Below are 144,179 nucleotides of genomic sequence, written 5' to 3'. Positions count from 1 at the left end.
GATGCATGGTGTGGATACGAAATACATACATCATGGTGTGATCCATGTCCATGGACTGGAATGAGTGGATAAAACATTTACATCACGGTGGACCCACGCCCATCAGTTGAATGGCGTGGACGAGATCCATGCATCACGATCAGCCCTACATAACACCATCCAAATTTGGACGGTGTGAATTCAACACTAATCATGGTGGGCCCAGAACTTGCTGACGTCACTACATCAGCTATATAACTGGTGTGAGGTACACTGGCCAATCCGATCCCAACAAGTGGGTCCCACATGGGGCCCACCATAGAATTATATATATAATATATAAGTATTATTATATTATTATTATATTATTTAGTTATTATTATTTTATTTTTTTAAGATCTCCAACATCTAGGCCCTGGACGGCCTGGATGAAAAACACATAAATCATGGTGGTCCCCACCATCCAGACCACTGGATGATGTGAATATGCATCACGTATGGGTCCCACACGGATAAACAGTTTGGGTATAAGACATACCTCATGCTAGGACCCAAAGAACTTGCTGACGTTAGCCAACAGTGCTGCTGCAAGTGCGGCCCGTTAGCGCACCGTCCAGTATGGATGGTTGGGATACAATAAATAAATCATGGTGGGTCCACGTTAGCATGGCCCACTGCTTGGATCAAAATGTTATTTGTGTTTTTACTTCATCCATGGCAGCGGAAAGGGGCCCAACAGATGGACGGTCTAGATCAGGTGGGCCACAATCTATCACAAAAGAGAGAGAGAAAGATAGAGAGATCGGCATATTGGAGGGACCCCACCACTATGGGCCCCTTTTTGTTACAACACAAACATCAAGATGGGTCCCATCATAAGTGGGCCTTACATAAAAAAAATCAAGATCCTACGCTAAGATCACCCACCAATTGGCCTTTTTCTTGGTCCCTTAACTTCTTAGCTCCTATGCTCAACCTTTGATGGTGGATGATGAAGTTTAGATGGTGGAGATGAGAGTTTTTGGGTAGGGAAGTGGGCCACACCTAGCTTCTCCTTGGGAGGCTTAGACGATTGGTCTCTTGGTTGTTTAGGACTGAAGAGAGAAAATGAGAGAGAGAGAGAGAGAGAAGTGATGGGATGAAAAGGTGATGAAGTGATGGGTGATGGGTGTAAGGAAGGGATGGGTGGAGAGAGAGAGAGAGAGTTGACTTTGGGAATGGGAGAGAAATGGGTAGGGTATGGGTTGCTTGTACTTGGGTAGGATGTGTACTTGATTGATTAATGTGATAGGTTGTAGAGATTCTCATGGGATTTGCAATGCGCGGCGTTTTCCTCAAAATAAACGCAGGCCCACAACTCCTGGCCAGCGTATCGCATCGGCGCGTGAAACACAGCATTGGAACTGCGGTGATGGTACAGTTGCTAGGGTACAAGTCTCAGGTCGAGCCGACTCTGATATATGGGATGCGACTTAAGGTTGTGCAAAAATGCTATCTACGCGTTGCGGGTCACCGGAATTAGACCGGAGGACCGCGAAAGCCTAAAGAATGGTACGGTCTAGGATACAGGCCTTACAACTCTCCTCTCCTAATAAAAAAAAATTTCCTCACAATTTACACGATCATCGCAACTAGACATAACTCATAAGGAAGAGGAAACATAGCATCATAATATAAAATCGGAGACAACATACAAGATACAATATATAATCAATCATCAAAGATATGGGGATAACGCTCTCGAATCTTGGCCTTGTGCTCCTAGGACACCTCATCAACAGAATGGTGACCCCACTGAACCTTCACCAAGGGAATGACCTTGGTCCGGAGGACCTGCTCCTTCCGATCAAGGATACGATTTGGCTGCTCAACGTAAGAAGTGTCCTCACGAACCTCTAATGGCTGTCAATCAATAACAGGAATGATGTCTGACCCACTTTTCTCAACATAGAGACATGAAAAATGTTGTGGACGCTAGACAACTGAGATGGCAAGGCAAGCCAGTAGAATACAACGCCAACGCGCTCAGTGATCTCGAAAGGTCCAATGAATCTCGGGGCAAGTTTGCCCTTCTCTCCAAAATGAACCACACCCTTCATGAGTGAGACCTTGAGACACACATAGTCCCCAGCTGCAAACTCCAAGGGACGACGTCGACGATTAGCAAAACTCTTCTGCCAACTTTAAGCTATGCGCATCCTCTGCCTGATGATATCGATAGCCTCTAACATCTATTACACAAGCTCGGGACCTAGGAGACGCTGCTCTCCAACCTCAGTCCAACAACTCGATGATCTGCACAGTCTGTCATATAATGCCTTGAAAGGAGTCGTGTCAATGGTCACTTGATAGATGTTGTTGTATGCAAACACAACCAATCACAAATGCTCATTCCAGCTACCCCCGAAGTCAATCATACAAGCCCGAAGCATATCCTCAAGGATCTGGTTGACCTTCTCGGTTTGTCCATCGGTCTACAGATGATATGCAGTGTTGAGCTGCAAAACAGACCACATCACTCTCTGAAAGCTACCCCAAAACTGAGAGGTGAACCTCGGGTCTTGGTTAGAAATGATTAAAATTGGAATGTCGTGCAATCTTACAATCTCCTCGATGAATAATCTCGCAAGCCGGTTCAAAGACCAAGTCGCACGAATCGCAAGAAAATGTGCCGACTTCGTCAGGCGATCCACGACAACTCAGATGGCGTTATGACCACGCTGAGTCCTCGGCAAGCCCATAATGAAATCTGTTGACACATGCTCCCACTTCCATGTTGGGACGCTCAATGACTGCAATGGACCAAGGGGTCTCTGATGATCGGCCTTGACACGCTGGCATGTGTCACCCTCGGCCACAAAACTGGTGATCTGGCACTTCATCCCCTCCCAAAAATATTATCGCCTCATATCACGATACATCTTCGTTGAGCCAGGGTGGATAGAAAACCGCGATCGATGTGCCTCGGTCATAAGATCTCTGCGCAACTCTGGAATATCCGGGATACATAATCGGCCTCTGAAGCAAAGTCCATCATCAGAACCAATCTACTGACTCTCAGATGCCTCTGCTCTATAACTCCGCAATGACTCATCTACCTACTGAGCCTCGATCGCCCTTACGACAAGAAAAGGTTGAATCGACAGGCTTGATAACTGCACGATAAAAGACTGCAAGTCAATCTCAAAGTCGAACGCTGACACATCCTCAAGCATCTTTCACTCCTGAATCATCATGTGTGCCACCAGGCCTCGTGGCTGACGGCTAAGAGCATCCACCACCACGTTCGCCTTGCCCGAGTGGTACTGAAGATCAAAATCATAATCCTTCAGGAGCTCCATCCAACGTCTCTGCCTCATGTTCAACTCGAACTGAAAGAATAGGTACTTCAAGCTCTTCACTACCAGAAAACTGGGCAAAGGCTACGGATAAAAACTGTAGCTAAAGGCATATGGCTACGGTTAAAGTCCATAACATGACAGTAGCCATTAATGTCATAGCCTTAGAAACAATGGATACAGATTAAATCCGTAGCCATTGCTTCTGTAGCGCCAAGGTATTTACGGCTACAGATTATATCTGTAGCTAAAAATGCGCGAGAACCGTAGCAATAGGCTTAAAGCAGCAACAGCTACGGTTTTTAGATAAACGACTATGGTTAGTAGCCGTAGCTATATAGACCATAGGTACGGATTAAATCCGTAGTAATGTTTTATGTATATTTAAATTATATACAGGTACAGATTATATCTGTAGCTAAAAGTAGCATGAGAACCGTAGCAAAAGGCTAAAATTAGCAAGAGCTATGGTTTTCACTTAAAGGGTTATGGTTAATATTCATAGCTAATGCCTATTTTAATAAAAAAAAATTCAGATATAATGGTAACTCTTACCATTGTAGTACACCCTGATAACTCATATAAGCTAAAATAGATAAATACTTCATGGCTAAATTATTCATTCATTCAATCAAACAAAATAATTCATTCATTCAATCAAACAAAATCATTCATTCATTCAATCATATACAATCATTCATTTCCATTCACATAGTGTTTATATGTCTATTTAAAGTTATCATTAGCAACAAGATCCAATGCCTTCTCGCAGCCAAATAGCTTCTCAACAATTGCAAACGAAAACTCCATGGATGTCCTCTACTGGTTATCAATTTGCCATGAACTAACACCCTATATATTCTGAACTTCGCTTTGATTCGAAAGCTTACTGCACATGGCTGAAAATCAATTTCATCATACAAAATAGAAGAAATTGCATGTTATGACATTATACATAAAGAGGCTGAAAATGTGTTTATGTGTGTTTTGAAGATTGAGCTAAAAATGCAATGGACCCACTTGAAACATGGCCATCCTAAGACCTGCATTTAACAAGATCGTGACAGAATTTTCCATGATTTAAGGCTTCTTAACACCCATCTGTAGTAAGAAAGATGTTAGAAGAAAGTCAGATTTACAAGTAAAGAGCAACACATCTAAAATTCAAATCTCTGTTGGAAAAAAAAAAAAAAAAGAAAACTATAATTTCAAATACCCACTTCCAGTTCATGAAGAAAGACTAACGATAACATCAAAATCCATCGCTCTCCCCGAGGACTTGAAATTCCAAACTCCCAACCTCAAATTCAAGAAAAGAGAGCAAAAGAACAAAGCTGAATTCAAATCTCTATCTGAAAATCTACAAAACCCTTCACCAACTGTTCAACTAAACCTTTCATACCCCAACAACTATTCCACACACTTCAAAAATCTGCTACCATTGTTCTATAGAACAACAGCATTAAGATATATTTAAACAACAACTGTCATTTGGAACAACAACTTCCATTATTCCATTGTTCCTTAGAAAATCTACAAAAGGATTTCTAATATTATTTAATGTATAGAAAATCTGCTACCATTGTTGTGTGGAACGCAACCCTATCTTTACACTTCCTCTATATGCAATGCAACCCAACCCAACCAAATTTCAGGTTGATGCAAAATTTAGGTTGATAGTGAAACCATTTCGGGATTAAAATAAAAAAATTTTAAAAAAAAAAGGAAAAAGGAAAATGAAAAAGAAAAGAAGAAGAAGATGCATACCGAGTTCTGTTCCCAGCAAGGTTCGTAAAATTGTGATCCTCCATTGATGACGTTAAATGCAACCATAGGCAGAACTAGAGTTTTATTCCCAGCAAGGTTCGCAATTATGATTTTTGCATAGTAGCTCATTGAATCTTTGATTCATCAAATAAACAGCTTAGATCGATGAATTGTGCTATCAAAGTGACCCAGTGCAACTAAGAGTAATATAAGTTATTCTTCTTTGATAGTAGTGGACCATTTCTCTATTTCAGTTGTGAGGAGGATACTCACAGTGCATATGACGCTCCACACTCAGAAAATCCACATGCAGCACACATTGACTTAAACAGAAATTAACAGATATTAATGTACCATCGAATGCACAATCTTTCGATAGGTAAAGAATTTCGATCCACAGATATGTCGATAAGGGTGTGATTTGTGTGTACATTTCAAGAAAGTTGACTCTTGGCTATCAGAGAAAATAAAGAAAATTTTGCCAACACTTGGGTATTGGCCAATAAAGAGAACTGAAGTTGACTCTTTAAAAGGAAGCAGAATAGGACATGAGAAATGTTAGATGCAAGCTGTAGTAGTTGAGAATTATAAAATATGATAAAGAGGTTCAACTGTTAAGAAGTTAAATCAATGTTCTGAACTAAACAGCAGTGTCAAAACATTTCAAGTCTCAGAGATGTGCAAGGATAAATCAACAAGTTCAACTTAGTAGCATTTTTTAAGATTGGCAATGGAATGATTAAGTTAATTACCCCATCGATGAAGAAATGATAGAATGCAGATTTGGTATGGAGTCTGCACTTTCAATTTTAACAGCTACATGTATATCTGCACCACAGCCTGCAGAAACCATAGCAAAGGACACTGACAGAACATAAAATGTTCAACCAAATAAATAAATAAATACATAAATAAACTTCAAAAGGCCAAGAGATTGTGCTACCAATAAGTTCAAGTTTCCTATTGGACTATGTACAAAATTCATTTCAGGTAAGAGCAAACAATAAATGATACAATATCTACTTGTTTCCTAGACAACACAAGTTTACAAGGAAAAGTCCAACAAGAACAATAACAAACAAAGGCTACTTTCCAAGATGCCTCTATATGAGCCTTACTACACTATGCAAATGTTTCAAGACCTGCCACCTGATGAACAACTTTGCTCCTCACCTAGAGAAAAGTAACATCCATTGACTCTCCACGAGTAAGGATTAAATTTAAGCCCTCCATCTAAATCAATGATGAAAGAACCGATCTCCTGTGTTGCTCCATAGCCCACTGAAGAACAATCAGGACCTGCCATACAAAAATAACTTCAAATTCTCCTCCAATATTCATAAAGGGACAAATTCCATTTTCCATATCATATCAGGAATTTATTGGAAAGGTTAAACGATCCATGTATTATGAATATTTATACCAACAATTTCCATTAGCATCATGAAAATATTAGGTCATTAGGTTTGACCATTTTAGAGTCTTTGAATTCATTTGAGGAAAATTTTAGTATACATATTAAATAATGCTTTAAAATCCTTTTTATCATTTTATTCTTTTCAGAGAAAAACTAAAGAACGGATGAACTTAGGAGAAACATATAAGTTGTATTGTACTGTATCAAAATTGTGTCCAAGGGTGCTTTTGGTTGCACCAAATATCTCATGATTAATAAGTTTGGTGTAGAATTTTATGATATTTAATAAAATCTGGAGCAACCAAACACACCATAAGGCATTGAAAGGGGCACTCAGAAAATGATGTTTTGAATACTATTTTCATTCAGTAGAAAAAAGGACCAAAACAGGATATTCCTATATCTCCACCATGTAAAATTTCTGACAGGAAAAATTAGCTGCAATTAGTCATTGAACACCACTAAATCATGCAACACAAAAGGATATGAAAAGGGTTTTAAGTAATGATTTTAGTCCTAAATGAATGATACATAGAAAAGCAAGAATCTCACTTGACATGAACATAGAAAATAATGTCATTGATTCAAAATTGTAATCTATCACACATTGCGAGATCTGAACCGTTCATCAGATGGACATATCATGAAGAATACTTAGCTCACAAATCCTATATATTGATGGACAATCCTAACTATCCAACTGGATTCCTCAAATGAGTAATAATTTTGTTAGTACTTGGATTAGTATGTGAAACCTGGAGCTAAAATCCTTTAAAACAAAACACAACTAGCAATGAGTAAGATGCAATTGTAAGCAACATCAGTTAAAGCAAGGAAGATACAGAAGTGTAGATAATCTGCCATTAGTAAACACATTCAAAAACTCCATAGGCTTCTATATTAACATGAAAAATAAATAAATAAATAAATAACCAAAGTAAAAATAAATCACAAAGCTCAATCTAAATTTGCTTTCACCCAATTCCATAGATCCATGAACAAACCTCATTTCACAACATCCATTAAAAGACACGTATATATTCCACTATCTGCACAAGAATCCCAACTAAGTCATGAGATGGAAGGAGTTTGATTTGAATCAAACAAAAAATTACAGCAACAAATTCCACATTTCCATTGTTAAAATGGGGGAACATGTTATATACATGGCTAGTATCGTAATGCGCACGGGTTGTCAATTACAGGATGCCCCATCCACAATGGCCGTGCTTGCTTACCTCTAAAAATCTCGACATGGTTTGCAAAGTAGATATGATTTTCAGCTAAACCACCTGCAATTAGCAAACCAAGCAAATGCATTTCTTTTTACAATGCAACAAAAAGGAGAGGAAGTTACCATTATTGATCGAACTTCATATACAACAAACCCACAACTTGACAAGAAAAAACCACAACCAATTAAACTAGCAATCAAGTAAGCAACTAAAAGAATTCTTTAATCATATACAACAAACCCAAATTACTCGTAGGCAAGATTGCAAACAAAGTCATTATCTACAGCTTTGCCTAATGACAATAGTCCATTTTACAAGGATCAAGTGGAGAGACCTACAAGCTATCATGAGTCGAAATGGCGTGATGGTTTAGGATTCTTAGGACAAGAGCATGGTTATTATGATCACTTGAGGGAAGAGAAGAATGATGAACTTGGTATTTCCTTAGGGAAAGAAAGAGAACTCACACATGGGGTTGCAATAGATCATCCCATTGCTCCTGATACTGTTCATAGATACCCAAACTATGATGGAAACATTCATCAATTTAGTTTCCATTCATTACATGAAGCTTAGTCAGAAAATAAAAAATTTTTAAAAAAAATCGCTACCTTAATAACTAAAACCACAAGCTTTGCATACATATCAATAACAGCAAATGAGAGATGCTGGACTTGGTGTGGCATTTATAGGGACAATGAGCTTGGATTAATCATGTCAGTGGCCAAACAATTTGCTATAGAAATTTCCTGAATTTATAAGTAGAAAGAGAAGGAAAACTCTTAACAACTGTGAGGATCTGTATATTCTCCACTATACAACTTAACACAGTCCACCATGTACAGTTTTCAGTTTCCATACTGAAAACAAAGCCACCCACACCACCCCCCCCCCCCCCTCCCCCTAAAAAATAAAAAAATAAAAAAATAAAAAAAACTGTACTAGTATGAAGCATACAAACTTGTGTGCGATTTGGAGACGATTAGATTGTCATATCACCTCCTAGTTCATCAATGACCGTATCTATTCTAGTCATAAAATCTGGTAAGAATTGAACAGAAGCATCATCATAAAAAGGAGTAAGAACAGAATTCTGACCAATATGAATATTGGGTCATTCGTCTAATCCATGTTTAACTCCTAATCCATAGCAATTAGTCCAACCGAATGAAGAGTCTAGATCTCACTGAAGACTAATTACAATATGGGAGGACAGTGACTTTCATGCTACTTACTGAGAGTTGATTAATGGAGCCCATATATATTATGGGGAAGAGCTCTTTTTTTTTGCTTTTTTTTTTTTGCTTTTTTCTTTTTTCCTTTTTGAAGCAAATAGTGAGGAAGAGCTTTACTAAGCCCACAGACGAGCACAGTCAGGTCATGTTCACACGCATGTGACAGCATGGCACATTTGTATGATCCAATCCATACAACAGAAGGATCCCACCATCTTGATGCCCTGTACAAAGAATCAGGTCGATCTTGGCACAACCTTCATATTAGAAGCAGAGAACTAGTAACGGAAGAAATTCACATACCACGAAAAGAAGAATCCGATAGGCATCTCTGCAACCAAAAAAGTTCAAATTTTAAAACTACACAAACAGAGAGAATGTCATACTAAAGAAACTAGTAAATGTAGTTTGCATATCTTACCACTGTTCTCATGTTCATTCAAATAGCCAATCAATAGTTCAATGAAGCTAGGAGGCAAAGCTGAGAAAACAGTTCTGAAGTTGTTGTCAAGTAATGGCTGTTGAGAACACTCAAGCTGCTCACTGTCAACTCTCGAAACAGGCATCTTAGTATGACATCAGGTTTTACAAAGCTCGACTCCTCATCAATTTTGCAAGACTAAAGAATTTATATGACTAATGCTCTTTCTTTTTACGTTTTACAGAAACTCAAATTAATCAGCCAAATGGAGTATAAAGAAAACAAAGATGCATCAAATCCTTTGAAAAATTCTATATTACCACACTAAAGGATCAAAAAGTATTTACACTTAAAAAAGTAAGAAAGAAAAAGAAAAAAAAAGGGGGGGGGGGGGGGGGGACAAAAAAAAATTAATTTAAAAAAAGTAAAAAGTAAATCAACAAATGTTATCCAATGAACATTTATGTGAAAAATAACATTAACTAGTAAAAAGGCCAACTCAATGGCTACAATAATACCTTTGGGTCATTGAGCTCTCAAAGATATGGCAACCCAGTGATTTTGGTTTCCAATAGAATCATCAAATTGCTTCTTAATGTAAAATACCATTAGCCTTGGAGAAAATCTTTGGTGTGACTGCATTAAGAAGCTAGATTCTTCTAACTATATTCTCCTCCATATTCTTGAACCACATACATGTATTTATCAACAGAAAAACCAATTTCTCTAGACACATGAGTTGCATTAAGAAGTCAAATGATTCGACCTATGAGGTTTTGCATCTGACAGTACTTTGGCAAGCTTGCATCTCATCACCATACATTCAAAACATGAAATAATTTGTAGGATATAACCACCTTATTAAGTCAATTGAAATATTCAGCAAAAAATTCCCCATGGATTTGGATTTAAGACCCCAAAACAGCTTACAACCCATGAAGGTAGCCCCAACCCAATTTAAGACACTCCCCATGGATTTGGATTTGGCAAATAATTCCCCACCACAAACTATGGAGTTTGTTTCTCCAAAGAAGGTATTATTTGGCAAATCAACCAAACACCTTCTAAGCTCTAACTTTTGATCATTGAGGAAATCAATTGAATTACAAAGCCAATCTATAAAGTCTTTCCCTCAAGGATTCTAGAATTTCTCTCCATAGCCCCCACATTATACCATAAGGAAGAATTTGCCAAATAATTAAGACTTTGGATTGGAAAGGACTGCATGTCCATACAACAAAATGACATGGAAAAAGAACCATTTTAAGATCCACAAACCCTTTACATGGACAACCCCAACCCCAAATAAGAATCTCTCCATGGATTTGGCAAATTCCCAACTCCACAAATCCATGGATTCAAAGCCAAAAAATTTTCCTCTAGGAAAAAAAGAAGAAGCTCATTGCACTAATTCTCCATATGCAATTGAATCCCAAGCACTGAATGCCAACACCATGGATAACCCCCTTAGCTCTAGCTTTTGAACAACCCACCGGAAGATCATAGATTTTTTTTAAGGTAAATGCACTTTTATTGAAGAAGTGCCAAAAGGCGAAACATTACCACAAACGCCCAACCATCTCAAAACCAAACACTATAGTTGGATGGACGGCATTAATGTAAGCTACATCAGTCAGGGGATCCACGAAAGTCGCACCCCTTTTTCTAGCCCTAAAGAGGATTTTACTTTTTAATGGTGGCCATTCAGTTACCACTCTTTCCTGTCGTGTGGTCCACACATGATTTGGATCAGATTTCCATTTTGGGTTCATACCCCATATTCATATGAAAAATAAAATAAAAATTAAAAAAAATGGATAAACGTTGTAGATATAACATGAACATAATGGGGAAAGTGAGTATGTGATTGCAAATAGAAATCAGCAAGGAAACACCTCAGTAGGCATTACCCTTAACTTTACATTCCTGCTTCAGGTATTGTACACAAGTCCAGGGAAGATAACTAATCAAAATCAATTTATGGACAATTACTACTGAGTTAAGAAGAATGTTCTTCTCAATATTACCTATAATCGGGTTCCTTATACACATGAGGATCATTACTCTGCCTCATCAACATCCATGCCATTCAAATCCTTGAGTAGATTGTTATTTTGGCATATTAAAACATCTATATCATTCATAAGAGAAAAAAAAACCTAAAATAAAATAAAAATAAAATATATAAAAAAACCCAATCCAATTCCAAAAAAAAAAAGAGAGAAAAAAAGATAGCAATATGAATATTCAAAAGAGAGAAAAAAAAAGAAGAAAATCATTCTTGCATACCTAAAATGGACGCGGATTAGGGCGTCAGAGAGTTAAGTCTTCATGAAATCAAGAGAGAGGGGATGGTTAGGGAGAGAAGAGGGGTTTGTGAGAGGGGAGATCGAGAGAGTGAAAAGGGGCGCGGTAGATCAGGAGATTGAGAGATAAAGAGAGAGATGGACACCAAATGGGTTTGGAGTGGAGGGAAATGAAAGGTTGAGAGAGAGAGAGAGAGATGGACGCCAAATGGGTTTGGAGTGGAGGGAAATGAAAGGTTGAGAGAGAGAGAGAGAGATGGACGCAGAATGGGTTTGGAGTGGAGGGAAATGAAAGGTTTCGTGAGATGGACACGGAAAGGCTTTGGAGTGGAGGGAGATGAAAGATGTCGTGCAAGGGGGGAAAAGAAAAAGGGCAGTGCGGTAAGAGTTTTCACATTTTTACTTGTTATGGCTTGGCTACGGTTTTAATCTGTAGCTAAAGGCCATGGACCGTAGCCGTTTACCGCATACAGTTTTGACAGTCATGGACGAACGGCCCTCTCAACGGCGGCTTTGTGGGATCCATCATGATACATTTCATATATCCACTCCGTCCATTAATTTTTAAATTTTTTATAGGGATTAACCCCAAAATATAGGAAATTCAAATGTCAACTTAAACCACACCATCGATCAATGGTAAGTATTTAATCTCCACTGTTTCTTAAAGTGTGGTCCACTTGAGCCTTCGAACTACTTCCTTTTTTAGGCTCTTGCCCAAAAATGCTCTTTCAAAATGAATAGACATATTAGATGGAGCACACATATTTTAATGTGTATCATAGAGTCCCTTATGAGGCCGTCTCAGGTTGTAGGTACGAGTGGTGGTGGTAGCTTTTAGCTAAGGTTTAATTATTTTTAGTTACGGATTTAAGCCATAGCAATTTAGCTACGGTCTATATCCGTAGCCAAAAACTATTGTAGTCCGTAGCCTTTGGTTGTTTTTTTGGTAGTGCTTGTGGTCGGAGAAGAGCTCAAACTTAACCCCATAGAGATAGTGCCTCCACACCTTCAGTGCGAAGATGACTGCTGTCAGCTCCAAATTATGTGTGGGGTAGTTCAGCTCAAGGACCTTAAGTTGGCGAGACGCATAAGCTACAGGTTTCCCGCGTTACATCAGGACAGCACCCAAACCAATATGCAAGGCATCCGTAAATACAACAAATTCATCACTCCCAAAGGGAAGAGCGAGGACAGGAGCAGACGTGAGGAAGTCCTTCAACTCCACAAATGCTCGCTCACAGGCATCGCTCCAAGCAAACTCTGCGCCCTTCCGAGTCAACCTAGTCAACGGGGCTATAATACGGGAGAAGCCCTCAATGAACATGATATTTTACGAATATGGATCTATGGATCTCGGATGCGTTCGTGGGCTGGCCCCACTGACATACTGCCTAAACCTTCAACGGGTCCACTGCGACACCCTCCCTCATCACCACGTGACTAAGGAACTTCACCTCCCCTTGTCAAAACTCACACTTCTCTAGCTTCGCAAACAGCTGATGGGCACGGAGGGTCTGTAATGCAATCTCTAGATGCTACTCGTGCCCCTCACGGGTCCTCGAATATATCAGAATGTCGTCGATGAAGACTACAACAAACTGATCAAGATAAGGATGGAAGGCCTCGTTCATCAATTGTATGAAGACCGTGGGCACATTGGTTAGTCTGAAGGATATGACCTGAAACTCAAAATGACCATAGCACATCCTGAAAACTGTCTTCGAGATGTCCTCCTCTCCCGAATCTGATGATAACCGGAACGCAAGTCAATCTTCGAAAAGAACCATGCACCCTGTAGTGGATCAAATAAGTCATCTATCCTCAGGAGTGGGTATTTGTTCTTGATCATGACCTTGTTAAGCTCGCGGTAATCCATGCAGAGCCTCAACAAGCCATCCTTCTTCCTAACGAAGAGTACCGGCGCTCCCCACGGTGAACTGCTTGGACGGATGAAGCCTAACTCTCGCAACTCGTCCAACTGCTGCTACAGCTCCCGCAACTCCATCACCTCATATGATACAGGGCCTTTGAGATACGCGCGGTACCGGGCACATGATCAATCTGAAACTCAATATACCAGCGTGGGGGCAACCCCGGAATCTCCTAGAATATGTCAGGGAAATCACAAACAACTATCAACTAAGGCTATTCACGAGTCAAGCTAGCTCGAAAAACTCACTCGACTCGGCTTGAATGGCCGATTCGAGCTAAGTCAGGATAATTATTTGAAGCTCGAGTTGAGTTTGAGCCGAGTTCAACCAGGGGGCATTTCAACTTGACTCGACTCGAAGCTCAAACTCGAGCTCGACTCGGCTCAATTAATAAATATATTAAATATCACAAGGAACTCATAGTGCCCAAAACTGGTTCTGAATGCTGTCTTCTGCATGTCCTCATCCCTGACGCACAACTGGTGATACCCTGACTGTAAGTCAATCTTCAAGAAATACTGTGCCCCTTTCAGCTGGTTGAATAGATCATTTATCCTGGGCAAAGGATACTTGTTCTTCACTGTCACCTGGTTCAACCTGCGATAATCAATAATAATCACAACGAACTATCTTTCTTCTTTACAAACAACATAAGTGCTCCCTAAGGAGACACGCTAGGTCGTATGAAACCTAACTCCAACAAGTCATCAATTTGTCTCCTCAATTCCTCAATTTCACATGTAGGCATGCAATACGTGGGTAAGGAAATGGGTGTCACACCAAGCACCAGGTCGATAGTAAAATCGATCTCGCGCTGAGGAGGTAATCCAAGTATCGTCTTAAACACTTCCCAGAAGTCCTGGACTACGAGCGTGTTTCCAAGTGTCGAACCATTATGATCTTTTAATAGGGCAGAATAGCAAAGGACCCAGAAAGGGCAACTGACCTAAACGGGGAATGTGAAGGTCGTGTTTTCAGGTCCGTCTGCCGTCACCAGTCGGGTCTCGCAGTCGATCTCGGCCCTCATTTCAGTAAGCCAATTCATGCCAAGGATGACATCGTAATGGTATATCGTGGTGACAATCAGGTCAATGCATATCGTTCTGCTCCCTAAATCTATCAAGCAACCCTCACACAACTTAGTGGCATTTGTAGAATTTCCTATTGCCATGATAACTCTCACCCCAACCATAGGGGTCGCATTTAGCCATAAGCACTTGACCGTAGAACATGATATCATAAAAATAGTGGACCCAGTGTCCACTAACAGAAATATGGGTGTACCTTGGATGTGGGCAGTGACCTCGAAGGCTAAAGGCACTGTAATTACTGACTCAGACGCTTCAGCTGTAAGCGCATGTACTCACACCTATTAAGAACGGTTCGGCTGTGGTGTCATAGGTTGCTGAGGTGGCCTAGATCAAGGTGCAGGTGGCCTGTAAGAAGGCTATGCAGGCAGTACAGAACGTAGAGGTGGAGCTGAGATAGTTGGTGGCATCTGTCGGTTGATCCTCTAAGGAGGCATGAAGTCGTTGTCCCTCATCCTGGTAAAATAGTAAGTATCTGCATAACACGACCTCTTGCAGTAGGTGCACCATATATCAGGTCGTCTCAGCTATGTCGGTGGAGTCGTAAGCCGAGGAGGAGAATCTGCTCGCGGCCTCTTACCGAGGAACGGTCGGCTCAGTAATTCTAGTCGAGGCCTAGGAACCATGGGCACGCATGTACAGGATAATTTGTCCCCATCCTGCTCAACTCGCAAAGACATGTTCACTAGCTCAACATAGTTGGATATGCTAGCGTAACACATCTACGAGCGTATCTCGGGTCGCAAACCCTCAGAAAATCACCGCATCTTCATCAACTCGTTCGCTAGGATCAAAGGAGCATATCTAACCAGCTCCGTGATCCTATTCTCATATTTTGCCACTGTCATCCCTCCCTGTCAGAGGTGAAGGAACTCTCCCTCCTCATTATGGTAGGTGAGAGGGAAATACTTCTCGTGGAAGCATATCTCAAAAGCCTCCCACATCCAAACGTACGCAGCAAGCACCGTCCATAGGATGTTATCCCACCAAAGGCTGGCCTCCTTCTCAAACATGTATGCGACTAGCTCAACCTGCTCTGCCTCAGTGCAGTGTAACGGCCTCAGCATCTTGGAGATGCAGTCAAACCAATACTTGGCCTCCTCGGGTCTGTGAGTACCCACAAAAGTGGGAGGTTGGAAGCACTAAAATTGCTCGAATAAGCCGTCGGCACCCACGTTTCTAGCAAGGTGCACAGGTGGTGCAGGTGGAACCGCGCTCATGTTCTGGGCGAGGGCCCCTACGATGGTGGTCCATATCTGCTGCTTCTGCTGCATAAGGAGCATCATCTGCTCCAACCTATCAGGAAGAGGAGCCTGATGCATGTGGGGTGTCGACGAGGATGCACGATTCTGCTCTGGAACCAGTAGTGTAAAAGGTGTTGGCCCATTAATGGGGCCAGTGGCCGGCTGAGAATCCGGCATAGTCTCGTAATTCGAGCCCAAACTGGGGTTCGTATGGCTATCGCTGAGGGGGGTGCCCTGTCAATCGAGTTGCCAAGTGTAAGACATGTCGTACTCCATGTGGCCTTAGGTGGCATTCCCTATATACAACATAGGGTGCAACACGTGTAAGATTTTGCATAACAACACTCAATTTCTCAAGCATTCTACACATTTCATAACAAAAAGAGCTACATGTATTTCATTTAACAAAATTTGTCACAATACATGAGATATTGCTTTACATGAATCATGATAGGAAACACATGTGAGCTAACCTAATCAAAGCCTTAAACACCAAACACACCATCAGACCTATCCTACTACTAAGCCTATCAAGGCTATAACACAGGAAACAGGAAAGCAAAGAAAACCCAAAGACAATTACAGCATAGGACTAGCCGTCCGAATCTAGTAATGGAGGAGCACCCTTGTCCTGCAGACAACACAGGATAGCTTTCAAGGTGTGAGACACCTTCTTGAATTTCTGTTTCATGGAGGCCTGACCCTCTTCAAGCTTGGTCCGGGTCTCACTGACCTCCTGTCGCAGTGCGACCTGGCCCTCCTCTATCTAAGCCAAGCGGGCTTCTATAGTAGCCCAATCGCGGTGGTTCTCATGTGTGGCAGGAGGAGAGCCCTCATCAGTGTCTTAGGCCTCCTCTTCCTCCTCTTCCTCTTCTTCACTTTCTTCCTCTATTTCATCTCCGCCTTCTTCATCACTCTCTTCCTCTTCACTCCTCATCTCATCCTCACTCTCATCGAGTCGGGCTTGACATTGTCGTGGCCCAATATTCATGTTGTTGAGAGTAGTGTCGTTGATGAAATGGATCAGCGCAAGCCTTTCTGAGCCAAGTCTATAGCCGAATTCACAAGCAAGCTTGCATATAAGTCAGTCGAATGGGAGTAAAATGGTTGTCCTAGGAGAGCGCACAGTCTGAACTATCTGTAGTAGTACATACGTAAGCAGGCACAATTTGTCTCCTTGCCCAGCTCAGTATAGGAAGTCTACCATCAGACACGTGCATTCGCTGCAATTGCTCCACCTAGGATACACGTTATGTGCGAAGATGTGGTGAAGCAGGCAGAAGTTAGGAGTCATCTTGGACACCAGGAAGCAATTGCCTGGATTCCAGTGGACCAGTCGGCCATAAAGAAATCGTGTGCGGCGATCCTTTTCACGCTCACTCTTGAGGTTCTTCTCGCTAGCATGAACCTCTCCACATGGCATCCCCATGATCCAGGCTATCAGATCCATGTTGATAATGGCTTCCCGCATTCCCACGGGGATAGAGAACTGTAGGGGCTCCAGCAGTGGGTCTCGTATATGGGGGAAGAAGGCTCGGACACTGCTTCATTCGCACGAGACTTGCCCTCAAATACGAGACCCCATCCAGCGTCCAACAGGAGATCCATCACCGGATAAAGCTCAAACAGTTTCTCGTCCACATGTGCTTCAAAGAGAACCCTACGGCCTTCCATGTGCCGTATTCGCCAGTGGCTCTCTCTCTCGAGGAAGCTGGGGATCGAGATCCCGCTTCATCCTGATCTCTTGATCGACGCTTGAACTTGCTTCGGTGCCTTTCTGCCTCCTCGAACGTGTAGGGCGGCTAGGCCCGGCTTCATCCATGGAAGCCCTCTTCGTCCCCATGAGAGAAAGAAGTGTAGAAAGCGAGAAAATCGCCACCACGAGCTTGAAAAAAGCCATTTGAGTGAAACAAGATGGAGAGATAGAATGGGTTGTTGGACTTTTAGATTTTTGAGACATAGAGTAGGGTTTTTGTGCTCAAATGAGAGGGATTAAGGGAGATAGGTGGTTGTAGAAGGTGGGTTTGAGAGAAGGGTGGATTTGGATGTAAGGAAAGGAAGAAGATGAGATTGGAGGGGAGATTTGAGGGAGAAAATTAGGATTTTTGAGAGATTGGAAAGCTTGGAGGGGTGAAAATGAAGGAAAGGAAGTAAATGAGATGGTTATAAGGGGTCCCACATGATTTCATGGGCCCCACTAGTGTGTACATCTGTCGGCCCGACAAGCCCTCTGTCTGCGGTCAGCGAGGCCTCGCCGATGGGGCGATGGCATCGTCGTCCAGTGGACAGTGGGGCGATGGCTCACCCAGGGACGATGGCATCCCCCCGATTTGCACCGTTTAGGCCCTCGAGTCCGTTCGAGGCATTTCGAGTCCGATCTCGTGCATATTCACGCTCTTCGGGTTATTTGAGTGTGGAATACGTTGAATCATCGTCCAAACCTGTCCATTGACGGTCTGAAAAAGGATTGGGATCACCTCACATGATCACAGATGCGTACGGGTTCCGTTTCTATGGTCAGTTTTGCTTCAACGGTCATATGATCACCGTCGGGTGAAACTTGGGATTCTAAGATCATTTCTACATTTCATCACTCCCTCCTAAGTCAAAGTACGTCGGTGTGCATCATATTACCATAATTCAAGTCCATTTTAATCCAAATCATGCTCTGATGCCAAGTTGTAACGCCCTGAAAATCGTGGGTCGAGCAGACGCTCAACTCCCGAGTTCCAACGCATTACTTATGCAACATAGAATATGATGATTAAATGTTGTTCATATTAGTGCATTAAACATGAATGGGATTATACCAAATTAGCATATCATACTCCAAAGATAGTTAAATTATGCAAGCGGAAGACTGTGATAAATATATAGAGCATATAAGTGATTGTAAGTCCCTAGAGTATGAATGTCACCAGGTTAAATAATTACATGTATAATTCTAAAATTTACAAAATGATAAAGTATAATGTCATCTAATCCATATCCCTATAGCCCCGGTGACGCAACTCCAGGTCTACATAGACCTGCCAGAGAGTTGCAGATAGGAGAACTCCCCGTCATCATAGAAATCAGGCTCCGCCTCGTAAGCCTCGACATCACCTGAAACTAAAACAGAGTCTGCTTGGTGTTTTAAAATACCGTCCCAGAGTGGGAGTGAGTGATCAAATCAGTGGAGCTATAAGGTAAAGATTAACATGTTATCAATTCAGTTAAGAACTAATGATAAAGCAATACAACAAGCATTCCTAAGTACTCAGGTTAATGCAAAGATGGTATGTATTAATGATGTATGCCCTCACCTGCACTCCCTCAGTGACATTATCTCACGATCGCGGCATGCAACACTCCCGCTGTGCTCAACTCCAACGTTAAAGACACATGCAATGCGGTGCATGTGTGTGATTAGCCAATTTCTTAATTAGACCTATTCATACAGCAGCATTGGGAAGCTAAGGTACCTCCCTTTATATCATTGACCCAAATAATGATCCATTTAGGGTCGTCAATCTTAGTTAGTCGAATACGATGGCAATTCCAGGTTGCTATGGAGAGGCTCGTCACTTCAGCGCAGGCCTAGTTTATACTCGAAGTTACTACGGAAAGGCTCATCACCTTAGCATAGTCCTAGTATATACTCGAGGTCACTACGAGAGGCTCATCACCTGATCGTAAGCCGACAGCTCGAATACAGTGTCCCATACCACCGTATTTGGTTCATGAGTTTGGTTTGCTCACTGGACACTACGGGGAGGCTCGTTATCCCGGCGTAGACCGACAGCTCGACCACGGTGTCCCATACCACCATGCCCAGCTCATGAGTCTTGGCGGATCGTGGTACTAAGTTTAAACGGGGTTTTCACTGGTAAGTTGGTACCTTAGTTTCAAAAAGTAGCATCCATACATGGTGAACATACATTAGGTCAATCGGGTTACTTGACAAGCTCGACTGGTACGAGCGTACGTTGAATTAATCGACATGGAGCGCATACGCACTCCTCGTGGCCTAACCACTATCGATAATCACCATATGACTTGGAGTCATCAAACGTATCCGTCATGGCTAAAACAGTCCGGCTACCGATCGTAAACCATTACCGATTTTCTGGACTACATCGTAGCCCCAATCACACTCCAAAGCAATAGCATTCACATGTGATAGTCAAAGATAGCATGTGACAACCAATCCAAATATAAATCTCATTTGAGCATTTTTCCAAACACATAGTGTACATGTTATCATGCATAGGTATTTCAACAATAAAGCACGTAGTAGCGATATAGGTTACATAAAGGAAACTGTAACTATAGATAAGAGAATTGAGAATCCTATCTCAACACCCTCATTAAATACATTTCAACAAGCATTTTCTCAGTCAGGCATTTTATCAAACACTTAGACTACAAATATCACATACATGTAATAAATCGATTATAACGTATATTATAGTAAATCTTTTCACAAAGGAGTTGCCACACATACGACAATCATGTATTTTCAAACAACAATCATGGCAAGCACAAATCATAATTCTGTATTCATACAAACATTTCAACAAACACATGGAATGCATAAATTTCAACATAGTTCATATATATATACATATATATATGTAATACGCGGAAAACATCGCATCTGAGCATATGTGATAGTAATCAAGTCAATCATAAATCATTAACTGACATTGAAAGCCTTGAAAACCATAACTTAAACATTTATAGTCCGCACCTTCCGTCGGTAAACTCGTATCGAACTTAGTTCGAGCACTATGCCTTCGTCTACGGCACAGCGGCTATCTGAATCACGAAATAGGTTAGATATTTCGTCAATTCATTTACTTAGACACTTAAAACGGATTAGGGTTTAGATTTCTTACCTAAAAATGGAATCGAAATCGCCGGTATAGCGATGCAGGCAGGATGATTTGGCACGTGGAGCGGTGGGATCGAATCCCGGCAGCAAACCCCAACTCTCTCTCACTTCTCCTTACTTTCTCCTTCTCTTTCCCTCTTCTCTCTCCTAGGGTTTGGTAATTCGTATGGAATGAGAGAGGGGTGGGTTAAGGCCCTTATATAAGCCCAGAACCGATGCCAATGGCCCCAGGGCCATGGTATACTTAGGATATAGCTAAAGAGTGGTTGTTTCAGGCCAACAGAGCTCATCTGAAGGTCCATTTCTTGCATACGGTCCGATGAAAGTTCCCTGGCAATGGATCTAGGTCAGGTTAAAGTTTCGATCTGATCAAATTTGTAGATTGACCGCGGAGGACCAGTTTTAGTTCAACAATCATCGTCTCTCGATCAAGGCCACAAGTACACTGACATGTGTAGGAAAATTTCCCTAATCCAAGGGTGTAGTTTGGGTTAGAATCTGACAGTCTGAAATCTTAAATTTGGCTTGCAATCGAACGGCCCAATTCACTTAAGTTTGAGTATGTTTTCTAAAGATATTCACGTTTCTCACACACTTCGCTCCGGGCTCAAGTTGTGCGTTTCTGGATACTATTTGGACTTGATTTTCGAAATGGTTGTCAAGCCTAGTAAGGTGGTCATAACTATATAGTTTTGCGGTAATCGGACTTTCGACGCGTGGTCCAGGTCCGATATGGAGTTTCAATGTGCTCCCGAGAGCAATTGGGTTTTGAGATTGACCCTAGGTTTTTAGATAATATAGAGTTAGCAATTCTGTTGATTTTGGGTCTTGCAGTTCGTATTGAAAGTGATTCGAGCTAATTTGTCGATTAACTTAGTTTATTAATTAATCAATTTTCGTCTAATTTCTAAAGGATTCGGTCCTTAGTGGTTTCTGCCTGAGGGGTTACTCGGGTCCTTGTACGGATTTTTCCAAGACGTTACATTTTCACCCAGGGACATCTATGGTGCCCCGATGTTAGTAACAGTATTTTCAATATCTAATCCGACTCTCCACGATGTGCCTGTGGAGGCCACGACCCTGATGTCGCTAGGGCGTATAGTAAGCACATCACACAATGCAAGACGCATGAGTCATACAATCCAGTCATGCATCAATCCTGCGTGTATCGTGCGCTCATGAGGGACAACACTGCCTATTAGGGAGTCCGATAAAGAACTTGCTCAAAGGCATATGAAATGGTCAACTACATCTCATCATGAGCATGCAGATGATGCGTATGGACATGCATCATGATGTTATGCTACCACATACTCCTAGTCGACATCGATAATCGGCCAATAAACAAAGCAGGGCCCACAAAAGGACCACGGATCTAGTCTAAAATGATATACTCCCCCATATCAAGGTTGGGCCTAAGTGGCCTACCTATAACCTAAGGATCCAAAAAAGGGTTCCTTCACCATACTATTTCATGGCCCGCTAGATGCCCTAAGGGGCTCAAAACAAGTCCTAAATGGACTCCAAAATAAAAGGAATTACCCTATTAATAACCAATGGGGGCCCAACATCTTGTGTTATCCCAATGAATGGATGGATCATGCAATATCAATGGAGCCCAGTGATTTGGGTTGACCCACTTAGAGACTGACGAGAATGTGCCAATAAGGCCTAAGGGAAGGTCACAATGTGGACATTCAACCATCATTGCCCATCAATGTAGACCTTTAACCAACAATGCTCCCAAGGAGTAGCCCACATAGAGCCTAACATATAGTGGGCCCATGGCCTCACATAAGGGCCCAATACACATCCCATTGGGCCTTACACATAAAGACCTTATACACATCATAATGGGCCTCATCATATGGGTCATATATACATCACATTGAGCCTGATATCTGGGCCTCAATATACATCAAGGTGGACCTCATGGATGGGCCACAAATACATCAAGGTGGTCCTCATGGATGGGCCACAAATACATCAAGGTGGGCCTCATGGATGGGCCACAACTACATCAAGGTGGGCCTCATGGATGGGCCACAAATACATCAAGGGGTGGCCCATGTAGCACTGTCCAGATCGACAGTGTGCATACACAGCACATACATCGGGGAGGGCCCATGCAGCACCGTCCAGATGGACGGTGTGCATGTACAGCACATACATCAAGGAGAGCCCATGCATCACCGTCCAAATGGACGGCTGGAATGAAATACATATATCATGCAGGACCCACTGGATTTGTTGATGTCAATACATCAACTATCTAGCTGGTGGGACCCACATAGCTTGCTGACGTCAAACAGCAGCTATGTGGCTGGTGAGGGGTCCATGTCCAAAGAGATGGACGGTTAGGATATAACACATATCTCATGGTGCGTCCCACAAGACCGTCCAGGGGCGGACAGCCTGGATAATCAGATACATCACGGTGGAGACCCACCATCTAAACCATGGACAGTGTGGATATAACACTACATCATGGTGGGCCACATAGATGCATGGTGTGGATACGAAATACATACATCATGGTGTGGTCCACATCCATGGATTAGACAGAGTGGATAAAACATTTACACCATGGTGGACCCACGCCCATCAACTGGAAGGCATGGATGAGATCTATGCATCACGATCGGCCCTACATAACACCGTCCAGATTTGGACGGTGTGAATTCAACACTTGCTGATGTCACTACATCAGCTATATAGCTGGTGTGAGGTACACTGGCCAATCCGATCCCAACAGGTGGGTCCCATGTGGGGCCCACCATAGAATTATATATATAATATATAAGTATTATTATATTATTATTATATTATTTATTTATTATTATTTTATTTTTTTAAGATCTCCAACATCCAGGCCCTGGACGGCCTGGTTGAAAAACACATAAATCATGGTGGTCCCCACCATCTAGACCATTGGACGGTGTGGATATGCATCACTGTGGGTCCCACACGGATGAACGGTTTGGGTATAAGACATACCTCGTGCTGGGACCCACAGAACTTGCTGACGTCAACCAGCAATGCTGCTGCAAGGGCGGCTCGCTGGCCCACCATCCAAGATGGACGGTTGGGATACAATAAATAAATCATGGTGGGTCCATGTCATCGTGGTCCACCGCTTGGATCAAACTGATATTTGTGTTTTTTTTACTTCATCCATGGCAACAGGAAGGGGCCCAACAGATGGACGGTCTAGATCAAGTGGGCCACACTCCATCACAAAAGAGAGAGAGAGAGAGATAGAGAGAGATCGGCATATTGGAGTTACCCCGCCACTATGGGCCCCTCTTTGTTACAACACACACATCAAGATGGGTCCCATCACAAGTGGGCCTTACATAAAAAATCAAGATCCTACACTATGATCACCCATCGATTGGCCTTCTTTTTAGTCCATTAGCTTCCTTAGCTCCTATGCTCAACCTTTGATGGTGGATGATGAAGTTTAGATGGTGGAGATGAGAGTTTTCGGGGTAGGGAAGTAGGCCACACCTAGCTTCTCCTTAGGAAGCTTGGACGATTGGTCTCTTAGTTGCTTGGGATTGAAGAGAGAAAATGAGAGAGAGAGAGAGAGAGAGAGTGATGGGTGATGGGTGATGGGTGTAAGGAAGGGATGGGTGGAGAGAGAGAGAGAGAGAGAGAGAGAGAGAGAGAGAGAGTTAACTTAGGGAATGGGAGAGAGATGGGTAGGGTATGGGTTGCTTGTACTTGTGATAAGATGTGTACTTGATTGATTGATGTGATGGGTTGTAGAGATTCTCTTGGGATTTGCAACACGCGACATTTTCCTCAAAATAAATGCAGGCCCACAACTCCTGACCTAGGTATCGCATCGGCACGCGAGACACCGCGTTGGACCCACGGTGATAGCACGGTCGTTAGGGTACAAGTCTCGGGTCGAGCCGACTCTGATATACGGGATGCGACTTAGGATCGCGCGCAAATACTATCTATGCGTCACGGATCACTGAAATTTAATCAGGAGGAACGCGAAAGCCTACAGAACGGTACGGTCTAGGATACGGGCCTTACATTTACTATGTATTGGTCGCGTTTAACTTAGAGCAATGAAACCATGCACTTTGTTTCCTACTTTCACCCCTGTAAATGATTATTCACCAAAAAGGTCTACAGAGGGCTTCCCAAGACAACTGGGAAGAACGGCCCCTATCAATGCACTGACCCCTTAAGAGGAGGTCAGATTCTACACTACTAGCGCTTACATACATAGTAAGTAGAATACTACTAAGGGTTCTCCCTATGAGGGGGAAAAACCTAATCAATTGGTCGGATCCTGAAAGAAGGAGCAAACTCTTGATGGCTACTACAACGGAGGTTTCGACAATTGACCCTCTTCCCAGAATCCGACCTATCTACTTAGAAAAATCCGCATACGAACATTATGCCAAAAAGAGAATATTCGAATTGTATTAATAAAGCTCCAAGGAGCGTATTACTTTAAATCCAAAAAATAAAAGAAATAGAAGGGGCGTGTCTTTAAGCCTCGGGGGGCTGCTCAGAAGGTGCGTCCTCAGCAGGGGCCTCGGATTCAGAGCTAGCATCCTCAAAGCCAGAGAGGTCTAGTTCTAAAAAGACTTCCTTAATCTCTTCAATGCACTTCTCGAACGTCATCCGGTATAAGGCATCCCTGTCTTCCAAATACTCTTCAGAAGACTTGAATTCCTTAACAGTGGTCACTCGAGCCGAGGAGATAACTGCCTGGGCCTCTACTTCAAACTCCTTGAGCTTCACCTTCAACTCCGTGTTGTCGGCTTCCCATCGGGCTAACCTATCAGAAGCCTCAGCGAGAAGCTTCTTTGTTGCCTCTAGCTCGTTCGTCAGGGCTGTGGCTCAAGCCTCCAAAGCAGAGTGGGCTTGATCGGTTGCAACAGCCGCAGCACGAGATTCCTCAGCGGCAATGCAGAATTGTTCAGCTTCAACTTTCTTCAGTTGAAGCTTATTCTCGGCCTCCCTCATCTTTGTCCACAAGTGAAAAATATCGCGGTGGACCCTCAGAAGGCAAGGAGCAAACTACCAAAGAGCGAGGGAAGAAATCAGATGTAAAAAAAAAAATGACAAGTTCTTAGACAATTAACTCACTCTAAAGAAGCTCCTCGTCACTGACACAAGGATCCCTTTTGGTGAAGAGTCTAGCATGGCGAGAAATTTTGCAGAGGGTATACGCCACTCTACCCAAGGCAAGAGCTCATCAATCATCCCTCACGTCGTCCTAAAAGGACGTTGCCCCTCCTCCTGAGCCTCAAAAGGCCCGATGGTCTCCCGGGCCTCTACAGGTCGAGCCTCAGCAGAAGGCTCGGTAGTTTCCCGGGCCTATGAGGGATGAGCCTCCTCGCAAGCGGTCACCTCGACAGCAGCTTCAACAGCAATAAGAGCAGGCTCGATAGCTGCTGCCTCATCCTCAATCTCCACAACAGTGGGAGATGAAGGACCAACTCTCCCTATGCTTTTGGAGGTCGTTTTTGGCTTCTTCATCTCTTCTTCAGCACAGTCTCCTCGGGGAGAGGCGCCTTGCGCTTCGAAATGGTCCTTAGCACAGGACAAGCTTTAGGCATTTCTACATCAGTTAGAATGAAAAGGGATTTAGCTACAAACTCAAAAATTTTCTAAGTCCTAAGATCGGCCAAAGCTCTTACCTATAAGTTCAGTATCAAGACCCGATTTAAGCAGAAGCTCCGGCTAAAGAAGTCTTCTCTAAGATCTGTCTTCTTCTCCTAATGACCTTGCTCCCTGAATCCGAGCAAGGGAATCAGCCTCGAGTATGGATGGATGTTTGGGAACAGCTACATCAAAGAAAGCATGCACAAACAATTGAGAATGCTAGAGATCGACCAATCGAGAAACAACAAAAAACAACTAAGTCTGAAGAAAGTCGACATGGAGTAGTAATGCGGTGGGGACCAAACCATCGCGCAAGGTCAAGCCCGGTACTTTCCAACTGTCAGATGCCCAGAACCATCTGTTCTTCCAATTTTTATTGGAGGTTGAGACGTCTGTGACCATAGCCCCTCCAGTTCCCCTCCAAGCAAAGAGGTAGTACCAGCCTCTATGAAAACGATTGGGCTTCAACTAGTATATGTGGAAGAATTCATTGACAGTAAGCTCGGGTTGCTCAAGCTCTGACCAAAGGACAGAGAAGTCGATCAATGCCCTCCACCCATTGGGGATCAACTGCCTCGGGGCCAACTCCAGACGAGCGAGCACCCGTTTTACTATATTTTGTAGAGGGAGCCTCAGGCCACACTGAAGGGTGACCTAGAAAATGGCAACTGCCCCATCTGGAGGATGAGCAGGAAGCTCGTTCAGCGAAGGAACTCAGAGGATTATGGATTCGAGTATATGGTATCCCAACCTAATTCGAGCTAAGTCAGCCTCTACGAGAGTGGATCTCATAGGACCTCTCTCCTCTTCCTCATCCTCTCCCTCATGGGATTCGTCTAACTCCTCTTCGACAGGCAGATCGCACTCTGCCCTAACCGGCCGCTCTGTCGGGTACCTCTCTAGCTCGCAACGATTGCGACGCTTGGAAATCAGCGTCGCTCATCATCAACAACGACGACAGTGGGTTCGACATGAGAAAGAGACTACTCACCCCACTATTGCCGCTAGAGGCCTCCTCCCAGGAACTTAGTGGTTCCAACATGGCAGTTAACCCAAAAATTCCATAAGCCGGTAATAAAGAAGAAAGCAAAGAAGGGAGGGGGTGGGTTAAAGAGCATGGCTCACCGGGGAATGTTTCCCTATCACCAGTGATATAACTAGAGCTGGTCACTGGAAATCACCTTTGCAGACAGCAAACCAGAATGCGAGTGAAAATGGAGAAAATGCAAACGGCCTTCGAAGATGCGTTAGGGTTTCCTTATATAGAGGAGCCACGTGGCAAACGTTTAAATGCTCCTATTACTGTAAACCCGTACAGCGTGCCCTCAACTACCTTGTCTCGACACATGGCATGACCCCGCTCGTTATTTAACCCCGTTATCGAGAAACAGCCACGCGTCGTTCTCTCATTGGTCAGATACCGAAAAGGCAACCTAATAGGTAATGTGGCATCGAGCCACAACATGCCACCTCAACTATACCGTACATGATTACTGACCTAGGAACTTCTGACCTACTTTCCAAGTCTGTACTACCGACTCAAAAGCAGAGGGGCTTACTATTATGGGAAAAATGGGCCGATCCATAAGAGAAGGTCGGACCAGCAACTAGCACGAATCAATAGGCCAAATTACTTGACGTATAGTTAGGGTCAGAGGCGGCACGACCATAAGTCGGCATAACCTTCAACTGGCTTCCTAGAAGAACTACTTAATAGGGTTGTCAAGCCCGGCGAATAAAGCTAACGGCTACTGAAGTTAATGATCACAAGGACATCACAAGCATGCTATGTCGGTATTATCATTGGAACGATACCAACCTTCTGATAGCTCGGCATCATTCATTTCTGAGGCGTCGCTACCTCTATCATCCGACTTTATCTATGGGTCAGATGGGTTCATCGGCTTCTGACTGACGTTCAATCCTATCTAAGGCAAACAACCCGAAGTTCTCTCCTAAGATCTTAGGGGATAAGATTAGAATCCCAGAGATCTAGGAAGTTAAAGATCTCAGGAAGATCTCCAATACATTAGGAGTTATAATTCAACTACAACACGTACCTGCCAAATAAAACATATCGCTCGACAGTGTGATCTTCCCTCTAATATAAATAGGGAGTCTTTCAATGGTGAAAGGTATGCACTGATAACCTTTTCTACTTAAACCTTTTCTACATAGACCTAGATCCATGACTTTGGCATCGGAAGGTCCCCTGCATTAGCCAGGGTCTTCCTTGTTTGTTTAATGTGCAAGCACACAAAGGACTAAGAAGGATATACCGGAAAACTGCATCAACACCTTATATTTTATTTTTATTTTACCAATGTGATCCAGACCTAGGTCCTTGAACAGCGGTCGGTGACCATGTGTGTGTCCGTCTCATTAGAGGTTGAGGTGGTATGCAAGGGTGGCTAAGTTAAACGGTTGAGCATTCTGCTAGATGACCACCATTATTTGAATGATCAAAAGGGTTTCGTCCCTAGTTAAGATTCAACCCCAACCCCAGATGCCTCCCCCTCCAGGATCTCTACATAAATCAATGTCTACTTGAAGCTTTTGATATCTCAATACCAACATAATTCTCTCTTCAAATTTGTTTTCCTAAGTTCTAGTTTTCCGTGCTATAAGTTTTTTTTTTTTTTTTTTAACATCCTTTTTTACTTTTTCTACTCTATTGAGTACAGACATTTTATAATACAATCAGCTCTTTCTGTCAGGATTGATCACCACCGTTGCTTGTTGTAGATGAACTAGGGGAAACAAAAATGAGCTGCCTCAAGCGGTGGGACTGAGACATCATGATGGTGGGCACTACAGAGCTTAGGGTTAATGGGATCCCCGTCCGTCCAATATGGGGCCTTTAACATGAGTTAAAAGATAAAACATAGGACCTGTAACCTTTACATCCTTGAAGAATTTAAGTCTAATCCTAACTAACAAATGCAACCAACTGAACCTCGTGAGCCCCTTCCACTTATTGCTAAGGCCATCAATGGACATATATATATATATATATATATATATATATATATATAGAGAGAGAGAGAGAGAGAGAGAGAGAGAGAGAGAGAGAGAGAGTCATGCTCCCCTGCGCACCTACGCACGTGCGCACCTTTTCACACGTGCCATGAGTGTCTAATCTGAACGGTCCATGTGATGCGGAATCCCATAAAACCTCACGTGACAAATTTTCACCCTGATCTAATATTCTAGTAGGCCATAGTAAAGAGAAATGCAAATCAAGGGAGGAAACTGTTTTCATTTTTCATGGCCCATCAAAGTTTTAGATCAAAGTAAAACTTGGGCCTGGAGGGTTTCAGGAGGTGCTGCTTCACATGAACGGTTCAGATTTTGGATCCACATCACGTATGATGGGTTCTCAAAAGATTTCGTATGTAGTACGTACGAACTAGTTCGCAAGTGAGTGTTTCTGTGTGTGTGTGTGTGTTAAGTGAACCCAACTTTTTTTACAACTCATAATACACCATGTGACTCCAAAATCTGAACGGTCCACGTGAAGCAGCACTTTTCTTTCTTTTTTTTTGTTAGCTTGTTAGCCAGGGCCCAATATTTACTTTGATCCAAGACTTTGGTAGGCCATGAAAAATGAAAACAGTTTCCTCCCTTGATTTGCATTTCTCTTTGCTATGGCCCACCAGAATTTTAGATTAGGATGAAAATTTGTAAGTTGGGGTTTCATGAGATTCCACATCACATGGACCGTTTGGATTAGACACTCATGACACGTGTGCAAAGGTACGCATGTGCCTAGGTAGGTAAGAGAGAGTCAGGTGAGCATGACTCTCTCTCTCTCTCTCTCTCTCTCTCTCTCTCTCTCTATATATATATATATATATAAGAGAGATTAATCATAGTAAGGACTTGTCCAATCAATTGCATTTCAAAGATATGACCTACCTCCAATGGGACCCATCATTTGGACAGTTTGAACTTTTGAGTAACGTGTAGCCATAACTCACCCATAGTTCTAAAATCAAGCCAAAGTCTCTTGGAAACTTGCCAACGAGAGTGACGCAGTCGACTCTACAAGACTTGTCTGAGTTGGCTCATAAACTCAGTCAACTAGATATGACTAGACCAGATCACTCACAAAGTCAATCACTTTTATAGACGAAACATTAAAACAGATAGACGGCAACTCAACTCACAACCTAATCCCCTTGTTTTTTTTAAGGATATAGCCCATATATATGTAATGGCCCACCAAATCAACAGTCCTGATCAACATACACACAAGTATCTAATGTCTTTGTGCCAAAGTAGCATTTCTCTTCCTTCCCATATTCATAATCACCAGTTCGGTTTCGTGGTTAATGTATATCTATGTACCTCACCAACCAAAACAGTTGACTCTTAAGAATTCACAGCCATAGAATGAGACCTAAACCATTTCCAATGGCTTTTACGAATGGGATTTGCAACCATTACTTCCACTATTTCACGTTTGGTAATTATAAACATTATATCATTTTATCTTCCTCTTCTGGTATATGTATTTACTTTTCCTATTTTTTATTTGATCATTCAGAACCGACGATATCATCAGTTCTACAAGTTCGAATTCCAAACTGAGAGAGAGAGAGAGAGAGAGAGAGAGAGAGAGAGAGAGAGAGAGTTAAAAAGCCTCCTATTTCCACTTAGGAGGGATTGAACCAGGGTCCCACCGGACCACTCATATGCCCATTGCTGTTGACCCCAATGACATTCGGGATTACAGCGGATGGCAGCCCAACAGCCACTTGTGGAGTCGTCGGGTACAAGCTGTGGGAATGGGGGAGAACGTGGCTGCTTACAAGAGGATTGGCTGTCCCTTTGCGTTGTTGAAGTGCGCAAATCTGTCTGAGCCCTTCCTCATGAATGTGAGTCAAGGTCTCCAGCTCTTTCATCGACAAGGCTTCCAAGCCCACTCCGTAGAGTGGAGCATGTCGAGACATTTCTTCTTGATAAGATGCTTGTAGGGTACGTATAAATTGCTGTGTAGATGGAGAAGAAATTCAGTCACCGATATGTAAACAGAGGACATGAATAAAGCAAAGGGGAAAAGAAGCAAGTCCCTAAAAAAAAAAAAAAAAGCTGAAGAGGATGTCTGAGAATCACAGATCGGGATTGAAAAAACAAGTGAGAAGTGATAGACATGGTCTTTGAGTACAACAGTAAAACCGATATTCACATCTTGCCATGAATTGATATGAGCAAGCAGCAGATATTGCACACTTCTTTTTTCTTTTTGCATTTATTATTTGTAGATTATATAATGGTCGGATAAAAATTTTGCAGAGTTTGCTCAGGTCTTCAGATTGTAAATATGGGGCATTTGGGCTGATGGTGCATCATTCATATGGTCGGTTCGCGAGCCCCATAATATCAAAATTTTGGACCAATGCACCAAGGCCGTACGTACACAAATTAAAGGGCCATGTCCTGTACAAACTCTTGGCTGTCCAAGCACTCCTCTCATGCAAGAGGCCATGTAAATACTGAACAATAATCTCTCGTTCTCAGCTAAGAAACGCCTTTTGCATGCTCAGCTGTTCCTCGCTAGCATTTTATGTTCTGCAGGAATGCCATATCACATGGTATCGATAATTATTTTGGATTTGAGAGAACAAAAAATTTATTAAAAAGATAAAAGCGCTAATGAATTTCCATTACAAAGAGTGGCAGATTCCTTTTTTGCTATAACATTGGCAACAGAGTTTGCCTCTATACCTATTTGGGTAAATTTTGCTAGAAGAGTTTGCCTCTATACCTACTTGGGTAAACAAAATATTTAGCCTAGGGGCTAGTGCCTGAATTTCTTGAACAAAAAACAATTTCTGACACACCAAACTAATGCAAATTAGCCGAAGAGATGAGTCCACCTTACACCACCACTGCTCCATAGTTGAAACCAATGTTCGAAATATCGGTATCACGTTACTTATCACATCCTTGAGATATAGATACATATCGGTTATCGAATGGGATATATTGATTGTATCGGGTAATTTATCGCACCTTTTGAGAAACATTGGGAAATTTGTTGAATTTTTTAATGAAACTTCAGGGATTATTAAAAAAAGACCTTAATACACACTTTTAAATAATAACATCTGAAAAAAAAAAAAAAAGTGTACATAATAGGTTTCTTGTATAGGGTCCTAAGCAATGCACCATCTGACTGAATGAATGCAACTATATTCAAATTGAATGCATGACATTTAACGTGTGATGATCATTTCATCAAACACTCCTAAATACTTTGAAATTAGTCTCAATTGACAGCTGGTTGAAGGGAAATTTCAAATATATATATATATATATATAGTCCTAAGCAATGCACCATCTGACTAAATGAATGCAACTATATTCAAATTGAATGCATGACATTTAAAGTGTGATAATCATTTCATCAAACACTCCTAAATACTTTGAAATTAGTCTCAATTGACAGCTGGTTGAAGGAAAATTTCAAATATATATATATATATATATATATATATATATATATATAGTGGTGGTCTCCTGCACAACATCCCGCAGGAGACTTTCGCAAGCACCAAGGCAGGCTTGCTTACACGCTGGGCTGGGATCAGGTCCCATTGTGATGCGTTCATGAAATCCATTCTGATGATTAAGTCTGCAATGAAAATTTAGCCAAAAAGTTGATAAACTATGCAGGTTCATGATTTAAGTGGGCCACACCGAGGAACAGTGAGAGAGGATGCATATCATTGGATTTTTACAAGGCCTACCTGAGAATTGGATCTTACTCAAGTTTGGTCTGATACCCTTAAATGATATGGAAAAATGGATGGACAATCTGAATCATGCATGTATCATGGTGGGCCCACATTACAGTTTCAACACAGTCCAGTATAGGTTGTCACTTGCAAGAATCACGTCAACATGCATGAGACGGGTGGGAAAACCAAGGTGGGAGGCCCGGAGATGGCCCAATCGTGATGTGTATGTGAAATCAACTCCAATCATATGGTGCATGAGGAAAACATAGCCATAGGGATTAAACATAAGACATTCATAATTTATGTTGGACTACATATGCACAAACAATGCAAGGGATGCCCACCATCAAACTGTTTAACTTGGTGTAGCTCACATAAATCACTTATGGGCATAAAATTTGGTCCCCATACATGAATTTTCATAAGGTAGATAATGTTTAGAGTGAATTCCAGATAAACATCACGGTGGACCCTGTACAATGTCAACAGTAACCGTCCCCCTCTCCCACTGTTTCCCTTCGTGTAGCCCACATGAATCAATTATCAACTTGATGTTGGAGTCCCACAGCTTAATTTCTCTCATATATATATATATATATATATATATATATATTAATTTTAAATTAAAAAATGATTTTTATTGTCCGAAAATTAATAAGGACTTAAACAAATCAGTAGATCAGCCCTCATACATGCTTGATTTCATGTTTGGAGTGCAACATTACAAGCAATTTGGGATAAAAATTGGGGAAATTTTGAATTTTTCCCAAATCAGACCACCTAGACTCAAATTTCGAAATTAGAATATATGTGATGATTATTTCATCAAATACTCCTAAATACTTTGAAATTAGTCTCAATTGATAGCTGGTTGAAGGAAAATTTCGAAAAAAAGCATGGAGAACATGAAGAACCAATGGATATCGAAATTAGAGCTCCAACTCTATAATTTTTCATGAAATATATGAAGAACCAATGAATTTGTAACCATTTGATACTAGTTTAACATAATTTCAACAGAGCAAAAAAAAAAAAGGATCGAAAATTGAAAATGCTCATCAGATTGAACATGTGGGATATATCGGCACTAGAGCTATACACGAGTCGAGTAAGCTCAGTCGGCTCGCTCGACTCGACTCGAAAAAGCTTGACTCGCCTCGGCTTGAAATTGGATTCAGAATTTCAAGTTGAGTTCGAGCTTGCCCAAGCTCATTTCAACTCGGATTGAACCTCAATTGGAATCAGCTCGGTGACTCGGTTATTTTGATATTGACGTTGCTCGTCGAGTGTTTGATGAAATGACTAAACGAAGTGCTGTTTCGGGTGCATTCATTCTCCGCAGGATCGGTTGGTGGTGAGGAAGGAATGGATACGAAACAAATCACTAAAAAAAAATAAAATAAAAAATTATATTATAAAACTACCCTCATATCTTGATTGTGATGCTACCCACAGAGTGTTTGATGAAATACCTGTAAACTGCTGCTACTGTTTTGCATTCTGTGAGAAATTGAAGATGCACTATATGTGTTTGAGAAAATGTCGCATAGGCTCGAACTGGCCTGAGCTGCTGACCGAGCCAAGCCAAGCTGGCAAGTCAAGCTCAAGGACCAAGCCGAGCCGAGTTCGAGTTGGGGTTAGCTATTAGTCGAGCTGTGCCAAGCTCGACTCGGTTCGACTCGTGTACAGCTCTAATCAACACTACCTATGCGTTTCGTATCACACGCGTGGGATACAAGAGATATCGTGGGATATATTGGCTAATATCGTCGATATTTAAAACATTGGTTGAAACAATCCTCAACAATTCCCTCCCCCCCCCCCCCATTCAGCCCCAAGAAGCACATAACGAGCTTAATTGGATTCTAAGAATTGTCGCCTCCTTCACTATTGTCATAGTGGGAAATTGTCTCGACTCCCTTCCATGGGCCCAATTTTCCAAGGAATTGACCTGGTAGGAATTGCAACCCTCTCTCACACAATACATGCGGCTTTGCTAGTGGTCTAAATTAATACCAAACCCTCCTGAGTATGATGAACTCTAAAAACCAATGGGCTAAGGGACATAACCCAGCACTTAGGGTCCTCCGTTATGAAATTCCAATGGTTGTCAAAAACTCGAGAAAGTATTCGTCTCACAAAACCTTGCCGATAGAAAACAGATGAGATGAACAATACTAAGTTACGAACTCATCCTCAAAATAAGGGAATGTTATTTTTTTTAAAAAAAAACACGCTACCTAATTATGGAATTTACAATCTGATACCTTCTTCAAAAAGGTTTTAAAAAAGCTACCTCATTAATCAATATCATCATCATTCCACTACCTTCGGTCACAGCCATTGTGCAAGCAAATGGGTTGGTGGCTTTGGACCCCACCATGATGTTTATGTAACATCCAATCCGACCATCAGGTGCATCATCCCATGTTAGGCCAAGGGCCCAAAAGTTAGCTCCATCTGTTATACAAGCGGACCACATGATTCAAAACAGTATGCAGGGCAGCGCTCGCCCTCAAAACCATTTCCATTAGTGCGGCCCACATGAAACATTGATGGGTATGATTTTTGGGCCACAGGCCTAAACGTTTGTGTGGAATCTAGTTGTTGGAGTGTACTTCATATAATTATCACGATGGGCCCTATAAAAATCAAGGGTGGACATCTCTCTCCCAGCTATTTTCTTTGGTGTGGCCTACTACATCACAGGTCAACCTGATTTTTTTTTGTCTTTGGGCCTAATATGGAAGTAAATATTAAATGGTCAGAGTGGATCTTACATAAACATCATGGTGGGCCCCGTCAAAATCAAGAGTGGCATCCATAAATTCCCTTTTTCTCCAAATAATATCTCCATACAATTGGAGAAGGACGCCCAAACTTATTTTTGGCCGGGCACACATGATGTGTATGCAAAATCCCCTTCGACAATTAGATGTGAATCCTAGTTTAGTTAGGCCCACAACCAAAAAATTAGGCTACCTTGTAACTCGGGTAGGCCACACCAAAGAAAACAGTTAGGAGAGAACGACCACCCTTGATTTTTACAGGGCTCACCGTGACAATTATATGAAATCCATTCCAACCATTAGATGCCAAATTTAGGCTTAAGACCTAAAAATAAGGCCCATCCGTGATTCAGGTGGGCAATACCAAGGGAAACAGTTTGGAGGGCGATCATTGCCCTATACACTTTCTAATCATGTGATCCACCTGAATCATGGATGGGGTGAATTTTGGGCCCTTAGCCTAACATGAGGTGACACACTTGGTGGTTGGGATGGATTTTATATAAACATCATGATGGAGCACAACCAAGCAGCCGAACCATTTGCTCACTTGCCCACTCAACAGGCCGTTAAAGAGACGAAATGAAAGGTAGTGGAATGATAATTATATCAATTAATGAGGTATCTTTTTGAAAAAGGAACCGGAATGTAAGTTCCATATTAATTAAGTAGTTTTTTGTAAATTTTAAATAAATAAATAAAAAGCCTTGTAGATCCACAAACTTGATAATTTCCTCAATTGTAGTAAAGAATACGAGAAAAGAATGACAAATGTGTGGAGTCTCACTGATGAAGACGACGAAGAGTCCCGCTCTATGGTTTTAGAAGAGTCGCTTCTAAGGTTCTAATTCAATCACAAGATCCATAAAAAGAGCTTGATCATGGAGTATTAGTTACATAAATAGAGCAATGTACATGTATAGCCCTCCTTTAAGCTAAGGATTGAAGCCTACTTGTCCATCCTTTCTTTTATAAATTGCCAAATTATTTATGAAGAAGGAAACAAAATAAATAACTAAGAAGTCTTTTGCTATTAAAACACCTAATATTTACAAAACCTTTTTATTAGGCTGTATGACTTGTACAAGGCATCTTTCTACTTAAAAGGGTTTGGATATGGACCAAGAATACCAGGCAGTTGGACCTGGGCCTCCATATTTCTATTGGTTCCTTTATTTAAATCATCTGATTGACATTGTGGATCCTACAAGTCAATCGGACCATTAGATACCCCATTCAGTTAGTTGGCCCCACAGTCAAATCAGACCATTAATATGGCCAAATCTTCATTCCAGTAGCAAGGGGTTCCACTTGTAGACCCTATTTGTTGATCAGATGGTCTTTCATCAACTCTACCCAGTTGATAGGAACTCAACCTCGAGTTAGCACTTGTCAATTGCCACGCGTCACTTTTGCACCACACCTTGGTCACCTTTGTTGAGTCACCTTTGTTGGGAGTTAGTGGAAAAGGCCCACTTTTTTGGCTCAGCACCTCTTCTAGGATGGCATTGTAGATTCCTACATACTCGTGTTGTCCATATCTTCAACAGTATCTTCTGTAATTCCAATTCTTTGGCAGTACAAATACTTGTCCAAATCAGTGTTGTCATGTGCGATCGCACATTCGCATATGCGCACACTCAGTTGGAGATCGCATATGCGACAGTGGCATATGCGATTTCTGCACATATGCGATTGCATATGCCACATATGCGAGAATATGAGATCGCATATGCAATGGATGCAATCACATATTCACCAACGGTCAGAAATCTGACTATTTTCTGACCATTGGGAATTAAAATAAATAAATCTGTATTTTTAGTCTATAAAAGGGCATTCAAAACACTCTACATGCACCCAAAGTTCAAACTCTCTCTCTATCTCTATTTTCTACTCTCTTACATTCTCTCTGATATAATTCCAAGGCCCAAGCTTCATCCATATTTCTTTCAACTTTGAAGTTTCAATCAAGGGACAAGGATTCAAGAATCAAGAAAGTAAAGCAAGTAAGATTCAATATTACATCGAAATTGAACTCTCTTTCTAGTTTCTTCCAAGTTCTAAATATCATAATCATATTCACGCACCCACCACTCTCTCTTTCAATCTTTCTTTCTTAAAGTTTCTTTACATTCAAGAGTCAAGAGACTCAACTTACAAGTTGCAAGTTAGTTTGTTATGGTTTGAGTTTCTTCCAAGTTCTAAGTTCTAACATTTTTTTTAATTTGTTACTTACAACACAACTTACAAGTTACAAGTTACTTACAAGTTACAAGTTATTACAAGTTAGTTACAACTTACAAGAGTACAATACAAGTCTACAACATTCTCTCAAGACTCAAGACTCAAGACTCAAGTGAAAAGTGAAGACAGGAAGTGAAAATTGTGTTTTTGTAAATTTGTAATTGTGTGTAAATCTCTCTCTCCCCTCTCTTTTACTACAAGTGTAAGTGTGTAACTCTCTCTCTCTCTCTCTAAATTTGTAATCGTGTGTAAATCTCTCTCTCCCCTCTTTTACTACGAAGTGTGTAACTCTCTCTCTCTCTCTCTCTCTCTCTCTCTCTCTCTCTCTCTCTCTCTCTCTCAAGTCTCTTGACTTTATTCTTTACTTTACTTTAGTTTTTACTTTTTAGTACTAGTTTACAACTTACAATCAATACACACACCAACATAATGTCTTCTTCCCAATCTTCCTCTTTGAAACCCAAGTCGAATGACCCGGGTTGGAAGTATGGTCACTATTGTAGTGCTTCGAATAAGACTCACATAGTATGTGAGTTATGTGGGCATATGGGTTCCGATGGCATTGCGCGGCACAAGCAACAACTTACACATTTACCGTGGTCAAATGCAAAAGCATGCGACAAAATTATTCTAGAAATCCGAAGGGAGATCATGGAGTATATGGATAAACAATCAAGACAGATGCAATAGTGCCCTATGTCATGAGGAATATATGGAACAAGACGCATATGAAAATATAAACGTAGTTAATGTAGATGAAGCTAGTCCCACTCCCCCTAATTCGATAAGTCGGTCTAGACCATAACCACGACCAACGGTATCGAAAAGAGCCTGAGGGCATGGGCCTATGGATAGATGGTGTAGACCACACCCCGAGGATGTGGTCAACCAAAAAGGTCGGTCGGGGCAAAGGGCCGACTCAAACAACTTTAGAAAACCGGTAAAAACAAAAAGATAGGAAAACCACTATTCAATATATTGCTAAATAGTTTTACCAAACCAGCATTGCTTTCAACGCCGTTAAATCGAGAAGCTTCAAAGTTATAGTTGAGGATCTAGGTAAATTTGGACCTGGGCTTAAACCCCCTTCATATCATGAAATGAGGGAAACATGCCTAAAAACCGAAGTTGATTATACATGATCCTTTATAACTAAATATAAGGAATCGTGAAAAACATATGAGTGTTCACTCATGGCCGATGGATGGACCGATAGATCCGATCGGTCTCTCATGGTCAGTTCTTCCTTCCGCTCTTGATCACCTTCTGAATGATAGACTCCTATGTGAGGTGAGAGCGAGAGAGGACAATGATGCCCTGGCAGCTTCACTTCGTAATCCTCCATCAGCTTCAAAGTAGTCTTCCTCCCCTTGGTAACTAATTTATAGGTGTGGGCCTACTTTCATAGGTAGCATGTCACACCAACAAATTCGTCATAATTGTTTTCCAACAAAAAGACCACAAGGCACTGATATGGACTGAATTAGATGTCATCTCCTAATAGATATGTGGGTGGCTTCCCACCTTCAACTTGTCGAACAATTCTTGGAAAACTATGTTCAACTCACAACGATCGTCAGTCACCAGTTTGCATTTCTTGTCTACACATTGAATGTTTGTATGAAAGATAATGGTGACAAGTCTAGTCCTTTTTCTTTTTCTTTTTTGAAAGGCAAAGATTTATTACATTGACGAAGCTATATATAAAATTTACAAAACGAACCAGCAAGCTGGAAAAGAGAAATTGGGATCTACAATATTTACAAAAACAGCCTACCATTGGACTAATTGCCTGGCCCTATTGAAGCAAACCGAAACTAGACCCCTCCGATTCTTAAAGCAACGATCATTCCTTTCTTCCCAAATTAACCAAATGACCAGAAACCACCCAATAAGGCCATTCGAAGAAAAAAAAACCATTGTACACCAAGGAGGGAGAGAAAGTTGCCCCACAACTCTTTTGCAAAAGAACAGTGAAGAAAGAGATGGTTCATAGTCTCCTCATCATTCATACAAAGAATGCACATATTTACTAGTGGGAAATTCCTTCGACGAAGATTATCAATTGTTAGCACTTTGTTGTTTCCGACTAGCCAAACTAGTATCACATATTTAGGTGGGGCTCCATAGTGCCAAATGTAAGAGGAATGATGGGGTGAAGATGTCGGGAAAGAACCGCTAAATAGCTTGAATAATGATTTCACCGAACATCAACCAGATTTCTCCATTGACCATTTCATAGAATCAGCAACCCCCAATAACGGCTTTGCACATTGAAAGGGTCTAAAGAGATTAGCAAGATCGTCGGCCTCTTCTTCCGAGAGCCTCATACGACATGGGAGGGACCATATTGTTTCATTTCCAACAGTCGAATAGCAATTAGCGACCGCAATCTCTATTGGAGCGGAACAACGCACTAATCTAGGAAAAACTTCCCGCAACGGCTTGTCACCCAACCAAGGATCCTCCCAAAAAACGATTCCTCCCGCCATTACCTAGTGAGAAAGCCATGCCTACCCAAAATTTACTTTTTAATCGATCCACTAATTTCCATAAGTGAAAGGCTCTATAAAACAACGGAGCCCAAGTCCACCAGCCCCTTTCTTAAAGGCCATATTTCCTTTCAATAATGACTTTCCATAGAGAGTCAACCTCTAATCCAAACCTCCATAACCATGTTCCAACGAGAGCTTCATTTGTCAAGCCCAAATGTCTAAGACTGGCACCGCTTTCATCATAAGGTTTGCAAACATCTACCCATTTCATCAAGTGAAATTTATGCCTTTTGAATGCTCCTTGCCATAAGAAGTCCCTTCCAAGCTTTTCTAGTCTTTCTATCACCGATTTTGGACAACAAAATAGTGATATGAATATACCAAAAGATTGGATATTCCTACACTTTAGCCTTCCACCCACAGAAAGGCGCTTATTTTTCCAGCTTGAAAGCTTCCTCTCAACTCTTTCAATGACTTTGTCCCATAAATATTTCGTCAACTTGCCTATGCAAAGTGGAAGGCCAAGATATGAAGTGAAATATGCTGCCGAACATCCAAAGCAAAAAAGCAAGTTGCCTGAGAAGCTCATTTTTAGCTATATTTACCTTAAAGCCCGAAATTGCTTCAAAACATGTGACTATATTTTTCAAGTTGCCTGCCATTTCATCGGAAGCGTCCCAAAAGAGCATTGTGTCCTCACGTATTGTAGATGCGAGATTTGAAAATCCGATCTATCTACCTTGAAACCTTCAATTATACCAGCCATGATTCCTTTGTCCACCATATGTCTAGAGCTTACACAACGACCACGAATAAGTAGGGAGATAGTGGGCTGCCTTGCCTTTAAACCCCTTGATGCCGAAAAGAAGCCTTTTGGGGAGCCATTAACCAAGACCGAGAATTTTGCTCATTGCACACACTTAGGGCGTGTTTGGATTCGCATTTGCAGTGTACAGTATTGTATTCAGGTACTGTTCATGTATATGTTGGGTGATTTTCAGAATACATCCATCACAAACATGCCTCAGCCCAATGTTTGGATAGGAGGTATTGTCCTAGCATGTATACAATTTCTTGTACAGATCAATGTTTGAAAACGACGTATAAGGGCCACACATTATATATACATATAAATATTGGTAGTCTATGTAGTACTGTCGCAATTTGTAAACTCTCATACATTCTATCCCAGGCGGGGCCCAATGTGGTTGTTGTGATAAATCCTAGCCGTGCATCACGTTATGATTGAATAATCATGACCGTTCATCCATTGTCCCCAACTTGGATTGACGTCTTAAACAGTATGGATTCATCAAAAACTTAAAAATCATCCTTCAATCTTCCACACGGCCCAGTGTTGTTGTTGTGATTAATCAATGCCCTACCTCATGTTAACAGCAAAATAATCATGACTGTTCATCCATTGTCCCCAACTTGGATTGACGTGTTTAACGGTCTAGATGTCATCAAAAATGGCACATCGTCCTTCAATCTTGAACACGGCACAGTGTTGTTGTTGTGATTAATCTTAGCCGTCCATCATGTTAACAGCAGAATAATCATGACTATTCATCCATTGTCCCCAACTTGGATTGACGTGTTTAACGGTCTGGATGTCATCAAAAATGGCCCAAGTTTCTTCAATCTTCCACACGGCCCAGTGTTGTAGTTATGATTAATACTAGCCGTCCATCATGTTAGGATTGAATAATCATGACTGTCCATCCATTGTCCCCAACTCGGATTAACGGTATATCCAGCATCAAAAATGGCTAAAGAAGATAAAGATAGAATCCGCTCATAGTTAAAGGTCGTTGGATATAGCCAAACCGATTTCCAGAGGAGAGATGATCATACCTGAAGCAAGTGCTTTCCGCAACACGAATGAGAAGAACGAATGCCCGGTTTGCAATGAGGAAGGTAGTAGAAAGGTTATTGTGGCCACTGTATGTTGAAATCTATCTTCGAAAGGGCCTTTTCTCAGTTCATCTCCGATATGCAGACTCTCAGAGATGATCTACAAAGAAGACGGTGTAGAGAATCGCCCGTTCTCCTCATGGCTATATTCCATATGTTGCATTTTGAAACTCCCTCCCACTTCAATACAATGCATTGAAGAGACGGTACAGTTCCCTATGTAGCCGTCAGTCAGTACATTACAATCAAGGAGATTTTTTGGCTCCACGCTGTATTCGCGCGCGTGGAATTCGTCGATCGCCCACTCAGAAACAAACACCTGACATGTCACATCAGGGTCTTTAATACAATACTGTACACCCGCTACCACGAATCCAAACATGCCCTTAGAGATCCAAAAACATCATTTCTGACCACACCCCAACTACCCCAACATATAGTCTAAGAAGTTCCAATCCACATGATCAAAAGCCTTTTCTATGTCAAGTTTACAAAGAACTCCTTTCTTACCTGAATGAGGTCGAGCGTCTAGACATTCGTGGGCAATACGAGCAATGTCCACGATCCAGTCTTGTTCAAACATCGTAAAAATCCTTCTCACCACAAAAGAAGATGGACAAAGCTTTCAAGTGCGTGTTCTTCTATCTCACCTTCTTCATTGTATGTCTCCTCTTATAGCTCTTCTTTGTTAGAAATCATCCGTAAGTGACTTTCTTAGAAAGGATCACAACGGCGAGGTACCTTTACCTCCTCACTAATAACAAGAGATGTTCTCTTCTTGACGCTTCTCTATTTCATCAGTTCTCTTAAGACCATTAGTATAGTGATATTGCCACCATTCGCAACAATGTTCTGCCATTCCTCTTTATATTTTGTTGTGGAGGTTCAAGGAATGTACTGGTTGAGGGTTGGAGTAGATCACAGCACTGGGTACCCCTGGGTTTAAGTCTAGAGGCAGCTTTACCTGATATGTTCTTCGATTAGAAGGAACATCTGGTAGGCCTTGTCTATGCTACAAGGTCTCACTGTTGTCATGTCCCTTTGAATCTCTCTTCATAGACAATTGAAGTAACGGGCAGTGGGGCACAACATCTTGTCACTTAACCTCTGAAACTTCACATCGAGTTGTTAAATCATAAATTTTTTGTTTATGCCTCCACAGTAAGGTTCCTTGTCACAGGGAAAGGGCGGGAAGGAGCCTCTTTCAAGTTTCCCTCTCATCTCCTCCTAAGCACCACCAAGAGGATGTCCAAGCTTATCACAACTGAGCTTCCATACGGTGCCACCAATTTCCAGCTGATTATTTCAGTTTCATCATTACAGAATGTATTTTCAACTCTTCATTTAGGGTTACCATTGAAAGTAATCTTCCAACAAAAATAGCCAATCATGGAAGCATCCAGACATCACCTCCCAGAGAAGTTTTCATTCTTGGCATGCATACACTTTAGGTTCTTCAATGTGCTCATGATAACCATGCATAAGACAATAGGGTGAATATATAAACAGAGCTGATGTGGCATCAGCCACATGGCCCATGAGGTTAGGTGGACTATATCCATAACCATATGTTCCTTCTGCACTACTTGTGGTATACGCCGTGGTCTGGAGAGTGTTATATGTATCGACAATATTGGCCGACATTTCCAGTATCACTGGTATGATATGATAGTCTTGGAAGATAAAAACCCAATGTGTCAATATTAATATTTTGATACATGCTGATATATCACGACATCCGTGATATTTTCCAATATTTCCCATTATATCTGTTATGCTTCTTTGTTGTGTCTTCCACTTAGAGAACTTAATGAAACTGGTTTCTATTGATTAATTTCTCTACTTCGCATTTCTTCTTCTTTGTATCTTTCAATCATATAAGTGACTTTTAATCACTTACACAACAACTCTGATGGGGACATCACGCGCATGCCATCCACACGTGCAAGCGCACCACCCCCCCTACGCTCGTACGCCAGAAGGAGGGCCCCACCGTCGATCTGGATCGATGACGACGTCCAGGGAGGGCCTCCTAGCTAGAAGACAAAGTTTTGATTCAAAAGAGTGGGCCCGTTAGTCAAGAAAAGCCCCTCATGGGATCTCATAATCGTGGCCCACTAGTCAGATTTAAATCATATTTTAAGTTTTGCTTATTTATTTAGAACATCATGAACGTTTTAGATTTCTTTGAGTGGTTTTTATTTTGGTTTACTTCATCGCCAAGTAATAGGTTGCGCACATGGCGCGAGTATTGGGGTATAGGGTTTTTTTATAAATAGGCACCCCTTGTAGCTTTTTTTTCATTAATTGAAGATTAATAAAAATTCTGCACTTTCCTACTCTCTGAGTTGTGAAGCCTAATTGGGTGCGAAGCCCTCCCTTCATCGAAGGGTTAACTACCGTGGTGCGAAGCCACATCTATCCCGATTCGCCCCCAACCATCGCCATCTCTACTACCCATCTTCTACCACCCATTCTTCTCATCTCATCCCATCCTCTACACTTCGAATCAATCATCTATTGCAGCAATTCTCCTCCCCACATCAGAATTTCAGAATTTAGCCCTACAGGAGGGCTGAAACTTCGACGGAGCACCACGCACAAACCGTACATCGGATCGAGCTGAGATTTGAGGGTTTTGGAGTCCATCCCTGGCCGACCAGGGCCAAGGTGGCCTTTTTCTGAATAGTGGGCCCCACACACGTGCGGCCGGGATCACACGCACGTGTGTCTGGGCCATTGTTGTTGTCCACGCGTGCGGTACTTCTCTGGTTCGTCTCTCCTCTCTTTCACTCCGCTTTCACCCAAAATCTCTAAACCTAACCCTAAATTACTCAAATCTCCAATTTTATGCCCCTTTTCTTACCTTAAGGTTCCCCGAATTGGAATTTCTGAATCCTTTGGATTAGGGACTGATTACTATGCATGTGTGGATGATTATTTCTTATCTTTGAGTATCGTTTGGTTCATAATTTTTATTGATACAACCCTATCATGTGTAGGCCTGGACCCGCATAGATTCCCCTTAATTGAATGTTTGGACTTTCATGTGGGATATGGAATTTGTGTAATTGTTTCTGAACTAACGTGATCTTAAGCCTAAAATCTCGCATATCATATTTAATTTTCATGTCCTACATCAAATTTGGTGTCAAAGCCTAGGGTTCTTGCAGGGGAATTCATTACATGTTTAAGGTTTGGTTGTTTATGTCCATTACGCATCAATTCTCATCATATATGGCTGTTTAGAGGTCCATAAACCCTGACATAAGCTGCTGAAATTTTCTGTTATCCCCTTATTTGAATTATTTTAGAAATTAACTTAGTTTTCTATTTCTAGGTTTAGAAACTTTCCTTTTTTGTTTTTTTTTTTTAAACTAATTTTTTAAAAACTTTCTTAATCTATTTTTAGAAACTAATTTCCTTTCCTTTTTCTTTTTTAGAAACTAGTTTACTTTCCTTTTTCTTTTTTAGAAACTAACTTACTTTCTATTTTTAGAAACTTTCCCTTTTCTTTTTCTTTAGAAACTAGGTTGGTTTTTTTAGAAACTTTTCTAATTTGTTTTTTTTAGAAGCTTTCTTAATTTGTTTCTTTAGAAACTTTCCTAATTTGTTTTTAAAAACTTTCTTTTTTCGTTTTTAGAAACTAGGTTGCTTTTCTTTAGAAACTTTCCTAATTTGTTTTTATAGAAACTTTCCTAATTTGTTTTTAGAAACTTCCCTTTTTCGTTTTTAGAAACTAGGTTGCTTTTCTTTAGAAACTTTCCTAATTTGTTTTTATAGAAACTTTCCTAATTTGTTTTTTTTAGAAACTTTCCTAATTTATTTTTCTTAGAAACTTTCCTTTTTCGTTTTTAGAAACTAGGTTGCTTTTTTTAGAAACTTTCCTAATTTGTTTTTTTTTTTTAAAGAAACTTTCCTAATTTGTTTTTTGTTTAGAAATTTTCCTAATTTGTTTTTAGAAACTTTCCTTTTTCGTTTTTAGAAACTAGGTTGTTTCTTTTAAAAATTATATATATATATATATATATATATATATATATATATAATCATTATATTTTGACAACTATATTAATGAATTTTGGTTGGCACCCTACACTAAACATGAAACAATTGCAAGAGTCATTAAACAAGTTGTCCCAGAAGTTGGAGTTTTTGATTAAGCACTTGGAAATGGACCAATGCTTTGAACAGCTTGATGTACGCATTTCCCGACTAAAGTCCATCGCTAGGACAAACCCTACCATTGGGGTAGATGTCCAATCTCAAGCAGGTGGCGTGGAGGATAGACCAATGAATGGAGTTGGTCAAGGAATCAATTGTGGGTGTGCACCCGTGCACCCACCCCATGAGAGACATCAAAGCCACTATTTTGGGGGGTACAACATATACGGCTTTTTGGCTGGAGAGAGTGCACCAAATGCTAGTGTAGAGTTACCCACTGAGGCCATTCCAGTAATGGATGAATTATATGATGTCTTTCCTGATGATTTACCGGATAAGTCTCCCCCTAGGAGGGATATAGAGCACACCAGAACATGGGACACCGTAATACCTACAGCCGAGTTTGTGTTTAATAGTTTTGTCGATAGGTCCACAGGTCTCAGTCCATATGAAGTCGTTACTGTTTATAAACCTGGGAAACCGATTGATCTTGTCCCTATGTCACTGTCCCATAGGGCGTTAGAGCCTACAGAGTCTTTTGCGCATAACATTCATTCATGGCATAAAGAAATCAGGCAGAAGATCACTACTAGTAATGAACATTACAAATTTTCTGCAAACCAACATAAATGTTTCAAAGAATTCAATATTGGGGACTCTGTGATGGTCCGCATCTGGCCCGAGCGGTACCCTCCGGGGGCCGTTCGTAAGTTACACGCGCGTAGCGCTGGACCCTTCAAAATTATAAAACGAAACGGTCTCAATGTGTATGAGGTAGATCTTCCACCTTTCATGAGAATTAGTTTCACATTCGATGTGGAGGATCTACTTACTTTTCAGAAGACCACTGATACTTTGTCCGGCCATTCACCCACACATCCTGATTCTCCATATTTATCCCTTGAACCATGGCCCCTTTCCGACTCATTTTCTCAGCCTTTACCTCCCATACCTACCCTTCCCAACCCATTTTCTCATTCTCTACGTCCCATACCTACCCGTCCCGACCCATTTTCTCAGCCTCTACCTCCCATACCTATCCGTCCCGACCCATTTTCCCAGCCTCTACCTCTCATACCTACTCTTCCTGACATTTCTTCTCAACCTCTGCCTCCCATACCTAACCTTCACACACCCAGAGAGGAAATAGAGGAAATCATGGACCATCAGATAGTTTCAACGTTGGACGGCAGGTTTCAAAAGTACCTGGTCAAGTGGAAGTCACGTCTAGCTTCAACTAATACGTGGCTCGCTAAGGAGGAGCTTCGAAGACTTGATCCTTATATCTCGGAGCGGTTCAGGAGTTTTATTTCGCCAGTGGTGAAATCTTCGCAGCCGGGGAGAATTGATAGGGACATCCCGCGCATGCCGTCCACACGTGCACGCACACCACCCCCCTACGCTGGTACGCCAGGAGGGCCCCACCATCGATCTAGATCGATGACGACGTCCAGAGAAGGCCTCCTAGCTAAAAGACAAAGTTTTGATTCAAAAAAGTGGGCCCGTTAGTCAAGAAAAGCCCCTCATGGGATCTCATGATCGTGGCCCACTAGTCAGATTTAGATCATATTTTAAGTTTTACTTATGTTATTTAGAACATCATGAACGTTTTAGATTTCTTTGAGTGGTTTTTATTTTGATTTACTTCATCGCCAAGTAATAGGTTACGCACATGGCGGGAGTTTTGGGGTAAAGGGTTTTTTTTATAAATAGGCACCCCTTGTAGCTTTTTTTTTAATTAATTGAAGATTAATAAAAATTCTGCGTTTTCCTACTCTCTAAGTTGTGAAGCCTAATTGGGTGCGAAGCCCTCTCTTCATCGAAGGGTTAGCTACCGTAGTGCGAAGCCACATCTATCCCGATTTGCCCCCAACCATCGCCATCTCTACTACCTATCTTCTACCATCCCTTCTTCTCATCTCACCTCATCATCTATACTTTGAATCAATCATCTATTGCAGCAATTCTCCTCCCCACATCAGAATTTCAGAATCTAGCCCTAAAGGAGGGCTGAAACTTCGACGAAGCACCACGCACAAACCGCACATCGGATCAAGTTGAGATTTGGGGGCTTTGGAGTCCATCCCTGGCCGACCAGGGCCAAGGTGGCCTTCTTCTGAATAGTGGGCCCCACACACATGCGGCCGGGATCACACGCACGTGTGTTTGGGCCATTGTTGTTGTCCACGCGTGCGGTACTTCTCTGGTTTGTCTCTCTCCTCTCTTTCACTCCACTTTCATCCAAAATCCCTAAACTTAACCCTAAATTACTCAAATCTCCAATTTTATGCCCCTTTTCTTACCCTAAGGTTCCCCGAATTGGAATTTCTGAATCCCTTAGATTAGGGACTGATTACTATGCATGTGTGGATGATTATTTCTTATCTTTAAGTATCATTTGGTTCATAATTTTTATTGATCCAACCCTATCATGTGTAGGCCTGGACCCGCATAGATTCCCCTTAATTGAATGTTTGGACTTTCATGTGGGATATGGAATTTGTGTAATTGTTTCTGAACTAACGTGATCTTAAGCCTGAAATCTCGCATATCATATTTAATTTTCATGTCCTGCATCAAACTCCCTTATCATCTCTTCCTCCTGAGAAGATTTTTAAGAAGGATGTTGCCCATAGAATTCAAGTTGGGTGGAAGAAATGGAGATGTGCCTTTGGAGTTTTATGTGATTGCCATGTATCAGTCAAAACTGAAAGGGAAATTTTATACAATATCTATAATACCAGCCATATTTTATGGGATAGAATGTTAGGCAGTTAAGGAACAAGATGTACATAGGATGAGTGTAGCTGAAATGAGGATGTTGAGATGGATGAGTAGTAAGAAGAGAGGATAAAATTAGGAATGAATGCATTGGGGGGGAACTTGAGTAGCACCAATAGGTAATAAGATGGTTTGGTCATGTGCAATAGAGACCAAGAACTGTGCCGGTTAGGAGATGAGTACTAGTTGAAGACTCTAAGGGGCATGGGGAAGCCAAAAAAGGACATGGATGAGGTAGTAAGAAAGGACTTGATTACCCGTGGTCTAACTGAAGGTATGGCCCTTGATAGAGGAATGGTAGAAGTAACAGGATTCATGTAGCACAGTTAATGAAAAATTAATAATAAATAAATAATAATAATAAGAATTCATGTAGCACAGTTATAAAAAAATAAAAATAAATAAATAAATAAAAAAGGATTCATGTAGCTGACACTTATTAAGTGGGATAATGCTTAGATGATGTGTTGCATACTAAGCAGTATATGTGATTACACAATGTAATTGCATTCCACAGCTTGTGAACCACTGGAATTCTTAAATTTAGAAAATTGTGAGGTCAATAGGTTCACTCAAAACTTCCAAAACCAGACCTATAGGCAAAAACGGTAATAAAATATGGACCATGGCATGAATTAACATACATTACAAACATGAAATAAATACATTTACCATTTTTTTTCTGGCTTATCTACTTTTCTGATATATTACTTTAGAAAAAATTCGCATCAGTACAATGTGTATGATGGCCCATATGGCCAAGCAACATCAACTTATGGGAGAACAAATATCCAAAATGAGCACAATATTTTGAACCTTGCAATGGATCGCTAGGGAGTGGAGAACAATGATCCTACCAACGAAAGAAGTGTGGTGCTCATACACACATGCTTCCCAGCACCATTTCATTCCCATTCTGACACTATAATCATTGCATGCATAGCAAACATGCAATGCAAAAGAGAAAGATGGTTTCACAAATGTAAGCACACATGAATTAGTTCCGCTGCTAGCCATGGCAAGGTCTAAGGGTGATAATGCTACTTTCAGTACACAACCCTCACCAGCATTCATAGTATCATTATCGTTACATGCATCACTGGCTAGGGATACGGAAACATGTATCAATATCGCCTATATTATTGCGGATACCCGAAAATGTATCATTGACTGAAGGAAACATTGGGAAAACATGAGTGAATTGTGGAATTTCTCAATGAAACTTCACGAGATGCTAAAATACACATATTTGCATATTTAGGAATCAAATAATTGCAAAAAAGACGCATGCATAATAAGTTTCTCTTTAATGGGAGTATAAACGCACGTAATGCTGACTCAAGAAAACATTAGAGAAACATGGGGAAAATGGTGAAAATTTTCAATGATACTTCAAGAGATGCTAAAATATACATATTTGCATATGAAGGATCAAATAATAAAGAAAAAAGACGCATATTTGCAAATTTTGGAAGAAAGTAATAAGTTTCCCTTTAATGAGGCCTAAAAGCATTTATAACGTTGACTGAGGGAATCATTGAGGAATCATTGGGGAAACATGGGGAAAATGGCGGATCCATCCATGCATGCACATACATACATACAAACACATGCATGATCCATCCATCCATGCATGCGTGCATACAAACATACACACAAACATATAGATAAACACACACATCCATCCAACCAACCATCCATGCATGCATACATATATACACACATGCAAACATGCATTTCATCATATAACCATCCACCCATATTAAAAAAATTGAAATAGAATTTAAAATAAAATAAATAAATAGATTTTTAGTGATATCAATACATTGGTGATATTATCAAAATATATCCGAGCGACACCTGGAATTTACACAGTCAAAAGTATTGGTGATACATTAGCGATATCAACACACTGGTAATTCAAGCGACGCCTGGAATTTACATAGTCAAAAATATTGACAATACATTGGCAATACTTGGCGCATATCACTAATACCTGGAATTTCTGATACTACCAGTGCTATCAGTATCGACGAGCTGGAGATATGGATAATATCGGGAATATTATCAATAATATCAGGGATACTCCAATAAATGACCCTTGAACTATGAGATTTATCAAATTGAGTAATCAAATGAGTTATTAGCAATCATAATAAGGGCCAATTGATCCAGTTCAGAAGTTAAGTTCCGTTGTTGGCTACAAAAAGTACTTAAGAATGTGATGAGATGATTTTGAGCTCAACGGAATACGAATCATCATACAGCTAGCATACATACAGAAACTTCCAACTGGATCAATTTCAGAACTGCAACAAATTGTCATAAGTAAAGAGAAAAGGAATGGATGCAAACCTGGCAAGTATGCAATTGTGCCTCCATTCCATCAATGTATTCTTCACATCGAGCAACCTGCTCTTCCTTCTCCCGTTTTTCTCCTTCCGTTTGTCCAACTGTCTGTGTCAGTCGCTGAACTTCATCTTCAAGTGACTGTCGAACTTCCTCTCGAGAGACTGTTTCTGTTGCATATCGTTTCAACTCTTCATCAAATCTTTTCCGTGCAGCTTCTGCATTCTTCAGCCGTTCGGTAAGGGCATTTTTCTCCTTCACTACTCTCTGCACCATTTCACAAATTAAATTCAGTTGATTTAATTGAGTCAGAAGATGGCACGTGATTGGTGATGTTGAATTTATTTGCGAGTGGAAACTCCAAGATAAACTCAGACACAAATCAACCAAAAAAATACGTGCAGAACGAACACGTGATATATTTTAAAGCAATATGCCAGGCAATGGGTTTTCTGAAAAGCGACCCTTGATGATGATGATGAACACAGCTTTGATGATCCATTAATCAACAACTTCTCTAGTCATGCTAGAATATATTAAGGGTACATTTGGGTTGATTGCCAAATTGTTGTTGGCAGGGCTGCCATGGCATACTTAGTGCACTTTGTTTGGGTGCATGGAAGATGGAAGCCATATTAAGCAGGCTCTCTCTCCTGCCTTTTATGCCCAAATTACAAGTGATCCCAATTCTTACACTTGTGGTCAGGCAGTCGCCCATCCTATTCACATTGGAACCAAGAGGACCAAACATGCCTAAGTAGTGTAACACTTATCTTTTGAAATCAAAAGACTACATCCCATGAAATATAGTAACAGATTTTACTCTTCTTCTTTTTTCTTTTTCTTTCTTTTCTTCTTCTTTTTTCTTTTTTCTTTCTTTTCTTCTTCTTCTTCTTCTTCTTCTTCTTCTTCTTTTTGGAGAATAACAACTTTTAATAAGAAAGCAGGTGATGCATAAGATCAAAGGCAGAAAATTCCCTACAGAGAAGAAAAAGACGCTCTTCTCCCAAAAGTCGGTCAAATCATTTGCAAAGGACGTTTGGTAAATGAAATGTTTAACCTGGAAGTGATGTTCCTAATTAACAGAAAATGACAAAAGCAATCATCACAGAGAAACACTAAAACAATTACAGTTCGATAGGAATAAGACATTCAAGCAAAGGACATTGCAGAGTAAGACAAAAGAAGCTCATTAGGGTATTAAAAGGCATCAATAATGCTACTAGGTTATCTTTCAAAGAAAAAGCTGTGAGGTTCGTGATTTACTAGAGGTCATTACAGTCTGGGAGTCTGTTGAATCCTTTCGGATTTGTTAAGTATTGAGGTCTATATGGTGATTCTCTAAATGCAGACGGGTGAGTGTGCCTTGGGGTCAATGAGCCCTGATTTTCTTCACAACGTGTTCCCATATCAATACGTTGGATAAATGGAGCCCATGATAAATTTTGTTCATAGACTCATACAATCCATCCTCTATTTCTTCTTTAGCAATAAAAATGACATTATTACAGAAAACATTGGAAGCAAAACAGACAGGTCAATGATTTCTGAGAGAAAAGTCACTCAAATCAGCCAAAATTCTGTTATGGTGGGCCTGATAACCAAAAATTGACAACTTAATGGCTGAAAGAGAAGTTGTTTGTTGCAGTGAACCTGCTGGGAGAATGCCATTTCTAAATCCCCAAAGTATTGGGCATAAGAGTCTATTAATTATTGCCAAGATCATAATAAACATTAATCTCCTTCCTTCTTTGCCATCTTCCCGGTAGCAATAGTTGTCAAAAGGTATGGCAGCTCCTTTGCTCACTACATCCAGTGAGGTCTCTCACTGATGGCTGTTCTTTAGGGTATTTGGGGTGAAACAAACAACCTCTGCCTCAGAAATATAAGCAGTTTGACTCCTGGGGTTATTAGTAGGGTGAATGTGTATTTGAGGGATTGGCTGCCTTTATGGCCGTTTGAGCTTTGGTTGCCGTGGGGCTGTTGTATTTTATTTTCTGTTTTGCTTCTGTTGTCTTTCTTTTCTTCCTTTGTTTTTCTCTTTTAAGCCTCCAGGCCTTTAATAAAATCAGTATCTTTCAACCCCCCAAAAAAAAGAGGATTCCATGTTGCTGTTCCTTTCTGCTGGCTCAACGTTAAGACAGCAGCTAGGGCTAGTGTCTTTGGTTCGGAGCATCAACAAACAGAATGGTCAAAAGCCTATTAGAGTCACTATTGAAGTTGCAAGGACACAATCAACATGGAAGAAGAAATGCAGAGTCAAGAGGGGCAAAAAAGGTTGGAGCAGACCTTCATTGCATGATGCATTAAGCGAAGCTGCAACAGATTCAGAAGCAGGAGCAGGGAGCATCTGTATTAAAATGTTAGCAAGTATAGACAACAATGAAGCAGGAGCGAGTGCGAAAGCCTGAAGCATGATTCAATGCAGGAGCAACACCTGGGGGAAAAAGGTTGATGCAACTAAGAGCGTAGACCATGCAACAGATCTCCAATGTGATTGAAGAATGAGGCTGGTATGCTTAACTTGGGTTCCCCTTAAGGATTGACCTCTTTATGCAGGGAGTCAACATATCAAGTCGAAGGCTCTAAAGGACAAAGGGGAAGGCTCAGAAGGACGTAGGCAGAGGTAGTAAGAAAGACTTCAGGACCCATGGTTTAATTGAGGATATGGCCCGTGACAGAGTGGAATGGCGGAACAGTATTTGTGTAACTGACCCCAATTGTCGGAATAAGGGTCATATGATGATGATCCACAGATTCACCAGATTTTTTTTTAACATTGGATATATATTAACAAAACCGGCCAAAGCCAAAATTTACAAATATACACCAAAACAAAAAATTACAACTTTAGCCAACTCTCCAAGAAATGATCAACTTCCTTTGAAAAAAACGCCCATTCCATAACATTACATTTAGCCATGTTAAACACCTTTGAGACCTGCCCTGACCGATTCCTAAAGCATCGACTATTCCTCTCCAACCATAAGAACCAAATCTCCGCGAATAAGCAAAGCCACTACAATTTTATTGACCTTTTTTCAAAAACTCCTCCATGCCACATAAAGAAAACTGCCCAATAGAACACAGCAAAACCAAAGCTATTCAGAATAGTTTGAAGAAACCTTCCCAAATAGCTCTTGCAAAAGCACAATAAATAAACAAATGATCTACCAATTCCTCATCTTGCATACACATCAGACATGCATATAGGAGAATCATCTTTCACTTACGAAGATTGTCCATTGTTAGAACTTTGTTATGACCAACTAGTCATGCCAAAGCAACAACCATTGGCGGAGCACCATACCGCAAAACATAAGCTGACTGACTGATTTCCTAGCTCCGCTAAGCATCCTGAAAAAAAAGCTAACTGAGAATTTTATGGACTTTTCTTTATCCCAAATCGATGAATCCAGTTCACTTAACACCTGTCGCACCTTAAAGAGTAGCTTTTGCAAATTTATGAAATCCACAAACTCAACATCATCCAAATTATGTCTACACGGCGGGGACCAAATAACTTCCTCGCCCTGCATGCTAAAACAGTTAGCCACCCATACATTTGACTCAACTGATACCCTAGCTAACCTAGGAAAGACCTCAATCAACTTTTGATCCCCTACCCAAACATCCTCCCAAAACCTTCTTCTTTTTTACCATTACCTAACAAGAGACTTATCCCTTCCCACACCCTACTTTTTATTGGTGCCACAAACTTCCAAATAAAGGAGGCTCCATATAACAACGAAGCCTAGGTCCACCATCCCCCCTCTTCAAACCCATATTTCCTACCCACCACCTCCCTCCATAAACTACCCTCTTCCACCCCAAAGCTCCAGACCCACTTCCCTAACAACGCTAAATTCATTTCCTCCACTCCTTGCCAAACAAACTTCCTTCTAATTTTTTTCCAATTTATCCACCACTGATTTCGGATATTTGAAAAGAGACCAAGTAAATCGGAAGATTAGACATTGCCAAATTAATCAAATTCAACCTGCCTGCCAACTTCTCCAATGAGGGTTTTAAAAAAAAAAACTTTCAACCACTTTATTCCAAAGATGTTTTGCCGGCTTACCCAAACATAACGGAATACCCAAAGACAGAGATGAAAATGAACCTTCCAACACCCGAATATGTTAGTGAACGATCTTACCTTTTCCCTTGAGATGCCAAACCCAAATAACTCACTCTTGCAAATATTTTCTAACCCGAGACCACTTCAAAAAAAAATATAATCATTCAAAGGTTATCCACCATTGTTTCATCTGCCTCACACAACAGAAGCGTCTCATCCACGTGCTGAATATGATAGATTTGGAAATCCAAGTTGTGTATGCTAAAACCTCTCAGAAGAACCACCTCTGAAGCTTTACAAATCATTCTACACAATGCTTCCATAACCATCACGAATAAATATGGTGACAGCGGATCCCCTTGTCTCAATCCTCTAAAAGATGAGAGAAGAATCCATTCGAGAAACCGTTTACTAATATCGAGAATTTAGCTGACCGAACATACACTCGAATCCAGGCTTTCCATTTGACACCACACCCCAAGCAACCTAACATGTAGTCGAGAAAATCTCAATCCACATGATCGTAGCCTTTTTCTATACCTAATTTCCATACCACTCCTTTTGAACCTCTTTTGGTGCTTTCATTAATACATTCATGCACTAGTAGCAACTAACTCCGACACAATAGAACCTTTTTCATAAAATTCATTCACATAGCCAATCACATCCTTTTTTACCATCTCCGAAATTTTTTGACAAAATGCTATTGGAAATCCGTCCAAACCAGGTGCTTTATCACTATTCACCACCCAAATCGGCAATTGCATTCTTAACTTCAAAAGCTTGTTCTAAAGATTTTGCCACCTCATTTGACATCATATCAGATGGAAAATTATCTAACTTCAGTCTAAGCCAGCTTTCCTTCAACAATAGCTTCTCATAGAAATTAACTATTGCCACACAAACTTTGACTTTGCCTTCCATTCTACCCTCCACCACAACTGATTTTATCTTGTCCACTCTTGCTCGAGCCCGCATGAAAAAATTGTGTTCTTATCTCCTTTCAACCAAAGGGCCCAGGATCACTATCTCCATTTTATCTCCTCCCTCGACCTTGCATTATACTTGGCACTATATATTTCTCTCCAACCTTTATCTTCTTCTGATAACTCACCATTTTCATCTAAAATATCAAGCCTTTGAATATCTTGCAATAGCCTAATCGACTCATCTTCTCTACTTTTCAAGACCTCCTTTTCCACACATTAATTTTATTCTTTAACTAACATCTTTAACTTCTAGAACTAAGAAAGGCACAAAGACAACCAAAGTTTTTGAAGAACCTAATATAAGAATAAGTAGAAATTGCCCTAGTACTAGGCCCACATGTGCTGATTTCCTTTTGGGAAGCTACACCTATTGCTACTATAAGGTTTAGAGTTTCCTAAGTGGCTTGAATATATTGATATTGTATCAAAGACCACAAAGGCTTATAAATTTCAATGCAAGATCCTCTTTTTTCCTTCTGCCAACATTCTTCCCCCACATTCTTTTATTTGTTTATCATTAGGGTCTCGGACCATTGGCCTTATGCATTAAGGGTAGAAAAGAGGATGTTTTGTGCTTGCTGATGATTTGTCTAGGGATGTATTTTGGGCATCATGCTTAGTAATCTGATTTTTATCTGGTAATAAACATTTTCAGGGAAAAAATTTGGTGATGTGATTTTTATTTGATGATTTGTGTCTTGAGCAAGGAGAATATCATAATTTGCATTTTGCTGGGGACTCCTCTGGTTGTTCCATCCAGTGGTTCTATTTGTTGTTCTATGGTTTGGTGGGATCCATCCCGTGACTTGAGTTCAGTGAGTAGTGCTGGACACATGTGAATTTGGGCGAAATGGTAAGTTCTTATCATTTAAAAACAATGGAAGGACTGCTCTATCTGCATGATTAAAGATGAAAATACATTAAGTTAAAAATTATGGAACTGTCCTAAATAATATGCACAGAAAATGCTTTCAATTTTCAAAAGCTGCATCTGAAGAGAAGACCACAATGACTGGAAAAGATGAAGTTATTGAAGGCTTCAGCTACACCCTTGGCCTGTTCTAGAACCACGAGTCCATGACTCCTACAGTTCAGTCAACAAGGCTAGTCTTCCCATCCTATCAACACGAGAAACACATAACCAATCAAAACTCCATATAAGAACTTCTAAAATAAAGTCAAACGTGAAATACGAAGGACTGGGTGTTTTCTAGGTCTTCACACGTGTCATCCCTCCAAACAAAACCAAATTGGATTTCAACAAACAAACAAACAAAGGAATGAGAATAACTCATGCTAGAATGACCAGCCCTTTTCAAGAGAGATTAGTTCAGCCTAGACTAGCAGAAATGGCATCTCCAATCTGAATCACCATTTTTTCAGTCTAAAACTATTAAATTTAACGCCCAAGATGATAGGATCTTGATTCCAATCAAACCAGTTGACACCAGTTTGCCCTCCCCCAACTTTTGCACTTGTGATATTTATTATGAATTGAGAAACTTCACAGAATGAGCATGCATCAAATTACAAACCCACTTCAATCTTGAAAAAGAAAAGGAAAGGAAAGAAAAGACAAAAGACGAAAACAACAACAACAACAAAAACAAAAAATAAACAACTTAAGAAACATGAATCAGATCTACTGTTTATGGATTAACAGTCTTGATATTGGATTGTGCTTAGTACGGGACAATTATACTTAGAAAACACTCAAAAAGATTAATGGATACAAATATTCTGGAGAAGCCGACTGACTAATGCATGTTCAAGGGAATAGCCAGTCAATTCACAATGATCATCCCAAGTTCAATCAATCACAACAAGCCTCCAAAATCTCTCCATGTTCCCGTGAAGGAACAAATTAGCTTATCTTTGGCTTGAAATAATTCCTAAGAAATAGCAGGAAAAGAAGAGAAATAAGTCACCTTCAGTTCATCACGTTTCCGAGACTTTAACTGTGAAAGCTGTGTCTCTGCATCATGCAGACGGTCCTGAAGTACTTTCTTGTCAGCAGAGAGTTTACTGATTTCTTCATCTCGCTCTGATCGAAGCCATTCAAGTTGATTCTCAACTTCTTGTATCTGTTCAGTGAGCTCCTTCTTTTCCCGAGCAAAACGGTCCATATCAGCTCTCATCTCAGACTGCATTTTTCGAAGTGTCAACATGAAGTATTGCCACAGAAAGAACAGCATAGATTAGGCATTTCACTGCCTATCTCAGCAGCTAAGCTACCTAGTTATTTGCATATGCCATCACATCATGTCAGACACAATACAATATGGATACTGTTAGCAGATACGGGATAACTATAGTATTAAATAAAATCATACCATACCCTGAAAACCCAATAATTCTTTTATATTGTTAACCCAATAATCTTCTTATATTGTTGTCCTATTGTAAAAAGCTTGTCAACGGGTCAGGTTCAGAGCATGGATCTTGGTGTTCCCGTATCGACCAAGGGAATCGAATTCATGTCCCATCAGATGCAGGATCCAAACCTGACAGGATTCAGGTAAACCATTGGGTATACAATCAGGTCTTAAGGATGGGTAGGATCTTCCAATCTGGGAGATCTCTGTGGTGTGGTCCTTCATGATGAGGCCAATCAGACTGATCACAAAACTATGGGCTCAACTCACACAAATGGAGGTCCATCTGTGCCCCATGAGACCAACGGTCTGCATCATAGAACCTTGTCCATGGACTGCACTCATACAAACTGAGATCCGACGACAACAATGACAACGATGATGACAAAGGAGGAACCATGTTCATGGGCCCCACTCATAGAAATGAGACCCGATGACACAAAAATGACAACGATGATGGCAGAGGAGGAACCATGTTCATAGGCCCCACTCATAGAAATGAGATCCGATGACACAAAAATGACAACGATGATGATGTAGGAGGAGATTAAGGACTTAATAGCATCTGGCCATCTACCGTCCAAAGAGTTGGTGACGACAATCAGTGTTTTAAATATCAACGATATTAGCCGATATATCTTGTATCCCACCTTTGCGATACGAAACACACAAGTAGTACAATATATCCCACATGTTTGATCCTGTGAGCATTTTCGATTTTTGACCCTTTTTTTTCTTCTGTAAATCATGTTAAATTAGTGTCAAATTGTTACAAATCCATGATTTTTCATGTTTTACATGAAAAATCACGGATTGGGAGCTTTAATTTCGAGATTTGGAGGAGATGGGCCGGGTTGCGGAAAATTGAAAAAAATTAAAAAAAATCAATTTCTCATAAATCAGTTGCAATCTGTGTCCAAACATAAAATCAAACATATATGTAACCTGATCTAGTGATTCTTCTTTTGCTTTTGAATGTATTTCTTGTGATCCCACACTTCTTCTTACATTTATAAATTATACGAATAGACTTTGAATATGCTTGCATCAATTCAGTTAGACAACGCATAGCTTAGTATCCCATACAAAGAAAATCTATTATATGCACTTGTTTTTTTTTAATGTTTTGAATTATAAGTGTGTATTGATGTCTTTTTTAACAATCACTGAAGTTTCATTGAAAAATTCATCCAATTTTCCAATGTTTCCCCGTGTTTCCAACAACAACGATACATTACACGATACAACCAATATATCCCATGTGATAACCGATACGTATTCATATCCCAAGGGTGCGATACGTAACGCAATACCAATATTTCGAACACTGACGACAATGACAACGAGCGACCATCCTTAAGGAAAGTGGAGAGAAAGGGTCGTGGATCGCATTATTTGGGATCAATGTCATTGTCAGATCACCACTTTCTCTAAAAGCTTGAGCCATTAGAGGATGGCGTATCAATGTATATCAAAGGACTTTAACACTCCCTGCACATGCGGGGTGGTACTCCACACGAGAACATACTGGACAAGGGTGGAAGGACTCTCACACCATAAACAGGCTGGACTTATTTTTCCTGGCCCCCCATGGAAGAATATATTATCGAGGCATATTTGTTGCTCCCAAGATTTGAACACAAGACCTTCCGATCTGATACCATGTCAGATCACCACTTTCTCTAAAAGCTCGAGCCATTAGAGGATGGCGCATCAATGTATATCGAGGGACTTTAACAGTTATCAAATGCGATTTCATACGCTCATATGCAATCAGAAATCTGATTGTTGGGACCTTCTTCTTTTATTTCTTCTTTGCACTATCATCATTTTGGCATACTATTCCTCCCATATCTTTTATAGTTTCATACTTTCATTTCTTATTCATTTCATTTAGTATAGGATCTCTCTCTCTCTCTCTCTCTCTCTCTCTCTCTCTCTCTCTCTCTCTCACACACACACATCTTTACATTTACAAGTGTACGAGAATCATGTCTTCTTCTTCCCATTCTTCTTTTTGAAACCCAAGTTGAATGACCCGGGTTGGAAGTACAGGCACCATCATAGTACTACCAAAAAGGCTCACATGGTCTGTGAGTTATGCAGGGTTGTACGTGCTGATGGCATTGCAAGGCACAAGCAACACCTTGCACACACGCCGGAATTAAATACAAGAGCATATCCCAATATTACTCCAAAAATCCAAAAGAAAATCATGGAGTACATGGATATAGACAATCAATAAGAAAACATGACAGTGTTGTACTTTGAGAAGAGTCATGGAACAAGAAGCATAAGAGAATATATATGTGGTTAATATAGATGAACCTAATCCTACCCCCCTACGTCGACCGGGCAGTCTAGACCACTGGCTCCGAAAAGAGCTCGTGGGCATGAGCCTATGGATGGATGGTGTAAATCACATCCCAAGGATGTGGTCAACCAAATGAATAAAAGTAAAGGACCCACACAAACCACCTTGGAAAATTGATGCAAGCAAAAAGATAGAAAAATCACGATTCAATATATCACTAAAAGTTGTACCAAGCTGGTTTTGCTTTCAACACTGTTAAGTTCAAAAGCTTGAAGGTTATAGTGGAAGCAATAGGTCAATTTGGATATGAGTTTAAATCTCCTTCATATCACGAAGTGAGGGAAACATGTCTCAAAACCAATGTTATTTAAAAAAAAAAAAAGTTTCATAGCCGAATATAAAGAATCGTGGAAAATCTATGGTTGTACTCTTATGGTCGACGGATAGACCGATAAATCCCAATCGGACTCTAATTAACTTTCTAGTGAACTGGGACCATGTTTCTGTAGAGATGCATTAGCCCATTCCCATACAACTGATTATTTGTTCAAATTATTAGATAGTATAATTGAGGAAGTACAAGAGAAATATATTGTCCAAGTTTTCACGGACAACGTAGCCTCATATATAGCCATCAATTGCCTTATTATGGAAAAGAGGAGTCGTTTATTTTAGACCTCTTGTGCGGCACATTGTATAGATCTTATGATAGAAGATAAAAGTAAGTTGTATATTAAAGTGATTGCTAAGGCTAAGACAATCATAGTCTTTATGTACAAACATGCCCTTCCTCTCCATCATATGAGAAAACACATTCAATGTAACTTGCTTCGTCCAGTCGTCACCCGTTTCGCAACAACTTTCTTCACACTACAAAAATTGATTCAAAGAAAATTGAGCTTAAAAGCTTTGTAGTGTCGGCCAACTAGAACAATGGGTCTTACTTAAAGAAGGCTGAAAGGAAGCTAGTCCAACAAACCATTCTTTCGCAATCCTTTTGAACACAAGTGCTAAAGACAATAAAATCGTTGGAACCCTTAATGTATTTTAATTGGTGGATGGAAATAAGAAGCCACAAATGGGTTACATTTATGATGCAATGGAGATGGCTAAAAACAAAATTATGGATCACTTCAACTATAAAGAATGTGATTACAAGCCCATTTTAGATTTTATAGATAGGAGATATGGCAACCAAATGTCATCTCCATTGTATTTGGCTATCTCCATCCTTAATTTGGTCGTATTATTTGCTTTCGCTGATCGAATAGATGCAAAAGCGACGCATATGGTTGGCTTTCTTGATATCTTGGAAAGAATGGTTCCAGATAAAGAAGAACAATATAGGATTTCAGCTCCTCTATTGGACTTTTACATGAATAGTAGGTATTTTCTCAAGAGATATGGTCATTAGGCATAGGACAATAAAATTATTAAGGATGAATGTCCTAGCGACTCGGTCCAACTTAGAAATAGTTTTTAAAATGTATAAAGTCTAACCTACTTCAACCGTTATTTCAGCTGACTAGTGGGCTGCCTATGAAGTGGACCCGAACAAGAAGGATCCACCACTAAAGAAGTTGGCCACAAAGAATCATGGACTCGTATGTTCTGCTAACAATTGCAAGCGTAGCTAAAGCACGTTCAAGGCGGTAAGTTTGGCAATTCACTCCTTAATGTTGAATTTAGTCTTAAATCTTAGGGAATTAAAAGTAACGTCCATAAGCCATCGCTAATGCACTTTCTTTAATGCAGATTCACAAAAGAAGAAGAAAAAAAAAAAAAAAAGAATCATCTTGAATAAAAGAAGCTCAACGACGTGACCTTTGTCTAATACAACCAGAAGCTACGAGAACGATTTTAGGCTAGGCAAGAAAAGCCTAGTTTCTATCATCCTATCTGCCTAGATGATTTAGATGCAAATAGTGAGTGGCTCTTAGAGACAAAAGACCCGGTCTTTGCAGGTGATGACCTAACATGGGCCCAAGTCAAAGATGCCACATTCATATCGACACTTGGAGAAAGTACTTCCACTCGAAGGCAGAGAAGAGGGAGGCCAAGCAGTAACGGTTAGGTGGTGGACGAGATAGAGGTGATTAAATGAGAGAGAGAGAGAGAGAGAGAGATTATCAAGATCAACCATTAGATGTGGATGAAGTACTAGTACGAACAGATGATGAAGAAATGAAAGACGATAAAGTATACGTCGAAGAAGGAGACGACAGTGGTGATCAGATGCCACAATGACAACTAGATCAATGTATACGGAATTAGTGTATTATTATATTAGTATTTGGTATTTAGTATTTACTATGTTAGTATGTTTATTTTTTATATTTCATTATATTGTCAGTTGTGTCTTTTTTTTTAATTGTATTTGTACATTAAGTTGTAACTTGAAACTTGAAAGTTTCAGTTATCAATAAAATGTTCATGTTCGAAGTTTTTAATAATTAACTAGCTTGTTGATTTTTTTTAATTTATGTGCATATAATATAAGTAATTAAATATATAACTAAATGAAACACTCAAAGTTCCAAATGAACCTGAAATGAGTAAAATAAGTTATCCAATCACTTATGGAAATTTCCCTAATTAAAAAAATATATATACATTTTTTCAATTTTTCCTCTTATTTTTCATTTTTTTTTTTTTGAAAAAATTTTAATATATATATATATATATATATATATATATATATATATATATATATATATATATATATATATATATATATATATATATATATATATATCCGATCACATATGCACACAGCATATAGGGTCACACACAATCGTAGATGCGATTTGATAACATTGTTTGGTATAGAAGCTAGGATTGTACGCTGATATTAATATAACACAATATGATATATTCAGGTACCCACTGAGGTACCTGAGCTGTCCCCATTCAGAATCAGGTCTAAATTAAAGGACCAGACACAACCTGATTATTAATTGAACCTAGTTTTTTGAACCAAAACCATTGAAGTAAGGTCACGTACCTCGTACCCACTGATATGAATACCCTTTAACAACTCTAGTAAAGACCATAAAGCTAAATATGAATCACATATTAAGAATGGGATGCTAATGTCTGTGTGTGTCCTGGAATTCGTGAAATAGAGAGTTGTATCCCTATTCCTGTCCATCTCCATATCAGTATCCATATTTGGGTATCATCCTCATTCACTGAAATGCAATGTGAGGTACCTTAAGGCGGTTACTAGTTGCCTCTGATTCACTGATCCGTTGGGATAAAATAGCCTTTTCTCTAGCCATATTGGAAACTTCATTTTGCCTTTCCTCACGAGCACGATTATTTTCATCTTCACTAGCACATAACTGATGCCACAGGGCTGCACGATCGATATTCACAAGTATAGCAACCTCCCTCATCATGCTCAGAACTGGCCTTGCAATTCCCTCTTCGTGAACTAGGAATGCCAAAATATCCAAATCCAAGTCTGCCTCACAACACTTATCAGTGGTACTGGTGGCCCGTTCAACAAGTCCTTTCAACATCCTTACATGAGAACCCTCATCAGAATGCATTTTAAACAATATAGCATACAGCATCTTCACGAAATCCTGCACTAGGGAGTCTTTAGAGGAGGCCAGTGCCTCGGCAAAACCAAGAACTGGAGCAAAATCATCTTCTTGGACCGGCAACGAATCATTGAATTTTCCTTCTGCAACGATATCCATATTTCGAGAGTTATCAGCAACAGATCTGCAATTAATATTTGACCTTTTAGAACGACGCCATTCCAAAACCATGGCCACTGATTGGGCCCCAAAAGTCCCTCGTGCAATAGCTCTCTCGAAAGCCTGTGAAGCTTCAACAGCAAGGGAAGGTATAGATAGCATCTCTATCAGTATAAAAATATCAGACATATGATGGCCTGCAGATGTTACATGCTCTTCAGCCCCATGTAATGCTTCAGTGCTAAGCCCATTTGCTCCAAAAGAAAAGAGGCCACACGATATTTTTATACAATTGCCATAAGGCTCACAATCAGAATCTAAATCTTTTAGCATGGCTTCAGCAACGTCCACCTGAGTACTGAGAGTGTTGCTAAGAGCGTCTAACACACAAGGTGACACTAGGGCACCCAAACTTTTCAGCCTGGCCCGAACTGCTCTAACCTACAATAGAAAAGTAATAACAAATTATGTATTAAAAAAATGCAAAGACTCCCATGAAATTATTCGCAAATGAACTTAAAGGCGTCATGGAAAAAGACATTTAATTCAAAATTTCATAGTGGCCTGCATGCGTACTGCTTGAGGAAGACGTTGGCATTGGGATGCAGCCTTAAAAACAAAATTCATGGCTGATGCAAGCAGCTCATCTTTGGAATCAATCAACAGTTTGAAAGCTTGGAATAAAACACGTTCCCAAACCTCACTGCCAAACTCCAGCTGACTAAGTGCACCCAAAACCTGACGAACAAATAATTCTTTCAGTTAACATAAGATGGATAAAGAGGACAAAATAACCCCCAAAAAAAATGCATACAGAACCATTGATAATCAATACTGAAGTTTCTCCCCGTTGGAAATAATAAGCTCAGAATTTGATAGGAGATCATTCCCACTAAGCTTCACATGTAACCAACAGCAAAGAAATATCTTACAGGTAATCGCAGTGCAGGTTCGGCATCCGGCTTCTGCAGACAATCAAGAAGTGCACAAGCAGCAAGTGGATGTTCTGAATGATCAACTAATTTTGGTACAAGAGCAACTAGATCTGGCTGAAGATGCATTGGAGCTTTATCCAGTACAAGAGCAATCTTTTGTGCAGACTGAGGCATTCGCCTCGGCTCTGGGCAACCTTGCGGAACCGCACCATCAAGGGCTCTCAGTGAATTCACAATCAATCCCAGGAGCTCCTCAGACTGCTCTGGCCACTTGGTCTGAAGATACAGTATCTCATTATGTTATAACCAAATAATACATGACCATCACACTTAGAAATCAAGAATATACAAAGCATTGTTGATGTACCTTGGGAGCTCGATTAGAACTGTCATCTACAGAAAGATCATCTGCAGATGTTTCTGGAGGAGAAATAGGCCGTCCAGGAACAGTCTTTGCTGGTATCTCATTCCTATTTGCATCTGAGCTTTGTACTGCATGTGCATTGATATTTTTAGCAACCCCTGCATCCAATCTCTGGCTTAAGTCACACTGTGCAGAGTCTGTTGCTGAATTTTGCCTACTAGATTCTGGAACGGTGGCTTCATCATGATCTGGAAATGATTTTGAGCTCATATCAGATGAGTCGTCACCAGTTCTTCCTTCAGACGGATGGCAGCACTCAACCATTATATCCAAAAGCAAGTCAATGATTGCTTGCTGCAAGACTTTAACCCCCATCAACAGATTCATTAGACTGGGTGAATTAGCATCACCCCTGCTGGCCTCTTTCTTCCCACCATTGATACAGGATAGCTTGGTTGGAAGAAGTAAGCATTTCACCTTAGCAGGGTCCTCAAGATAAACACGAAGGCCAGTCAGGAATCCAGCTATTGTTCCAGCATCCATTAGAAGCTTCTCCCGCAAAGTGACCTGAGGTTGTGAAGAATTATCTCCGTATGTGAGGTGAAACCCAGCTTGTGAGAGGAAATTTCTGAAAATCTCTTCTTCATCACCACTTATCTCTTCACTGTCATCCGAGTCGATGAGTTCATCTGGATCTGTTGATAATGCATCCTGATCATCCTCTAAAGCAAAAACCTGTCAAAGAAAACCCAATGTCACCAGATAAGAGATTCTTGATGTACATAAAATTGGCAGATAGAATTGTATTAAGCATGAGCCAAAAGAAAGGAATTTGAAAAAGTATCCAATTCTGTTTGGCTTTGCCCATAGAAAATAATGTATAGTCGCTGGTAAATAACAAAATACAAAATGGTCCACCTAATGAGTGGATGGGACTGACTTTTACACCTGGTGATTCTCATATGGGCCAACCTATTGGACAAGCTGGATGTTGTGTGCACATGACATGTTCAAAGTTATCCACTGGGTGGATGGTAACTATTCATCCAACCGATTGGATACAAATATCTATGCATACATATACATATATAAATATATAGCATAAGGAGAAGACGACAACAAAACTGCAAATCTCTATAAAATATCCCATGTTTTAATGCTCATGATTCACTATGTTGATGCAACAGCAAATGTTAACAGAAGGGTAGTCAATTTTGGCAGGACTCATAAAAATTATATCAACCATACAAGATCAGAGTAAATCATGTGTAAAAAATTAAATGCTGTTCTGGTGTATGCTGCATTAAGCAACAATTAGGAAGCAAACCCACAAAGGATCAACTACTTTAGGCTTTTAAATTTTTATTTGGCAATAAAGCATTAAACGAAAAGCCTTTTTTTACAATTTTGGCAGACATCTGGTGCAAAGTTGGACTGAACAAAAAACTAGTGGTGGGCTTAAGTGTGTGTATGGATGCTCAACTGAACTGAATGGCAATTTGTTCAATCAACTGTATAGAGGAAATGAGCAAAGTGGGGCACATCACCCTTTAATAGTTCATAACAGTGGACAAACACCTAGTGGCAGTTCCATGCATATCAAGGCAGACTCGAGATGATGGCAATTGCAACTACAGGCTAATTCCTCATTATAAATGGAGCAGTCTAGCTTCACTTTGGTTATTTACTGTCAATTGGATTGAATTACTGCAATTCGAGTTGATTGAGCATCCAAACACAGTCATTGTCTACTCTAATGGATGGATCAGCACTCAAAAGACCAAACGGATTGAGAAAAAGAGTAGCGACTAAAGGCCTCATTTCAAATCATACATATATATATATGAGAAAATGCTCACATCCAGCCGGTTGGACAATAAGTTACTGTACACCCAAAGGATAACTTCCACCCTATCATGTGCATCCGACATCCACCCCATCCAGTAGGTAGGCCTCACCATGAAGATGACCTTCTGTACAAATCAGCCCCATCCACTCATCGTGGGCCACACGTTAGAACTAACGTATAGGTATAGCCACTGTTAAATAACAAAATACAAGTGTGGTCCACCTGATGAGTGGATAGTGCTGATTTGTACAGAAGGTCATCTTTACGGTGAGACCAACATGCTGAACGCACATGATAGGTTGGAAATTATCCACTGTGTAGACAGTAACTTATGGTCCAACCAGTTGGATGTGGCATGTGTCTGAGAGAGAGAGAGAGAGAGAGAGGCATATGGCTGGATATAAAGACTGGTGGTGTCCACACTCACCTCTAGATCTGCAAACTCGAACCAGGGGCAGGAATCAATGATTTCACAAACAAAAACCATTGTGTCACGTACAAGAAATCCTGCATCTGCCTCCAGCATATCAGAGACCTTCATGAACTGGAGAACAGAATTGTTCCATGTTTTTGTACAGATAGATGATTCCTTCCACACATTTTTTGCAGGGTTCTTTTGATTAACCACAGCCATCCTGTATCTAACCCAGAAGTTCTTATCAGGATCGCTTCCAGACGATTGATCACTTTCCAGGTAAATGCATATTGTATCGAAGGACTCATATACACCTGAATCACAATAGAAATACTTATGTTGAAGGAGACATCTGATATAAGGCAGAAAAAAGAATAAGTGCAACAGATCTTTATTGACCCACCTATCCGCAGCTCACATCCGCCAGCTTGAAAGAACTTGCTAAAGATCTTCCGTGTTTCCATTATTTCCTTGAAGGATAAGAAATTCTCCACCTTCCAAGTAAATGAACCTCTTTTACCGTCCTTATTGGTTAGAGAACCCAGGCCACTCAAATCCAGCTGCTGATCACAAAAACCTTGCATTATGGATGTCTCCTTTAAGATGAGAACCTCTGCTGAGAATACGACCGTGTCCTGAATGAGGAAGCCTGAATCCTGGTCAAAAAGACTTGTGAGAGTCACAAACTCACGCCAGCCCCAATCTTTTGCAGCTTTGGAGTAGCGGTTCTGCGATTCCTTTGAAACTGACTTTTCCTCCATTTTCTGATTCACAACCGATAGCCGGTGGCTCACAAAACAGCTCCAATCACTACTGGTGTTACGGGAATCAGTAACCTCGAGGAACACCGAAAGGTGGCATGGTGGTTGAGACTGCCCTGATTGAAGAAACCAAGGTCTAGCATAAATGGGTGCATAATCCTACACCTTAAATCTTACAAAACAAAGTACTCATATTACCAATTTATCAGGCACAGGGCCTGTTGAGAATGTTCTAGGAAAGCAGGGCAACGAGACGCGAATGCAACTATATAATAGGCTGGACACGATAATATCACAAACTCATTTTGAGTATGCTTGCACAGCAGGAGCATAGGGCGCATCCTGCCACACACATTTTGCAGGATGCACCAAACACCTCGCACTGCAAAATGCACCTGGATTGAGCCTCATTCCACATCATTTTCATTCTGGGGGTACATCCAGACATGCCTGAAATATACAATAAAGAAGACATGGAAGAAATATATAAAGCTAAGACAAGTGCAGTCCACAAATAAAACAATAGCATGCAATTACAAGAATATCATTATGGCGTGAAGTTCAGACCAAAACAGCTCCATCATATATTTGGCCCTTGTGTATATTTTTCAAGGTCATTGACCTACTGGGTCCTAATGTGGATGGTCCATAAGCCGAAAGGCAAGGCAATCAGACTGTGGTAACCAGTCATCAGTAACCTTAAAAAAGGCAGCACTAACTCAAGAAATAAGGTGACAAATGGTCTACATTCAACCAGAAAAATTCACAACAGCCAGATGGCCAGAGACGTCCAACAATGCAAACAGGAACAATCACAACATATGCACAATGAAGAAATAGGTCCTAAACACCCAATTTGCTAGTCCTACAGCCCATTCTATGGACCCCAAGTGGATTTGTTTTTAGGTTTTCAAGCATAAATACATCCAATTTGTGATTGTGGCTTGATTCTTTGGAATCATTATTCAATAAAGATCTTGGGAGGATCTTGTGTGTCATCAAGTCATTAATGGTTTTGGAGATTTGTGTCTTCGTGAATCTTTAATAGGATTTTAATAGTTTTTATTTTGGAAAGATTTTTAAAGACTTAGAAATTAGAATCTTGAAGTTGTTCTTATTTCCCTTTCTGAATTTGAAATTTAGAATTCAATCTTTAGGATATGATTTAAATCTAAAATTAGCGAAGTCCATTTTGTACCATCTCTTTGGATCTTTATCTTTTGTATTTTGATCTATATGTACGAGGCCTGTAAAGCCAACTGTGAATAGAGTCAATGAATAATAGATTGGAACAAAAATTTCCTGAGTTTAGGGAGAAAACCAAAAAAGAAATAATAACAACAATAATAATAATATACTTCAAATAATAATAATCTCTTGAATTGTGTGGTTTGTGCAAACACTTGTTCCCCTCCTCTTCTTTCTTATTCACAACCTAAAATCAGATTGGTATCAAAGCAAGTTCATATGCGGGCTTGTGTGAGATCTATGGCAAGCATTGAGAGGAAAAAGTGAGGAGATGTGATGGTGTGGAGGAAACACTCCATGAGATTTCAATCAACTGGATAAATTTGACAAAGCCACCACAAAATCAAGGAGTATCTTCTCATGCTTGAGAAGGTGAGAAGGTAGCAATGTCGTGGACTCAGATGTTAGCAGTTCCAACAGTGTTCCATCGACTGTCTTAATAGCTTGGTGGTTGATGGGTGTGAATGGACAGAAGGGGCGTGTGACGCAACTTTAAACATTTACAAGAACCTTCTCTCAAAGGAAGAATTGAATCGGCCGACCCTCAACAATCTGGCTTTCAATAGAATTGGAGAAGCCAAAGCAATCTGGATACAAAGGCAGGCAGATGAGGAGAAAATCTAGGAGGTGGTTAAAACCTTGGGAAGAGACAAAGCCCCGAGGCCAGATGGCTATCCCCTTGCCCTTTTCCAAAGTTTCTGGGGAGGTGAGGAAAGTGGACTCGATTGAATTTGTGTTCAAGTTCTTTGTTCGAGGCTGACTTTCAAAGGAACTAGGAGCATCTTTCATCGCGCTCATCCCCACGAAAGGAGGTGTGGGGAACTTGGTCGACTCTCGGCCTATCAGTTTGAATGGCAGTCTAGATAAACTGTTGATAAAAATCCTAGCATCAAGGTTGCATAAGGTCATGAGGTCAGTAACATCGAAATCCCAAGGGGCATTTCTATATGGGAGACATTTTAGATGATGCACTGGTGAAGCATGAATTCATTGACTCCAAACGTCGACCGGGCTCTCCAGGCATAGTGTGTAAGCCAGACATGGAGAAGGTTTATGATTATGTGGACTGGCAGTTTGTGGGCTATATGCTGGACAAGTTGGGGTTTGGCACTAAGTGGTAGGGATGGATGAAGGAATACATGGGATTGTCCCATTTTTTTGTTCTTGTGAATGGTTTGGCAAAGGGGTTCTTTAAAAGCTCTCAAGGCCTTAGGCAAGGCGATCCCATTTCTCTATTTCTTTCATTACAGTGGCAGAGGCACAGTAGGATGCTCAACAAGGCAAGGGAGGAAGGCCTTGTGGAAAGTTTTGTGGTACAAAATGCAACTTTCAGCTCTCCCATCTCCAATTTGCTCACGGCACCCTTCTCTTCTACAAGGTGGATCACTTACAACGGGACAACCTACGTAAGGTCATTAAATGCTCTGAGGTAGTGCCAAGTTAGAAGGTTAATATACAAAAAAGAAAGATTATAGAACTCCGATTAAGGAAAAAGTGGAGATATTTGCAAACATATTTGGGTGCAAGAGAGGCAAACCTCCGTCGACATGCCTTACTCTTCTGTTATGTATTAGGAAACCAATTAAGCACCTACGGGAAACAATTATCAAAGGAATTCACGGCGCACTCTCAAGATAGGAAGGGAAAACCCTATCCCTCAGGGGGCACATCTAGTTGATCAAGGCCATATCTAATAGACATTATACTATATGGTTCTATTTCATTACCCTGCAAGCGTGATCGAGAGGATTGAGAATATTCAAAGAGACTTCTTGTAGAAAGGAGCGGAAAGAAAATTCATCTAGTTAATGTGGGGGAGTGTTGTAAACCCAAGGAGATGGGGAACCTTCAATACATTTTAGTTAAATGGCTATGGAGGTTCGGGGAGGAAAAGGAGAGTTTATGCTAAAAAGTTCTCTTGCAAATATGGCGTGGAAAGCGTGCAGTGTTTCCTAGCATATACTCTAGATATAGAATTTATGGAAAGAGATCTTTAAACTGTTACATTATGGGCCGCAACGATCGAAATTGTTTTTATGTGAGGAAATTGAAAATTAATGGACAAATTGGAAACAAAAATGAGAGGATTCCAAATATGTATTATTTTCTAATTTTGGACAATATTTATGATAGTGTAACGGGTCATTCCTTGGTAAGAATATTGCTCGAGTTGCATAATGATTTTATTAACCTGAGAGGCTTAGACTAACTTCAAAATTCCCATATTTAATTTTCTAAATATCATATAAATGATTCAAAATAAATAAGATTATATGAGCATGAATCTAATAATGAAACAATCATATATTTATATTTATATAACCATTTTACCACAAACAATCATAGTATAGTTGTATAGGTCCATAAGATGTTAATGTATGAAGTATAAAGTGGACTTAACTCATAACTAGTAAAGTGATATTAAAAGGCAAACATAAATACAAAAATATTACTTGTTATGGGTAAAATGAGGCTAAAACAAATGTATGAGACAGATGAGTTGAGCAGCCAAACTCGATGACTATGATCACTTGAGGCCCGAAAAATCACCCCAACCTTTTATGTCGACCGATGACTTTGGAGGTCGGTCTTGTTCGCCGACCTCAAGAGATGACCTCGACCTCAAGTACCTCGGAGGTCGGTCTTATTCGCCGACCTCAAGAGATGACCTCAACCTCAGGTACCTCGGAGGTCGGTCTTGGATACCAACATCGGCCTCAGAAATCGACGAATACAAATATCCTTAGAATATATAAAGATAAGATTGTCATCCGAGATCTTCGTAGAGGATCAAGCTGATCGAGTTAAAGATCAAGGATATTCTTGAAGATAGAGTCCGACTCCAATACGGCACCTCCAACCAGCAAATCAACTCGGATACGAGACCGCCTGGAAAACCTATAAATACACCCCATGCGATGAGTAAAGGTACACACAACTATCCTGATTCTATTACACCTACTGTGAGTCCATTTCATGACTTAGGCATCGGAGGGTCTCCGGCCTTAACCGACGCCCCCAATGTCTTCTCTTGTTCTCCATTAAATCACAGATACTCTAGCTCGCAGGAGGTGAGGCAGGATCGACCAGATTTTTAACCAACGCCCCCAATGTCTTCTCTTGTTCTCCATTAAATCACAGATAGTCTAGCTCGCAGGAGGTGAGGCAGGATTGACCAGATTTCTGCATCAACATTACTCACCAATCATGTCACAACCAGAAAGAAAATCATGCTGCCTGTAGCTGCTCAACCTCAACATTGCCATCATCCGATTGTGGAATGGGGGTCACATATTTATAATAACCAAAGGGAAAAACCATGACAATGAAAGCCGAAGATGATTTATCACAATCATTATTGCCATTGGGCATCTATAGTGTCAAGCTCGAATAAGAATAGTCGTGCCAGAGGTAGACTCATAATCATAGCCATAACCTTACTGGTATTGTTGAGTCTGTGATTGCAATGAATGAATCAGACCTAGATCTGGATACCTATACCCCCATATCCTACTCCATGTGAAACATATCCAAGACTAATCCAACAAGAAAGTTCCTCAGGAGCCTCTCTAAACAGTTCATAGGCACATCCATATCCATAAGTTGTTCGATGTCCTACTAGTGCCCCATCTCCTCCAATGCCACTAATGTCGGCCTCCCCATGATGCTCATTCTCAGGCTAGTGGTATCATAAATCAGTATACTCATAAGTCCGGCACTTTTCTGTTCTATTAATGCTCATCGGCTTCAAACTGTGGACGGTTGTGCTCCCGTGTGCTAAACGACACCAAAAATATGACTAGGTGCGTCAAAATTGTCATCATCATTATCTGTCTTGGTTTTGTTACTACTCCTTTCTTAGGTCAAATCTTTAGTAACCCTCTACAAAATGTAGCACAACTCTCTTACTAGCTCACACACAATGCTGGGTCGTGCACTTAGACTTCCTTACTATCATTTTCTAAATGTTTCTCCCTTCGTTCCAACCAAAATAAAAGTTGATCATCTTCATCGTAGATGTAGTCTAAGTTTATTGGACAAAAGTAAAATCTGGTTCGCCACACGCTCCACATTCCATAACCTCAACTTTATGTTGTAATAGATGTATATAAATCAATCCAATATCATAGCATCTAACCTACTCTGCTTTGAATGAATTAGTGCAAAACAGTTCCAATTCCTCTCACAGCAAGAGGAAGAAGTCGTTTGGCTCAAAACTTTTATCGTTATTGTTTTGAAAGCCTTTGTACTTTCTAAAAAATGAAGCCACTAATCAATTATATAGAAAGAAAAACAACCTTACATTATGTAATAGTAATATTGTAAATGCACCACTCTGCATCACTAATAAAACAATTTTTATTACTATTACATAATAGTAAAAATTGCCCCTGCAAAGTCCACATATTTCCAACTGTGGACAACATGCCAAAACATCCATATTGTTTTAACTTTTAAGCACCAAAATAACAAAATGTGTACACAATAGATAACCGATAATTAAAGAGTTGAACTCACTTTGTTTAACGCCATTATTTACATATCTAAATCAATCTCTAATCTCTTCATCACATTTTTTAGCCCAACTTGCACCTCTTCATCTTCAACAAATGATGCAGCATACTGGAATCTCAAATTTGAATAGCAGCCTACATTACAATAATAAAAACAATAAAGGACTTCAACGATTATATCATAAACTTAGTAATAACTAATAAGTGCATAGTGAACATGCATGAGACATTACTAGAATTAAATATTGCACATCGCTTCTATTATTATATACTACATGAAGGTCGTAGGGAAGTTGATTTGTCTAATGTTTGTCGATCATCTTCTAATAATCTTTATAGTTCTCACAATCATGACGATGGCAGGTTCTGTTTTATCCATGGCTTTCATGGAGGAAGCCCATAGAAGGTATCTTGTTGGATTCTGCAAGATAAAGGACTCTCATCAGTGGTTCTATTACCTTCGGGAATTTATTTTTATTTTTTTGAACAATGCATAAATTTTATTAAGGCTGCAGCCAAAATGTACACATATACAAAGAAGACAGAACAAAATCTCACAAATCAAGCCAACACTCTAGAAACCAAGCAATGGATTTCGATATATACAAAGAAGCCAAAGAACAAATTCTCACAAATGTCGTCACTTCCTCGAAATGCCAACCTCTAATATATCGCTCTTGTTAATATTTATCTTCAAGCTTGAGACCGCTACAAAGCACACTATTATCAAATGAAGATTATCAACGAACTCTTCCTCGGCGCCTCACATAGCAAAAGCATGTCATCTGCATATTGTAGGTGTGAAATCTGAAAATCGGACTCATCAACCCTAAAGCCTCTGTACCCTTATCAATCATTCTACCAAGAGCTTCCATAACCACCACGAACAAATAGGGTGACAATGGATCTCCTTGTCGCAGCCCTCTAGATGACGAGAAGAAGCCATTCGGAGACCTATTTACTAAAATCTAGAACTTTGCCGACGCCACACATGCCTTGATCCAAGCCTACCATTTTTAGACACATCCCAATCAGCCTAGCATGTAATTGAGAAAATCTCAATCCACGTGATCATACGCTTTTTCGATATCCAACTTGCAAACCACTCCTTTTGAGCCCATCTTATTACATGAGTCTATGCATTCATGCGCCACCAAAGCACTATCCACTATTTTTTGATCCGCCACAAAAGCCCCTTGGGGTCTAGATATAACATCCCCGATTACCTCTTTAGATCTACCTTTGTGCGCTTCCAATGTTCCCTTGATAATAGCCTCTTATAAAACTTAACTATCGCCGCAGAAACTTTAATTTTACCTTCTATTCTCTCCCCGTCCATTACTACTTGATAATAGCCTCTTTAGATCTACCTTTGTGCGCTTCCAATTTTCCCTTGATAATAGCCTCTTATAAAAACTTAACTATCGCCGCACAAACTTTAATTCTACCTTCCATTCTCTCCTCGTCCACTACTACTGACTTAATTTTGTTTACTCTCGCTCTTGCATAGAAGTCAGCATCGAGTCGAGTTGGACCGGATTGGGTCCAACTCGACTCGGTCCGAAACTTTCAATAGGCTAACCCGAACTCGATCCGAACCGAGATCGAGTCCGGGTCCTCTAACTCGATCCGATCCGTCGCATTGCTGGCCTGACCCGATCCGAGTCCGACTCAGTCAGGGAAACCGAGTCCGACTCGATCAGGGAAACCGAGTCAAATCGGGTTGGGTACGGTTCAGATCGAATTCTTTGTTTCAATGGTAGACGTTCAACCCCCACTGCTTTTTGCAGTGTGGTCCACTTGATCTTTAGATCTGTCTTATTTTTCGACTCAGCCTTAAGACAAGCTCGCCAAATGGATGGACAGTTTGGATATAACACATACCTCATGATGGGACCCACAATGACGTCAATGCACCAGCTGGCATGGTACATGGTACACCTGTCAGTCCACTTACGTACAAACGTTGAGAGGGGTTACAGCTTACCCTCCCATTAAAACATTCATGATCATTTTTTGGGCCCACCAAGGTGTGGTTCACGAATCCAGACCATCCATTGTGTGTGTCCCACTTGGATGAGGAGTCAGACCAAGTTTCAGATGCATCTAAATTTTAGGTGGGGCCTCACCAAGTGCTTTTATATGTTTTAGGAATGTCTTCACATGATTTTAGATGGTATGGTCCACCTGAGTTCCATATACGGCTGATTTTTGGGATATCCCATAATTTAAAGGGGACCCATCAAATGCAAAGTGTTGATGTTCGACACACATCACGGTGGGGCCCACACAGCTCGACCTCATGGGAAGTTCCCATGAGCTCGACGGCATAGAACATTTTCCCTCCGTCTCTGTGTCAGAGCTCGGTGCTCGATGCACCTCGAGCCTTGAGCACAGCTGCACAGAGGAGGGATTGGCTACTCCCCCTACCACCAGCCAATGGCTAATAGTCGGTGCTTTGTGGACCCCACCATGATGTCTTTATTTCATCCATGCCGTCCATCTATTTTTCTAGATCATGTTATGGTATTAAACCAAAAATGAGGTATATCCCAATCTCAAGTGGACAACATTACAGTAAATAGTGTTGAATGAACATTGTGCGGATTGGGTCGGATCGGATAGAATCGGATCCATTCGGATCGGATTTCGGATCGGTCCGGATTGACCACTGATCGGAACTCGATCCGACGTACGATTGGATCTGAGTGGTCCTACTCGATCTGCACCGATCCAGGCCTTCGGTTCGGGTCGGATCCGCCGGATTGGGTCGGATTCTGCCCAGCTCTACTCTTGCACTTGATCTAAAAAAAAGGACCGAAAAAGAGAACCACCATCCCCTTATTAGATCAGAGAAATCATCGACCTCTAACCATGAGATTTCAAATCTGAACAGTCTTGGGCCCCAATCCTCCTCATCCAATTCTAACATTATTGGACAATGATCTGATATAGGCCTTGGCAAACCTCTTTGATGCACATGCAGATACTTTTCTAACCATTCTGCAACCAGTAAGAAATGATCTAATTTCGACTTGAGTGCCTTAACCTAACCATTTGACCAGGTGAACCTAACCATTTGACCATGTGAACCTAACCACCCCCATTGGTAGATCAACTGATCATTCTTTGAGATCCATTCAGAAAAATTCCTCATGCTAAGGGTAATCCTTCCCCCATTGGACTTCCAAATGGAAATCGCACCACATTGAAATCACCAGCTAGACACCATGGGGAGTGCCATTTGTTCCAACATGCATCCAATTCAGCCAAAAACTGAGCCCTATTTCTCGGCTTGTTTGGCCCATAAACCATTGTAAAAGTCCAGGTATATCCTGAACCAATTTCTTTGAGAATGAGAGAGAAATAAAACTGACGCCTGAAACAGTCCTCCGACCCCCAGACATTCAAGTTCCAAAATCACCAAAATGCCGCCTGACATTCCATCTGCATCTAAAGACTCCCACAATTTGGATGGCCCTTTGCACAATGAATCTACTAATTTTTTGTCTATTCCTTGCATCTTGGTCTCTTGAAATGCTAATAGTTGAACTTTACATTTATTGCACATATCGCTAATTTGTAATCTTTTTTGTCGACTCCCCAGCTCGCGCACACTCCAGCTTAATAACTTCATAAGAAATAACTAAACCCTTGTTGACCTCGATTGGCGGTATCATCTGAGAGCGCTGAATTTAGGAAGATGCAACTTCCAGGCCTAACACCTCCTGATTTTGATTTGATTCCATGATTTGTTGTGTGTCTTGGCCATATTTTAATGGTCCCTTTCTTCCACAAACTCAAACAAAGCCACATAATCTTCAAGTTTTTCCCCAAACATTACCCCTACCAATCGAGCAATCTCTCTTGATACTATACACAGTTCATACCCTAGACCATTGATACCTTTTTCCCTTTACCTCTTCATACTGCTACCCCTTTGCGGGACTCTTTCCGACAAGGCTGACCTGAAATCCCCCGTCGCCAGAGCTGTCTGATCTCTATCTCTGCTATCGGACTGACACTCTGAGGCTCCATCCATACTGATAGACATCCATCTGGGCTGCCTTTCTCATCTCCATGCACGACCTCCTCTATCAAGATGCCTTCATCCATAGGCCTTCGGGTCACCTCCATGCTTGCATTTTCGCTTGCGGGAAGTAAGCGATCATTTTCATTTGTTTGGAGAGAAAAGGACATTTTGGTGCAAAAATCGAGATCAAAAGGCGTGTGATAACAGAAGCCCAATCGTGAGTTTTTGTTAATTTAAACCAGTTTCTCTTGTTTAAATTGTTTGGAATCTCTAGAATGAAGTTAGTAGTCCATGATTTTGCATGTTTTGCATGCTCAAATCATGGATTTGAACTTTTGATTGTTTTATTTCGGAAAATTTGGGAATTCTGGATAAATTCCAAAATTTTCCTAATTTCGCCCATTTAACTTGCAAATAAAATGTGGAAAAATCATGTTAAAATGCTTGGAGGCTAATCCACAGATGGACGGGACTTTTTGTAATTTAAAAAAAAAAATTACATTGATGAGATGTTAGTTATGCCTCTCATATTTACGCATTTATGAGGTGCATGCTAATATTAACATCATCCACACTAATTTATTTTAAAATTTTAATTTAATTTTAAAAAAATTGTAAAAAATAATTTTTCAGAGAGAACAACAATTTATCAAGAAGCTGAAAAGGCGAAAAAATAATGGCAAAAGCTTGCAAGCTAAAGGGGTCGAGATGGACGCTCACCTATGCTAAAATTAATAACTCTAAAACTGACCTCTTCTGTATCCCTCCTACCATTACAGCCATCTGCGGAATTATCTTGAAGGAGGGCATCCATCGGCTGAGAGATAAACACCTTCAGACCTTTGTTTTTCTTGATATATCTAAGCTTAATTTTTGTTGATATTCTAGGTGCCAGAATCAAACTCCAAAATGGCGAAAGCTTATCAACTTTATCAAATCCTTCTTCTTCCTAGGAGATATGCCTATATGTCCGTGGTGTGCATGCCTTTATCTCTCGCTTGGGGTATCAAACTAGTGTTTTTTCTAGGCATCACAAAAGCCTTCTTATGAAACTAGTTAATGCCCCTTTGAGCTCTTCTTCGCATCGAGCCCACATTTCTCCTTTTGACCTCCTAACCTGAGATGTGGGTTTTTTCTTCTTTTTCTTCTTCTTTTTTCTTAGGGGGTTAGGCCTTCTTGTTGTTGTACTCCTTTTAGGCTCTGCTTAGGTTAGTAATAAGAGAGTCAGTCTTTCTTGCTTTACTAATAACAAAACAAAAAAGCGAGAAAAGAATACAACCCGACACAAAATCAAAAAGATAAAGAAGATTCACAGCCGAGATCTACCACCCCCTCCGCCGTGGCAAGCCCACAAAAGATCATCCACTGTCTTCGACATTACCCAATCGATATGAAGCAAAAATAGAAAATGATCCCAAACTTTGCTGACAAAGGAGCAATGCAGAAAAAGGAGAATCTGTCCAAGATGTGGCATTTTGTTGAATCTGGACAGAAGAAAATGTTAATTTAGCATCTCTCAATACTAGCAATTCTTTGGGAGACTTTAGTTAGAACACAACAATATGAACTTTAACAACAAGTCGGCGATGACTCCAGAGAGTGTTCTTCAAGGCTAAGTGGTTACTGGTGGAAGATAGACGAGCATCTTGGATGGATCGAAGAATCCATCAATTGATCAATGAATGGATTAGTTAATGGAGAAGACAACGGATCGATAGTAAATTAATAGAGAGAAGATTCTTAAATTTGATATGGACGTGAAGGGGGCAATGCAACAACATCAGAAAACCAATCAAGGAGGAGGATGCAATTACCATTCCAACATGTGAAGCAAGTAGTTCGACTATCAATTAAGAGATGCAAAGCATCCATCCAAGAGGACATCCACCATGAGGAAGCAACATGCTCTACCAATCCAACCAACGAAAGAAATTTGTGAGAAGCACATTGGCCTCCATCATGCCTTCAAAAAAAAAAACATCAGCCTCCATCATCGGATCTTGTCAAAGCCTACGAAGGATTGAGACAAAGGCGGTTGTTGCCAATGGACTGATATTGGCTTCAACTCGAGGATAAGTCTTTTTTCTAAGCCGCAAGGAATAATGTAAGTAGGAACGATGACAAGAAGCGTGCGATCAAGATGTCAGCCCCAAAAGTCCAATTGATGGGTCTTATAGCCCATTCATGGCCCCAAAGATGGAGTTATGTTTTGAGCTTTTTTAGGATATATGTCCCATGTGTTCTTGTTGATTTTTTGGACTCTGGTAAAGATCATGGGGGATCTTATGGTTTTTTTGTTTTTTTGTTTTTTTTTTTTTTTTTTTTTTTTTGGATGGAAGGGTGATCATGGGGGATCATTAATAGGATCTTATGTGTCAAACATAAAATTTTCTGTTTTGGGAGATTAGCGTCTTGAGGAATCTTTAAAAGGAGCTTATGTGTCATTAACTCATTAGTAGTTTTATTTTGGGAAATCTATTAAGACTTGGGCCTTGTTTGGTAACCACACAAAAAATAAATAAATAAATAAATATTTGAAGCAAATTTCTATTGAAATAAAATTTTGGAAACTTAGTTCTAGAAAACTAATTTAATGTGTAAACGTTGTTTAGATGGCATTGCCTATTTTATCTATTTTTCTAAACATATTGTTTTTCCATCCATTTTTGGAAACATTCTTTCATAAAATAATGCAATATGATGACAATCAAAGGTATACCCTAATTCATGGACAACCAAAATTATTGATTGGACCTCTACTATAATCAAGATGGACAATTTATTTTCCTAGGCATGGATTAGATGGTTACAACCATCAAATCAAAGTGACTTTGAAATAGATGAGGAAGCAAAGGTATGGCCTACATAATGGACTGTTCAAATCACTAATTGAAACTCTGTCATAATATTGACCATCACTTTTCTAGCCATTTATCGGAAGGTTGGGAGCATCAGATCAAAGAGACTTTCAAAGGGATCATCATCAAAGGTGGGCTCCACAAGGTTAATGTCCCAGATCACTAGACCTCTATGGTATGGTGAATAGGAAAACACTTGGGTACCTCCCCTAGGTACCCGTTGAGGTTACTTTCCCTGGCATGGGTAAATGATTCAGCATGCATGAAATCCACGTTCGCTACCTGTACACAACTTTTTTGGCCTTGATCCTGGAAATCAGGTTGATTCAACGCTAGGGCCACCCCATAAAATCACACCTAAAACCTCTAAATTCATGCGGTATGGCCCACATGCATGTTGGAATAATGTGATTTTTGGCTAATTCTTTCATCCTGATGAGGAGCATTAGCGGAATCGATTGAACGGCATACAAAAATTAAAATGGGCCCTACACAAAACCAATAGTGTGTGTCCCATCCTAACATTTCTCCTTGTGATGTGACTGGCCTGTATTTTGGATCATGACGGTACTTGGTATTAATGTGGAAATTAGGTAGTAAACCATTTCGATGGTTTTGATTCCATACAAACCATACAAGTGGGCCCAATGCGTGACCGTTACTGTGACTGTGAGTACAAGCTCATCCAAAAATAATGCAGATCATACATTTTCAAGTTGTCACAATTAAAGACAAATCCAATTTCTTAGCCAATGTAACAAAAGTTACGTGGGACCCACACCCGTGATATCAATGTGAGATCCACTCGGTACATCATTTTTGTCATATCATGTTAGGTATTGAGAATGAAAATCAGTCAAATCTATAACTTAAGTGGACCACACCACAAGAAACAATGGAATGGAAACACCCACTACTAGGGTTGTACACGAACCGAGTTAGCTCAATTAGTTCGCTCGACTCAACTCGAAAAAGCTCGATTCGACTCGGTTCAAAACTGAGTTCGAGCCAAGTTAAGCTGATTTTTTGAGCTCGAAAAATTTCGAACTGAGTTCGAGCTTGACTCGACTCGGATCGAACCCAACTCGAATTGAACTTGGATCGAACCAGTTCGGTGACTCGGTTACTTTGATATTGATGTTGCTCACCAAGTGTTTGATGAAATGATTCAACAAAGTGTGGCTGGTGGCAAGGAAGGTATGTATATGAAACAAATACCCTTTTTTTCTTGATTTTTATGTTACTTAAAGTGTTTGATGAAATACCTGTAAAACCACTGCTGCTATTTTACATACAATGAGATTTTGAAGGTGCAGTCCATGTGTTTGTGAAAATGCTGCACAGGCGAACTCAGCTCGATCTTGGTTCGAACTCGGCTCGAACTGGCCCAAGTTGCTGACCGAACCGAGCCGAGCTGGCCAGTCAAGCTCGAGGACCGAGCCGAGCCAAGTTCGAGCTGAGGTTAGCAAGTGGCCAAGCCAAGTCGAGTTGTGCCCAACTCGACTCGGTTCGACTTGTGTACACCTCTACCCACTACTGAAACCTCCTTAGGTCCATCATGATGCTTATATGCCATCATATCGATTCATAAGGTCATTCACATCAGGAGGAAGGGAAAACACAAGCAGCAGCCTGATCCAGAACCTATGTGCACCCCAAGAAGGTTACAATAGCAACTGTTCAATCCCAACCATTTCATGTGTTGTGTGGCCCACTTGATTTTTGGATCCTACTCATTTTTGGTATCAAATCCTAATGTGAGCTAGCAAAACTAATGGCCATCGGACAGAGTAGATGTCACAAGAATTTGACAATGTGCCCCGCAGGGCTTTAGGTTACATGACGGAGTAACGTCGCCATCAGAAACTTAATACTTACGACAATTGGGTGGTTCAAAAATTTTACCAATAAAACAGCTCTATTGTCGTTTTAATCTCAACCAAAATTAAGATTTATTTAAGCTTTTAAAAAATTACATTTAATATGTAAAGCGGCTACCAAACATGGGGCTTTCTGAAAATTTGTTCAGATGACCGTGCATTTCTGCCAACCTATTTTTTCGACATCTACCATACAGGCCCTTAGAATCTTTTCTCTTTTTCTTATTCCTTTTTTTGGATTTGAAGTTTAGATGTCGATCTTTAGGATATGATTTGAATCTAAAACTCATAAAACCCAGATTTGTAAGAACTCTTTGAATCTTTACTCTTAAATCTTTATCTTTTGTAGTTTGATCTCTATAAGACCTTTACGGCCATATGTATGTATAAATAGAGCTGATGAATGGTATATTGAAACTTGTATATTTACGGACAAATATTCTCTTGCAAGGGGAATCAACCCCTTGAATAGTTTTTTGTTCTTTAAGAACCCGTTCTTCTCTTATTTTCTTCTTTCTCAGTCACATCCTATGTCATCGAACCCTTAATATTCTTGTCCTATGTTCCATTGACGAGGTGACCCACTATACGAATACTCCCAACCACCAATAGTATATGTTTATGGTGTGTTAAGGTGGGGATGACACTACATATAGCCTCTATAAAACACAGATTATAACTTATAACAGCATTTCTCATTCTCAAAAATATGCATAGTAAATAGCGAAGAGTGTCTGCATTAAACAAACAAAAGAGAATGTAGTAAACAAAGAAGAATCATAATAAGCTCAATTTCTTACTTTCTCACCTCTAGGATAAACAATCAATCGACAGTCCCTGTTACCAATTTGAAACCTCCTACTCTTGACGCAAAGACCTGTAATCTTCCTCTTCTTCAGAAGATCCTTCAACCTTGTGAAGTTCTCGATCCGCCATGTGAACTTCCCCATATGCCCGTCCGACTTCCTCAATCCAGCCCGCCCAGTGACCACCCCAGCATTCTTCGAGAAGCTATTCGACTCCCTGATAACATGAAAAGATGCACTGAAAACTGCCATATCATCCATGAGGAACCCAGCATCCAGCCCGACGAAATCGGACATCTTCATGTAATCATTCCACCCAAGGCTGGTATTATCTCCACCCTTGTTATCAGCAGCAAACCGCCCATAAGAGTCACGGTGCATGTGGTTTAGCCCGGCCCGCTGGTTCAATAATGACATGCGAAAGAGGCACCAGCAGCTGCGATCAGGACCAGCGGGCGACTTCTCAGTGTCCTTACTCTCCAAGCACATGGAGAGATAGTCTGTGCCACTTACAGAACTCTGATACACACTGATGCGTAGATTGCATTCGCCGGCAGGGAAAACAGGGCTCATTATTTTCTGAGTCTTGATCATTTCCTTGAACAAGCTGAAGTTGCGGACCTTCCACGTGAATTTCCCAGTTAAGGCGTCAGCGGCAGGCGGGCTGGAGGTGGATGGCTGGGATTCATTAACAAAGGTGACGGATTCATCAAGAATGAGGATGTCCGCAGCAATGACGAGAGCAGAGGAGGGTTCAGGGAGGAGGAAACCAGACTTGGGGTCAAGGATGGGGGCTGCTGGGGAGAAGTCACACCAACCGTGGGATTTCTTCTTTGGGGAGAAGCGGTGCCAGGAGTCGCGATGGACGGACTTGGATTCATCGAGGGGGTTGATTATGGAGAGACGGTAGCTGGAGAAGCAGTCGTACTTGGAAGCAGAAGCAGGGTCCACAAGCTGGAGGTAAACGGAGGAGTAGCCGGGGAGGGCCTGGGAATCGCCCTTGGGGTAGATGAGGAGGCGGCAGTCGTAGCCACCAACATCAAAGTACCGGCTCCAGATAGCACGAGCCTTCAGCCTCGGGAATTGGGAGATGACCCAGCGACAGGTGGCGGAGTAGGGCCCGCAGCGGTCGACGGTGATGGATTCTTGGCTGCTGCTGCCGATGGGTTCGCGGGTATTGGATGGGGTGGGATCCTCGGCCGGGGTGGAGATGGAGGAGAAGGATGACGGCGAACATGGTGGTGGGGATGATGACGGGGACGGTGGAGATGATGATGATGATGATGATGATGATGACGACGACGACGACGACGACGTGGCTTCGGAGGATGATCGGGTGGTGGTGTTTGGCTGGATCATATCCGATTCAGAAGGATGAGTATTGGATTCTTTTCCTTTTCCTCTTATCTATCTGATGCGGGGTGGGAGTGTTTGGATTTGTAGTGTTTGGATTGAGGTTTTGAGAGAGACGCGCAGGGCATTAAGCTGCGCACCCTCGATATTAAGTTACGCACCCCTTTTGTAGGGATTTTGATCAGGACGCGCCTATTGTGGCATGTACAGTGTAACAGTTTCGGTTCACCGCCATCTTCCATAATTATTTGTTACTCTGTAAGAGTAACATATGATTTGTATACATGCACTTGAATTTTGTTAATGTAGCATGTAAAAAAATGATATCCAGCCGTTCCTATTCATATTAGGATGGGTTTAAACCATGAAATCTAATTAATTGAAACATTATAACTGTTGGTAGCTCTATTTGTTTTCTATTGTACGGGTGTGCCAAAATCACTAGGGCGGCTGGATCCAAACCAATCAAATTTAATCCTAAGCACTAAAATAAATAAATACTATGAATGTATATGACCAGGTTATGAGAAGATCATTTGCTTATTTAGCTATTTGCAGAAGTTTATAGAAATCAAGCAATAATCAAAGTATAGGTGTTTTTATCTGAAGATGAGATACTTTGTGCATTACACAAGAAATGACTTTCTTTTTTTTTTCTTTTTTTATATATTTACCACACACACACACACTACCCCACACACTCACGCTGGTGGAATTTCACCAGCTATGGGTACTCGAACCCTTGACTAGGAGTTGAAACTCCGAAGAGTCTACCACCCGAGATTATCAGTGCAAATCAAATAAATCCAATGTATGAGCGTAAATTTAAATTATAACTAAAGATTATGGCTAAGAATTACCGTTACTCTTAAAATAAGATGAGATAAAAGATAAATTGATAGATTTGATTGATTGTTGTTGGTTGGCTGTTTTTTGAGATGATTAGTTGGTTGATTTCATCTTCTATTTATAGATTTTTGTTGTAGCTTGTTCTTCCAAATCATTCTTGTAAGGCCCGTATCCTACTCCGTACCGTTCCATAGGTTCCCGCGATCCTCTTGATCGAATTTCGACAACCTTCGACCTTTATCCGATGTTTGCGCGTGATCCTAAGACGAGTCCTGCAAACCAGAGTCGGTTCAACCCGAGACTTGTACCCTAGCGAACACGCCGTTGCTGCGGTTCCGATGTCGCATCTCGCGCGCCGAGGCAATATCTAGGCCAGGAGATGTGGGCCAGCATTCAGTTCGAGAAAACACTGCGCCGTTGCAAACCTACGAAATATTTCAAATCATGTCCCATCAATCACACCTCATGTCAAGTACACATCACCCCATCCCCAAGCAACCCCTAAAGTCAACATTCTCTTACATAAAGTACACCTATCACTCACCTTTTCACCCATCACACTCATTTCTCTCTCTCTCTCTCTCTCTCTTACACCTCTCGCATCTCTCTCTCTCTCATTCTCCCAAGCAACCCCATGAGGCTCCATCGTCCAAGCTCCATGAGAGAAGCTTGGCATGGCCCACTCCCTACCACCCAATCCAACCCTTGGATCATCATCTCAACCGTCAAAATTTTTCCCTTGGAGCTCTAGACCGCATAGGCAGAAGGAGGAGGAGATCAAAGGTGAGTGCTTCTCTCTCTCTCTCTCTCCCTCTCTCTATCATTTTGTGTGATGATGTGGCTGTGTGGCCTACCTAGATGGACCCCACTTTGATGTATGTCTTATCCATACCATCTAACCATTGGTAGTCCACCTAGGCAGCTATCTGTAAGCGGGCCCACCTTAATATGTGTTGTATCCAAAACCGTCCAGCGTCCCTGGACGCTGGACGTCAGTGAAATGTGAACTAACCGTGTAGTGCACTGGGATAAAAACAAAAAGAAATATCAGTTTGATTTGAAACTTGGGGTGGGTCGCTCATGCAGGACCCACCTTGATGCGTTGATCCAATCCATGCCGTCCATCCCATTCACCAGATCATTTTAGGCGTTGAGCCGAAAAATGAAACCAATCTGACTATCTGGCAGGCCATAGCATAGAAAACAGTGCTTGTACCATTGAAATCTACCCTAAGATTTCTGTACCCCCAAAATACATCGAATATCAGGCTCATTTAGACTGTCTTAAGCCATAGAATCCAATGGCTGGGTCGGATCCTCCTGACGTGGGCCCCACTTAGGAAAAACCACAAGAAAACTGTTTTTAAAAAAAACACAAAAGCATATGGCAGCTGACGCTACTGCTGCTGCAGCAGCAGCAGGACGTTGCACTGGGACGGTGGGATAGGGACCGTTGGGTCCCAGCCATGGGCCCCACCGAGAGGTGTGTTGGTCGTCAACACCGTGCATTTGGTAGGTCCTTTAGGGTAGTGGGCCCCCTCCAAAAATCAGCCACATGTGGAGCTCAGGTGGCCCACATCATAGGAAACAATGTGAATTAAATGTCTACCATTAGAACCCCCCTTTGGTGGTCCAGAAGTTTTGGATCCTTATAAAATTTGTTTTTCCTCCTCAGATTGGATGATAGATAAACGTTGTGGTGGGCCCCACAATGATGTATGTGTTTTATTCACACCGTCCACGGCATTGGACGGTGGAACCCACCATGGTTTATGTGTTTTATCCACGCCGTCCACCGTCCCTGAACGGTGGGACCCACCCCACGTGTGGGGCCCTCCTTGATGTATTTATTCTAATCCACTCCATTCATCCATCCAAAACGGTGTGACCCACCATGATTTATGTATCTTACCGACGCCGTCCATCTGTTTTATCCAGGCCATCTAGCAAGCCTGGATGGTGAGAAAACACTAATATCAGACCGATCCAAAACAGGTGGGCCATGTGGGACCCACCTTGATGAGGCACATATCCTCACCGTCTGTCCAGAGAGCGTACTGACAGTGGGGTATGGCTGAAAGTGAAGTGTCAATTGACAGTGCGGTGGATAACGGTGAAGTGTAAACTGGCAGTGAGGTGTACCCGCTTGCTGCATCAAATATAATAATGATAATAATAAAATAATAATATATATTATATATGTTACAAGGGGGTAGCCCATCACGTGGGACCCACCTCTGTTTTATTTGAAGCTGCAACATGTAGCAGCACTTCGTCAGCAGGGTTGGCGGGACCCAATCACGTTATCCATCCATTGGATGGGCCACACCATATGCATGTGATGGTGGGACCCGCCCTTGGTGTGAGAGCTACACCTGATGTACGTACTGTCCAGGGCGTCCAGGGCCTGGACGTTGATGTGTGTGTGTGTGTGTGTATAATATTATATTATATTATATATAGTATATATTATGTTATATATATATTATATATTATATTATATAATACATACATGATGGTGGGCCCTATGTAGGACCCTCCTCTGCCTTTCTAGTGCAGCAGCTGCACGTACAGCAGCTATATTGTTGCTCCTCTTGACGGCAGCAAGCCCGCAGGCCTCACATTGATGGATGTATTTTCGCTACACCGTCCACTGTTTGGACGGTGGGGCCCACCATGATGCATACGTTGTATCCAAACCGTCTAACCATATTGAGATATCATTTTCATAGCATGAGCAAAAGGATGGGTCAGATCTAAAGTTCAAGTGGACTCCACCATTTAAATAGTGGACTGTGACATCCACCATTCAAACTCCTAAGGACCTTAGTAGTTTTCAATTAAGTTAATATTTGCTTTCATTTCATCTATCTCTATGTTAACTTATGAATAGGTCGGATCTTTTAAAAAAATACATAAGGGTGGGCCTGATTTGATATACATGAGGCCCATCGGTGCGGCCTATTTGATATACATGAAGCACATTGGTGCGACCCAAACAATGCAACCCATGTGATGTGGCTCACTTGACATATGAGGCCCATTGTGATATATTCGAGGCCTATTGTGATGTATTCGAGGCCCATGGGTGAGGCCCATTGTGATACATTCGAGGTCCATTATGATGTATTCGAGGCCCATGGGCGAGGCCCATTGTGATATATTCGAGGCCCATTGTGATATAATCAAGGCCCATGGGCACGGCCTATTGTGATTCGTTTGAGGCCCTTGTATGAAGCCCAATGTGATATATGAGAGGCCCATGAATGGAGCCCAACGTGATGTATGTGTGGCCGATATGTTGTGTATGAATCCCTGATGTGGGCTACTCCTTGGGAGCAATATTGGTTAGATGTCCACATTGATGGGCAATGATGGTTGAATGTCCACATTGTGACCTTCCCTTAAGCCTTATTAGGCTCATTCTCATCATTCTCTTAGTGGGTTAACCTAAATAAGTGGGCCCCATTCACCATGGACGGATGACTACGTGCTACCGGATTTGATATAACCACGGCCAATGGTCGATCTTTATATTATGGTTGATCGGCTGTTCATCTATGGACCCCGCCTTGTTTATGTGCTGGTTGTCGGTATCAATTATCGATTCTGATTGTCGGTGCCGATTATCGATGCAGATTATCGGTGCCAATTGTCGATACCGATCATTGGTGCCGATTGTCGTGGTCGATTGCCGATTCCAATTGAGGTGACTGATTTTTCGATTCTGATTATCGATCGATCCCGATTGTCGTGGCCGATTGCCGATTCCGATTGACGTAACTAATTTACTGATTCAGATTATCGATCGATCTCGATTGTCGTGGCCGATTACCGATTCCGATTGACATGACTGATTTTTCGATTCTAATTATCGATCAATCCTGATTGTTATGGCCGATTGTCGATTCCAATTGACGTGACTGATTTACCGATTTTGATTATCGATCGATCCCGATTGTCATACCCAAGTATCAAGGCCGATTCCGATTCGTCGAGGCCGATTGTATAGGCCGATTTTGAATTGTCAAGGCCGATTGTATAGGCTGATTTCGATTGCTAAGGCCGATTGTCGAGACCTATATGATGTATATACGACCTGTAGTTAAGGCTCATTGTGATGTATTCGTGGTCTATGGGCGAGGCCCATTGTGATATGTAATAGGCCCATGATGCATGGCCCATTTGATGTACTTGAGGCCCAGATACGTGGCCCATTTGATGCATATGAGACCCATGTGTAGGGCCCACATGTCATGTATTTGAGGCCCATGGGCAGGGCTCACCCATTGTGTATATGTGCATTGGGTAGGGCCCCTTATGTTGTATATTAAGCCCTTGTGTGAGGCCGTGGGGCCATTATATGTTTGGCTCTGTGTGGGCCATTCCTTGGGGGGTAATGTTGGTTAAATGTCCACATTGTCGAAGTCGATTGTTGATGCCGGTTATTGATATCGATTATGAGTATGTGACTGCATAGCATCATGATACATGCCCATATGCATCATCTGCATTTTTGTTATGAGATGTGGTTGACCATTGCATATGTCATTGGGCAGATTGTTATGAGACTCCCTGATAAGCGGAGGTTATCTCACATGAGCGCATGGTATGCACAGGATTGATGCATGACTGGATTGTATGACTCATGCATCTTGCATTGTGTGCCCTAGCGACATCAGGGCCGTAGCCTCCAAGGCATATCGTGGATGGCCAGACGGGACACCGAAAATCTTTTCTATATGGGGTGCTATAGATATCCTTGGGTGAATGTAACGTCTCGAAAAAATCCGTACAAGGACCCGAGTACCACCTCAGGCAAAAATCACCCAGGACCAAATCCTTTAGAAATTAGGCTAGTATTAGCAAGTGCTAAACTAGAGTACTTGTGAAATTAGCACTAATCACTTTAAATATGATCTGCAAGACCTAAAACATGCAGAATCATTGACGCTACATTACCCTGAAATCTAGAATCCATCCCTAAATCCGGTTGCTCTCGGGAGCACATCGAAACTCCGTATCGGACCTGGACCGCACGTCGAAAGTCTAATAATCGCAAAACCATACAGTTATGACCGCATTACTGGACTTGACAACGTCCTCGAAAATTCAGTCTTAATTGTGTCTAGAAATGCACAACTTGAGCCCGGAGTAAAGTGTGTGAGAAACATGGATATCTTTAGAAATAAAGTCTGAATTTAAGTAATCTGAGTCGTGTCGCTGGCGGGCGAAATATAAGAATTCAAACCGTCAGAATCTGATCCAAATACAACATCGGATCAGGGAAAATGTCCCATACATGGCAATGCACTTGTGGCCTTGATCGAGTGCTAGTGACCGTTGAACTGAAACTGGTCCGCCACGGTCGATCTGTAAACCTGATCGGAACGAAAACTTAGCCTAACCTAGATCCATGGTCAAGGAGCTTAAATCCGATCGCACGTAGAAAAGGGGCCACCAAAAGTGCTCCGATGGGTTGAAATAGAAAACCTTTTGATATAACCTAAGTATACCTTGGCCCTGGGGCCATTTCCATCAGTCCTGGGCTTATATAAGGACCTTAAACCTTCTCTCTCTCACCTCATACGAATTTGAGAAACCCTAGGGGAGAGGGGAGAGAAAAGAGAAGGGAATAGAGAGAAAGTGAGAGTGAGAGTGGGAGTTAGTTGTCGGGATCTTTCCTTGACACTCCACATGCTTAACCACCATCCTTGTATCACTATACAGGCGATTCCGATTCCGTACTTAGGTAAGGAATCCTAACTCTAATCTTGTTTTAGAAATCCAAATAGAGATATCGATGAAATAGCTAATCTATTTCGTGATTCAGGTAGCCGTTGTGCCGTAGACGAGGATTTAGTGTTCAAACCGAATCTGTTACGCGTTTACCGGCGTAAGGTGTAGACTATAAATGCTTAGGTTATGGTTTTCAAGGCTTTCAATGTTAGTTAATGATTTATGACTGACTTGAATTTCTATCACATGCTTAGACACGATGTTTCCCGCACTTTACACATATATATGAACTATGTTGAATATAGTGTATTCTTGTGTTTGTTGATATGATTGCATGAGTATGGAATTTGGATTTGTGCTTGCCATGATTATTCGTTGTGGATATATGGTTGTTGTATATGTGACAACTCCGTGGTGAAAGGGTTTGCCTTAACACTTGTTATAACCAACATACGTCATGTATGTTGAAGTGTGTAGACTAAGTGTTTGTTGAAATGTCTGAATGAATATGGAATTATGATTAGTACCTGTTATGATGGATATTTGGTAATACATGATCGTTCTATTGTTGCAACTCCTATGTGAAAGGATTTGCTATAATATGCGTTTTAAGTAAATTAATCTATGTATGTGATCTGTAGTGTAAGTGTTTGATAAAATACCTGTATGAGGAAATGCTTGTTTAAATATTTGAAATGAGGGTGTTGAGATAGGATTCTCAATCCCCTTCTCTATAACTATAGTTTCCTTTATGTAACATATCTTCTTACTATGTGATTTATGAAAGTAGTGCCTAAGTAAGATAACATGTGTACTATGTGTTTCATGAAATGCTAAATGCTTGAAATGGTTGAACTGTTGTGTAATGCTGTTATGCATATCATATGTGATATATAAACTGTAACTGAGTATGATTGAGACTATGACTTAGTCCAGGCAATCGGTAACAGATCTTGATTAGGTGGCTGAGGTTGTTTTTGCCACACAAGACGCGTTCGATGAACCCGAGTCGTACTTTGGTTGTCAGCAGTGGTTAGGCCACACGGAGTGCTTACGCCCTTCATGTCGATCAACTCAAGGTGCGCTCTTACTAGTTGAGCTCGTCAAGTAACCCGATTGACCCAATGTATGTTCACCATGTATGGACGCTACTGCTTGAATCTAAGTTACCAAACTCACCAGTGAAAATCCCTTTAACCTTGGTACCTCGATCCGCTAAGACTCATGAGCCAGACATGGTGGTATGGGACACCGTGGTCGAGCTGTCGGCCTACACTGGGATGACGAGCCTCCCCGTAGTGACCAGTGAGCAACCCAGACTCGTGAGCCGAATACGGTGGTATGAGACACTGTATTCGAGTTGTCGGCCTACATCTAGGTGACAAGCCATTCATAGTGACCTCGAGCATACTCTAAGACTGCGCAGAGGCGATGGGTCTTTCCGTAGCAATTAGAGTATAAACTAGGCCTGCACTGATAAGGTGACGAGCCCTTTGCAGCGACCTAGAACCGCAACATCGTATGAGATTTGCTAGGACTGACGACCCTAGAATGGATCATTATTTAGGAATTAATATAAGAGAGGTACCTTAGCTTCCCAATCTTGCTGTATGAAAAGGACTAATAAGAACTTGAATCACGCTCATGCACCGCACTGCATGTGCCGTTTGGCGTTGAGTGGAGAGCACGAGGAAGTGACTGACATGCGCGACCGTTAGATGAAGATCACACAGGGAGTGTAGGCGAGGGCATGCATCATTTATACATACCATTTTTACATTAATCAGAGTACTTAGGGATGTTTGATTGTATTGTTTATCATTACTGCTTGACTGAATTAAGAACATGTTAACTTTTACTTTATTGTCCCACTGAGTTGATCACTCACTCCCACGTTACGGGACGGTGTTTTAAACACCAACTAGACTCTGTCTTAGTTACAGATGGAGACCCGACTGATGAGGCAGAGACGGACATCGCAGACGATGAGGATGCTTTCTCATATATGCAGTATTCAGGCGGGTTTATATAGACTACTCTGATCGACGGGGCTTCAGGGTCATACTTGTGGACTATTGCATTTTTTTGAAAATTTGTATTTTGAAATAGTACTTGTAATTATTGACCTGGTAACGCATACATACTTTGAGGACCTATATTGGTTTATAAAGTTATACATATTCGTTTTAGTCTTCCGCTTGCGTACTACAATTGTCCCTGGATTATGTTTTGCTGTTTTGGCTTAATCTCATTCATGTTTTATGCACTAATACAGGCAACATACTACCATCATTAAATATGTTGCATTAAGTGATGCGTTGGAACTCTGGAGTTAGGTACCTGCTCGACCTCCGATTTTTAGGGCATTACAAGTTGGTATCAGAGCATGATTTGGATTAAACCGGACTTGGGTTATGGTCACACGACATGCGCTGATGCATTTCGACCTAAGAGGGTGTGAGAAAAATGTAGAGACAAGCTTAGTTTTAAATTACCAAAAACGATCGCTGAGATCGGGTCTATACACATCTGTGATCGCTTGAGACGACCCCGGATCACCCCTAAACCATCAATCGACGGGTTTAGACCATGATTTACCCAATCCCAGCCTTCAACAATCGAGAAATGCGAATTTACATCAGAAAGTACTCGAAGTGACTCGAAATTACTCAAAAGGGAGTCAGGGGTTAAATGGGACACTTCTATGGGGACCCTGAGTGGGTCCCATATGTTTTTAGGGTCCAGGGGGCAGGAGGACCTCGCCCCACCGGTGAGGCATCGCCGGTTTGTCCAGAGGTCAGCGAGGACCTCGCTGGTTCCATGAGGCCTCGCCGACTGGCGGGCCTGGCCGGGCGGGCCGGTTCGGGCCAACTCCTCTAGGGTGTTGTATGGCCCACTGATGTAGGGTGGGTCGGTTTTAACCCCTCCTAACACGCCCCCTCTTCATAACCTACCCCTCCAAGCTCTCCTTTTTCTTCAAAAACCTTTGTTTCTCTCTCAAATCTCCCCTTTATCCACCCATTTCATCATTTTCCTTCAACACACACACACCCCTCCATCGTTTTCCACCAAAACCCCCTCTTATCTCTCTTTTTTCCTTCGATTTGAGTGCACAAACCTCTCATTTGTGTCTCACATACCTTTAAGTTCAACAACCCATCCTATTTCCACCTATTATTTCACTCCAATGGCTCTATTCGAGCTTGTGATGGCCATTTTCTCGATTTTCACGCTTCTTTCTCTCATGGGGAAGAAGAGGACTTCTACGGATGAGGCCGGGCCTAGTTGTAAACCCGTGTCCTAGCTCGTACCGTTCCGTAGGCTTCCGCGGTCGAATTTCGGCGACTCACGATCTTTTATCGGCAGTTGCGCACGACCCCGATTCGTATTTTGTATTCCAGAGTCGGCTCGACCTAAGACTTGTACCAGTGCGACCGCGCCGTTGCCACGGTTCCGACGCCGCGACTCATGCACCGACCCGATACCCAAGCTAGAAGATGTCGGCCTGCGTTCAATTCGAGGAAAACACCGCGCGTTGTGAACTTCGAGAGAATCTCTACCAAATGTCAAATCAATCCCATCAATCAATTAAAGTACACAACTCATCAAATCAAGTACCCTATCCCATCCCCAAGTACACAACACCATCCCCAAAGTTAACTTTCCCATCCCATCTCTTACACACCCCCATCACTCATCCCATCACTCTCTCTCTCTCTCTCTCTCTCTCTCTTTCAATCCCTCTCTCATCTCTCTCTCTCATTTTTCCTCCCAAGCAACTCACGTCCAATGCTCCATGAGAAGAGCCATGTGTGGCCCACTCCTATCATCCTATCTCCCATCTCCACCCTTGGATCATCATCTCCATCGTTGAAGGAGCACTTTTGGAGCATTGGAAGGCTAGGGAGAAAGAAGAATGAGAAGTGGGTGCTTCTCTCTCTCTCTCTCTCTCTCTCTTTCATTATTTTGGTGTGATAATGTGGCCGTGTGGCTCATCCGGATGTACCCCACATTGATGTATGTGATGTCTAAGCCATCCATCAAATGGACCCCACGGCCGTCCAAGCCATGTGGGCCCCACTTAACGGTAGTTGGAAAACATAAAGATAAGGTTGACCCAGATCAAGTGGGCCATGTCCATGTGGACCCCACATGTGGGACCCACCTTGAACAATATGTGTACACAGTGGGACGCTGGACGTCCTTCACGAGTGTGACTAGAAAGTGAAATGCACTCTCTGCCAAAAAAAAACAAAAAAAAGGGGGAGAGCTTTTGAGGCAAGCTACTCATGTAGGCCCTACCTTGATGTAAAAATCGAATCCACACCATCCATTTCATTTCCAAGCTCATTTTAGGCATTGAGCCAAAGAATGAATCTAATCCGATTTTCTGGCGGGCCCTGGCATGGGAAACAACATTTTTTACCTTTAAGATCCATTAGGACCCACCTTGATGTCTCTACCCGCCAACAACATACTATATAGTGGACTCGTTTGATCCGTCTTGGGCCATAAAATTCAATGGATGGAGTGGATTCTCAAGACACGCGCCCCACATATAAAAAGAAACCTCGAGAAAAATAAAAAATAAAAAATGAGGCACGCTGCTGCTGTCAGCAGCGTGCGCAGGTGCTGCTGGCGGACGGACGGGCTGGCCTCACGGCCTTAGCTGTGGGCCCCACTGTGATGCATTTCGAACATCAATGCCATGCATTTGATGGGTCCCCTCGGACCAGGTGGCCTCCCCAACAATCAGCCGTATACGGAACTCAGGTGGGCCACACCATATAAAATCATGTGAAGATATGCCTAAAACATATAAAATCACTTGGTGGGGCCTACCTGAAATTTGGATGCGGCTGAAACTTGGTTTGGACCTCTAATTTTGTGGGACACATATAATGGACGGAGTAGATCTGATTAATGTAGGTCCCACCTAGGATAAATAAATAAATATATATATATATAGCATGCATTTACTACCTTGACGCCCAGAGGAGTCTGGACATCCAACGTTAAATAGGGAGGGCCCCCCTTGGCCCCAGTTGTGGACCCTACCATGATGTATATTCTACATCCATGCCGTTCATTTAATAGGTCCCCTTTAATGATGTGTTGGTTCCAAAAATCAGCCATAAAAAGTTCTCGGATGGCCCGCACCATCACCATTCATGCGGTGGTATGCCAAACCATATGGAATCAAATGCTGGGGTCCACATGTAGCTTGGATCCACCTGAAACTTGGTTTGGACCCTTAAATTGGTGGGACACACACAATGAATGGGTTGGATTTGTGAACTACATCACAGTGGACCCCAGGACCATGTAACTGTACCAAAAGTTGGTTGACAAATAAACATTGCAGTGGCTCTGTCCACGTGTCCTTTCAACAGGGTGGATGGAAAATGAATGTTACAGTGGGCCCTTGCTCATGTGACCTTATGAACAGTTGGATGGCAAATAAACATTACAGTGGGCCCAGGTTGGGTAGAAAATAAACATTTCAGTGGGCCAGGTTGGGTGGAAAATAAACATTACTGCGCCCCAGGTCTGAGTGACCTTATCAATGGGTTGGATGGAAAATAAACATTATGGTAGGCCCCACTTGGGACCCACTTTTATGAAGTGGTTTTGTATTTAACGCCCAAGTTCTGGGTCGAACATGAGGCGGTGTTATATCCATTCGCCCCGTGGACCCCATTCTTTCGTATGAGATCCAAGGCTGCTATAAGACCTCAGTTCTGTGGGCCTTAATCACAAGATATATGTGTGGTGGGTCCCACACGTGTGGACCCACCTGGCATATATATTTCATCCTGATCATCTGTTAAATGACGTCCCGGGGTTGGACGTTTGCATGAATGGTAATATATATGTATATATGTATAAATAAATATGTGTGGTGTATATATTAATATAAACATTATATCTGGTGGTGCACATCACGTGGTCCTAGCTGATGTATATATATAATATATATAATATTATATCTGGTGGGTCACACCACGTGGCCCCACCTAATGTATATGTTTCACCAATCCCATCCACCACTCGGACCCTTGGATGATGGGATTCCCATGATGCATGTGTTGTACATACATATTGTCCAACATGTGGAGCTTACGTGTGATGTATCTGTTTTATCCTAGCCTTCCATCATTTGGATGATGGGACACCACCATGAGATATTTGTTTAATCCATACTGTCTAGAATGTTTGGACGGTGCTAGACCATGTTTGGGCGGTGTTATGGACCACACCATGTTGTATGTATTCCACCCACACCGTCCACCTATTTTAACGGTGCTGTACTGCCATACCGTGATGTGTTTGTTTCATCCACACCATCCAAATAGTGCTGGACAATGTTTGGATGGTGTTAATCTACCTGGAGACTGTTTCGATAGTGTTGATCATCATTAGTGGGCCATATGCCCCATAGAATGATGTGTACAGTGATACACATGATGCACTTGCTACTATTGAGATGATTTCATATGAAATCCAAGCTCCCACTTGTGAGGCCACTTTGATATACTTGTGGCCCACTTGTGAGGCCCATCTTGATATATTTGTAGCCCACCTATGAGGCCCATTAGTGCGGCCCATATGATGTATGTGAGGCCCATTAGTGCGGCCCATTGATGTGGCTCACTCGTTGTACATGAGGCCCATTGGTGCGGCCCAATGTATCGACCCACCGTGATGTGTAGGCCCACGTGCTGCATGTGTAAAGCCCACATGTGATGACTATTTGAGGCCCACTTGTTGGATATTTGGGCCCACCTTATGTTTGACTCTATGTGAACCTCTCCTTGGGAGCAATGTTGGTTAAATGTCCACATTGCTTGGCAGTGATGGTTAGATGTCCACATTGTGACCCTTCCTTAGGTCTTATCAGGCCCATTCTCATCATTCTCTTAGTGGGTTAACTCAAATAAGTGAGCCCCATTTACCATGGACGGATGGCTTCATGCTACCAGATTTGATATAACCACGGCCGAGGGCTGATCTTTATATTATGGTTGATCAGATGTTTATCTATGGACCTAGTCTTGTCTATGTGACCGGTCCTCGGTGTTGATTATCGATACTGATTGTCGGTGCCAATTATCGATGTAGATTATCGGTGTCGATTTGTCGAGGCCGATTATATTGGCCAGTTCCGATTGTCGAGGCCGAGTATCGAATCCGATTCTGAGTATTGAATTCAATTGCTGAGGCCGATTGTTGAGACCTATATGATGTATATGTGATCGTAGTTGAGGCCCATTGTGATATGTATTAAGCCTATGATGCATAGTCCATTTGATGTATTCAAGACCCATGTGTAGGGCCCACATGTCCTGTATTTGAGGCCCATTGGTAAGGCCCATTGTGATGTATTCATGGCCTATGGGCAAGGCCCATTGTGATATGTATTAGGCCCATGAGCAGGGTCCACCTGTTGTGTATATATGGCCCTTGAGTAAGACCCATTGTGTTGTATATTAGGCCCTTGTGTGAGGCCGTAGGCCCATTATATATTTGGCTCTATGTGGCCATTCCTTGGGGGCAATGTTGGTTAAATGTCCACATTGTCGAGGCCGATTGTTGATGCCGGTTATTGATACCGATTATGAGTATGTGACAGCATAGCATCATAATACATGCCATATGCATCATCTGCATATTTATTATGAGATGTGATTGACCATTGCATATGCCATAGGGCAGGTTGTTCATGGGGCTTCCTGATAGGCAGAGTTGCCCCACATGAGAGCACGACATGTGCAGGATTGATGCATGATTAGACTATGTGACTCATGCATCTCGCATTTTGTGTGACATGACCATCGTATGCCCTAGCGACATCAGGGTCATAGCCTCCACAGGTATTTCGTGGATGGCCAGATGGGACACCGGAAATCTGTTCTACATGGGGTGCTATAGATATCCCTGGGTGAAAGTCCCTAAACCCTCTTGGTTCCAGAGGTTGCTCCAACGTTTAGACCGAGTGGATGCATGAGCGCATGAGGGCTATATACCATTAGGCCGCGTCTCCCACTGTGTCATGGTCGGTTGGAAGGGGGTACGGCCTTACCTGCCCGAGAGGAGGGGGCATTGCTAGGCTGAGTCTGACCAGCTCGAGGAATGGGTCCGCTATCGATGAGCAGGGCCCGATATTGGCAGGCAGATAGTGAGGTCTCTTCCACTCACCTTGTTGCGCGCGATGGGGCAGCAATCTGGTTTGGAGTGTAATAGACCCCAGTGATTTTTCAGAGAGGAACCATACTGATATGTGGACTTATTGGGCAGAAATTGTATATTCATTCATTTATTTATTTACTATCCACTCGGGCTGGTGGTGCGTAACTATTTGTTACGCGTATCTTCGTAATGACAAGGATTTCGGTTGGGCGCGCAACTAACCTGAGACTAGGAGTTTACCACATTAAGTCTGACTATCCAAATTTAGGTATGAGACTGGTTTGGATAGAAGTCGCTTGTGATGGACCCCGTAGCCTGCGATACTACGTACTATCATCCCGACCTCACAATCCAGCTTGGTCATTTCATTGCATCGCATATTGCATCCGCATGCATATGACATTTTGGGTTATGTTTTCTATACTTATATGACCTAAACAGATTTAGCAGGATTTAGATATTGCATTGTATCCTCGGCATCTGATATTTAGCTATTTATGACTCCTCCTTTGCATAGCTGTTTTATATGCGTATTCTGATGTTGATTGACTCATGAACTTGTCCATATTTTCGCTTACTCTGTTATCATACGATTCCTGCTCTTGTCAGTATTTCTGCTTACTTTGATAATTCATGATTTTGTTAGTATTTCTGCTTATTCTGATATTGTACAGTTTATGGATTACCAGAATTTTCGGTATTGTATGATGATGGCATTGTATTAAATACTTGGCATTAACCTTGTGCACACACTTACACCACCCTCTAAGCTTTCATAAGCTTATGTATGATAGATGCGTGCAGGTGATGTTAGGTTGCAGCAGTGTTGAGCTTGGAGCGGGCAGCGGTCTCTGGAGCTTGATTTTCGATTGATGTATTTTTTTTCCTTTAGCATTGTACTCAAACGATTTTATCAGTGGATATATGATGATGATGTTGTCTTTGTGAATTGGGTAATCTTGTGGTTATGCTTATTACGAGTTAAATGTATATATAAAAAAATCCTCCTTGTAGGATCCCACGATCGGAATCTGGTGCATGGACATTAGGAGCCGACAATGGGGTACTACGGAGGCTGTCGGCATCAGATTCGGCGATCGGGATTCCTGTGAATCCGATTTTCGGGTTTGGGGCGTGACACTAGTCGCCCTACTCGTTCAAGGAGGCCTAGAGGCGCCACCATTGGTGCAAGTGTCGATCGGGAGATAAGGACCAAGAGGGAGCTTGATCCCCAGGCTCCCCTCAAAAGAATCCTCCTGACAGATATGTCTCATAGGAGATTTAAGGGTCGCAGGGTCCTCTTTGAAGCTCATATGGATGAGAGGCTCTTTGGGCAATATCTGGTGATGGACTGCCTGGTCGAGGCCAGGGGGGTCCTGTATTCAAGGGTGAGTATCGCGCAAATGTGGGCACAGTCCGAGCCTTCTACACCCACATTCGAGAGCCTACGCTGGAGCCCTTACAGTTCAAGATCCCAGTGGGTAGAGATTGGGAGGCCACAATTGATGTTAGCTGGATAGCCCGATTCATGAGAATGTCGCTTGGTGAGACCCATGCAAGCGAGAAGAATTTGAGGAGTGCACGTGAAAGGGACCACCGCACGTGATTCCTTTGTGGACAACTGGCCCACTGGAATCCAAACAACAGCCTCCTAACGACCAATATGACGGATGATTTTCGCCTACTCCACCACTCTTCACGTACAACGTGTACCCCAGGTGGAGCAACCGTAGCGAGTGCACCTGTCTGATGGTAGATTTCCTATACCAAGTGGGGCAGGGAGAGAAGTTGTGCGTGCCTACGCATGTTCTGCGACAGATAGTTCTTACCACATGCTCCACTAGAGCGTCTGATTCGCTCCCATTCGGCCGACTCATATGCAAGATTGTACGTGAGTTTGGCTACAGACTTGGGGCGAAAATGCCGGTGCCGACCCATTACATCAACGAAACTACTCTCAATCAGATGGAAATCAGGCCACGGCAACGGCAAGCCCGACTTGATGAGAGTGAGGACGAGACGGCTAGTGAGTATGGGAGCGAGGAAGAAAGAAGAGAAGAGATAGAGGAGGAACAGGAAGAAGAGGTGGAGGCTCAGGACACGGATGAGAGCTCCCCTCCTACGGCATTGGAGCCAGACACTGAACGGGCTGCTAGGGAAGCCCGCTTAGCTCGGCTTGAGGAGGGCCAGGTAGCCCTGCGATAGGAGATTATTGATGTCAGGGCCCTCGTGAAGCACAAGTTTAAGAAGGTGACTCGCACCTTAAAAACTATCCTGTGTTGCCTTAAGGATAAGGGCGCCCCTCCTCCGTCGCCAGACTCGGATGTCTAGTCATCCTTGCCATCGCCCTATAGTTTGTGTTGTTGCTGTTTTAGAATGTTTGTGTTTGGTAGTTTGTTCTACTGTTACAGCCTTGCTTGTAATAGCTCATATGCATTTCCTGTCATGGTTCATGTAATGTGTATCTCATGTATTGTGACAATTTTGGTAAATGAAATGCACGAAGTTTCTTAAAACTGTGTGTGAATGCTGTGTGGTTGAGTAGTGGACATGCTGAATCTGACCTAGGTTACATCCTATGTTGTATATAGGGAATGCCACCTAAGGCCGTACGGAGTACGACACGTCTCACTATTGGCGAGTCGTTTGACGGGACACCTCCCCTAAGCGATAGCCATACGAACCCCAGTTCGGGCCCGTCTCCCTCTGACACCATGCCGGATTCTCAGCCGGCTACTGGCCCCACCAATGAGCCTACACCTATTGTACCACCGGTTCTAGAGCAGAACCGTGCGTCCTCTTCGACGCCATCTAGACCTCAGTCAGCTCTCCCAACTGATAGATTGGAGCAGATGATGTTGTTGATATAGCAGCAGTAGGTACAGCAGCAACAGCAGTAGGCACAGCAGCAGCAGCAGCAGTTTTTAACCACCATGGCAGGGATTTTTGCACAGGGCATGGGCGTGGCTCCCCCTACATCACCCGTGCCCCCTGCTGAGAATGTGGGTGCTAGCGGCCTTTTTGAGCGATTTCAGCGCTTGCGGCCCCCTACCTTTGCGGGTACTCACAGACCCGAGGAGGCCGAGTATTGGCTTGACAACATCTCTAAGATGCTAAAATCGCTGCACTGCACAGAGCCTGAGCAGGTGGAGTTGGTCACTTTCATGTTCGAGGAGGCCAACTTATGGTGGGATAGCGTCCTCCGTACTGTTGCAGCTAGACACATATGGATGTGGGCAGCCTTTGAGACCCGCTTCCACGAGAAATACTATCCCATCACCTATCGCTACGAGAAGGAGAGTGAGTTCTTTCGCCTCCGACGGGGAGGGATGTCAGTGGCAGAGTATGAGAACAGATTTACGGAGTTGGGCAGGTACGCCCCGTTGATTCTGGCAGATGAGCTGATGCATATGCGGCGTTTTTCTGAGGGCCTACGACCCTATATTCGCTCGAAGATGTGTTACACTAACATACCTAGCTATGCTGAGCTAGTGAGTATGTCCATGAGAGCTGAGCAGGACGGGGACAGGCAGTCCCGTATGCGAGCACCTGTGGCTCCTAGGCCGCGACCAAATCTTTCAAGCAGATCATTCCTCGGCAAGAGGCTATGCGCAGACTCACTGCCGAGGTTGATGGCTTCACCTGCCCCAGTGAGGTGACCTGATGTGTGGTGTGCCTATTGCAAGAGGCCTGGCCACACGGAGGTGAACTGCTTCACCATGATGAGAGATAGCGGCTTCTCACCACCCTAGAGGATCAACCGCCAGCTTCACCAGGTTATATCAGCACCACCTCTACAGTCAGCACCAGCTCATCCATCATTTTGGGCACCCATACCTTGATCTAGGCCGCCTCAACGGCCTATGGTACCTCAGCCCAACCGTTTTCAGCAGGCTCGTGTGCACTCACTTCCAGCTGAGGCATCAGAGGCAACACCTATAGCACCTATGGCTTTTGATGTTACGGCACACATCTAAGGTACTCCAGTCTTCTTATTAGTGGACACCGGGTCCACTGTCTCTATCATATCATGCACAACAGTCAAGTGGCTAGGGTTGGAAACTAGTCCTATGGTTGGGGTGAGAATCCTTACCACCATAGGGACTTTCTCGGACGCTACCAAGATCTGTAAGGGGTGTTCGATGGATGTAGGGAGCGGGACAGCACTCCTCGACTTGATTGTCACCCCATTACATCATTATGATGTCTTTCTCGGTATGGATTGGCTCACAGAGGTGAAGGCAGAGATCGACTGTGATACCAAAGTGGTGATAGCCTGTAGACCAGAGGGCACGACCTTTACATTCCCAGTGCAGGTCAGTTGGCCCTATCGCATTGGTTGTTATGCTTCCATGCTGGAGGATGTTCATAGTCCGACACTTGAGGACACTCCTGTGGTCCAAGAATTCTCAGATGTGTTCAGGAAGATACCTGGACTACCCCCTCAGCGCGAAATCGATTTTACGATCGATCTAATGCCTGGTACAACACCTGTATCTCTTCCGACCTATCGCATGGCTCCGTGTGAGATGGAGGAGCTGAGAAAACAGATTGATGATCTTTTAGATGCAGGCTTTATACGACCCAGCGTGTCTCCATGGGGAGCACCCGTGTTGTTCGTAAAGAAGAAGGATGGATCTCTGCGATTATGTATTAATTATCGTAGATTGAATCAAGTGACGGTAAAGAATAAGTATCATTTTTCCAGGATAGATGACCTATTTGATCAGTTGAAGGGGGCAAAGTATTTCTCGAAGATTGACTTGTAGTCGCGGTATCGCCAGTTACGCGTTAGGGATGAGGACGTGCAGAAGATGGCATTCAGGACCAGTTTTGGACACTATGAGTTTCTCATAATGTCGTTCGGCCTTACGAACGCATCGGCCGTGTTCATGAACCTGATGAACATCGTATTTCAGTCATTTCTATTCCGATTCATCATCGTGTTTATTAATGATATCCTGATATACTCTAAGAGTCGGGAAGAGCACGAGGAACACCTGCGAGTAGTCTTGGGTACTCTGAGGAAGAATCAGTTGTTCGCCTAGTACAAGAAGTGTAACTTTTGGTAAGAGGAAGTCAAGTTTCTGGGACATGTAGTGTCCAAGGAAGGGATAGCCGTGGACCTTGCCAAGGTAGCCGTAGTTCAGAACTGGGAGCAGCCCGGTTCGGTTACTAAGGTGAGGAGTTTTCTTGGACTGGCAAGTTATTATCAACAATTCATTTGAGACTTCTCCAAGATAGCAAGACCTTTGTCTCAGTTGACTCAGAAGGATCTTAAGTGCACCTAGAATGAAAAGGCAGAGGCAGCTTTTCAGGGGTTGAAGGATAAGTTGACGTTCGCCCCTGTGCTAGTATTGCCAGAGCAAGGGGTCAAGTATACGATATACACGTACGCGTCTCGCATCGGTTTGGGCGGTGTTTGATGCAGAAGGATAAGGTTATTGCCTACCTGTCATGACAGTTGAGGAAACACGAGGAAAACTACCCTACGCATGACCTGGAGTTAGCTGCCATCATCTTTGCTTTGAAGATTTGGAGACATTACCTCTATGGAGAAGAGTTCGACCTTTTTTTCAACCACAAGAGCCTCAGATACATATTCACTCAGCGGGACCTGAATATAAGGCAATGACGATGGATGGAAACCTTGAAGGACTTCAAGTTCGAGGTTTCTTACCATCCTGGTAAGGCCAACCTTGTGGCTGACGCATTGAGCAGTAAGAAGACCATAACGTTTGCGGCTCCGCTAATGGTGGCAGAATGGAGTATGGTAGAGTTCATGCAAGACTTCGAGCAGAAGCTCACCGTGAAGGAGCTGTTCGAGAGCGTCCCGCACGTTCATGTGCGGCCACTTATTGATGATAGGATCATCGAGGCCTAGAAGGGCGATGAACGATTGTTTGAGCTTCAAGAGCAGGTTAGCGACAATGAAGATGCCGAGTGGAGAGTTGGTACGGATGAGAGCTTATGTTACCGTGGTTGCCTATGCGTCCCAAATCTTCACGACCTGAGGAAGGAAGTTCTCGAGGCTACGCATAATTCGAAGATGGCGATGCACCCTGGAAGTACGAAGATGTATCGCGATATGAAGAAAACGAATTGGTGGGACAATATGAAGGCCCACATAGGAGATTACGTGTCCCGTTGTCTCACATGCCAGTAGGTCAAGGCAGAGCATCACCGACCTCCTGGACTTCTTCAGCCCATGCCCATAGATGAATGGAAGTGGGATTTCATCTTTATGAACTTTATCTTTGGATTACCGAAGATAAGGAAGGGTTATGATTCCATAAGGGTGATCGTGGATCGGTTGACGAAATCGGCTCATTTCCTCCCTATCAGAGTTTCGAACTCTGCAGACGAGTTGGTCAGATTGTACATCAAGGAGATCGTACATCTGCATGGAGTTTCCTTGGAGATCGTGTTAGACCAAGACACGTGATTCACATCTATATTCTGGACTCGTATTCAGGAAGCGATGGGTGTGAAGTTGAAGTTCAGTACCACGTTCCACCCACAGATTGATGGGCAGACGGAACGGGTGAATCAGATTCTGAAAGATATGTTGCGGGCCTGTGTGCTGGATTTTAAGGACATTGGGATGACTGTCTTCCTTATGCAGAGTTCACCTATAACAATAGCTTCCAGGCGAGTATTAACATGACTCCTTACGAGGCATTGTATGAGCGTCCGTGTAGGGCACCGCATTGCTGGGCAGAGGTTGGTGAGAAGAGCTTGATTGGCCCAGAGTTAGTTTAGGCGACTTCAGAGAAGATCGACATTATCAGGCGTCGACTTCTGACAGCGCAGAGCAGACAGAAGAGCTACGCCGATACGAGGCGGCGGCAGCTAGAGTTCGAGGTTGAGGACCATGTATTCCTTAAAGTTTTCCCCATGAAGGGAGTCATTCGGTTTAGCAAGAAGGAGAAGCTCACGCCTCGATTTATTGGCCCATTCCAGATACTTGATCGAGTAGGGGCGGTAGCGTACTGCCTTGCTTTGCCCACTCTACTCGTAGGCGTTCACAACGTATTTCATGTATTTATGCTGAAGAAATACGTTCCCGATCCTTCCTACATTATCAGATAGGAGTAGGTCCAATTGAGCGAGGACGCTACTTATGTACTGCGACCGACGCGTGTCCTGGATAGGAAGGAACAGGTGCTGCGTAGCAAGGTTATCCCACTTGTGAAGGTACTGTGGACGCACCACACGGAGGAAGAGGCTACTTGGGAAACAGAAACCGAGGTTCGAAAGAACTACCCTCAGATTCTCGAGGAGTACGAAAAGGTACTAATTTTGATGACGAATTTTTTCTTTAAGGGGGGTAGATTGTAACGTCTCGGAAAAATCCGTACAAGGACCCGAGTACCACCTCAGGCAGAAATCACCCAGGACCAAATCCTTTAGAAATTAGGCTAGTATTAGCAAGTGTTAAACTAGAGTACTTGTGAAATTAGCACTAATCACTTTAAATATGATCTGTAAGACCCAAAACTTGCAGAATCATTGACGTTACATTACCCTGAAATCTAGAATCCATCCCTAAGCCCGGTTACTCTCGGGAGCACACCGAAACTCCATATCGGACCTGAACTACACGTCGAAAGTTCGATAACCGCAAAACTATACAGTTATGACCGCATTACTGGACTTGACAACCACCTCAGAAATCAAGTCTTAATTGTGTCTGGAAATGCACAACTTGAGCCCGGAGCAAAGTGTGTGAGAAACGTGGATATCTTTAGAAATAAAGTCTGAATTTAAGTAATCTGAGTCGTGTCGCTGGCGGGCGAAATATAAGGATTCAGACCGTCAGAATCTGACCCAAATACACCCTTGGATCAGGGAAAATGTCTCATACATGGCAATGCACTTATGGCCCTGATCGAGTGCCAGTGACCATTGAACTGAAACTGGTCCGCCGCGGTCGATCTGTAAACCCGATCGGAACGAAAACTCAGCCTGACCTAGATCCATGGTTAGAGAGCTTAAATCCGATTGCACGTGGAAAAGGGGCCACCAGAAGTGCTTCAATGTGCTGAAACAGACAACCTTTGGATATAACCTAAGTATACTTTGGCCCTGGGGCCATTTCCATCAGTCCTGGGCCTATATAAGGACCTTAAACCCTCTCTCTCTCACCTCATACGAATTTGAGAAACCCTAGGGGAGAGGGGAGAGAAAAGAGAAGGGAATAGAGAGAAAGTGAGAGTGAGAGTGGGAGTTAGTTGTCGGGATCTTTCCTTGACACTCCACATGCTTAACTACCTTCCTTGTATCACTATACGGGCAATTTCGATTTCATACTTGGGTAAGGAATCCTAACCCTAATCTTGTTTTAGAAATCCAAATAGAGATATCGATGAAATAGCTAATCTATTTTGTGATTCAGGTAGCCGTTGTGCCGTAGATGAGGATTTAGTGTTCAAACCGAATCTGTTACGCGTTTACCGGCGTAAGGTGTAGACTATAAATGCTTAGGTTATGGTTTTCAAGGCTTTCAATGTTAGTTAATGATTTATGACTGACTTGAATTTCTATCACATGCTTAGACACGATGTTTCCCGCACTTTACACATATATATGAACTATGTTGAATATAGTGTATTCTTGTGTTTGTTGATATGATTGAATGAGTATGGAATTTGGATTTGCGCTTTCCATGATTATCCGTCGTGGATATATGGTTGTTGTATAGGTGATAACTCTGTGGTGAAAGGGTTTGCCCTAACACCTGTTATACCAACATACGTCATGTATGTTAAAGTGTGTAGACTAAGTGTTTGTTGAAATGTCTGAATGAATATGGAATTATGATTAGTACCTGTTATGATGGATGTTTGGTAATACATGATCGTTGTATGTGTTGCAACTCCTATCTGAAAGGATTTGCTATAATATGCGTTTTAAGTAAATTAATCTATGTATGTGATATGTGTAATGTAAGTGTTTGATAAAATGCCTGTATGAGGAAATGCTTGTTTAAATGTTTGAAATGACGGTGTTAAGATAGGATTCTCAATCCCCTTCTCTATATCTATAGTTTCCTTTATGTAACCTATCTTTCTACTATGTGATTTATGGAAGTAATGCCTAGGTAAGATAACATGTGTACTATGTGTTTCATGAAATGCTAAATGCTTAAAATGGTTGAATTGTTGTGTAATGCTGCTATGCATATCATATGTGTGATATAAACTGCAACTAAGTGTGATTGGGACTATGACTTAGTCCAGGCAATCGGTAACAGATCTTGATTAGGTGGCTGAGGTTGTTTTCGCCACACAAGACGCGTTCGATGAACCCGAGTCATACTTTGGTTGTCAGAAGTGGTTAGGCCACACGGAGTGCTTACGCCCTTCATGTCGATCAACTCAAGGTGTACTCGTACTAGTTGAGCTAGTCAAGTAAACCGATTGACCCGATGTATGTTTACCATGTATGGACGCTACTGCTTGAATCTAAGGTACTAAACTCACCAGTGAAAACCCCTTTAACCTTGGTACCTCGATCCGCTAAGATTCATGAGCTGGGCATGGTGGTATGGGACACCGTGGTCGAGCTGTCGGCCTACGCTGGAGTGACAAGCCTCCTTGTAGTGACTAGTGAGCAACCTAGACTCGTGAGCTGAATAGGGTGGTATGAGACATTGTATTCGATCTGTCGGCCTATGTCTAGGTGACGAGCCATTCATAGTGACCTCGAGCATACTCTAAAATTGTGCAGAGGCGACGAGTCTTTCCGTAGCAATTAGAGTATAAACTAGGCCTGAACTGATAAGGTGACGAGCCCTTTGCAGCGACTTAGAACCACAACATCGTATGAGATTTGCTAGGACTGACGACCCTAGAATGGATCATTATTTGGGAATTGATATAAGGGAGGTACCTTAGCTTCCTAATCCTGCTGTATGAAAAGGACTAATAAGAACTTGGTAATCACGCTCATGCACCGCACTGCATGTGCCGTTTGGCGTTGAGTGGAGAGCATGAGGAAGTGACTGACATGCACGACCGTTAGATGAAGATCGCAAAGGGAGTGTAGGCGAGGGCATGCATCATTTATACATACCATTCTTATATTAATCAGAGTACTTAGGGATGTTTGATTGTATTATTTTATCATTACTGCTTGACTGAATTTAGAACATGTTAACCTTTACTTTATTATCCCACTGAGTTGATCACTCACTCCCACGTTATGAGACGGTGTTTTAAACACCAACCAGACTCTGTCTTAGTTGCAGATGGAGACCCGACTGATGAGACAGAGACGGACTTCATAGACGATGAGGATGCTTTCTCATATATGCAGTATTCAGGTGGTTTATATAGACCTCTCTGATCGACGGGGCTTCAGGGTCATACTTGTGGACTATCACATTTTTTTAAAAATTTATACTTTGAAACAGTACTTGTAATTATTGACCTGACAACACATATATACTTTGGGGACCTATATTGGTTTATAAAGTTATACATATTCATTTCAGTCTTCCGCTTGCATACTACAATTGTCCTTGGATTATGTTTTGCTGTTTTGGCTTAATCTCATTCATGTTTTATGCACTAATACAGACAACATACAACCATCATTAAATATGTTGCATAAGTGATGCGTTGGAACTCGGGAGTTAGGTACCTGCTCGACCCCCGATTTTTAGGGCGTTACTGTGAAAGTCCCAGAACCCTCTTAGTTTCAGAGGTTGCTCCAACGTCTAGACCGAGTGGATGCATGTGCACATGAGGGCCGTATACCATTAGGCCTCGTCTCTCACTATGTCGTGGTCGGTTGGAAGGGGATACGACCTTACCTGCTTGAGAGGAGGGGGCAATGCTAGGCTAAGTCTGACCAGCTTGAGGAATGGGTCCGCTATTAACGAGCCGGACCTAATATTGGCAGGCGGATAGTGAGGTCTCTTCCACTCACCTTGTTGCGCGCGATGGGGCGGCAATCCAGTTTGGAGTGTAATAGACCCCGGTGATTTCTCAGAGAGGAACCGTACTAATATGTGGACTTATTGAGTAGGAGTTGCATATTCATTCATTCATTCATTCACTATCCACTCGGGTTGGTGGTGCGCAACTAATTGTTGTGTACCTTCGTAATGACAAGGATTTCAGTTAGGCGCACGACTAACCTGAGATCAGGAGTCTACTACATTGAGTCTGTCTATCCAAATTTAGGTATGGGACTGGTTTGGATAGAAGTCCCTTGTGATAGACCCCATAGCCTACGATACTACATACTACCATCCCGACTTCACATTCCAGCTTGGTCATTTCATTCGCATCGCATTGCATCTTCAGCACATAGCATTTGGCTTACTATGTCTCCCCATTGCATAACTGATCTACATTGCTTCCTTAGTATATGGTATTGGTTAATTATATTTTTTGTATCGCATAGCCTGGATAAGGCTGATGGTATTTATGGGCTTATCAGCTTGTTTTTGCATTACTCTGATATTGTATGATTTATTAACATGCCTGTATTACTGATAGCATTTATAGACCTGTCAGTATTTCCGCTTACTCTGATTAATCTGATATTGAATACTTGATACTTACCTTGGGCACACACTTTCACCACCCACTAAGCTTTCTGTAAGCTTATGCACAATAGATTCGTGCAGGTGGCGTTAGGTTGCAACAACATTGAGCTTGGAGCGTGCAGCGGACTTATGGAGCTTTGATTTTTGTCATATGTATTTCCCTTTCAGCACTGTATTTAACTGTTTATATTAGTGGATATGTGATGATGATGTTGCCTTTATGATTTGGTTATACTTGTAGTTATGCTTATTACGAGATAAATGTACATTGAAAAAAAATCTTCCTTGTAAGATTCCAGGATCGGAATCTGGCGTATAGGCTCTAGGAGCAGAGAATGGGGTACTATGGAGGTTGTTAGCACTGGATTCGGTGATCGGGGTTCTTGTGAGTCCGATCTCCGAGTTTGGGGCGTGACAATTCTTCCATTACTGTAACGGTTACAGCAGTCGAAAAGGCTCTCTCTATATTCTTCTCTTGTTATGTTTTTCTTTTGTGATTGTTCCTCTTCTGCTTGGCCAATTCTATTTCTCTTTTATTGGCCAAGATTTTGTTTTGGTTGCCCTCTATCAGCTTTTATATCTCAAACAACTTGATCGTGCTTCTTGCATATCGACCATAACATTATGTCGACCATCCACTGACATGTAGAATAAAACTTACTTTAGTTGTAAGCCTGCAAAAAGCGTTCCAAATCTCTTAAGTTACCCACCTCCTATCTCTCATACAATGCCACATGTCACCCTCTTATTAGCTTTCCCATAATTGTTAAAAATAGGGTACAGCATTGCCCCCCATGTCACTTCACTTTTGGGAAAAAGGTGACAATGACATTGTTCCATTGTCCGATACCATAAATGCAACTGGTCATTAATCAACATGTTGTTTTCCCATTGATTCTACTCGACCAGTACATATCAAGAGATATTCTTTTCCTCATGCTACTAAGTTGTCCATGTAATATGTAGCATGGAAACGTATCGTACGTGGAATTATGATCACATCTTCATTAATGCACACATATCACAGCTGATACATAAATAGTTTTAAAGTTGATGCTTCGGCCCTCTCACTCTTTCTTTTACTTGGCATAAACACTTCCGGATTTCGTTTCTTCAAATCATCGCTATGGTTGCGTCCTCTTCTTCCTCTACTCCAGCTTTTCACTTAAAATGATTCATTAAAGACCTTGATGCCTTGTCATATGGTGTGATTTATGATCTCATCTTTAATACTCTAACTAACCTAGACACTACAATGTTAACGCTTACTTCTGCTTTCCATCTGACAATCACTCATGAACACCTTCACAAAATCGAACACAACTTTCCAAAATGCCATGATGAAGTGTTGCTTGTTCAATCAGACGGTCTTCTGGATCCCTCCAATACATTCAAAACTCCACGACCACGGTTGAAACTGATGAATGGTTGGGCTGAATAGTTTGCTCGCATTGAAGCACAACATGGTGATACGTGGAAGCATATAGGAATTTATGAGTACATTAAACTTTCTCTACACGGATTTCCAGCTAATCCATTCCTCTTATAACAGCATCAACTTCTGCAGTCGATCGACCAATACATTCCATTTTGGATATGGCCCCATAGGTCCATCGATCATGGATGTGTGTGTATTCACTCTCCTGCTTCCTTTTGGAGAGCCTGTTTATCCGGGCTTTGCTTTGAAAAATTTTCATCCCTTCACTCTCTCAGAAAAGACCAGTAAGGCATATTTTACCTTTATAGCTCTTTACATACAAGTCTCAAGATGAAGTAGATGAACAAGAATATACAACGTTCCTGCTTATGTTGATCTGTCGTTTTCTACCATATGTGAGAGCTTGTAAATCACCAAGGAATATATTCATTTAGCCGAGGCACTCGCTCAGGGACGTTAACTTGCCCTTGCCCCTTTCATGCTTGGTCATCTTTACCATAAAATGTATGAAGCAACTACTAAAGGATTCTACTTGTAATGTCTCGAAACAATCCATACAAGGACCCGAGTACCACCTCTGGCAAAAATCACCCAAGACCAAAACCTTTAGAAATTAGGTTAATATTAGCAAGTGTTAAACTAGAGTGCTTATGAAATTAGCACTAATCACTTTAAATATGATCTACAAGACCCAAACCGTGCAGTATCATTAACGCTACGTTACCTTGAAATCTAAAATCCATCCTTAAACCCGATTGCTCTCGGGAGCACATCGAAACTCCGTATCGGACTTGGACCGTACGTCAAAAGTTCGATTACCCCGAAACTATACGGATATGATCACATTACTGGACTTGACAACTCCTTCGGAAATCAAGTCCTAATTGTGTCTAGAAATGCACAACTTGAGCTCGGAGCAAAGTGTGTGAGAAACGTAAAAATATTTAGAAATAAAATCTGAATTTAAGTAATCTAAGTCGTGTCACTTGCAAGTCAAATATAAAGATTCAAAGCATCAGAATCTGACCCAAATACACCCTCGGATCAGGAGAAATGTCCCACAAATGTCGGTGTACTTGTGACCCTGATCGAGTGACCGTGACCGTTGAACTGAAACTGGTTCGCCACGGTCGATCTGTAAATCCGATCGGAACGAAAACTCAGCCTGACCTAGATCCATGGTCAGGGAGCTTAAGTCCGACCGCACGCAGAAAAGGGGCCACCAGAAGTGATCCGTTGGACTAGAACAGTCCGTATTTGGATATAACCTAAGTATACCTTAGTCCTGGGGCCATTCCCATCAAACCTGGGCCTATATAAGGACCTTAAACCCTCTCTCTCTCACCCCATACGAATTTGAGAAACCCTAGGGGAGAGAGGAGAGAAAAGAGAAGGGAAAAGAGAGAAAGTGAGAGTGAGAGTTGGAGATTCTTCCTAGGATTCTATCCCGCTATTCCACGCATTCAACCATCACTCCTGTATCGCTACACAGGCGATTCCGATTCCGTTCTTAAGTAAGAAAACCTAACCCTAATCTGTTTTAGAGTTTCAGATAGTGTAAGTTATGAAATAGCTAACCTAATTTATGCAACAGGTTGCCAATCTGTCGTAGACAATGACTTAGCTTTAAAACTGAGTTCGTTACGAGTCTACCAGTGAAAGGTGTGGACTATAAACGTATAGGTTATGGTTTTCAAGGCTTTCAATGTCGGTTAATGGTTTATTACTGATGTGGGTGCTATTTCACATGCCAAATGCGATGTTTGTTTCGCGTTTCTGATATATATGAACTATATGGAGTTTAGTGTATTCCATGTATTTGTAGAAAGGATCGTATACGTATGGAATTTGATAATGTGTTTGCATTGATTAATTGTCATGTATTTATACTAGTTGTATGTGTAACAACTCCTTGGCAAAAGGATTTACCCTAATACGTGCTATCACCAACATACGTCATGTATGTTGGAATATGTAGTCTAAGTGTTTGTAGAAATGTCTGAATGAGTAAGTACTTGGCATCAGGTACTTTATTTGGGTGTTGGGATAAGATTCTCAACTACCTTGACTATGTGTATGATTTCCTCCATGTAACTTATATTATACTGCCTGTTTTACTTATGAAATGCGCATTTGTGAATTCCTGTGTATGTTGTATTTCATAACATGCTCAACTAGTTGTAAGATTGGAATTATATGTTTAATATTGCTTTGACTATTTCATACGAATACTTGTTATAATTGAATGTGTTTAGGACTACACAATAGTCCAGGCAATCGGTAACAAGCATTGAATAGGTGGCCGAGGTTGTTTTCGCCTCACAAGAAGCGTTCGATGAACCCGAGTCATACTTTGATTGTCGGCAGTGGTTAGGCCACACGGAGTGCTTACGCACTTCACGTCGATCAACTCGAGGTGCGCTCGTACCATTCGAGCTCGTCAAGTAACCCGAATGACCCGATGTATGTTCACCATGTATGGACGCTTCTGCTTGAATCTAAGATACCAAACTCACCAGTGAAAACCCTTTAAACCTTGGTACCTCAATCCGCTAAGACTCATGAGCCGGGCATGGTGGTATGGGACGCCGTGGTCGAGCTGTCGGCCTACGCTGGGGTGACGAGCCTCCCCGTAGTGACCAGTGAGCAACCCAGACTCGTGAGCCAAATACGGTGGTATGGGATACTGTATTCAAACTGTCGTCCTACACTGATAAGGTGACAAGCCCTTTGTAGTGACCTCAAGCGTACTCTTAGACTGCGTAGAGGCGACGAGCCCTTATGTAACAACAAGAGTACACTAGGCCTGCACTGATAAGGTGACGAGCCCTTTATAGTGACCTAGAACCATATCTTCGTATGAGATTTACTAGGACTGATGACCCTAGAATGGATCATTGTTTGGGAATTGATATAAGGGAGGTACCTTAGCTTCCCAATCCTGCTGTATGAAAAGGACTAACAAGAACTTGATAATCATATTCATGCACCACATTGCATGTGCCGTTTGGCGATGTGTAGAGAGCACGAGGAAGTGACTGACATGCGCGACCGTTAGATGAAGATCGCTGAGGGAGTGTAGGCGAGGGCATGCATCATTTATTCATACCATTCCTGCATTAATTAGAGTACTTAGGGATGTTCGATTGTATTACTTTATCATTACTGCTTGACTGAATTGATAACATGTTAACCTTTACTTTATTGTTCCACTGAGTTGATCACTCACTCCCACGTTACGGGACGATGTCTTGAACACCAATCAGACACTGTTGTAGGTTCAGATGATGGCGTAGCCTGCGAGGCGGAGCCAGACTTTGAGGATGATGAGGAGGCATTCTCATACATGCAGTATTCAGGCGGGTTCTCGTAGACTGTTCTGAATTGACGGGGCTTTAGGGTTATATTTGTAGTGGACTATTACATTTTGACATTTTGTATTTTGAAACAATACATGTAATTATTGACCTGACAATGCATACAAACTTTGGAGACTTATACTGATTTGTAAAATTATACATATTCGTTTCAGTCTTCCGCTTATGTATTACAACTGTCCCTGGATTATGTTTTGCTGATTTGACTTAATCTTACTCATGTTTTATGCACTAATACAGACAACATGTAATCATCATTAAATATGTTGCATAAGTGATGCGTTGGAACTCGGGAGTTGGACTTTTACTTGACTCCCAATTTTCAAGGTATTACACTACCAATCTGGTGGGCCTATCTGGCTTGTGTAGCTGTGTTTTTACAAGTATTTTAGAACAAAACTTGTTAAATTCGCCCCAACGGATATTGAATTCACTTTCTTCGTTCACCGCAACATTCTTTGCTTTAAGACCATTTTTTTTTACTAAATGTTTGAATTTCTTTCTTTCTTTCACCCTCAACAAGTCCAGATATATCTTCTGCCCCCTTCAAGGATAAGGAGTTCGATCCGATCTAGTTCACTAAAGAATACAAATTGACCGACACCAAAATTGCAAACCTCGGGGATGCAGCTTGGAAAAGTTATCTACCTGCAGAGACCTACCATAGATGGCATCATAGATACAAGTGTTAATACCAAGGCTATCACTGAAAAATACTGCCCTAATCTTCTTGCGCACCAGTTTGGTTTGGCCCAAGGTATCCCTTTCCCTTTCATGTACCGAACTTATTGTAAGTGCTATTGTTTCTATCCCTCTTTGTTGTCAAATTTGTAGTGGCAAAATCACTATTATACTTTGTTATATATAACTTGCATAAGTGAAGCTCTCTCAAGGATCAACATTCATAAACAAGCTAAGCTCACAACAAGCAAAGCTCTCAAGTACAAGACTCAAGATCTTGAATGAAAGAACTGCTCACAAGACAAGACTCTGGAATGAAAGAACTGCTCACAAGACAAGACTCAAGCTGAACTCAAGACTCAAGCTGAAACTCAAGCCACTTTCAAGATTGAGTTACATGAAGAGTTCAACTACATCAAGACTTCAAGACTGATACTTCAAGGTCACTTGTTCCTAATGCTTCAATGTCCATACTTCATGATTGAGGTTTGTTTGACCATAGGTTGACCTTAGAAGTAGGTCATTTCGGATACATAAACCGAATGTTTATTTTACATGTGATTGGTCTGTTCTTCGACCAGTCTTAGGTCTTCTTCGACTAGTCCTAGACTTGCTTCGACCAGTCTAAGATATTCTTCGACCAGTCGTAAGTTTGTTACAAATTCCGGATAAAATCTGTTAGCCTTCGACTAGTCCAGAATGCTTGACCATCGTATGAGCAGTGTCGACCGATCTTCGATCGTCGAAAACCTTCGACTCAAGTCCATGAAGGTTTACAGGACCTACGACTGGTCGTAGGAACCTACGACCCGTCGAAGGAGACCTACGACCACTCGTAGAACGGTCGAGCATATCCCACCGAATTTTTCAAATATCTATTGTTGCTTTGACTAGTCGAAGAGCACTCTAGCGCCGAAGACCCGATCTTCTCACCTATAAATAGTGCACGAATCTCAAGAAATTATCGATTTTAATTAAAGTATTCAAGCCAATCTTCGTCGAACTTCGAGAGATAATTCGTGCTCCATCTAAGCTAAGTGTGCTTATTTAATATTCTCTTTCCTTAGCTTTATTTTAATTGATTTTGTTTTTGCTATTCCAATCGATTTGATAAAGAGGAATTATTATTCCCTTTCTTTGGAATCAAAATCAATTAAGGCAAGCCCTATTTGGTTTAATTTAAAATCTATTAGAATTAGAACCATTGTAATCGAGTCTGGACATTGAACTTGGACATTCAATCATCTACTCTGATTTGGTTCTACCGGGCTGCTACAACGAAGGAGATTTTCAGGTATTTTACATATTGTAAATTCCTTTCTATTATTTTGGTTTCTTTCAAGATTTGCCGAAAAAATCTTGTTATTTTGGTTATCTGAGGAAAGCCAGGAAAACTCAGAAGTGGGGGTTTTTAATTGTGTAAGCCCACATACAAAGACACAATTGTAAGGTTTTTGGGTGAACCTGGGAAAACCTATTTTTAGTGAACGCTAATATCCCCTGTGTGAGGATATTAGGAGTGGAGTAGCATTTTGTGTGGCTGTTGTTTAACAGTTGGTGAACACACAGGCGAACCACTATAATCCCTTGAGTTGTGGTTGATTATTTTATTCTTCTAATTTTTTTATTCTTTTTGTGGGATGTATGTATGGTGGTGAATGTTGTAATTATTTCAAGCTTTGTGAGAATGTTGTAATAGCTTAGAATTTACTTTCTGCTCTTCCTTTATAAGCTTGATTTTCAATTTCATTTGAAAGTTGTTCCAGCAAGGTTGCCCTGCCATTTTTATGGTGTATGGCTGTCCTTAGAACAATACATCTTTAATTACAAGTTATTTCAATTCAGTTTATATTTATTTTTGTATTCCTCTTCGATTTGAGACTTGATACAAAGACCTTTCTAGAAATAAGGTTGTCCTACCATAAACTCTGTTTTTGGTGTAAGGTTGTCCTTAGAATAACGTTTGTATCAACCTCTCAAGATCTGAATTTTGAGGTTGTTTTTCTTTCCTGCATTGTTATTTAATTTGGCTATCATTTTCTTTATTATTCCGCTGTTATAAGTTTTTATTTGGCATTGTCCTATTCACCCCCCCGTCTAGGACATATAGCTTGGCCTTTTCAAGTGGTATCAGAGCCTAATAGCTCGTTTTTTTTCTTTTGGATTTAATTCCTGAGCTAACGATTTAAGCTATTTAAGATGTCAAATTTTGATAGCCTTTCAGTCACTAGGCCTCCACCCTTTGATGGCTCCAACTATGCTTATTGGAAAGCCAGAATGAGGATCTTCCTCAAATCAATGGATGAAAATGTGTGGCAAGCCACAGTGACTGAATGGAATCCTCCTATCATGGAAGTTACTGGGGTTGATGGTTCAAAATCAATGAAAGCCACACCATATTACCAATGGACCACCCTTCAGAAAAGTGAGAGTAGTGCAAATGCTAAAGCACTAAATGCAATTACTTGCGCACTATCACCAGATGAGTTCAAAAGAATCATTACTTGTGATATTGCAAAGCAAGCTTGGGATATATTAGAAATGACACACGAGGGTACTACAATTGTCAAAAAATCTAAAGTCCAACTCCTCATAACCAGATTTGAAGAAATTCATATGGAGGAAAATGAAATGTTTATGGACTTCTACACTAGATTGAATGACATTGTAAACTCAATGTGGGGTCTTGGCGATAAAATCCCAGAAAGTAAAGTGTGTGCAAAAATACTACGCTCACTTCCTGAACGGTTCAATTCTAAAGTAACCGCAATCCAGGAACTTCGTGATACGGATAATATGAGGGTTGAAGAACTAGTTGGTTCTCTACAAACCTACGAGTTAAACTTTAAAGCTCCTAAAGGTAAATCTATCGCACTAAAATCTTCTAAATGTAATTCAGAAGAAAATTCTGATTCAGAAGATGATATGGCTCTTTTAGCTAAAAAAATTTATAAGATTTTCAAAAGCAAGAAAAGGGTTGATTTTCAAAAATCAAATGACAAAAAGAAGTTTAGACCCAAATCTCGAAAATCCTTGAAAGATAGTCAATGTTACAACTGTCTAGAATATGGGCACTTAGCAAATAGATGTCTTAAAAGGGACAAACCCAGGAAGAAGGGTATGTTGGCTACATGGGATGAATCATCTGATTCTGAAGGTTCTTCTGAATCAGAAGATTCTGAAACTGAGTCGGGCAATGAGGTTAAAGCTCTTATGACTCTAGCCAAATTCACATTTTCAGATAATGACTCAACAAGTGAAGAAAATCTGAATAGTGAATGTGAAAATGAAGATGATCTTCAAGATGCTTACAATGCCCTATATAAGGAAAGTTGTAAAATTGCTGTTAAACTTAAACTTCAAAAAGAAAAGTTTTCTAAACTCAAAAATTGTTTTGAATCACTTGTCTTAGAAAAATCACAAATTTCAGATTGTTTTGAAAAATCAAAATGTGATTTGGAATTCAAAAACTCACTAATTGTTGATTTAAAATCTGAAATTGAGAAACTTAAAACTGAAGTATCTTCTCTTCTAAGTTTAAAGGACACATGGAAATATGCCCAAAGTGATCCAAAGTTAGAGAAACTTTTATCCGGATCAAGAAAATGTGGCGATCGATCCGGGTTGGGCTATGATAAAAATTTACCTCCTAAACAAAAGTATACTCCTCCTATGTTTGTTAAAGGAGAGTCCTCAAACTCAAAAGGGAAAAGTACTTATCAAGATTTTTCTAAAAATTCAAAAACTTTTGAAAAACCTAGAAACAGCCATGTCAACTTTAATCAGAAACGAAATCCACTAGCTGAAAAGATAGTTGATTTACTCAAGGAGCTCTTAAAATCTAACTCTACAGGTCATTCTTACAAATATACACAAAAGAAGACCAACTATGTTCCTAAACCCAAAACAGTTATGAAATGGGTTCCTAAAGTCACTGCTTGGTTGCTCACACTGCTTTCAAAGCAACAAGTCATTCAAAGTGGTACCTAGACAGTGGATGCTCCAGGCATATGACAGGTGACAAAGCTTTATTCACCGATCTGAAAGATATGACTGATGGTTCAGTCACATTTGGTGATGGTAGCAACTGCAAGATTATAGGCCAAGGTACGGTTCAACTTTTTAATCTTCCGGTGTTTAAAAATGTTTTATACGTTGAAGGCTTAAAACATAACTTGCTTAGTATATCACAAATATGTGATAATAACCATAATGTTCGGTTTTCTAATCAAAGCTGTGAGATAATAAACAATAAGGGTTCTGTAATATTAACTGGACGTAGAACGTCTGAAAATTGCTATATTATTAGTGAATCCAGCTCATCTAATCAAACATGTTACATGGTCCATACAGACAAGACTGATTTATGGCACAAACGTCTTGGACATGTACATTATCGAAATTTATATCGATTGAGCAAACGAGAACTTGTAAGAGGTTTACCCAAACTTCACAAATTAGATAAAATATGTGGTGAGTGCCAGATAGGCAAACAAACAAAGAACTCACACAAAAAGGTGAATTCAAATACCACATCAAGACCACTCGAACTTCTCCACATGGATCTGATAGGACCTACCAGAACGGAAAGTCGTGGTGGTAAAAAGTACATCTTGGTAATAGTCGATGACTTTACCAGATTCACTTGGGTAGTCTTCTTAAGGGATAAATCTGAAACCCTTGAAGAGGTAAGAAAAGTTCTCAAAAGGATTCAAACTGAAAAATCCTCTCAAATCAGTAAAATTCGTAGTGATCATGGATCTGAATTTGAGAATAGCAATTTTGAGAAGTTCTGTACCGACCAAGGAATATTACATGAATTCTCTACTCCCAAAACTCTACAACAAAATGGAGTTGTAGAAAGAAAGAATAGGGTGCTTCAAGAAATGGCTAATGTCATGTTGAATAGCATGAAGCTCTCTAAAAATCTTTGGGCTGAAGCAGTCAACACAACTTGCTATATTATTAACCGAGTATACACTAGCAAAGATAATAATAAAACGGCTTACGAATTGTGGTTCAATAAAATCCTGTTAAATACTTTCGAGTTTTTGGCAGCAAGTGCTATATTTTACGTGATCGTGAAAATTTGGGAAAGTTCGATACGAAGAGTGATGAAGGTATTTTTCTAGGATATTCTTTAAACAGTCGAGCTTATAGGGTCCTGAATAAAAGGACTGGTGTGATTCAAGAATCCATTAATGTTGTCATTGATGATCACTTAAACACACCAATCTCTAATTCAGATAATGATGAAGTACTAATCATTGATAAACCTGATACTTCATCGAATCAAACTGATTCTGAGTTGAGGACTGTTAAAGATCATCCAACCACACAAATTCTTAGAAACCCTCTCACCGGTGTTCGCACTCGTAGACAACTTGAGGATATATGTAATTATGTATGTTTTACATCTCAAATTGAACCATCAAACGTAAAAGAAGCTCTTGCTGATGAAAACTGGATTGTTGCGATGCAAGATGAACTCAACCAATTCATAAGAAATGATGTTTGGTATCTCGTACCAAGACCTAAAGATAAACACATCATTGGAACAAAATGGATTTTCAAAAATAAGTCTGATGAATGTGGAAATATAATTAGAAACAAGGCTAGACTGGTGGTACAAGGTTATACTCAAATTGAAGGAATTGATTTCGATGAAACCTTTGCACCAGTAGCACGTCTTGAATCTATCAGACTATTTATATCCATTGCATGTTTTAGAAAGATAAAGATCTATCGATGGATGTGAAAAGTGCTTTTCTAAATGGCGATTTACATGAAGAAGTCTATGTTGAACAACCAATGGGATTTTAAGATTCCAAAAATACTGATCATGTATATCGGCTTAAAAGGCACTTTATGGATTAAAACAAGCACCTAGGGCATGGTATGAGAAACTAACAAATTTTCTTTTAAGTCATAATTTTCAAATGGGATCTGTTGATAAAACTCTGTTTGTTAAAAAACATAATGATCATATCTTAATGGTACGGATTTATGTTGATGATATCATTTATGGATCAACTTGTACTGACTTAACTACTGAGTTTGCAGATTTGATGAAATCACAGTTTGAAATGAGCATGGTTGGGGAATTGACTTATTTCCTTGGATTGCAAGTAAAGCAACAACTGAAGGAATATTCATTTCTCAATCTAAGTATGCCTTGAACCTAATCAAGAGATTTGGATTTGAAAATGGCAAAAATTTTGATACTCTTATGAGTACTACCCTGAAACTCTCAAAAGACTCTAATGGTAAAAATGTTGACTCAAAACTTTATCGAGTATGATTGGTAGTTTGTTATATTTAATTGCTAGTAGACCCGATATTTCTCTAAGTGTTGGTATTTGCGCAAGATATCAATCGATCCAAAAGAATCTCACTTGATTGTTGTCAAGCGAATTATTAGATATGTCGCAAGTTCGGTCAATCTCGGTCTCTGGCATCCTCATGAAACCAATGTTCAATTAGTTGGGTACTTGGATGCGACTGGGCCGGTAATCTAGATGATAGAAAATCAACCAGTGGTGGTTGTTTTTACATTGGAAATTGTCTAGTTTCTGGTTTAGTAAGAAACAAAATTCTATATCACTTTCACAGCTGAAGCTGAGTCGGTAATGCATGTACACGGCTTGTTTGGATGCAACGAATGCTTAAGTGATTATGGAATTAAACAGATTCTATGTTATTACATTGTGATAATTCCAGGTGATAAATATTTTAAAAAATCCTATTCAGCATTCTCGTACTAAGCATATTGACATTAGATTTCATTATATAAGGGAATTAGTAGAAGAAAATGTTATATCTCTAGAATATATTCCTACTGAAGATCAACGTGCTGATATTTTCACAAAACCTCTGGTTCAAAAAGATGAAATTTGATCTTGGCATGTGCATTTTAAATTGATAATTTATGCCTTCTTGTATAATATTGTATATATTTGCTAGATTGTATTTCAATTTTTGTAAAATTTGCAAGTATATTGAATTTTTGGGGTTTATACGACCAGTCGTGAGTATACACGACCGGTCGTACTACGACCGGTCGTAGATACCCACGACCAGTCGTGGAGCATGGGTTTCACTTCAAATTAGAGATTTTTCACTTTCTTCCTCATTTCTTCTTTCTTCTCCTTGGAGCCGAACTTCGACTCGTCGAACCCATCCTTCAAGTTCTTCAAGGTTAGTGTTCTAAATCCGTTTTTCTTGCATATTTGTGTCAAGATTGCTTCCTTTTCTCTCTTGAAGCTTTCTATCTTGAAAATCATTGAGATTTGGGGTTTGGGTTGTGAAAAATCTATTTTGAGCAAACCCACTTCTCAATCCTTTGCAACTTCTTTATTCCTTTAATTCCTTGTTGCAAATGGCTTCTAGAGGTAGAAAAACTACTTCTCGTGGTCCATTTTCTTCCTCCAGATAGACCGCTATCTCTAAGCGTCATCTTCTTGTTCCTAATGATGATCCATCATATGTGAGGGACATTAGATCACGTAATGTTATCGTTGAACATCCTGTAGATGTTAATCACATTGCACCTTTTGACATCCTTCCTATGCTTGAAGCTGTAGGTTGGGTTAACTTATTGCATTGGGGTGGGCCTGCATACCGGTCCATTGCCCAATCCATGTTTACATGTATCAGTGCATTTTCACAGGATAATTTAACTTTTCAAATTTCTACAAGAGAAGGGCCTTTTGACGTTGATCGTCATTTAATTTCAGCCCTTATGGAAATTCCTGTGAATGATGAGGGTATTCCAATTCATAACTTAACTGATAAACCCTCAATGGCTGAAAAACGCATGCTAACTAGAGACTTGTGCAATATGGATGTTCAATGGACTCAAAAAGGGAATGCGCTCCCCGCAAGGTATTTGTTACCCAAATACAGAATTCTCCACAGAATCTTTGTGTCTAATCTGTATCCTCGTTCGGGTAATAAATCTGACCTGACTTCATTTATGGTTCGTGTTATCCATGCTATCTCAAATGGTACTCAGATTTGTTTGCCATCCTTAATCTGTCATTTCATTCAAGTTCGACTCCATCCTGGTCATAGTGACATTCCATTTGCATACTTTATGACCGTATTGGCTACTCATATGTTAGTCGATATGCTGTTGATGAAGCACCAATCCATCATCCGATCTTCAACAATACAAATATTAATAAGATGAAGTTGGATCTGCTTTTTGAACAAGGTGGTGGTGGTGATGGTGGTCTTGAAAAGCCGGTGTTGATATTAATATGGATGATATTTTTGAGGAACTAGATTCTGACTCAGCAAATGATCCGATTTTATACCATCTGATTTGATGCACGTCGAGTGCATTAGAAGGTAAAGTTGAGAATATTAATGTTAAGTTGGAAAACATGTCTCTTGCTCATGATTTGCAATTCAAGTACATGGCAAATATCTTAGGCGCTTGAACAAAGCCTTTCTGCTCCATCTTCAAGTTCTAGTTTGACTAGTTTCTATGAGACTTTTTGTATGTAATAACTTTCTTACTTAGCACTTGGCTAATTTTGATTTGGATTCTATCTATGTTTAATTGGATATTTGTTCTTGATGTAATATTTATGCCGGATATATGTGATGCTATCTTGAGTATCTCTATGACTCTTTTGCTATACTCTATTTCCTCCTTCTGTTTACTCTCATTCCTTTATTTAGTTCTCCTTTGTCATATTGTGACAAAAAGGGGGAGAATGGTTTGTTCTTAACAATGTGATTGTGAGAGGAGTAGCTTGGTTATGTTACTCAGGGGGAGTGGGGTGTCAAGGGGAATATATGTTTGATCTTGAATATATGTTTGATCTTGTTGAATGATAATGGTTGAATGTTGAAACTGGTTGAATGTTGAATGTTGAATATTGATTTACGGTATTAACCAGTTGTTTTACTCTTGTTTATCTTGATTATGTGTTTTGTCACTAATTTGACAAAGGGGAGATTGTAAGTGCTATAGTTTCTATCCCTCTTTGTTGTCAAATTTGTAGTGCCAAAATCACTATTATACTGCTATATATAACTTGCATAAGTGAAGCTCTCTCAAGGATCAACATTCATAAACAAGCTAAGCTCACAACAAGCAAAGCTCTCAAGTACAAGACTCAAGATCTTGAATGAAAGAACGGCTCACAAGACAAGACCTTGAATGAAAGAACTGCTCACAAGACAAGACTCAAGCTGAACTCAAGACTCAAGCTGAAACTCAAGCCACTTTCAAGATTGAGTTACATGAAGAGTTCAACTACATCAAGACTTCAAGACTGATACTTCAAGGTCACTTGTTCCTAATGCTTCAATGTCCATACTTCATGATTAAGGTTTGTTTGACCATAGGTTAACCTTAGAAGTAGGTCATTTCGGATACATAAACCGAATGTTTATTTTACATGTGATTGGTCTGTTCTTCGACCAGTCTTAGGCCTTCTTCGACTAGTCCTAGACTTGCTTTGACCAGTCTAAGAAATTCCTCTATCAGTCGTGAGTTTGTTACAAATTCCGGATGAAATCTGTTAGGCTTCGACTAGTCCAAGAATCTGTTCGACCAGTCATAGGAACAGTGTCGACTACATCTTCGACCAGTCGTAAATCTTCGACTCGAATTCCAGCGAAGCTTTTCAGGCTACGACCAGTCGTAGGAAAGCATCGACCAGTCGTAGAACGGTCAAAGCATATCCCGCCGGATTTTTCAAATATCTGTTATTGCTTCGACTAGTCGAAGAGCTCTCTAGACCAGTCGAAGACCCGATCTGCTCACCTATAAATAGTGCACGAATCTCAGAAGAAATTATCAATTTTATTAATTCATTCAAGCCAATCTTCGTCGAACTTCTGAGAGATAATTCTGTGCTCCATCTAAGCTAAGTGTGCTTATTTAATATTCTCTTTCCTTCGCTTTATTTTAATTGATTTTGTTTTTGCTATTCCAATCTGATTTGATAAAGAGGAATTATTATTCCCTTTCTTTGGAATCAAAATCAATTAAGGCAAGCCCTATTTGGTTTAATTTAAAATCTATTAGAATTAGAACCATTGTAATCGAGTACTGGACATTGAACTTGGACATTCAATCATCTACTTTGATTTGGTTCTACCGGGCTGCTACAACGAAGGAGATTTTGAGGTATTTTACATATTGTAAATTCCTTTCTATTATTTTGGTTTCTTTCAAGATTTACGAGAAAAATCTTGTTATATTGGTTATCTGAGGAAAGCCAGGAAAACTCAGAAGTGGGGTTTTTTTAATTGTGTAAGCCCACATACAAAGACACATTTGTAAGGGTTTTGGGTGAACCTGGGAAAACCTATTTTTAGTGAACGCTAATATCCCCTGTTTGAGGATATTAGGAGTGGAGTAGCATTTTGTGTGGCTGTTGTTTAACAGTTGGTGAACACACAGGCGAACCACTATAATCCCTTGAGTTGTGGTTGATTATTTTATTCTTCTAATTTTTTTATTCTTTTTGTGGGATGTATGTATGGTGGTGAATGTTGTAATTATTTCAAGCTTTGTGAGAATGTTTAGAATTTACTTTCTGCTATTCCTTTATAAGCTTGATTTTCAATTTCATTTGAAAGTTGTTCCAGCAAGGTTGCCCTGCCATTTTTATGGTGTATGGCTGTCCCTAGAATAATACATCTTTAATTACAAGTTATTTCAATTCAGTTTATATTTATTTTTGTATTCCTCTTCGATTTGAGACTTGATACAAAGACCTTTCTAGAAATAAGGTTGTCCTACCATAAACTCTGTTTTTGGTGTAAGGTTGTCCTTAGAATAACGTTTGTATCAACCTCTCAAGATCTGAATTTTGAGGTTGTTTTTCTTTCCTGCATTGTTATTTAATTTGGCTATCATTTTCTTTATTATTCCGCTGTTATAAGTTTTTATTTGGCATTGTCCTATTCACCCCCCCTCTAGGACATATAGCTTGGCCTTTTCACTTATAACCAACCTCCAACTCATTGACCAGTCATATACTTGGTCATCATTCTTTAAATTCTTAATAAAAAGTATTCGAGACCCTTAGCTCATCCTTCACGCTCCCTCTCTTTACCAATTGCCCATATCAACTAGATTCATTTTACTCCCAGTGGAAAAATTATTATGGGACTGTAATCAACAAGTCTCATGAATTAATAATCAGTCAGCTTTTATTTTCATCAAAGGTGAAGAAACCTGTGGCTGAGAAAAAGAAAAATAAAGAAAGTATTAAGAAGTCGACCACTCAATCGGGCATTCCTTCTCTTGTCCAGAGAAAAACACGATCAAGGAAGGCAACCTCAATTACATTAGCCATCATATCTCCAACACCAATAAAGACAGATGTTCCTTCTTTTTCTTGAATAAAAATAGTCAACCCAACTCAACCTGAGCTAAAGCGTCAAAAGACCACAACGGTAGATCCAGCCATGATGGTTCCAATTGCTCTGATCTCAGCGCCCTCAGTTCCTTCGACCATTTCAAATATCTAAGAGCTTAGACCCCTCATAACGCCTCACCCTACTCTACTTGTAACATCTGGTCAAACTACTTCAGGTATTTCCTCCTCGGCTAAAGCTATTGTAGATTTTGAGAAGTATTACAGAATAAAATTGAGAAATTTGGGACTATGGACCCCCCCTTTTATCCAGCTATTTTTATGAAACAATACAAACTTAGTTTGGGAACTTAGACCTGCTTGTACGGACAATGAATTTACGGACGAAAATACCCCTCCCTTCCTTTCGAAGACGAGCGCTGACGCTCCTCCAACCGAGAGTTGTACGAACGGCTCAAAAGAGATCAAAGTTACATGGCCCCACAGCTATGTATTTATTATATACACAATGTTCATCCATATTTCGAGATTATTTCAGAGCATTATCCAAAAAAAAATCATATCCAAAGATCAACTGGACCACACCACAAAGAGCAGCGGGAAAACTGATTTTCACCATTAAAAATTTTGTAGGGCCCACCATAATATTTATTTTCCATCCAATCTATTCATAAGGTCACAAAAGGCCTGGATGAAGAGGAAAAAAAAATTCATAATGATCCAAAACTTCTGTAACCCCTAAAAGGGTTTCAATGGTAGACGTTCAATTCCCCACTACCTTTTACAGTGTGGTCCACTTGATAGTTAGATTGTCTTATTTTACGTCTCAAGCTTAATATGAGCTCGCCAAATAGATGGACGGTTTGGATATAACACAGACCTCATGATGGGACCCACAAAAGGCAGTGGGGATTACAACAACGAAAAAAAACAAAAAAAAAACCAGGAACATATGGCTATGGTGTTTTCTATGGTTATGGATTATAACAGTAGCCATAGCTGTAGCCTTGCTTTTTCGATATGTATCGAATGCATGGAAATGACCGTGAAGTGAAGGGACTTGACCGTTTAATTTCACTATCATCTCCGTTTTGATTCACGGTCATTTCGATGCAATTCACGGTCAATTCCCTTCACTTCACGATTGTTTCGACGCATTTCACGGTCCATTCACTTCAATTCACTTACCTACATTTTTCTCTAATACATATTTATATAAATATGTATATATAAGCATGTAATTTTTTTTTCTCTCTTTTAATTCATTTCTTTATCTATTTATTCAACAAGCATATCTCCTAAACTAGAACGATTTACTTAACGTACCACATATGATTTTGGGGTAGGAGAAGCTAATTTAGCCAACAAACCTAGTTATTTTCCAAGATTTCATCAGGTCGATGGTCGAAAATCCATTTCATTCACTTCGTGGTCAATTTCAATCACTTCGCGGTCAAACTAGAAATTCAGCGGAGCAAACTAGAAATTGAGCGAGGTAAACATTAAATTGAGCGGGGCAAACTAGAAATTCAGTGGGGCAAACATGAAATTGAGCAGGGCAAACTAGAAATTCAGTGGGGCAAACATGAAATTGTAATGCCCCGATTTTTGGAACCCCAGTATATAACTTGTTCTCCAAAAACCAAAGTGTTTACCTATAACATTCAATGTAAATTTGAACTGCTTATTATTAATCAGAGTTAATAGCAACGAATCTACAGTAAACATGAATTTCAGTGGGGCAAACATGAAATTAAGCGGGGCAAACACGAAATTGAGTGGGGCAAACTAGAAATTGAGCGGGGCAAACACGAAATTGAGCGGGGCAAACATGAATTTGAGAGGGGTAAACGATAAATTCAGCTGGGCAAACATGAAATTGAGCAAGGCAAACATGAATTTGAGTGGGGCAAATTAGAAATTCAGCGGGGCAAACATGAATTTCAGTGGGGTAAACATGAAATTGAGCGAGGCAAACATGAAATTCAGCGGGGCAAACAGTGGGAAAGAAAATATATTTGTGTTTTCCCTTCATTAATGTTTAAGAGACCTTATGAACCAGTTAGATGGTAAATAAACATGTTAGGCCTAGGAGCATTAGTCTGTCTGGAGCTCAGAACTGGCAGGGCAATACCTAATCCACCGTTAGGCTTTCTTAATATGTCAGCGCCTCAAATGATGGCGTGTTGTGTCGGAGAGGGAAGTTGATTGGCTGGTGTACAGCTGTTGTAGGTACATGTCGTTGGAAGAGGAGCACTGACGCTCCTCGATCTCTAAGTTGTGTGAACGGTTCAAAGGAGATCAAAGTTATATAGCCACACAGTGATGTATTTATTATATCTAGATTATTTTAGAGCATTATCCAAAAACTGAATCATATCTAAAGATCATCTGGACCATACCATAAATAGTAGTAGCAATAATGATTTTCACCATTAAACAATTTGTAGGGCCCATCATGATGTTTATTTTACATCCAATCTTTTCATAAGGTCACAAACACCTGAATGAAGAGTAAAAATAAATTTCATATTGATCCAAAACTTCAGTGACCCTAAAAAGGGTTTCAATGGTAGACGTTCAATCTTCTACTGGTTTTTTACAGTGCGGTCCACTTGATAGTTAGATCTGTCTTATTTTTCATCTCAAGCCTTGAGACAAGCTCCCCAAATGGATGTACGATCTGGATATAACACATACCCCATGATAAGACCCACAGAACTCTCTCCCATAGCCACTCCCTAATATAAAATGCATTTGGTCCCTAATACAGACCTCATGTTTGCCCCGCTCAATTTCGTGTTTGCCCTGCTGAATTTCATGTTTGCCCCGCTGAATTTCTAGATTATCTCGCTGAATTTCTAGTTTGCCCCACTCAATTTCACGTTTACCCTACTCAATTTCATGTTTGCCCGCTGAATTTCTCTTTGGCCCTGCTCAATTTTATGTTTGCCCCATTGATTTTTGACCATCGACCTGATGGAATCTTGACAAATAACTAGGTTAGTTGGCTAAAGTAGCTTCTCCTACCCCAAAATCATATAGGGTACGTCAAGTAATTAATTTTGGTTTAAAAGATATTATTGTTAAATGAATAAATAAAGAAATGAGACGAAAAGAGAGAGAAAAAATTTTATATGCTTATATATACATATTTATATAAATATGTATTAGAGAAAATTGTAAGTAGAATAAAGTTCTCCATGTAAAAAAATAAAAAATAAAAAAAATAAAAAATTTTAAAAAAATTCACATAGATTAGTTATGGCTACGGTTATAATCCATAGCTATAGGTAAAAATACCCTCGATACATATCGAATATTCTTCGATATGTATCGAAAATTGCAGGATTTTTTAGGCAAACTTACTGTACAATTCTGGACCTTTTTGGATAATATCGAAAGACCTTCGATATATTGAAGTACATATTGAAATGCCTTTGATATATATTAAAGGACATATCGAAAAAGCAGGGGCTATGGTTATGGTTACGGTTATAATTCGTAGCAATAGGGAAACCCAGCTTTCTGAAATCACATTTCTTTTGTGGGTCCCATCATGAGGTCTGTGTTATATCCAAACCGTTCATCTATTTGGCAAGCTCATATTAAGGCTTGAGATGGAAAATAAGATAGATTTAACTATTAAGTAGACCACACTGTCAAAGGCAATGGGGAGTTGAACGTCTACCATTGAAACCCTTTTAGGGGTTATAGAAGTTTTGGATCATTATGAAATTTGTTTTTCCTCTTCATCCAGGTCTTTGTGACCCTATGAATGAACTTAGATGGGGAGGATTTCTCACAAACACAATAGTGGGCCCCCAAAAAGTTTTTAATGGTCGACGCTCATTCAAACTGTTTCCTGTAATGTGGTACACTTGAGATATGGATATACCTCATTTTTGGTCTCATACCGTAAAATGATGTGGAAAAATATATGGACGGCATGGATGAAAAGCATACATCATGGTGGGGCCCACAAACCACCGACCATCCGACATTGGCTGGTGGTAGGGGGAGTACCCAATCCGTGTCCGTGAAAGGAGGGGTATTTTTGTCCTCAATTTCGCTGCCTGTACGAGCATGTCTAAGTTCCCATATGAAGTTTGTATTGCTTCATAAAACCTGCTGGATAAAAGGTGGAGTCCACAGTCCCAAATTTCTCAATAAAATTCTAGCCGGGGGTATCTCCTAATAGTACTATTGGGAGATGGAAGAGCCATATAAGAGATACAAAAATGCTCATTTTAATAAGGCATTTAATAAATGACAATGTGAAAATGAAAGATTAAATGATTATTGTTGGGGAAAAATCTACAAGTCCATAAACTGGATTATGGAATGGACCAACTCTATTGAACTAGCTCAGGCCCACTGAGTGGCGAGCCCAATGAGGCCTCTATGTCTGGAGACAAAGTAACCTCTGAGGAGGATGATGCAACTTTAAGGACACTCAAATAGCCCTCCTATGAGCCCTCTCAAGTGGCTATATGCTGCCGACCTAACTCATAGGTCAGCCATAAGTCGATTACGGATCGACCATAGATCGGCTATAAGTCGATTACGGATCGACCATAGATCGGCCATAAGTCGATTACAGATCGACCATAGATTGGTCATAAGTTGATTATGGATGGACCATAGATTGACCACAACTCAATCATAGATCGGGTATAAATCAGCTATTGGACTATTGTCACAAGGCCAAAGCACGATCATAGGTCGATAATGCTCCCAACTGGCTTACATAGATAGTAAGGGCTGACTTGTCGATCAGGTCAAGACCCACCTTGGGTTTCGACCTAAGACCGACCTAAAGATTTAGGGAATCCCCTAACATCCTAAAAGATCTCTCCTAAGATCTTCAAAGGATAATATCGGATCCCGACGATCTCAAAAACCGATCATCTCGTAGAAATCCCATATTACAGCCAAGATATCAAGGGAGAATCCTCCTGCGATGGCATTTTATCTATCCTATAAATATAGAGGCATCTCCCGCCATCCAAGGTACGTTCACTGAAAAACCCTAATACTCGATTGGTATCTCTTTTCTAGAGATCTCACCTTACTCAAAAGACTTGATCTTGACTTAGGCATCAGAGAGTTCCCCATACTGGCCAGGGCCTCCTTTCTCCCTCTTTTACACCTGTGCAGGTCTAGGAAGGTCTACTGCAAAGGGTCTACCAAAAAACTACATCAACAGTTTGGCGCCGTCTATGAGAAATTGATGTCTTTAAGCCGTCCCAGCTCTACCAGTGAACCTCTCAAATTCAACAATGGCCAAGGGAAAGAAAAAAGCTCAATCCCCTCCAGTGGCGATTGTGATTACGACTTTGCCCGCGTAGAAGCATGCCCCGCAATCCATGGAATGACTTGAACAGCAGGAGAGCTGTCAAGGCTCCTTGTAGTATGAGGCCACTTCAGGTTCTAATAGACGTGGTCAGCAGAATCATGGAAGGAATGACCGACGAAACGCCCTTGAAAGGGAGGTCGGAGATATCAGGGCTGACCTGGGCTACATGAAACAGATACTGGAGCAGATGCAGCCTCAGTGATTGCAGAGGTCCGATCAGAGGGAAGGACAGTCGAGAGATGTCCAACCGTATACTAACCCTCCTCGGCCTTCCACCGCATAGGCCACCCCGCAATTGAGCCAATAACATATTCCTGCCGAACCTGTCCTATCCCATGTCTCTAGGACTATCCTGTTGTATGCTTCCGATCTACATCATGAAATAGATCAGAGGAGGCGCAGCCGACCCCCGATCAAAGCTACCACTAATAGCGAGGAGCCATGGAGGGTCAAACTCTAGAGTATGCAAAAGCAAATCGCTGATATGAAGCAAACCTATCAACTAATACAACCACGGCAGAAGAAATTGAATCCCCATTTACGGTCGATATAATATGGGCACGTCTACCGAATAGGTTTCGATTGCCTCAAATCACACCTTACACAGGGAATACCAACCCGATGGAGCACATGGAATCCTTCCAGACTTACATGGAACTCCATGACTCTTCTTATGCAGTCATGTGTCGAGCCTTCTCGCTAACTTTAGCTGATGCTGCTTGGCTCTGGTTTAAAAAATTAAAGCCAAGGTCCATCAGCTCATTCTCTGAACTTAATGAAGCCTTTGTCATGAACTTTATCAGAGGGAAGAAGAGGCTCAAAGAACCTTCCCATCTTATGAACGTAGTCTATAAAGAGGGTTAACTCCTAAAAGATTACATCAAACGCTTTAACCTGGAAGCATTACAAGTTCGAAAATACTTGAGTGAGACCGCACTAAATGCTATCATGAGTTGTCATACCCCAAACTCAAGGACCGGACTCACAAAATTTCTGATCACCCAATCCGGTGCCGACAGCCTCCGTAGTACCCCATTCTCGGCTCCCGGCACCCATATACCAGGTTCCGATCCTGGGATCCTACAAGGAGGATTTTTCAGCATGAATTTATTCCGTAACAAGCATAACCCATGAACAATAACCAAGACACCATCAAAAGATCCACTATGATTAAAAAACTTTAAGGTATAATAGGTACAATGCGCATAAAGGGAAATATAATGATAATAATAATGAAAACTCCTGAAGCTCAACTGTACGCTCCTACTCCTACTAAGCTACGACTGTGCCCTGGTGTTACCTGCATACATTAATCGTGCATAAGCTTATAGAAAGCTTAGAGGGTGGTGAGAGTGTGTACGCAATATAAGCGTGCTCAGAATGCGATATCAGAGTAATGTGGAATATACTGGTAAGTCCATGGATGCTATTAACCGTACCAAGGCTATGCGATGCAAAGTATGAATGCTATCGGCCGTATCAAGGCCATGCGATGCAAGACATGAATACTATCGACTACATCAAGGCCATACGATGCAATGAGTGAATGATGTCGGCCATACCAAGGCCATTCGATGCAAGATGCAACTTAAGCATACCAGTCCTTATCTGAATTCACATATCAATGCAGCTCATCACCAGAGCATCAAATATTAGTACAGCTCTCACTCTGGATAATCACCGGGGTTTAATACACTCCAAATGACACTGCCCCTTTTCCAGGCGCGCAGTCCAAGTGAGCATAAGAAACCTCACTATCCACTTGGCTAATAGCCTGCCAATACCTATCCAGCATGTCGATAGCGGACCCATTTACGTGCTGGTCATACTAAGCCTAGCAATTGCCCCTTTCCCTCAGGCGGGTAAGGCCACACCCCCTTCCAACTGACCACAACATAGTGGGAGACGCGACCTCTTGGTATTCGGCCCTTGTGCGCTCATGTATCCACTCGGTCTCGATGTTGGAGTCATCCTTTGGTACCATCGAGTTTAAAAATTTTCACCCAGGGACATCTATGGTGCCTCGATGCTAGTAAAAGTATTTTCGGTGTCCAATCCTACCATCCAAGATATGCCTGTGAAGGCTATGGCCCTGATGTCGCTAGGGCATACATGGATCATATCACACAAATACGAGATGCATGAATCATACTATCCAGTCATGCAAAAATATTACGCTACCACGCTCTCATGTAAGGTAACTCCGCCTATCAGGGAGTCCCATAATAATCTGCTAAATGGCATGTGCTATGATCAATCACTCCTCATATCAAGCATACATATGATGTGCATGGGCATTGATCATGAAGCTATACTGAGCATATTATATGATGATGATATACTCTCCTCATATCAAGGATGGGCCTAGACATCCTACTCATATCAAGAATGGGCCTAATGATCATAGGGGCCCAACAGTTTAGGTTAGCCCACTAAGGGGAGATGAGAATGGGCCTAAAAATGGGCCTTAGGGAGAGTTACAATGTGGACATTTAACCATCATTGCTCTTACAATGTGGACATCAAACCATCATTGCTCCCAAGGCATGGCCCATCATACACACCATTACATACATCATGGTGGAATCACACATCACATTGGTCCTCATGTACATCACTTTGGGCCCACATAAGGGCCTCACATGCATCACATTGGGCCTCATATACATCGCATTGGGCCACATCAAATAGGCCTCAAATACATCACATCGGGCCTCATCATATGGGCCGATATACATCACATTGGGCCTCATCATATGGGCCAATATACATCACATCAGGCCTCATCATATGGGTCTCAAATACATTACATGCATCACATTGGGCCTCACCCAAATGGGCCACATATACATCATGTTGGGCCTCACACAAGGGCCATAAATACATCATATTGGGCCTCACACAAGGGCTTCACATACATCACATTGGGCCACATTGCATGGGCCTCATATTCATCAAGTGGGCCGCATCACATGGGCCACACCATAAATAGCGGCGGAGATAATGATCGAAAGATCATCTGGACCATACCACAAATAGCAGTGGAGATAATGATTTCCACTGTTTAATCCTTACAGGGCCACTATAATATTTATTTTTCATCCAATCTGTTCATATGGTCCCAAAGACCTGAATTAAGAAGAAAAATAAATATCATATTGATCCGGAACTTCTGTGCTCTCAAAAGGATTTCAATGGTGGACGTTCAATCCCTCACTGGTTTGCAGTGTGGTCTACTTGATAGACGGTTGGGATGAAGTACATACATTAGAGGTGGGTCCCTGTAATGACCCAAAAAATTTCGTGCTAAGACCCGAGTACTACCTCTATTTTTCTTAGAAGTTATTTGTGGGTTCATTAGCGCTAAACTCGATTGCTTGTGAAATTAGCATCAATCACTTTAAATTTGATTTGCATGATCCAAAACTTGTAGAATGTTAGCGCTATGTTACTCTGAAATCTGGGATTCATCGCTAAGTCTAGTTGCTCTTGGAAATTTTTAGAAGCTTTGGATCGGACTCACACCGCGCGTCGAAAGTCCGATAGCGATGATCTTAGACAGTTATGGTCACTATGTTGGACTTGGCCATCACCTCAAAAATCAAGTCCAGATGATGTCCTGGGTCGATTTGATTGAGTCCGGAGTGAAGAGTGTGAGAACGGTGAGAATTTAAAAGTGACTTTATGAAATCTGAGTCGTGTTGCTTGCACGACGATTTTAAGCAATCTGATCGTTGAATTCTGACCCAATTTCACCCTCGGATCAGGGAAGATGGCCCAGGCATGTCATAGTGCTTGTGGACCTGATCGAGTTTTGGTGACCGTTGAATTGAGTGTGGTCCGCCATGGCTGATCTGTAAAGCCAATCGGTACGAAAACTCAGCCTGACCTAGATCCATGGTCAGTGAGCTTAAGTCCGACCGCACGGGAAAAAAGGCCAACCGGAAGTGCTCCGCTGGATCGAGAGAGGCCTGATTTGGTTATAACCTAAGTATACCTTGGCCCTGGGGTTATTTTCATCAATGTTAGGCCTATATAAAGACCTTAAAACCCTCACTCTCTTTTCCATACGAATTTCCTAACCCTAGCTAAGAAAGAGAGGGGAAAAGAAAGAGAAAGTGAGAGAGAAGTTGGTGAATCATTTTTAGATTCTTTCCTGTTACTCTACATCCTTAAACCATCACTTTTGAATCGTTATTCCGGTGATTCTAAGTTCCTTCTTGGGTAAGTTAATCTAACCCTAATCTGTTTTAGAGCTTAGAATAGTTTATGTGTTGTTGTAGCTCATTTCTATTCTTGCCTTACGTTATCTAGTCACCGTTGACAAAGACATATCGTCTGAATCAGTTCGGTGTGCTATTTTTAGTTTAAGGTGCGGACTATATTCGTATAGGTTATAGTTTTCAAGGCTTTCAATGTCAGATAATGGTTTATTCTTGTTATGGATGCAATTTCACATGCCAAATGCTATGTTTATTTTGCGTTCCTGATATGTATGTGTTATATTGAGATTTGTGTATTCTATGTATATGTAGAAAGTACCATATACGTATAAAATATGAACATGTGTTTGCCATGATTATTTGTCGTGTATTTGTGCTAATTGTATGTGTGACAACTCCTTGGTAAAAGGAATTGTCCAAATGCGTGTATTCCAACATACGTCATGTATGTTGCACTATGTAGTCTAAGTGTTTGTAGAAATGTTTGAATGGTCTAAAGTGTAATTTATTATCCTAATTGCAGGTGTTGAGGAGCGATTCTCAACTCTCCTATTGGTGTGATGTTTTCCTACATGCAAGTCACATTCCTTTTTGTTTAACTTCAAGTATTACTTATGTTTAAATCCATGTTAAGTTGATATTCTTCAAATGCTCACAAACTACATGGTTTGAATTGTTGTTCCATTACTATTCTAAATTGTTGATATGAATATCTGTTGTAGTGGAATATGTTTGGGACTATGAATAGTCCAGGAAATCGGTAATCGGCCTTGAGTTCGTGGCTGAGGTTGCTTTTGCCACAAAGGACGTGATTTGACGAACCCCAGTCATATTAGAGTTGTCGGCAGTGGTTTGGCCACGCGGAGTGTTTGCGCACTCTATGTCGTTCAACCCAATGTGCTCTCATGCTAGTCGAGTTCATCAAGTAACCTGATTGTCCGATGTATGTTCACCATGTATGGACGCTATTGTATGAATCTAGGGTACCAAACTTACCGATGAAATCTTGTTAACCATGGTACCTTGATCCGCTAAGACTCATGAGCCGGACATGGTGGTATGGGACACCGTGGTCGAGCTGTCGGCCTACGCTAGGGTGACGAGCCTCCTCGTAGTGACCAATGAGCACACCAGACTCGTGAGCCGATTATGGTGGTATGGGACATTATATTCGTGCTGTCGGCCTACATTGATTGGTGTCGAGCCCTTTGTAGTGACCTCGAGCATACCTTGATACTGCATTAGGGCGACGAGCCTTAGAGTAGTAACGAAGGTATGATAGGCATGCATTGATTGGTGACGAGCCCTTTGCAGCGACCTAAAACCATATGATCGTATGAGATTGCCTAGGACTGACGACTCTAGAATGGATCACTGTGTGGAAATTGATATGAGGAAGGTACCTTAGCTTCCCAATCCTGCTGTATGGAAAGGACTAATAACAACTTGGAAATCATGTTCATGCACAGCATTGCATGTGCCTGGAAGAGGTGGAGCACTTGAGGACGGTTGTCATGCGTAACGTAAGATGAAGACGCTGAGGGTGTACAGGCGAGGGCATGCATCATTCTACATACATCCTTGCACTAATAAGAGTAATTAGGACATGTTTGATTGTTCTGCTTTATCATTACTGCTTGATTGAATTGATGACATGTTAACCTTTGCTTTATTGTTCCACTGAGTTGATCACTCACTCCCACATTCTGGGACGGTGTTTAAACACCAACCAGACTCTATCTTAGATGTAGATATTGATGCGACCCCTGAGGCAGAGCAAGAGTTCGAGGATGATGAGGCCGTATTTTCTTTTATGCAGTTCTCAGGCGGGTTCATGTGAGCCATGTCCTGATGCGCGGGAATTTTGGGTTTTCTTTTGGAATAGATAATGTCATTTAATATTTGTATTTTTTGATAGTAACACTTGTAAGTATGACCTGACATGTATACGTATTTCAGGGACTTGCACATGTACACTTATGTTTCCTTAAGTCTTCTGCTTGCGTTCTTCACTTATCCCTGAATTATGTTTGCAGTTTGGCATAATCTATTCCATGTTTTATGTACTCTTACAGACAACATACATCCATCATCAAATATGTTGCATAAGTGATGTTTTGAAACTCGGGAGCTAAGTTATGCTCGACCCCCGAATTTCAGGGCGTTACAGTCCCAGTAGATGGACAAACTGCGAGGATATTTCTCACATACATTACGTGGGACTCACAGAACTTGCTGCCGAATACAGCAGCTATATAACTGGTGTGGTAGACCAGCCAGTCAACGCCCACCATCCAGATGGATGGTTTGGATTACAAGTGGATGGATGGAGTTGATAAAACTCATACGTTATGCAGGGCCTCGTCCAGATGGACGGATGGTGTTGATGTACCCCACATACATCATGGACCCACAAACCTTGCTGTATTGTATATATTATATTTTATTATTATTATTATTTTAAATACATGACAGCGTCGAGGTACCCACCGTCCAGGATTAGACGGTGTGGATACAACACATCCATCGTGGTGGGTCCCACCGTCCAAGGTCTGGACGGTGTGGATAAGACCCATACATCACGGCTGGCCCTATAGCATGTGTGAAATACATGCATCATTGGTGGGTCCACATGTGTGGCCCACCACAGCTTTGGAAATAAGCTGATATTTGTGATTTTCCTTCATCAAGGCCTATCCATACGGATAGGCAGCAGGGTGGGCCCTACAAGTGGACTGTGGTGTGGTCCACTAAATGGACAACATGGATAAAATACGCAAATAATCGGGTGGGCCATCAACAATGAAAGAGAGATAGAGAGAGAAAAACAGAGAGAAATGGTGTGATGGAGGGGCCCCACCACTATGGGCCCCTCTAATACATACATCAAGATGGGTCCTAAATGGGATCCATACCATCAATCGGTAGGCCCCACTTGGCCCATCACAAAAACTAAAATCTAATCTTATAAAACACCCACCGATTACCTTCTTCTTTAGCTCCGTAGAATCCTTGGCTCCTAAGCATTGATTTTGATGGAGGATGATGAAGATTGAAGGGTTGGATGGTGAGATGTGGGGGTAGGAAGTGGGCCTTAATCTCTTCTCTCTTTAAAGCTTTTCTCTCATGGAAGCTTGGGAAATGGTGGAGAGAATGAGAGAAGAGAGGATGTTATAAGAAGGATGGGATGAGAGGGATGGGTGGTGTAAGAGAGGGATGGGTGTGTGTAAGAAAAAGGATAGGTGGAGAGAGAGAGAGTTGACTTGTGGGGCGGTGAGGTGGCATGGGGTATGTGTTGCTTGTCTTTATTGGTAAGAAAGGGATGGGAGAGGTATGGGTTGTGTACTTGACTAGTACTTGATTGATTGATGTGAAAGGTGGTAGAGATTCTCTCAAAATTTGTAACACACTACGTTTTCCTCGAAAAAAATGCGGGCCCACACTCCTGGCCTGCGTATCGCATCGGCGTACGAGACGCAACGTTGGAACCGCGGCGATGGTGCGGTCGCCAGGGTATAAGTTTTGACTCGAGCTAATTCAGGTTGATAAGGTGCGACTTAGGGTCGCGCGCAAATGCTATCTACGAGTCGTGGGTTACCGAAATTCGATCAGGAGGACCGCGGGATCCTAAGGAATAGTATGGACTATGATACGGGCCTTACATGAGCAAGCTGAGAGACAAGTCATTCCTCTTTCTCTGGACAAGAATCCTCCTGCTATGTTGGCTGAGTTTATGAATTGATTGCAAAAATACACTAATGCCGAGGAGTCTCGGATCTTGTAGGATGCTGTCCAAAGCAAAAATCCCCCAGCCAAAGAGTAGACGAAGAAAGAGCCTGACTCGACTAACGTGAGCAAAAAGTGAAAAGATGATCAATCTCGGGACGACCATAGGTCGAACGAATGACCCGATAGTAAGTTCACTACTTACACCCCTCTCAACAAATCCCATGAGTAGGTCCTGAAGGAGATAAAAGATAAATGTTTCGTCCATTGGCTGAACAAGTTGTGAAGTAATCCCGATCGAAGAAGCAAGAACAAATATTACTATTTTCACTGGGATCACGGGCATAACACGAGCGATTACTATAACCTCAAGCAGAAAATTGAGAGGCTCATCTGAGAGGGCCATCTCGGAGAACATGTAGACCAGGGAAGAAATTGAATTACGGCTGCTGAGGAACAACCGATGGATAACCAACCAACTGGGGAAATCTGCACGATTGTTGGGAGTCACAAAGGTGGAGGCGATTCAAACAATGCTTGAAAGATGCACGTGAGAAGCATTAGTCGCCCCGAGGGAGAAATTATGGTCCTTGTCCGACCCTCGATAGAAAGAAAACTGGAAAAGTACAGTGTAACCTTTACCGAGGAAGACGCCCGAGGTGTCCACCATCCTCATGACGATGCCTTGGTAATTTCTATGACCATAGCCAATCGGAAGGTATTCTGGGACCTCGTCAACATTGGGTCGTCTGCAGATGTGCTTTTCGTTTAAGCCTTCGACAAAATGGGTATTGGCCGGTCCTCGCTCCGGCCAATGAAAACTCCCTTGATTGGATTCTCAGGCGGACAGATCATGCCCGGAAGAGCCATCCATCTCCCGCTTTTAGCTGGAGATGGGAAAAATTAAACCACCGTGATGGTCGACTTCCGTGTGGTAGCCCAATCGACCGTTTACAATGCCATTCTTGGACGACCGTCGTTATATCTCCCCCGAGCAGTAGTATCGGCTTACTACCTCTCCATGAAATTCCCAACTAAGTAAGGCATGAGAATTGTCAAGGGTGACCAACACGACACCCGACGATGCTATGCGACGGCCCTGAGAGCTCCACCTGAGGAAATGACGATTGAATCCTTGGATCCACGCGAGGAATCTCATGAACGAGGCCAACCCATGGAAGACCTTGTTTCGGTCCCATTAGGCGAGTCCGGCCCATCTAGGACCATATAGATTGGATCATCTTT

The 144,179-nt window shown here is 41.3% G+C and overlaps 1 protein-coding gene across 2 annotated transcripts; it reads right to left on the bottom strand.

The window, feature by feature from the left end:
* Positions 1 to 30,873: 30,873 nt before the first annotated feature.
* Positions 30,874 to 86,628, bottom strand: LOC131258357 (uncharacterized). Of its 2 annotated transcripts, none has more exons than XM_058259627.1 (10): positions 85,089 to 86,628; positions 69,398 to 69,866; positions 69,007 to 69,308; positions 66,734 to 67,465; positions 66,364 to 66,642; positions 66,008 to 66,169; positions 64,937 to 65,872; positions 58,964 to 59,179; positions 51,972 to 52,232; positions 30,874 to 31,471 (listed from the first exon to the last, which is right to left on the bottom strand). In XM_058259627.1, the coding sequence occupies exons 1-10, from the start codon at positions 86,451 to 86,453 to the stop codon at positions 31,136 to 31,138; spliced, it is 5,058 nt and encodes a 1,685-aa protein (XP_058115610.1). In that variant the 5' UTR covers positions 86,454 to 86,628; the 3' UTR covers positions 30,874 to 31,135. The 2 variants fall into 2 exon arrangements, with proteins under 2 accessions (XP_058115610.1, XP_058115611.1); XM_058259628.1 differs by having other exon boundaries at positions 69,398 to 69,871; positions 85,097 to 86,628.
* Between the last annotated feature and the right edge of the window lie 57,551 nt (positions 86,629 to 144,179).

Source organism: Magnolia sinica, chromosome 10 (assembly GCF_029962835.1).
Source record: "Magnolia sinica isolate HGM2019 chromosome 10, MsV1, whole genome shotgun sequence".
Lineage (NCBI taxonomy): Eukaryota > Viridiplantae > Streptophyta > Magnoliopsida > Magnoliales > Magnoliaceae > Magnolia > Magnolia sinica.
This window is presented reverse-complemented; position numbering and strand designations above follow the sequence as displayed.

Excerpts from the sequence above, each read along its gene's own strand:
- LOC131258357 (XM_058259627.1), bottom strand. The coding sequence starts at position 86,453 with ATGATCCAGCCAAACACCACCACCCGATCATCCTCCGAAGCCACGTCG. Across the intron at positions 66,643-66,733 it reads GTTCTAATCGAGCTCCCAAG|ACCAAGTGGCCAGAGCAGTC; the intron begins GTACATCAACAA and ends CTGTATCTTCAG. Across the intron at positions 59,180-64,936 it reads CAACTAGTAACCGCCTTAAG|TCTGAGATGAGAGCTGATAT; the intron begins GTACCTCACATT and ends CGAAAAATGCAG.